The sequence below is a fragment of the Rhinolophus hipposideros genome, assembly GCF_964194185.1.
Source record: "Rhinolophus hipposideros genome assembly, chromosome: 22".
NCBI classification, from domain to species: Eukaryota; Metazoa; Chordata; class Mammalia; order Chiroptera; family Rhinolophidae; genus Rhinolophus; species Rhinolophus hipposideros.
Window position 1 is genome coordinate 6576908 of NC_138068.1, and position 144179 is coordinate 6721086.

At 42.6% G+C, this 144179-nt stretch overlaps 1 protein-coding gene across 11 annotated transcripts; it reads left to right on the plus strand.

Annotated features, from left to right (window-relative positions):
- Positions 1-7663: 7663 nt before the first annotated feature.
- Positions 7664-86542, plus strand: BCAS1 (brain enriched myelin associated protein 1). 11 transcript variants are annotated; one of them, XM_081034503.1, is made up of 14 exons: positions 7700-8015; positions 16897-16973; positions 19346-19418; positions 30292-30863; positions 48239-48394; positions 49389-49433; positions 51846-51980; positions 54398-54451; positions 57754-57930; positions 63110-63151; positions 69237-69410; positions 76139-76204; positions 78304-78567; positions 81736-82871. In XM_081034503.1, exons 2-14 carry the CDS (start codon positions 16902-16904, stop codon positions 81808-81810), a joined length of 1905 nt encoding a protein of 634 aa, XP_080890629.1. In that variant the 5' UTR covers positions 7700-8015; positions 16897-16901; the 3' UTR covers positions 81811-82871. The 11 variants fall into 11 exon arrangements, with proteins under 11 accessions (XP_080890637.1, XP_080890634.1, XP_080890636.1 ...); XM_081034508.1 differs by lacking the exons at positions 51846-51980; positions 81736-82871 and adding an exon at positions 84872-86542 and having other exon boundaries at positions 7667-8015; XM_081034507.1 differs by lacking the exon at positions 51846-51980 and having other exon boundaries at positions 7699-8015.
- The last annotated feature ends 57637 nt before the right edge of the window (positions 86543-144179 follow it).

Sequence of the window (144179 nt, forward strand, 5' to 3'; positions counted from 1 at the left end):
AGGGAAGCTGCGGATTCTAATGATTACAAGAGAAAGACCCAAATGACTAAAACTGTGGGAATCTAACATGGGTTTGGTTTCCGCCCTGATCTGTAGAGATTTGTCTCCTGTCTCGGTGCCTCCCCCATCTGTGCTGTGTGTCCCTCTGTCGTGCGGGGTGTCCAGCGGGGCGGCCTGCGGGGTCTCTGCTCCCGCTCCCCACGTAAGAACGCAGGACATGGTGAGGCCAAAAAGGAACACCCACGGAGCCATAGGTAGGGAAGTCATACCACTATAGTCTCACTGGAGGCTGGGTTTACACGACGTGCGACCTGCTGTCCGCTTTGCTGCCAACCGACCAACTCTCCTCGACTCTCCTTACTCTCCTTCAGTCTCCTCCTTCACGCTGCTCGGCTCCCCTCCGTAGCCGCGGCAGTTATATCAGTGACCAATGGCTTAATGGCTACAGCTGACGGCCAACGAGCCACAGCTGACGGCCATCCACTATCCGAGCCAGCACCTCTCCACATGAGGCCGAGAGCCTGGAAACTGTTTTCTGGGGCTCTGTCCCCACACCCTCCTATGGCGTTCATCTCCCTGTAGATTCTGAATACGCATGGAGGTGGGGAGACCACCATGAAGCTAGTGTTGGAGCCCAGACTTGCAAAATCAGAGGGGTTAGATTGGGTGAGCTCCCTTACCCTGTCATGCTCGAAAAATTGGCTGTGTCCCCATCTAGGCTAGGCTCTGTGAGGTCGAGATCTGCTTTCCCAGCGGGGCTGTCATATAGAAGCTAATGTGGTCCCTCTCTTTCCAAACCGAGAACCCAAAGTGGCTGGAATTCTTTCTCTGAAAAAGGTTGGATCACAGAAAAGTGAGCCACACCTAATAAAAATATCTACCATCTACTGAGATTCTTTGCTAAGAGTCTAAAGATACCGAGTTCCCAAGACACTGTTGAGTTGCTTTACCAGCCATGGCAGCACCTTCCTGTGGTTGTCCTGTTAATTAAACAAACTGTCCTTACATCTAGGCCACTGTCAGCCAGGTTTCCTGCTCCTTGTGGCTAAATACATCCGAAATGGCTGGTCTGCCACCATTCCCTTCCCCTCCAATCCATCCTCAGAAATAACCCCAAGCTGTGGTTGCCAGACTTAACAAATAAAAGTAAAGGACACCCAATTAGGTTTGAATTTCAGATAAACAACAAATAATTGTTTAGCATAAGTAGGTCCAAAATAGTGAATGGGACATACTCCTGCTACACCTATGGAATCACTGGGACATGCTTATACTAAATAAATTATTCGCTGTTTTATCTGAAATTCAAATGTAACAGGCATCCTGTATTTTCTTATTGCAATATGTACAGAACATGAAATTTCTCATTTTAACCATTTTAAGTGTACGGTACAATGGCATTAAATACATTGATATTGCTATGCAACCATCCTCACCATTCATCCCTAGAACTGTTTTATTTTCCCAAACTTAACTCTGTCCCCATTAAACAATGACTCTCCTTTTCCCATCCCCCCAGTTCCTGACAACCCACGTTCTACTTTCTGTCTCTATAAATTTGACTAGTCTACGTATCTCATGTAAGTGGAATCATACAACATTTGTCATTTCATAGCTGACTTATTTCACTTAGCATAATGTCTTCAGGGTTCATCCGTGTTGTGGCATGTGTGAGAATTTCATTATTTTATCTGGTAAAACAACCGCAAATTCCCCTGCAGTGTAAACACCTTGGATGGACCTTCAGGATAAAGCCCAAATTGCTTGCATGACAATCAGACTTTCCCAGTCTGGCCCTGGCCAAATTCACAGCCTTACTCTCTGGTGTGGACAGTGGTAATACAATTATAGTCACTCCGTCCTATGTTCCCGCTGGGCGGCCTGGTAGTCCCAGAGCCCGCTATGCTCTTATTTCTCTGCCTCCTTCCCTTCCTGGAACTTCTGCCCTCCATCCTCCATCCTCTTAGCCCCAGTTTTCAGCTTTTAAAGGCCACGCGTACCCTGCAAAGTGGTCACCAAGCTCTCACCCATCCTTCTACTCCAGTAGTTCTCAGCTGGGGCGCTTTTGTGCCTGAGGGGGCATTCGGCAATGTCCAGGGATATTTGGGGTTGTCCCAGCTGCGGGAGGGCAGTGCTGCTGACATTCAGTGGGGCCAGAGATGCTGGTGAGCATCCTACAGTGCACAGGACGGTCACGCCTCAGAGAACGACCCAGCCCCAAAGTTCAACAGTGTCAACGTCACAAAAACTCTACCTTTTCACACCACAATCATGTCGATAGGAATAATAACCAGGGCCTACCCTCTGCTGGTTACTAGTTATGCACCAGGCAGTGAGCTAAACACTTTATGTACATTAGGCATCGATCCCTGTGTGACAGCGAGGACACTTAGTCCCTGGGAGCGTAAGGAACTTGCCGACATTCCCATGGCTAGTCTGAGGCAGAACCAGGATCCCAACCTAACACCATATTGTACTCAACACCACGAGCCACCAAAGTGGGGGCTGATGCCAGGGCCCCACTCCCAACCACTCTGCTAATGGCCGACCCCCTCATAGAGGTCAGTAAATAGCATTAAATGATGGAAACCATTGGATGAGGGCAAATGGCAGATGGGACCTTTGTAGGCGACAGCAGTATATGCCGATCTCCAGACTCTACCTCCAGGGGCAGGCGGGACTGACGGAAAAAAGGAAGTGCTCTGAACTGAAGCTGTGTTTCCCTGCCCTGTGTTTTGCAAGGTTGGAGGATCAGACGGTCTCACTGGGGCATGCAATGCATCCGTGTAATTCCTAAAATACTGCTTACATTCAAAACGTGACTCAGAGAATCAGAGATTTCAGGTAGACGAGCAGAGTCAAGCAATCGACATTCAGTACAGTCTGCATGTGGTTTTTAGAGCATGTGTGGGTTTTGTCACTATTTTTTTTCCTTTCCCTTTAATTATATGTATTTGTGGGTTTTGTATTTATGCATGTATGTATATGTTATATTTTTATATAGGGGTACTGAAAATGTAGTTAAGAGTGCAGGTGCTGAAGTCAGATGGTGTGTGTTTAAACTCCAACTCTACCCATTAGTGGCTGTGTCATTTTATTAAGCATACTGTGTGCCAGGCACTGTGCTAAGTAATTTCTGTGAATGCTCTCATTTAATTCCCACAAGAACTCCGTGATTTGGGTGCTGCCAATATCCCCATTCTACAGATGACAAAACTGAAGCACAGAAAGGGAAAGCCACCTGCCCAAGGTCACACAGCTAATCAGCTGCTGAAGTCAGGTTTCTTTTTCAGGTGTGTGACTCCAGAGCCTGGGTTCATAACCAGGCTGGGCTCTGGGTTTAGCCTTCAGAGACTGACTCCAGCGTCAGTCCAGGGTTTGATTTGGGGTAAGATATGTGTCTTCTCTGAGCCTCTGTTTCCTTTTTACCCAGATAGATACTTCTGATGAGGTCTGATAATTAAGTTTGTGAACTTGTTGCAATGATGCTGCTAACCTTTTTTGATATCAGAGGCATTATTCATTATGAATTTGTACCAACTGGACAAACAGTTCACCAAGTTTACCATTTGGAAGTGCTGAAAAGGTTACATGAAAAAGTTAGATGACCTGAACTTTTCACCAACAATTCATGGCTCTTGCATCACGACAATGCACCAGCTCACACGGCACTGTCTGTGAGAGAGTTTTTAGCTAGGAAATATACAACTGTATTGGATATATAACTGTATAAATATATGTATAAATATATAACTGTAAACCTCCCTACTCACCTGATCTGGCCCCCAATGACTTCTTTGTTTCCCCAAAGATCAAGAAAATATTGAAAGGAAGACATTTTGATGACATTCAGGACATCAAGGGTAATACGACGACAGCTCTGATGGCCATGCCAGAAAAAGAGTTCCAAAATTGCTCTGAAGTGTGGACTAGGCACTGGCGTGGGTGCATAACTTCCCAACGGGAGTACTTCGAAGGTGACGATAGAGATATTCAGCAATGAGGTGTGTAGCACTTTTTCTAGGATGAGTTCACAAACTTGTCAGACTTTGTATGTCATAAGATTAGAAAGAGCATATTGGATAATGTACAAGAAAGTGATCTGGAAATGCTAAGTGATGGGTGCACACAACAAGACAAGGGTGAATGTTAGATTTGCTGTCTTGGCCAAAGCAGGGTGGGCATGACCAATGTGGAATGTCTGTGACGTGCCCGCCTCTGGCTCAGTGATCAAACAGAGTGAGAGGCCTGCATGTAGGAGGAAGGAGTGTCTGCAAGGCTGGTGGAGGAGGGGCCGAGAATAGGGTGCTAGAGAGACTTCCGATTTCCAATGACCCTTTTTGGCACAGCCACCTGCTGCAGTTCAGGGAAGCAGCTTGATAGCAACTGACAGCTTCATGAGTGTGTCAATATTTGAAGAAGGGTGGAGACCGTAAAACGAGAAGATTAAGAAGCAAACCTGGTCAGGAGCTGTGATGATGAACACCGCCTAAGGTTATGTGTGGCCGAGAGAGACTATTCTTAGTGAACTCCTACCATGTGGACACGAGGAAGGAAATTCTTCCTCCGACAAGTTCTTACTGCCAGGGACTTACTGCTGCTTCCAGCCGGGGCTCTGAGCTTGGTTTAAAGATCTGTGGTCGCCATCTTGGCATTCTTAATAATTTCATCTTTGAACTTGTGTGGTGGGAGTGAAATCTGATGGGACAACCTAGCAGGCTGCCCAGTGCAAACACTGACAATACCAAACAGTCACGAGGCGATGGAGACACAGGAACTCTCACTCGTTGGTGGTGGGAATGCAAAATGGCACGGACACTGAAGACGGTGTGGTGGTGTCTTATAAACCTGAACACACTCTTCCTATATGATTCAGCAGTCATGCTCCTTGGTATTTACCCAAAGGAGCTGAAAACTTATATCCACACAAACCCCTGCACACAGATGTCGACAGCAGCTTTGTTTGGAATTGTCAAAATTGGGAAGTAACCAAGATGACCCTCAGTAGGTGAGTGGATAAACTGTGCTCCATCCAGACCATGGGATAGTATTCAGTGCTGAAAAGAAATGAGTATCAAGCCACAAAAAGACGTAGAGGAACCTTAAACGCCTATCACTAAGTGAAAGAAGCCAACCTGAAAAGGCCACCTACTGTACGATCCAGACAATACGACCTTGTGGAAAAGGCAAGACTATAGAGACATTTAAAAGATTAATGAGTGGTTACTAGAGGGGAATGGCGTGGGGGGAAGGCTAATTCAATAAAAGGGGGGTCAAATTTATAGACAATGAGGCATGTACGTAAGCATGAAAGATACATGCAACATACCTGTCCACCGCCTGCTGCCACCTCACTCACATGTAGCGTTTATGATGTCCCATAGGCAGAGAATTCCCGTGCACCCACCATGGGTGGGTGGTCAGCAAGCCTCAAAGTGAGGAGAAGGTAAGTGTGTCACATCTACTAGGGAGTGTATGTAGGGCCACTGACAGCCATGAGAAGCCACGCTTGCCATTCAAATCAGAAATTGTCTTAAATGCAGAAAGAAGGCAATGCATGCTAAGAAACAGGAACAACTAAAGAACCTTCTCGTGTCCTTTATCATCACGTCACCTCCAATAGCCACTGTGCTGGAAAGGATGACAAAGAAAGGAAACCCAGAGTCTCTTTTCCTTTCAGCCCTTCCTTACTCATCAGTCGGCTGGAGGTGGAGGGTTTGGTTAGACCATGTGAGTGTCTAGAGGTGAAGTAAAAACGATTAAGTCTGTTTGTGTGGGATGCCCTCTGTTTTAGTAAGAACAAAATACGAGCTGTGTGGTTTCACGTGAGCTCATTGCATTTAAAACTGGCATTGCATACTGTACAGATAAGTGATAACATTCATGCTAATTATTTAACATTTTAATTTTTCTTCACTTAGAATGACTTTGAATAGCAAATAAAAGACATGAGGGAGGAGAGAGAGAGAGAGAGACAGAGAGAGAGACAGAGGGAGAGAGGTGGTGGAAGAAAGGAAAAAGCTGTGTACATATTTTAGTGCCATCAGCAGTAGTCTTCCCTGCTTTTAGAACAAGAGGCTTTCCTGTGACACGGAGTCCTGCAAATCGTGTCACCAACTGCGCCCCCACTATTACCACTGACTAAGTTAACACTTGATGAGAATCTGTAGTACTCCAGACACACTGCTAGGTGATCTACCAGAACGGAGTCCCTTAGTGGCCCAAGCCACTCGTATCCCTCAACCTCATATTTCTTCTGCAAAAACCTTACTTACTGTGTGGACATGACCGAGAAGGATGGATGCAAAATGCTTTGCAAAGAGGGAAATACCATGGCCATGGCCGTTATTGTCACAAATAATTCAGAGTGAGCCAGTCCAATCAGGAAGTGCTGGTCCGAGCACCTACTCTGCGGCAGGAGGCCAGCCATCTCATTTTTTTTTGCAGGATGCTGGGAGCCGGGGATACAAAAATAAACACAAAGACGCTCCCAGCCAAGGCGGGCGACAGAGACTTCGGGAGGTAAGGGGGCTGGCTCACAGTTACACAGCTTCTCAGTAGAGTCACAGTTTGAACCCAGGGCTGCAGCCTGAGCTCTTGAACTTGCAGGGCAGGCTGCCTCTGTGCTCACATGCGGTGTGTGTGCCTGACAGCTGCTTATCATTGGATTTGTGTCATTCCAGACTTAAAGGGACAGCACTGAGCTGGAATTGAGCTTATAGCCCTAACTGTGGTGCATTCAACTGTGAATTCAGTGTTTATTTAAATAGTATTTTTGTCCCATATATGTTGCTCTCTGAAAGGGGCCTTCTCTGGCTCTCCCTGTTTCTCTCAGCAGTCTTGGCTTTGGTTTCATAATGGGGATCACACTCTATGGTTCCAGGTTGATTTGTAGGATTCTGTTCAATTATAATGAGCCCAGGGAGGGTGGGGAGAGAACCTCCTTCATCCTCTCTCTAAAGACAGGCCTATATACAGCCTGGCATTCAACAAATATTCACGACAGGTGCTTCGATGCGCATATTAATGAATAAAGCCATAATAATTACTAGTTAGCATTGCTCCTAAATGGTTTCTCAAGAACACTAAATAGTAAAAATTACCACGTTTCCCTTTTTGCACTGGCTGTCAGGAAGCTCAAAGCCATATCTCCATCGCAAGTCTGTGGATCGACATGCACATCCATTTAGAACCTTGGTTCCATTGATGTACCCACTCTTATTTTTCTATCTCCTTTTGCTATTTTTAACCTATGCTCTCAGACTGTATTGCATGGGTCCTTGTGAGACACTTAAATACATATCCTTGCTGGAATCAAATAAATCAAACAGCCTGTCTTGAATTTCTAGCCTGCAGATGAAAAGAATGCTCTTTCCAATGCCATGCCCGGTCTCTGGAGCAATGAACCACCCTCAGGTTACCTGCTGTCTGGTGTCCAAAGCCTTTTGGGAGTGATGTTTGTGTGAGTGGGGGCGGGGTGGTGGGGAGATGCTATTTCCTTCCAGTTGGGTGGTCAGGTGGTGGTGGAGGTGGTGTTCTGGGGTAAATGCAGGCGAAAGGCACACTGAACTGCAAAACCTCACAGAACGTGTTTTCCCTGCTCTGACCATGCATGACCCATGGTTACCGGGGAAGGGAATTAGCTACCAGGTCAACCTGAGCGGCTGCGGTGGGTGAGGGGCACTGGACAGGATGCCTGGAGTGCCAGGGAGGCAGAGGCATGAGAGCCATCAGGTGCTCGGCTTCTATTGGAGAGCTGAGGACAGCCCCTGAATCCAGGAAGAGCACCTGCTTCCACAGGGCGGTCAGGGGACAGGAGGGCCCCACCCAGACTTGTGTTTGCCCTGCCCTGTGTATTCAGCCGGCAGGCTCCAGATGAGGAAGCAAAAAGCAGGGGACCCTGCTCAGTTGACAGCCTGCTACTGGACAGTACGAGCTGGAGACAAGGTACCCTGTGCCGGAGCAGCTCCAGGTGACACCAGGAGGCTGAAGATATCCCACCAGGGGCTCGACAGGTAACCCCTTCCAGGTCCTTTAAGCACGGCATGAGGGTTTATTGTTTGTGTGGCAGGCAGTGAAACATAGAAGCTGGAGGTCAGAGATGGGCGAGTTGGACCCCAGCTCTGCCGTTGATTTACTGTGTGGCCTTGGGTGTCTGTAAGCCTCAGTTTCACCATCTGTAAGATGGACCCAATGATAGCCTCCCCTAAAAGGTTTATATAAGGATTAAGTGTGAGTGTGGGCAGTGTCAGGTACAAAGCAACAGAAATAGCTCCTATTTGCATGGAACCATTGAAGGTCATTTATAGTATAAAACTTGGGGGGGTGGAATCAGCAGAAGCTATGCAATTTGGGGACCACTGTCAGGACAAGAATGCCCCATGGTAAAGCTGACTTTGAGTCTGTGCCAAGGAGCAGTGTCTAAGGAAGTGGAGGAGACAGGGAGGATTCTTTGTGTGCCTTTTATGAATCTGGGTCTTTCCATAAATTGTGTTATTTAACATTCGAGGCTACCCATTGATATAGTACTAGATTCAAATCCCAGGGGCACAACTCCAAAAATTTGCATTGCCCTCTGGAGAACCCATTCCTGCCTGGAAGAGTTGTGGTGGTTAGAGGGTGGGTGCTCTGAGGCTTCAGTTTTCCCATCTACAAAATATGCATAAGAATAGTACCAAGATCAAAGTGAAGTTCATGAGGGCTGAGAGGACCAATGCCTACGTTCTTAATAAATGTTAGCTGTTATTGTTGCTGCTGTTAGCATCGTTGCCATTTTACAATTAGGAAGATGAGGCTGGGGGCCTGGGGTGGGGGAAGGGGAGGAATGCCTCCCAGGTCTCACAGAAAGGAGATCGTGGACCTGGGATCCAATCAGGGTCCCGATTTGAGTGACAGCAGTGAGGCGCTCATCGCGGGTGCAGAATTTCAGGGACACCCAAAAAACTCAGTCATCAAAATAAATTATATTTTAAGGCAATATTCAAACATTTTTTAAAATAATACCAGTAGATCTATGATGAGCAGAATGTGTTAAGATAGGATCAGTAACAGCGTTCATTTTGGTGATTTTAAATGCCGTGCTAAAAAATACTTTATTCACCTTGATGGCTGAGTTTTCTGGCTCCTCCTTGCTGAGCGCCTCACATCCCCACCCTCATCCACGCCTTGCTGACTTCAGGTCTGGGGTGCATATATCCTGCTTTCCCCTTAAATAAAAACCAAGAGAGTGGGCACGCCTAGGTAGTTTTCAATTTAAGGAGAGTGGCTAACAAGCCAATGTCCCCAATCATGGATGATTCTTGTTCCCAAGAATTCTGAAATTTGGGAAAGGTGGTCTTTTTAGGAAAAAGGCCTGGAGCACATCGGGTCCTTTAGAGCCCATTGAGACCGGTGTCTGATGCCAGGGGATGTCCGGGAGATAGATGGAAAGGCCTAAGGAGCTCGAGGGCACTTGTCCACTCAGGCTCCACTGTTACACACTGTTGTGTGTCAGTGTTGGCAGCTTCTCTCACCTCTGCCCAGAGCTGGGCCCAAAGTGGTTAAGGGTTTGAGTGCCTGACCACATGGAAACAGGCCCAATCTAGCTCTCTGCCTCTTCATAGTTTCCTGTTCTGAGGATGATTACTCTGCTTTATCCGTTTAATTGCCAAATGTGAATTGAGGGCTCACTATGTGCAAGGAGGACAAGCAAGCTGCCTGCCCTCATGGACTTTACATGCTAGGGGTGAGGGGATTACATCACTGGCCTCAGTTTCTTTATCTGCATAATGGGGAAGTAATGGCTGCTGTAAAAAAAAAAAAAAAAAAAAACGGAGACAATGGAAGTGTCAGGTCCCAGGGCCAGAACTAGGGTGAAGCAAGAGAGGCACCTTGGGGACAAAATGCAGAGAGACACTCATTCTCAGGTGTGGATTCTGCACTTGCCCAACCGCGAGAGGACGCCTCTTGCATTTTACACCTTGGAGCTTTGCTTGCCTTACCCTAATCCTGGCCCGGCCTGGCTCCGAGTAAGCCTTCAGTTGATGTTACCTGCTACCACCATTAGCTTTAAAATGTTTGGTGCAACACTAAGAAGAAGATAGTGAAGTCTAAGCCTTCTAGGAACATCCACCATTTATACAAATATAATTGAGTGTTGCCACAGCGAGACATCAATTACCAAGCATTCCTACAACACCCAGCTCCATTGTGATAACGCTACCCCTCCCTCTGGGCCCACACAGTCCCCGGCCAGGGCACAGGGCGCAGGGCTTGGGGAGCACAGTGATGGGTGGACTTCAGTCTTCACATGTCCACTTGTGCAGGAGGCAGCCTGTATCCCTGGGCATGGCTGCCCTCGTAGCCTCTACCATTTTCCCAGCACAATGCTGGGGAACAAGGGGAGATGCAGGATTACGGGACCTGGCAGAGCAGGTCTGTTCTCTTTACTTATATCAGCCTTGTCTTTTGATTTGGGGGGCAGAGGGCTTGTTCTGCTGGGTGTGCCAGCCTGGCCATGTTGGCACTGCCCTCAGCTGTGTGGTGAGGAGGGCTCACAGTTTGCCTGCATTCCACTGCATTGATCAAAGGTGTTTCTGTTTACTCAGTGACTAATTCTGCCACCATTCCACCCTTCGAGGACCTCCCCCTTCCATTGGACAGTCATTTGGCTGCCGGCTGGCAAGGCAGCTGCAGGCCTGCCCTTTCTCTGGGGCACCTTGTACCGTGTGTGCTGTTGCATGTTTCCAGGAGGGTTTTTATGATTAACCTGTAACTAAAATGGGACGACACGAACACAGTCATTGGTGGGAAAGGGTCACTGGGCTAAATATCACTGCATCCTTCCCACCCTCCCAGGACACTGATAAGGGTGGATCTGTGACGACCCTCTCAGCCCTCGCCTCACACACCAGGAGTGGAGGCTTCCACACACAGCTGGCCTGAGCCTGGATTTGAACCCAGGCGGGAGGGTGTGCTCTGTCGCCACCACGGACTAGTTCTCTAACCAGCTCTTCAGAAATGGAGGTCCCTAGGGGCACTGGAGAAAATCACTAAGTCCAGCCCCTGGAAAACAGGGTCCCTAAGCCTTGGCCCTAGTGACATTTGGGGCCACACCATTCTGTGCTGGGGGCCCGTCCTGTGCACCCTGGGATAGTCAGCGGCATCTCTACCCCGTACCCATGAGATGCCAGTACCTGCCCCCACCCTGAGTCAACAATCAAAAAGGTCTCCAGACATTTCTAACTGAACCCTGAGGGGCAATGTCCTCCTTCCCCATTCGAGAAACACTGCTCTTGTGTTATTGTGAATCAGAAACAAAGAGAAGTGTATTTCTAAAGAGAACATTGTACTATAATAATGTAACATCAAGGAATAGGACAAGATCTAAAATATGAAATAGTAATATATAGCTCTGGAGAATTGGGGCCAAACAGTACAGACATTGCATATCTCTCTCTCTCTCTCTCTCTCTCTCTCTCTCTCTCTCTCTCTCTCTCTATCTATCTATCTCTCACTGCCATTTGTTGGGTACTCACTCCATGCCAGGCACACACCCATCTCATTTAACCTTCCCCATAAGCACTGTGGTATTTATGTGCCACAACCTCTCTGTGCCTCAGTTTCTCATCAGCAATTAGAGGAAATAATAGCATCCAAACCAGAGGGTTGTTGCAAGGACCAGGCAAGCCAATATATGAACGACTCATAGAAAACACTCCAAAATGTTTATCATTGTCGTCATTATGAATACTGTCATTTTCCTCAAGAAACATGTGTTTGGAGGGTACACAGTGCTTCCCTCAAAGTATTATAATCGTGGGGTTTATGGAGGCCTATGTCACTCCAGAGCTCTTTTCCTCAGAGGAAAGGGGGTGCCAAGACAAGAAAGGGAGAGAGATTGCTCCCGACTCAGGCAGCCCTCTGCCCTCCTCCCTGGGGCACGGGGGCCTCACTTCTCCACAGCCACGCAGAAAGGTAAGTCTGTCCAGGAGCCCTGCACACCCAGTCTCAGGGAAGGAAAGCTGGAGACCCGGGAGGTTTGTCCTCATCAGCAGTCTGACAACCAGAAGGCCCAGAGGAGTGCCCCGAAGGGGTTGGGAATGTTTTTGATGTCTGGGCTGACCATGATTTGTGTGACCATGATTAAGGACCCTGCCTGCATCTGAGCATGGCCAGCCTGGTTCTCTGTGTCAGGATAGGTGGCACCCTGGAGAGAACCCTGGCTGGGGGACGCTTGCTCACCCCAAAATATCCAAGACGGCAGTTCTCAACCTTGGCTCTCATGGAAATCACCTAGAGATCTTGAAAACAGACCAACGCCCAGGCCCGAGCCCTAGCGAATCTGATAGAATTGGTCTGGCTGGGGCCTGAGCACAGGCACTTAAACTTCACTGGTGATTCTTATGTGTGGCCCCATCTGAGGACCAGCCTCAAGGACAGAGCCAGGAAGTGACCAACCCCCTCCCCGGCCCCAGCGAAAGACTTCACCCACATTCTCAAAATGCTAGGGCCACAGACCTGACTCCAATTTCAAAAACAAAACCCTCTGCCATATGGCAGCTTGTGCTCAATGTCAAATAAGGTCATAAAAACAAAACAACTAACACCATGGGCTCATGAAAAAAAGGACATTTTGACATCACCTTCAAACTTTGTCCTTTTCAAAATACAAGCTAGCTCTTTCAAACAAATATATTTTCCTGGATGAAAAATGCTCTGTCTGGCTTATTTTGCTCATCTGTTGGAGACCAGAGAAAAACATCACAGGAATTATTGCCTGAACCGCTTTGAGCCTCCGTTTTGCCATCTGTTCAATGGGGATAAATAGAGTCCTTACCTCACAGAATCCTAGAGTTGCTTAGAGGATGATCAGCCTATCCTGGTTGGCCCGGCACTTTCCCAGTTTTGACAGGAAGGTCCTGCATCGCACAACACCCTCATTCCCGGGACACCCCGGACAGATGGTCACCAGGCGGTATTTTCCATATGTGCCCAACCGTGAGAATCACCTGTGTGTTTGCTACAACTACAGATCCAGGGCCCTGACCTGACTTTTTGGTGGTCATCGAAAGTATTGCCAGGTTCCTCAGGTGCTTATCACTACCAGGCAAATCTGGGGGACACTGACTGAAAATATCAGTGATAGTCATGATAACAATCCTAATCAGGGCAGTGATCATATGCCAGGTCTTCTTCAGGGCGTCTCCCATATATTTCATTGTCACACCGCCTTTTAAAGTGGGAGCTATGATTATCCCCCACTTTACAGAAGAGGAGACTGAGGCCCAGCAACCTTCAGTACCTTGCCCAGGGTCACTCATTCCAAACTTGGGGTTTGTTTCCAGAGCCCCCATTCTTACCCTACAGGCTACCCTGCTCTCTACCTAGAGCCTTCATTCAGCACGTGGCTGACACATGACAAGCTCTACATACACGCCCGATGTGTCCCTTTGGGGCATTAAAAGACTTGCCATTCTGTTGCCAACTTGTAACTGAAGGTTTAACTGCTAAATGTAAAAGCGTTTCCTTTGACCTCGCCAGGCATTTTGACCTCCACCTGTAGGCGGGATATATTCATTTCTGCTGAGACTGATTTCAGCCAGTAGGTGGCAGTAACCTTTTGGGTTTTGTCCCATAAAAATCCTGGTCTCCAGTAAACTCGAAGGAAAGGCAGGGACAATTTCACAACACATATATTATTATCACTGCTGGCGGAAAGCAATATTATGTGAATCCTGGTTCTCACTGTCAAAAACATGCAAATAAATGGCTTTTTCTTCTTTGTGCCCCCGTGGCCCTGCAGTCCTGACAGGCCACTTAAAATGTGCAATGAACAGGGTCATGTAACCCCAACTCGGAGGGATGAAAAACTTTCTCTTTTGCCTGCACACGTCACACTTCTCCCAGCCCAAAGATTTTTCCTAACCTCAGACATTTTTATTGAAAGTGTTCCCCAGCTGGGACTGGAATTAAATCGACTAATAGGAGCTTTCAAAGTTTGTGACCCATTGGTAAATACATTTTAATTGTGTAAAAAGCTGGATTTGGATGGAAACACAGTCCAGTGTGCCTATATTTGTACATGTGGCTTTGGTCAAGGCATTTAATCTAGGAACCTCGGTTTTCTCATCTGTAAAATTGGAATGATGGAACTACTCACTGCCTTGTTGATTTGCTGTAAGGGCTAAATTAGTTTACTCTGAGTAACGCTCTGAGAACAGTTTCTCAACAAATGGTAAGCACTCATGAAATTTGTTGTGGTGCTATTGCTATTTCTATTTTATCATTTTGATGGTTGTAAGAGTCATTGTTGTTATTATTTTATACACAGTAGGTTTACGTCCTGGTCAGTCCTACTACGAGTAACATTTAATTTCTCAGCTGCCTCAATCCCCTTATTTTCACAATGTGTATACATTACCCAGGGAGATCTGGATAAACTTCTGGAAAGAGCCAGAGAGTAAATATCTTAGGCTTTGCAGGCCGTACAGTCTGGGCTGTAACTACCCAACGCCGCCCTTGCAGCATGAAAGCAGCCAGACGCAGACGACAAAGAAACAAATGTGCATGACTGTCTTTCAATAAAACTTCATTTATCAATACCAATGTTTGAATTTCATGTAATTATTATGTGTCACAATTCATGAGTCTGATTTTTTTTTCAACCTCTTATAAATGTAAAACCCATTCTGAGCTCACGCACCGTACTGAAACAGAAGGTTGGCTGGATTTCTCCCACAGCTGTCACTTGCTGACCCTGATCTTAAAGATTCAATATTATATTCATAATGTCCCATGTGTAGATGAAGTGAGGATCAATTGTAACTGTGCATATCATGGGTTTTATAAATAGAAAATATTGCAAGATAACCAGTGTCCTGTTCTTGCACAGCTCAGCTTTATTGCATGGTGTGATTGGAAAACATATAAACCCCCAGATTCTATTCTCTACCAAAATCCCCCAAGAGAGCAGGTGAGATCTATGACCCTTTTACAGCCTCTGTAATGTCTAATTAGTCGGTGTGTCAATTACCAGGACATAAAAATTCATTCTGCAGGCGAGAGGCCCACGGAAATCCTTGGAGGTGCACTGGCTGCTTTCAACCAAAAAGCAAAAGTCCTGGCTCGTATTCTGAAAGCCACCAGAGCAGATAGTTATCAATGATTATTCCTCCCGGTCAATCAATAAGTAATAATTAGCACCTGATAAGTGCAAATGTAATGCTGAGAATAGGAGAAACGGTGGTGGTTAAAGACAGACAGACAACCCTGCCCTTATGCTGCTTACAATTTTGGGGGAAAGGGAGACAGAAATTAAATATTCTGTTTTGCCCTTCAAGTCTGGGTCAATAGTTATTTCATCCCAGAACCATCCTACCTAGCACTGCCACCTCGTGCCCTCTGCCATGCCCCCTCTTGTTATGTTACTAATTTACTTCTATTCATAGCATTGAACCCTATGTGTTGTGTTTAACAAATGTCATATATTGCTTATTATGAGCCAGACATTATTCTAATCACTTCACAAGCATTACCTCATTGAGTCCTTGTAGCAGTCCTGTAAGGCACAGAGAGGCTAATTCACTCATCCAAGGACACACAGTGACGAGGGGCAGAGAGAGAGTTCAAGCCCAGGTTGTCTGGCTCTCGGCTTTCTGTCTATAACCCCTGCATCAGGCTGTCTTGTCATCAGAAATGGCCTTGTTTGTGGATTTCTTGTCTATTTGTTTGTCCACCTCCTAGATTGCAGCTCTGGAAGGTCAGGGGGACTTGACTCTTTAATTTACAGTTGTAACCCTAGTTCCTAGCACAGCATAAGGGGCAGAGCTGGTGCTCTGCATATATTTGTTGAATCAATGAAGGAATGAAAATATAGCCAGATAAGTTTATAATTACAAGTTGTGCTGAATGCTAGGGGAAAAGAAAATGCCAGTGCTAGGAAGGGTTTTGACAGGAGACTTAATTAAGTGAGAGGATCAGAGAATACTAAAAATTCTAAGTATTATTTTAAGTCTCCTCATCCTAATATCTCCTTGATATAATAGCTGTGACCAGCTAAGAGGGAAGAAAACGTTACCTACACTAAATACACTTTTCATGATGATAAGTATTTGCCCCCAGCAACGACCTGCAATTGAAAATTGGGGCTACATTTGACTTTGAGTAGTGAGTCCAAAATCTCCTCTCACTCCCCAAAATGAAACTAAACAGTTGGTCTATCCTGGGCTGGTGGGAGTACACATAAGGAGGTCTGACCATTATGTTGGCAAATACATCCTAGAAAAAGTGCCACATACCTCATAGCTGAATATCACTATGGTCATCTTCGAAGTCCTCCCTTTGAGAAGGTATGCACCGATGCCAGCGTTTAGTCCACCCTTCAAAGCAATTTTGGAACTTTTTCTGGAATGGCCATCAGAGCTGTCGTTGTATTACCCTTGATGTCCTAAATGTCATTCAAATGTCTTCCTTTCAATATTTCCTTTATCTTTGGGTAAAGACAGAAGTCATTGGGGGCCAGATGAGGTGAGTAGGGAGGGTGTTCCAACACAGTTATTTGTTTACTGGCTAAAAACTCCCTCACAGACAGTGCCATGTGAGCTGGTGCATTGTCGTGATGCAAGAGCCATGAATTGTTGGCGAAAAGTTCAGGTCGTCTAACCTTTTCATGCAGCCTTTTCAGCACTTCCAAATAGTAAACTTGGTTAACTCTTTGTCCAGTTGGTACAAATTCATAATGAATAACCCCTCTGACATCGAAAAAGGTTAGCAACATCGTTGAGACAAGTTCGTGAACGTAATTGTCAGACCTCGTATGCCTTGTCAGCTCTCTTCACATTGCCTTCGCAGATATGAGTTAAGACTTATGTTTGTCCTGGGTTTTAATTTCTCTCTCTCATTTTGTCTCCATTGCAGGAACAATGGGTAACCAAATGAGTGTTCCACAAAGAGTTGAAGACCAAGAGAATGATTCAGAAACAGACACATACAAGGTAGCGTAGTTACGGTCACTGGGGAGCTACTAGAGGATAGAGTTGGGGGTGACAGCAGAATAAACGGGCTGCTCAGTGCTCATCACAGACATGATGGATGATGAGCTGCCCTTCTCACGGGTTGTTCAGTTGTAGTCAAACCCCCAGAATCCCTCACGGAGCTTGTTGAAAATGCTGGCCCCACCTAAGACTCGCTGAATCAGGAATTGCGGGCAGGGAGTCGGTAGATCCTGCGTCTTTAAAAACCTCCAAGGTGATTCCAGTGGAGCCAGTTTGGTACCTGCTCCCAGGTGCGTTTGGACCAGTGGTTCCTTACAGTGGGTAATTTTGCCCGTCCCCACAGGGGGAAACTTGGCAATGTCTGGAGACATTTCTGGTTGTCACAACTCAGGTGGTGCTACTGGTCTAGTGGGTAGAGGTCAGGAACGCTGCTAAACATCCTGCAATGTACAGAACAGCCCCCCACAACAAAGAAGGACCTGGCCCAAAATGTCAGCGTGTGGAGGGTGAGAAACCCAGGTTTATATCAGTAGCTCACAGCCTGGCTACACACTGCAGTCATCTGGCAAACTGTGAAAACTTGCAGTGCTGGAGCTGCACCCCAGATCAGTTACATCAGAATCTGCGTGTGGGAGGGAGGGCAGGCTCCCATACTTTCAAAGCTCCCCAGCTGTAGCATTTGCAGCCAAGGGATGGGCTTCTAGTTTAGGAATCCCTCTTTTAAAAGGCTGTTCTGGAAGACTGAGCCTCAGGACCCCCAAATGCTTCTCCTTAGCTCTTCTATGACCAGGTGGCAGGAAGTCTAAATATCCACCATCAGTATTTCTGAGATCAATTCAGCTTAAGACTTGGAACCCAGTTAAACATGGAAATCCCTGTAAGAGGAAGAGAATACCTACACACTAATAGGTATTCTCTAGTACCTATCTACTACCTATCTAGTACCTACTATCTCTAACTAACAGTAATCATGTCAGAGAAGGAACTCCTGCTCAGAATGGAAGGCTGGATTTGAGGAAATGGGCTGAAAACTCACAGCAGGTGTCAGACCTGACTGCGTATTGGAATTACCTGTGATGCTTTTAAAACTCCTAATGACTAGCCCCCAGGAACAACAAAACACAACCTCTGGGTGTGGGCACAGGCATCAGCAGTTTCTCCAACTCCCCAAATGATTCCAAGTCTGGGAGCCTCTGGCCTCCAGGGGTGAGGCAGTCACAAAAATGAGTGCAGCAGTTGGGTGGGGCCCACTGGAAGGAAGGCTGCTAACTCTAGCCAACATATACCCTCGAAATGTTCCAGAGTCATACTTTTCATTAGGAGCTGGAAAACAGTGTTGATATTAGCAACTGATTCCAAAATACTTTTAAAAATTCTGTGAGCCAAATAAACCAGATTTGCATACCAAGTACTGGCCCAGGAAAGCCATTCATGACCTTGGGGTCAAATGGCCGTATAATGTTTAGATTTTGTGCCTTTTTGGTAGAGTTAAAGATAAATTCAAGAACACAGGCTTGTTTTAAACAATGAAAACTATTATAAGATCATAATGAAAGGAAAAGTCTTCCATATCCCCCCAGGAGGTTCCTACCTTTAGGAGGTTGCTATGTAGTCTTTTAGTTTTTAATATTTTTCTCCATACTCATTAACATATATTATACTATTAATAGTTAGCAAAATAAGATGATATGCAAAGAAGATAGCATACAATTAATATGCAAATAATGTCAACTATTAGTGGTATAATTTAGAATATTTTCTTATTAAAATGACGTTTTTAGAACATATGTTCTTTTGCAACATTTTTCTTTCCATGTGAGTGTATCTATGTATATATGCGCTTGTATATGTGTGCATAAATATACATGCATATGTATAAATCTTTGTTTACTATCTGCAATAAATCACCAAAGAGAACAAAAATCAGGGCAGTGGCCTAAAATTGGAAAGAGGTGGTAACAGGAAAGCTGGAGGGGGTGGGTGTGGAGCAGAAAAAAAGCCACAAAGAGCTTCCTGTGTCTGTCACGGTCTGCTGACGGAAGTCCTGGCTGACTTTGCCTGTATGTGCAGGACTCCCAGGTTTGGGAGTCAGCGTGCTAAATCCTCATTCCCCACTGATCAGACAAGTGCCCCAGTTAGCCTGGGCGTCCCGCTTGTGGGGAGCCTGAGCTGAAACATCAACAAGGAAGTGTCCTCGGTGATCTTAGGAATCCAGTCCCTGGAATGCGTTTTATTTTCTCCCAGGCATGAGAGAAGCCCGGGGCAGTCTCTAAACACACAGCTCAGTTTTGTGAGGTACCTACCCTTGCGGCCTCGAGTTCTTCTGGTTTTGCCGAAAGACTTGACTGCTATTGGCCCATGTTCTATTGCAGGTGTCATCCGGGGGTGAGTGTGCTCAAAACGGGAGGATCATATCGACCTACACGGTTCAACTGTACGAGGAAGGTCAGTGTCATGTTGGGAAACAGTCTGCTCCTCGCTGGGGGGAAAGGGACTGCAATCCTGCTTATGGCGAGGCACCAGGGAGGGGTGGAAGCCAGGAGCCAGCTCTGCAAACACCTGTGTTAGTTTCCCGGGGCTGCCCTCACCAAGTGTCACAAACTGGGTGGCTTACGTAGCAGATATATACTGTCTCCTAGTGCTGGGGACCAGAGGTCTGAAATCAATGTGACGACAGAGGGGGTGCCTTCTGAGAATTCTGAGGGGGAAGCTGTGTCCTGCCTCCATCCTGGCTTCCCATAGCCTCAGGCATTCCCTGGCTTCTAGATGGTGTTCCCTGTGTCTTCACAACCTCTTCCTTCTATGCGTGTCTGTCTCTGTGTCCACATTGTCCCTTTTAGTATGTGTGCTCCCGAAGCGAGCACCACATTGTCCCTTTTAATAATAACACAGTCACGCTGAATTAGGGTCCACCTTACTTGACCTAATTTCACATGGTCATCTGCAAAGACCCTATTTCCAAATGAGGTCACAGGTACTGGGGATAAGGACTTCATCTTCTTGGGGGGAGGGTATACAATTCAACTCTTAACAACACTCATCTCTTCTGAGTATGAATGACAGATGGAAGAGGCTATGGAGTTACAGCAGATCAGGTGAAAGCAATTGAGTGAAAACACTGCGAGTTTGCCATTTGAAGTCAGACAGATCTAGGTAAAAATCCCTCCTTTGCAACTTACTAGCTGTGTGACCTGGAGCAAGTCATTTGACTTTCTCAGCCTCAGTTTTCTCATCTCTAAAGTGGGGATAAGAATACCTACCACAAAGAATTGCTGGGAGGATTAAAGGAGATCATTCATGAAGCATATTACATATTACCCAGCACTCAGGCATTTCTCAGAAACTGAGAAAGTATATAAAACAATAGAAATGTCCTGATATGAGGGCAGTTTTAAAAACTGGACAAGATGTTTATCTACTTTATTTTTATCCTGGGGTATTAGACTATAAATTCAATGCATCAAAAGTGGCTGGGCCCTACTATGTGAAGAATATATATATATATATATATATATATATATATATATATATATATATATATATTATATAAGAAGAAGCAGTTCTTATGCTCAGCTCAGTTGTTGAGCATAAGAACTCTGGAATCTGGCTGTGTCTTTGCCACCTACCAGCTGTGTGACCTTGAACCAGTTACTTAACCTCTCTGAATCTCAGCCTTCTTGTCTGTAAAGTGGGATGATAAAAGTGCATACAACATAGTATGAGATATAATAAAAGCCCACATTTTCATGCCTGGCACATAGTAAGTGCTCTGTATGACTAGCTGTCATTATTACATGATGGTTGCTGTCATTTACATGTGAGTTTCTGAGCTGCAGTTTCATATCCTGAACAAGGAGGAGATGAATCATCTCAGAGATTTTAGAATTTCCTAGTGTAAGAAAAAACCACCTTTCTGTTTCCCTTCTCAACACTACTACTCACACCACTTCTGACACCAGAGGTGTGGGTTTTCCATACCAAGCAATTCGACGACACCAGCTGGTTTTCTACAATCAGGGGCAGGGGTGGATGAAGGGGGGTTATTTAAAGGGACACGAGGGAACTTTGGGGATTATGGAAAGGTTTTCTATCTCGATTATGGTGGTGGTTATACGCCTATATCATTGGTCAAAACCCACTGAGTTGTGCTATGAAAGTTGAAGAATGTTATTGTGTGTAAATATTTCAACCAGATAGATCTGATTTTAAAATCCTATCAAGGTACAATGAAGTCTTTAAGAAAATCAATATCGTCAAAAAAGACTCACTATCATTTCTATGAAAAAAATCACCTCCTACTTGAGAGGGGTGTATTTTGCTCACCCAATTCCACTGCTTTGTCTGAATTCCATCGGGGTGTCGGGGAGGAAAGTGAGGTCACAGGAAGGTGTTTCATGAAGAGATGGCATGCCTTAGCTCTTGTTTCATACTGTTCCACGGCATCTGTACACAGCCTAGGAGAGGGAGACCTCAGGGGAGAGTCACTGTCACTTCCTGAACTCCCACCCACAATGGGTTGTGTGACTGGACTCTCATAGAATCAGACAATCTTGGAGGTGGCTCAGGCCTGAGAGCCTACATAGTGCCTCACCCCTCCAGCTGAATGCACGGGTCCCTGTGTGTTTTGCTCACACACGGACAGTGGCAAATTATAAGAGAGAAACTAAATCTCCGGTGGTTCTGAGAGCATGCAGTTACAAGGCACGTGGAGTCCAGCACACCCACCAGACCAAGCGAATCGTCCTAGAAAGAGAAAGTGCTATTCCACTGAGGAGGACCTCGTTGGGACCGAGGCCACACCCCCTATTCAGACTCAGCAATCACTTTTCCAACCTGTAAGGTGGGGTAATAGCAGCCACCGCTCACCTTTTTCACCCAAAAAGGAGAGGGTAAAAGCTAAGCCTAAAGAGTCTGGGAAGGAAACACCTGAAACGGCTTTTACCCACCAGGATTATAATTGTTCTCCAGTTTAGTTTTTTACAAAAGACCCATGGGAGATATATGGCAAGTAATAGCAAAAACCCAAGCTCTCTGAGAGCCTAGCTAATACTGTGATGATGTAATTAACATTTTCTCCCATAACACAAACACGGTTAAAAGGGCACATCTGCTATTGAGGAAAACCCTGAAATCCCCTTCTCACTAAGGAAGAGAGGAGGCTTTGGAGTGGGGCCAGAGAAGAGGGCAGGGCTTGGAGACCTACAGGGTGCATTGAATCCATGTTCTACTGTGTTCTACTGTGTGTCCATACTTCACTCTTTTTGTGGCTAAATAATAAATACTCCATTGTATGGAAATGTCACATTTTCTTTATCCATTCATCAGTTGGTTGCCGTTTGGGTTGTTTCTGCTTTTGGGCTGTCATGCACCGTGTTACTGTGAACATTTATGGACAAGTTTTGTATGGGCCTATGTTTTCATTCTCTTGGCCATGTACCTAGGAATGGAATTCCTGGGTCATATGATAACTCTTACGTTTAACTTTTTGAGGAATTGCTAAACTGCTTTCCAAAGCAACTGCACCATCTTACATTCCCACCAGCAACATCTGAGGGTACCCATTTCTCCAAAACCTCACCAACACTGGTCGGTTATGGCCATCCCAGTGGGTGTGGAGTGGTGTTGTATTGTGGTTGGATTGTCGTTTTCTAGTGACTGATGACATTGACCATCATTTTATGTGCTCATCGACTGGTCATTTGTATATCTCCTCGGGAAAATGTAATGGCATCTTGATCTGGCTACTTTTCCCATCCTTTTCCCCTGAGCCCCTTGCCTCCTACTACTTCCTGGCTAGCTACTCTCAGTGCTCTGGAATTGCAAACTAATAATAGTCACTCTCCAGCCATGTTCTATGTGGTATGCATTCAACCTATCCCCACTCCCATCTCCAAAGCTTACCTTTGGTGCCTCGCAGCTGACGGCACTGATAGACTAACACATGGCCTTCCCTGGTAAGTTCTTCACCATTTAAAATGTGCTTGGTACTGCATATGTGTTCAGTGTTCTTGCTGCTTCATGTCCCTGCCACCCTTGGGGGTGAGACAGAAACACACTCACTCTACCACAAGGCTGCTGGAAATGTGAATTTCTAGAGCCTGTTTTTGGAAAGTAATCTGGCAGTGTCTATTTTTAAAAATTAAATGCACATTGATATGGGTGCAGCAACTGCACATCTGTGCCCCTGATTCTACAGAAATATAGCACTAGCTTAGGGTGTTTGAACATGGAAGTTTATCCCAGCATTGCTTGTACTGGAAATGGAAAAACAATTTGGAAATGGTGAGAATGTTTGTTGGTAATGGCTAAAATATCTTTTGGGATCTCCATACTAAGGAATACTATGCAGCAGTAAAAAAGATAAGATAGATTTGAACATATTGACCAGGAGAGCTAACTAGGGTTTTCTTATTTTATTCAGGCTTGTATAACAAACATACCATAAAGCAGATGGCTTAAACAATGACCAGTTATTTCTCACAGTTCTGGAGGCTGGAAGTCCAAGATCAAGGTGCTAGCAGACTTACTGTTTAATAAAGGCCCTCTTCCTGATTCACAGTCAGCTGTCTTTTCCTTATGTCTTCACATGGAGGAGGGACCAGAGAGCTCTCTGGGGGTCTCTTTTATAAGGGCACTAATCCCATTCACGAGGGCCCCACCCTCGTGGCCTAAGTACCTCCCAAAGGCCCCACCTCCTAACACCATCACAGTGGGGTTTAGGATTTCAGTGTACAAATTTTAGGGGGACACAAACATTCAATTCATAACAATGATACATAAAAGTAATAAAAAATTATATCTAATATAATCCAATTTTTATAAAAACCAGCAAGAATACATACAATCTCTGTACTTGCACCTGAATGCTTGTCTGTGTGTGTGTGGACATGGACAAGTTTGATAAGCCCCAGTGGGTTGAAGATATTAGTTATACTGCAATAAGGGAAGAGTGTGGAGACAGAGAAAGAAAGGGGTTGAGAGATTAATCATTTTGGGTAGCAGACACATGTGAAATGTGTGTTATTGTCAAACTGAGGGGAAAAACAAAAAACAAAATCAAACATCTAATGTGTCTCTGAGTGACAGTATTTGCTCATGTTGGAGCAAAGGTTGGTTTTGCATTTGAACTATCTTGGTATGTTCCAGACTTTTGTAGATGTGGGAATGATAGGAAATATGTGAGTAAGGAGGAGAGTGGAAATCATGAGTGTCACCAGCGCAGGTTACCCCCACAGTGACTGACAATTACCGCTGACTTTAGAGGATGCTGTCTCCGCGAGTGTGGGGTGAGCCTTTTGTCCACATCACATCTGGACCCAGGATTTTCATGACTAACTATGTTACCATGTAACTATGTTACAACTAACTTGATACAACATAAATACATGTTGTATCAAGCTGATTGTTGAGAAGTCTTCCCCTCTCCTTCCCGGTAAAATCCATCCCTTCCTTTCTTGTGTGCTACAATGTTTTGGCAAAGATGTCTGGTTTCCTTACAGTGAGATGAAAAGAAAGCATCTGAAACCTGATCATTCCGTGAAATTTTCAAATCCAACATCTTCTCCAAGCCGTACATACCTGCCACACGAATCCTTGTTTCAAGACCTTTGAAACAACAAATGCATTTGCACAACACAGAAAACCACAGTGGTTTAAAGTGTTATTTGACTCCCCAGTGTGCCCCCACAAGGGTAGTTTTGGCAGAACTTTTGGAGGTCTTCGTCAGTTTTTCCCAAGGGGCCATGGTAATCCTTTGATATCCAAACATGATTCTCTTTGGAAGATCCTAGTGGGTCGTCATCTCTTTTCCCCGTCCCCTTTGACGCACTGTTTTAAACTCTGCCAGATCCTGGTGCAGCAACAGCCATGTGCGTGGTCCCCTCCGTGAGTTCACATGACTCCACAATGTCCTGCATCTTTTACAAGATTTGCAGTCTGTGTGCGTTGCATTTCCACTTTATTTATCCTGGTCCAGACTGAACAGGATATTGACACACCGAGTGTTTGAGTGGGGGGTCATTTTCATTTGTGAATAAAATTCTGATGCCAGTTTCTGCTTCCCTCTTTAACTTTTAAGAACTGGAAGAATTTGGATAAGGAATTCTCAGAAGAAAAGAGCGCCATCTCCCCAAATGACTGTAATCTCTTTTCCCCAAGTGAATGTTATCTCCGCAAATGACTGTAATCTCTTTTCCCCAAGTGAATGTTATTAAAAGGTCGCCACTCTGTGGCTATTAGCTGTTAGGATCACTGTGGGGGTCACGCAGGGCTTGCCAGCCCCTATCAAATCCCCCGTCTTAATCCTATCATATGCCAAGCACTGCTGGAGACACTGGGGATGCAGCTGAAATTCAAACAGACCAAGTCTCTGTCCACTGGGGGCTTACGTTCGAATGGGGAGCAAACAAGTAAACCATGAATTCATGAGATCTCTTCAGAGGCTGAGGAATGCTCTGCAGAACCAGAGTGAATGGGGTGAGTGGGAGGGATTCAGAGACCGTGAGAGGCCTGAATGATAATGAGGTAACCATGGGAAGATCTTAGAAAAAGCAGGACCATGTGGAAAGCACAACTAGTACAAAGGGCTTCAGGTGGGAACCGGGGTGGCGTGTAGAGTGGTGCAAGGAAGAACGCGGCATGAGCTTTGGTCCATGGGAGAGTTTGGACTTGATTTTAGTGTGCTGAGGCTCTCTCTGGATAGTTTTATGCAGGTAAATGGCATGATTTAATTTTTAGGGTTTTTTTGGAAAAATCACATACCAATATGTTCCCAGATATGAGTAAACACAGGTTCTTTATTCCTTTTGTACATGTTTTTTTCTTTTTTTTTTCCTTGAAAATCTACTGATTCTATTAACCGAATGGTGTCAGCTTCATTACCTCTCTTCTGTTCTCACGTCTTCTACATGTTGTTAGGACTTTGAGCTTTGGAATCAGGCAAACACGGGTTCAAATCCTGACTCCACCACTTATGAGCTGGGTGACATTAGAAAAGTGACTTTACTTCAGAGCCTCAGTTTCCCCACCTGTCAAATGGGAGTACCTAATCTGTAGGTTTGCCCCAATACCTAAATAAAATGCTTCTTGTTACATACAGCATTTACCGTAATGCTTGGCACGCGGGAAGCATAACAGGAACACTAGGTATTGTTTTTACAGTTGTACCAAGTGAAAATTTTAGCTTTGGCACATGACAAAAACACAACACAACAAAACAAATAAAAAGATAATCCTCAGAAATTCTGAATATTGTGCTACAAACTGTGTATGTTTTTTAAATATATAATTAGAACTCTGAGGAAGCACCTTGTTTTGACTAAGAATACTGGGTGGTTGGAAAATAAGCATCCCTGAAACTTCTCTGGCCCAGATTCTTAGATTTCTGAGGATAAATTAATCCATGTCATGACTATTTAAAGAAGTCTTTCCAGAGTATTCAAGTTTGTAGGTTAAACCATTAGAATAATTCCTTTTCTTACGATGGATATTTAGACATATATTAATAATAAAATGAATAATTATAATAATAATATATAAATGTTACAAAACAACCAATGTTTACTGAAGACCCACCACACACCAGCTGCTGTGTTAAGCACTTCATAAGAAATATGTCATTTAATCTTCACAAGCACCCTTTGAAGAAGGCACTGTTATTTTCTTGCCCATTTTATAATCAAATTGAGGCACAGAGATAAGAAGTAACTTGGTCAGGTCACATATTTAATACATGAGGAATTAGGAGTTAAACCCAGGTCCTTCTGATCTGAAATCTAGGTTCTTTAACAATTACACAAAGATGCCATTGATAAGCTCTCAGTCATGTGTCTAGATACAACGACTTTCTTAAAAACAAAACCACACAATACAATACAAAATATGTTTTCTGCACTAAAGACATCGAAATTTTCAACTCTCCTAACAATTTGGGAGCTGCCATCTGCATTCTTACTTGATTTCTTTTTATCTTCCTTAAACTCTTACATATTTTTTTTTTCATGGAAAGTAGAACTCTTTGGATGTCATCTGTTTGTCTGCTTTATGAGAAAATTTTTATTGAAACCAGATTCCAGATGGGCTTCTCCCAAGATTTTCATAGGAACTGAAAGCTTAGTTCTGGTCATCTGGAAGGAACTTTTTAGTCTTTCCAAAATAACTTGAGGAAATCGTGTAAACTATCTCCATCTTTGCAAGAGTATAAAATCAGTAACTCCAATGGGTTTCTTTCCCACTCATTCACACACACTGGATGTGTGTGTGTAAGTTTATGTTTTAGAACATATTTTGCTTCTTTGTAATGTTTAAGTTCTCAAATGACTGTAACCCCTTTTCCCCAAGTGAATGTTTTCCTTTACTTTTACTGAGAAGACAAAGCATTGGTGGGTGTTTTTTTATTTCTGTCCAGCTCCTTAGAACTCACTTCCTCCCATTTCATTCTCTTTACCTTGCTTCCTCCAATCCTACATGCCTCATAGACAGACGAAGAACCTGGAGACAACTTCCCAAGGAGAAGATTGATTGCTACTAATTGACAAGTGAAGTAGGTACTGACTAAGTCCCTGAAATTCTCTCCAAGTCGCTGAGTATGTACTTAATTTAAACTGGCATAAATGGAAAAGAAATTTTTTGTTGGCTCACGTAATGGTAATTCCACAGACTTCAGGCACAGCTTGATCCAAGTGTCCAAATGCTGTCATCGGGCTGGATGTCTGGGCTCTGCTGTTATCTGTGTTGGTTCCCAGGCACGCTCTTCCAGATGTAATGGCCAGGGCCACCACCTCCAGATATTCCCCCTACTGGTTTGCCAACCCAAGCACAAAGAGTGTAACTCTGTCCTAATTAAGTGCAGCAAAAACACAGGATTTCTTTTGATTAGTCTTGCTTATGTCATGTGCCCACCTGGGTGGGGAGCATTTTAGCAAGGGGAATAGAAGCTCCAGGTGAGGGACTCAGGTCTGCACTTAGTTTGGGGGGACAGGATTTCATTTCTTAGATGGGGACATCCCATCAAAGAAGTTCTTCTAGTTCTTACAAGGTATCGTACACACTTTACCCATCGTCTGATATCAAGAGCTATGTTTTGCTTCTGCCGTAATCTCTAAATGCATTGAAGTCCAGTCTAGATACCAGATGTAATGAATGTATCCTTTATCAGAGCAATGTATTGGCACTTTTCAAAAAGTCTGTCCACGGGAAGATTTTTACCAGAGATGTTTCCTATGGCTGTAACACTCTGAATTACCACGACTTCTCTGGTTTTCAGCCAGAGAGTGAGGAAGAGAAGAAAAAGACTGAAAAAGATCAGATGAGGCTCTGGGCATTTTGAAAAGCCCTTCCTTGTTTTGAATCTTAGTCTCTCCCTTTTTGTCAACCGTTTACTCTTCTCCTGGCATGGACCATCCCCACAATTCATTTATATTCACTCTGACACTTCCACTGCTTACTTGCTTACTTGGCACTCTGACACATTCATCTATCACTTCCTTATTCCCACACTCTCCTTCCCTCTCTCCCTCCATCCCTGAGAATAATATTGACCATGATTATGAATTCCTGGACAGCAGAAAAAAGTTAAGAATTGCTACAAGATATAGCCAGTGTTTCTGCCGCGTGATTTCCTTGTGGTTCGAGCATCTGCGGAGACCCGGGTACTTGCCACTGGTCTCCTGTAGTATTTCTTCTCGTTTCTCAGTACTCAATGGGGAGACTTGGGGAAGCATTCTGCACAAGAATCCAGCTCTCTCTCCCCCATTGTTTGTTTATTCCTGACTCTAGACACTGGGAAATACTAGAGTTTGGCAGAAACAATTGTTAATGGATGTGGGGTGTGTGTGTGTGTGTGTGTATTTCCCACTCCATATTAATGGACAATATGAACAGACAAAAAGATTCTTCCTTTTCTCCTCTTTCTGTGTCTTGCTGCAAACAGATATTATACATTTATACAACTATATAAAGCAGAATGTGATATGGGCAAAGGCATGGAAGAAACCTTCAAAATAATCACAGTATCTGTCAGTTCTTAAGCACCTACTATGGAAAAGGCCGTGTGCCAGCCTGTGGCAAGTTTTCCCCTGTAAACATCGCAGCAACCCTGCGAGGGAGCTACTATGATTCCCATTTTACATATGAGGAAATTCGAAGATGCTTAGGGACTCACCCAAGGTCACACAGCTTAGCAGTAGGGAGGAATCTTGATCTTGAACTGTGATTCTCACGTTAGCAGTATATCTCTCTTTCCCCCTGAATATTGCACCGCTTTATAAAGTGGACCGAGCAAAGAAGGCAGTTGAGTTAGGTCAGTGCAGAGGTCAAAACGAAACAGGTGAATGCCGGAAGCAGAGTCAGCTTCACACACACGCTGGCTTTGGCAGGTAACCCTCCGCCTCCCGTTTTACGCGGGCCTTAGGCCTAATTTGTCTGCTTGTGTGGGCATCTGCTCTTCCCTCCTTCAAAATGGAAGCTTTCTGAGTATTGCTTTTGAAAATCTTGCAGTCTTCTCAACAGATTTCAGACCGTCACCAGATCCTTTTACGTACCAACCCCCTGGGCAGTTGTGGGAACCGTCCAACCAACCTCTCCGGCTGTGGGTTTTCTCATTCAGGTGTCAGGACAATAGCTACCCATCATGACATTTCTTGAGCACTTACTAGATTCCAGGCACTGTTCTATGTGCTCCAAGAATATTAACACAATATTTGCCTCATTTTACCAGACAATTGATGCACAGACTAGGTGAGTAACTTGGATTTAGATAGATATCCTAGCTCCGTGGTTCTCAAATGTGAGTGACTGTTGCCCCCCAGGGGACATTTGTCAATGTCTGGAGACATTTTGGCTTGTCACAACCTGAGAATGGTACTGGCATCTGATGGGTAGACCTCAGGCTGCTACACACCCTACAGGGCACAAGACAACAAAGGAGGGTGTGGCCCAAATGTCCATAGCCCCAAGGCGAGGAGCACTGTCCTAGATGGAGAACCCAAGCTCCCAACCACTCGACTGGCTCCCAGCTGAAGTCCTGACCATTTGCTCCTCACAGGTTTCTTGTGGCAATAAAAGGAAATGAGTATCTCGTCACTCACTGGCCCAGCGCCTGGTGTGTGCCTTCCAGTCATTGGCTTCCATCCTCATTAGCCCTCTGTTTCTCTCTCTGAGGAGGAGCAGGGTCAGAAGACATCTAGATGCAGGGTGAGCGGAGAACAACAGAGCACCAGTTAGCATTGCGGCCTTTGTCTGTCAAACATGGGGAGTCCATTAGCCACCCTTGACTTTCCTCCTGTGGTTGAATAACGGCTGTTTATGTTTGTGTTTACAGTCGATTTGGGAGTAAGTATCAAGGAAGATAATGTGGCCACTTCTTCCCCCGGGACAATGGAGATAAGCACTGTCGCGGAGGCCGCAGGACAGCATCTTGGGAAAGAGGCCAAGTCCCAGGCACCAGCTGCTAAATCGCGTTTTTTCTTGACACTCTCTCGGGCCGTACCAGGGCGTACTGGAGACCCAGCCACGGATTCATGCCCTGGATCACTAAAGCTTGATGTCAGCTCCAGTAACGCTCTAGGGAACAAAGAACCGAGTGAGAGCATGGCCCTTCCGGTAGCAGCTGCACGGGGCCACGACCCAGATAAAACCCCCGGCCAGACCCCGGCCCAACACCAGGGCTTCTCTGCCACTTGGGGACCAGCACCTCTCCCACCTGAGTCAGGGGGAGCAGCCCCCTCCAAGCCTAAGGACTCCAGCTTTTTTGACAAACTCTTCAAACTGGACAAGGGACGGGAAAAGACACCCTTTGACCACCACCAGGAAGCCAAAAGTGTGGAGCGTCAGGACCAGGCCGACGCAATTCCTGGATTATCCGGGCCAGCCGATGATTCACCAGCAGAGAGGGTGAGTGCTGAAAAAGGACAATCGGTTTTGTTCCTCAGGCAAGCTCAGGGGGCACTCCTGGGGTAAGGCTTGCTCTGACACCCCCCAGGGGCCCTGACAAGGTACCAGGCCCTCGACCCCTCTAGACTAAATAGCATATTGTACTGTCGTGTCTCCCCATGTTAGGATGGGCAGAAACATCTGTTTACAGAACAATAACAGCTGTGGCATCTGTTTTATGTAAAAGCCAAGAGGAGGCGAGTTACATACAGATGAATCCGTCCTTCCATTTATCAAAGGTGACGCTAGACAGGTAGCCTCTGTGATCAATGGAGTCTGGAGGGAACGGCATTAGCAGAATAAAAATGGTTCCTGAAAGACGAAAATATACTGTCCGATCTCAGTAGCTTGTTTCACATTCAGTGTGTTTATAGGCTTTCCTTGGGACACATTTCATTTCTGACTTTTAATAGCCTGGATTGATCTTTAACTATATTTTGCACTAAAGTGTGGGTTTAAATAAAGAGCTTTTACAGCTCTGGGCAGGTTCTTTTATGTACTAATTATTTTTCAACAACCTGGAGTGATACCTTTGTAAAAGCTATATATTTTTTTTTTTTAAGGAGGTAGCCAGAATCAGTTGCTTTTTTGTTCCTGCACAGAGAAAGGCAAGTTCTTTTGATCCTGAAAAGAGCGTTTTCTTTTGAGAAAGTTTGTTTGTATTCCCGGCCAAGAATAGAGCTCCTTGAATGAAGAAGGAAATAAAGTTAAGACATTGTATTTTAAGGCACTTGTTTCCTTAGTGAATGGACTTTTCAATAATAGTATTTTTCAAAAATTGGGGATTAAAGTCAAGTGCCGCTCGTTGAGGTTAGAACCAGGAAAAAAAATTAGATAGGCTCAGTTTTTTATTATATGGTTGTATATCATGGCTGTCAATATATTTGTCTTAATAACAACTGACTGTGTTGCCAAGTTGCTAATAATTACACCGGCTGTCATTTATTGAGCACTTACAACATACCAAGCTCTGTTCTAAATGACGCACATATGTTATTTGCCTTAAGGGAAATGAGTATCACATTCATCTATGGTTTAAATGCATCCAGGGTAGTGTTAAGAATTATATTGTGACTATTAGACACCAGCTGAGAATTCTGGACAGTTAAAATGGGGAGAAGATAATGAGGCTTGTGTGTTTACGCTCTTCCTATCAGCATTTTTGCTATTTCTGTAAATTTTGACTCCCAGAGCTGATTGTCAAATTTCATTTCAAAAGTTTAGGAAAATTCCCCTTGAAATGTTCACTTCCCCAAATGAACCAGGTTCCGGGGCCAATTGAATTGCTGTCCGTGTAATTCAAAGTAAGTCTTCCAATATATCCAGGCATCAAATCTTTACTGAGGGTGACACCACACAGGTAAGGCAAAGCCACAGCGGTAGACAGGACAGAGCCTCCCTGTCCTCAGGGAGTTTGCGGTCCAGCAGAGAAGAGGTACAAAACCCCCCACAATTATTATGCAGGGTGCCAAGTGTTCTGCTGGGGGAAGCCGGGGGTTGGAGAGGATGCGCAGACCCAGAAGAATTAGCCTACCTGGCCCAGGGAACAGTCCATCGATGTATAAACCTGGAGCAGAAAGCTACTTGTCTTTGAGCTATAAACTGGTCATCAATATTCATGAGGATTTGAGAAACTGTGTACTACCTTACGCTTAGTGGCAAAACTCTGGTTGAGTTCCCATTTTTGTTCATGGGCTCTTAAGGCCATTCTGAGATTGTGATTTATTCAACAGTCACACGTTTTGTTTACATGGGCATCCAAAGCCAGCCCATGGACTGAGGTAGGAAAAGACTGAGGTATTTGTGGGAAGAAAATGAAGGGCTGCAAGTGACCCATCTTTGGACCAGTGTCTAGTGGCTCATCCAAATCCCCATCTTAATTAAGAAAACCAGTTCAGCATCTGATTACCAACTTGCACGTATGTATTTAACCAGAAAACCCCAACAACTCAATCCGTTTCTATTTTAAGAAAAACACAGAAAAAGTTTAGAGTTCTACTTTATCAACTCAGCTTTTTTTATTTGAAGACTCTTAAGGAGAACACCTCCCTCTGAGCGGAATGAGTTTCAAAATAAGATTGGAGTCAGACGATGGGAGCTTACGTTGGGAAAATGGCAGGTATCTAATATGGTTAAACCAGTGGGAGAAGTTTCAAAGTTGTAGTCACTGCTCAGAAGACCCCAAAATTATAACTTGTCTTCTTTTCTGAGTTAGCTCCCTTAGATTCACTAATGAAGTTTGCATCAGTCTTTATTCCATTATCAATTTCCAGTCTTTCTTGGTTCTAACATTGGAATTTGAAATACGGAGAGCCCACTCGGCACTCTGTACAATATGCATGTAAAACACAGACAAGTTATGAAATAGCCGATCCTTTCTCCTTCAGTCTATGAACTTGTGGATATTCAAATACATAGGTCTACAAAGATTTTTCACACACACACAAAAAAAACAGCGTTCTGATGGTTAAGGTCTCTTATCTGATTTCCGTCTGCACAGTTCTGTATTTTGGGCAAAAGAAAAAAAAAAGCAATTGTTCTGTAAGTGTAATAAGAGAATCCAGCCCTCGGAAACTAACACGAATAAAAGTTCCCAATCAATGGCCTACTTGGTGGAAGTACCACATTATGCATAAATGGCCATCAATGTATCGATTCAGAATTCTTTGGGTAAATTATGCCTTGGGCTCAGTTGTGTCAGCTGTCCCTCCCCTCCCACCCACATAAGCCTTCCCCGCACCCCCCAATTTCACTGCATGCTCCTAAATGGATTGGAATTCCAACCACAAACCCACAGAGCTGTGAATTGGGAGAAAGATGCCATCATTTCATTCTGGGGGGAAACACACAAATCTTCTGTGTTTTCAGAACGACAATCTTATTTTTGTGCCTTAGAAAACTACATTCAGAGCATAGCATAATTAAAACAAGGCCAGAATTCATGAACAAATGAAGCATTTACTACGTAGGCCAAAGAAAAGATAAATTATATGCCTGAAAGGTTTCACTGAGCTGTGTGATTCACACAAACCAGCATGTTGGCAAGAATAAGATTTTTTTTTTTATTTAATTTTTCTCTCCTCACAACAACTGAACCAAAGCTATAAGATATGCATTGAGGATTCACCCGGGGGAACAATTGGTCACATCATGAAAATTTGACCTTTACTGCTAAAAAAAAAAAAAAAAAAAAAAAACCCACTAAATTTCTGTTGTCAACCAGTAGTACTTCCAGAAATGTCTTTGTGTTGGGGGTAGGAGGAGGTGCTTTCAGTGTTGCCAAGCATGGATTCAGGAGATTTAAACAGGAATATTCCTTTCCTCTGAGAAGTTGAATTAAATTCTGCAATTGCTAGTTAAACACCATCCTTGTACAAGGCATTTGAAAGATAAGCCACGGTCCTAGTCCTCCAAAGATTACATAATTTAGTAAGAGACATCATTTTGTAAAGGAAGATTGTGCTAAGTGCATTGATCTGCAAGTTCATTCAGACTACAGATATTAAGAAAAATACTCAGTGTTTTTGCTTCCTCCTTTCCTTTTCTCTCTTGAGCACACTCCATTCAGGCTTTTTGTCCTCCACAGAAACTGCTCTTGTCAAAGTTGCCAGGATGTCGCCCCTCCCCCAACCCCTCACGGCAGCTGCCAAGTCAGATATGAGTCAGTCCTTAACCTACTGGACCTGCCGGTCACGTCTGACACAGTGGGCCACCCCTTCCTTCTTGAAACACCTTCCTCACTTGGTCTCCAGGTCTTTCCACCTTCCTGGCTGCTTTCCGTTCATCTCCTTTGCCGGATCTTACCCTCTACATGTTGGAGACCCCAGAGATCAGCTCTGACACGTCGTCTCTAACTACCTTTACTTCCTTGGAAATCTCCACCAGTCCCAAGGGTTTAAATACAGCTATCTACTGACAAGTCCCAAATGAATATCTCTAACCAAGACCTACCCCTGAAGTCCAGACTTCAACATCCAGCTGCCTCTCCTGCGTTTCTTCTTGTATTTTTACGTCGCCATCCGAATGCTCCCTGAGCATCTCACCCTCAATATGTCCAAAGCTGAGCTCTGTATTCACTCCTAACAACAAAATGCCCATCTATTTAGTCCCCAGTCTCTTCATCTCAGTTAATGACAACTCCATTCCTGACGCTGCTTGCTATTCAGTGGTAGAATTGGAATTAAAGAATCAAGATCTTCAGAGTCCTTCTCTCCATATGTAGTCAACAAAACATAAGCACTGCAGTCAAGTAGCCTTGGTGTCAGCTCTGCCTTTGTCACCTACTGGCTGCGTGACCCTGTCCAAGTTACTCAGCCTCTCTGAGCCTCAGTTTCTTCATCTGTAAAATGGGGATAATAATAGTATCCAGCACATTATCACATCATTCACACTTGTGAAAATTAAATAAGGTAAGGGACGTGAAGTACTTAACACAGAGATGTTGCATTTTGAGACAAAGAAAATTTAACTATTATTAGTATCATGGTTTTTCTCCCTATCACTCCACATTTCAGTCTTTTTATTCTTCCCTTCCATGGTCCTCCATCAAAACTCACCGAGATAGCACAATTGAATCTAATTTGAAAGCTACATAACCAAAGGCGGAGGTCCTAATTTGGGTAAAAAAAAAGGGGGGGAGCAGGAGTCATAAAATAATTTTAAAAACATTAGACTCTAAAAGCACATGCCCGCCCACAAGTCCTAGTTTCTTAGTCTGATGGTTAAGGGTCTCTACAACCTTTCCTCTGGTTCTCCAACTGTATTTTCCACTATTCCATTACATTTCTCCAATCAACAGGGCCAACATATGACCCGTGCAGATGCCATCTGCTTCCCAGTACTTTCTCCCCCTGTATCTTTCTCTCTCTGTTTATCAAAAATGTACTTCACTTTCAAGTGCCAAATCCGTGAAGCTGACCAGATGTCCTCACTCCTGGGTGGTTTCTGATGACATGACTCCCTCTACTATATTTTCTGTATGCTATATGTTAAGTCAAATTCTGGAATAAAATCACTTTGAAGGAAATCATCTCATTGAAACATCAAAACTTACAAGGAAATTTGTATCTTTTTACCATCTTACACTTGAAGAAATCAAAGCCTCAAGAAAACCAAGTCACTTATTCCAAGTTGCACAGCTGAAAAAAGAATTGTCCAACTCCATAGGTTCACTGCTCAAGATTTGTGTTTACCAGTTATGTGAAAGTTGTGCAGTCAGGTTACAACTATGCCACTATGCAAAATGGAATACTGTTAATTTGAGGCAATGCTACTCAAAACTGATAGTAAGTGGAAAATTGTAAACACTAAGTTAATCTCAAATTAAAAATGAAGAATCACCTAATTCCAACATTAGAAGGCCAAGTGAATTATAATCTGTGTTTTTTTATTTTGTTTTGTTTACCTTAGGGCCACAGGCCATGCCATTTTAACAGGTAAAGAGAACTATGTACCCAAAAGACTTTGTCAGTACAAAGAGAAACTCCATCTTAAATTATACAAGTTAAATTATACATCTTAAATTTACATCTTAATTTAAATTAAATTATACATCTTAAATTATACAAGTTAAATTATACATCTTAAATTTACAAGTGGAGTAAGCAGTTTTCAGTAGTAAGACTATATCTTTAATGAATCGCATAAATTGAGCACTAAGAAACATTTGATATGAAATGTTTACAGCAGCTGTTGTTAGGAGCCTGAGTGACTTGGGTATGAGTTCAAATTCTACCACTTACTAGTTTCATGGTGGAGTCAAATAATAATAATTGCCCTACTTTTTAATAGTTTATTATTTCCAGGCGATAAAAGAAGGATTTTTTTTTTTGGCATACCTTATGTGCTTTGATTCTTGTAACAGCACAACAAAGTGGAAATCATTATTGCCATTTAACAGATGAGGAAACTGGGGCTCAGGGAAGTTAAGTTACTTGTCCAAGGTCACACAGCTAAATTAAGGGCATAACCAGGACCAAGCTCCATCAGTCGCCAAAGCCTATTATACTCAGTCATTTCAAAACGTGGTGTTTTCATCCGCAAAAGGAAGAGACTACCTGCCCAAGGGGCTATTGTAAGGGTAAAAGATGAAACGGGCAGTCGGTGGGAAGTGGTGATGCTAAATAAAACAGTATACTTTCTAAATTGTCAGAAACTTAGAAGTAAAGAATTGTGAAGTAGATGAATGTTCTTGTAGCCTGATGCAGTGTGAGTTCTATATCATTTAGGGTGCCTTTGGCTACGGGTGAAAAAACAAAAACAAAAAATCACCCATCACTAGTGGCTTAGTTAATGAGGTGAATGTACTATTTCTGCACAGAGTAAGAAGTCTAGAGGTACAGTGATCTAGGTTCGTTCGGTACCTTCTCTGCCCCAGATGCTTCAGTCTTCTCCAGTGTCCTGTGTGTATTGGCTTGGCTTGCAGGGTTGGCCCTTGGGGTTTTCAGATGGCTGCCATAGTGTATATACTCTCAATGTCCTAGCAAATGAAAGAGGGGTTTCCTAAGATTTTTTTTTTTTTAAGATTTTTATTGGGGAAGGGGAACAGGATTTTTATTGGGGAACAGTGTGTACTTCCAGGACTTTTTCCAAGTCAAGTTGTTGTCCTTTCAGTCTTAGTTGTGGAGGGCGCAGTTCAGCTCCAGGTCCAGTTGTCATTGTTAGTTGCAGGGGGTGCAGCCCACCATCCCTTGAGGGAATCGAACCAGCAACCTTGTGATTGAGAGCCCACGCTCCAACCAACTGAGCCATCTGGCACTGGCCCATATGGGAATCGAACCGGCAGCCTTCGGTGTTAGGAGCCCGGAGCTCCAACTGCCTGAGCCACCAGGCAGGCCCCCTGGGGTTTCCTAAGACTTACTGACTTTTTTTACTGACTTTTTTTCCTAAGACTTATAACGTTGATGAAACTGAGTCGCATGCCTGTGTTGAGGTAGAAGGAAAGCTTGGAAAGTGTCTCCAGTAGAAAACAGGCTCTTCCAGGAAAGATGACAGGCCACGGAGAGAAACCAGACACATTTTTTTCGATCCAACATTATATCAGGAAGTAATTTTAAGTGAATGAAGCTAACGGAGGCTGCTACAGTGTAATCTATTTAAATGTACTTATTTCACTAGCTTTTTAACTTGACTATGACCCACAGTAAGAATTCAATTTTACATCTTGACCTGATATACATGTATATACATGAAACAAAGCATTCACAAAGTAATACTCTTCTTACAGGCTGGTTATTTTCTATTCTTTTCTATTTTGTGTGGTGTTTTTTAAGGCTGGTTTTAACCCGCTAAATTATTTTCCAACCTGTTAATAGTCACAATCTGAAGTTTCGAAAAACTCTATTCTACCATAATCACCTTTTTCGTCTATGCAGCAGTGGTCTTGAGGGGACGTGACTGTTTCTTATGCAGCTGGGTATTCTCAGTGCCTGGCACGATACACTGGCATGCATAATGTTTCTCAGATGAACCTGAGAAGAGTAAAGATGGTACACATCACGTTACAACTTTTCAAAGACTGTTAGGGTGTATTATTGCGATCTCGTTATCAGTTCTGCCTGACACACCTTTAAATAGAAAATGATTTTGAAATATACATCTGGTATAGATGCTTTCACTTAAACTACATAGAATCATATCTATACCATTTATTTGGTATTTTTCATTCAGACTTTAACATGTGATGGTGTTAGTCATGGATGAGATATCAAAGTGAGTTGTATTTTGCAATGAGTCTGCAAAATAAATCTTGAGTTAACTGTCCCTTTGGTGTTATCCAGTCTGATTCACTCCTTCCAAGGTTATAATAACAGCCCTAATTTATTGAGAGTTTGTTAACTCACAGACAGGTGAAGAAACTTGCATAAGATTATATGGCTAGAAAGCAGCAGAGCTGGAATTTGTCACCAGTGCCCTCATGCTTAGACACTGGGCCTGTAAGTCCAAAAAGAGGGAACACTTTGTACCTTGTGAAATATCTTATATCTGTTTGAAATTTCCAAAGCTAGTGCTTCCCATACAGATGTGGAACATCAGTCCAATGAGAGCAGCCCAGAAATAGGGCCCCACTAGCAAACAGTTTTGGAAAATACTACTTACTTTAAACTGTCTCCTGAAGATTCACAATGGACGTCAGTCTAGTAAAGGCTCTGAGAAGTCCTGCAGCAAGCATGCCCACTTCACATTGTTTAGCTGAGTGTTTCTCAAACTTAGTTATTCAAATAACTAGTAGCTGTCTAGCCAGTTGGACATATCTATCTTCCAAGAAACAGTTCTTTGAGGAAATTCTGAGCCAGGCATACAGACCAAAGTTGGAAAATGCTTTTTCTAGGATGCATCAAACCATGGATAGGTTTTATTTGACCTTCACCATGTTTTAAATAGTGTTTTAATTAATTGACAATATTTTTAAATTGGCAAAGCCAATGATATTTTAAAATTCTGAGATTTCAATACAACCCCCTAATTCAGACATTTCTGAAAAATGGGAAGTTTTGTCCTGTCTTCTCAGGTGGGATGTGTTACGCCCACCCTTAAGCTGGGGCATTCACTCTCCAGGTCACCCAGTTCCCACCCCTCCACTGATTCCCAGCAGGGCACCATGTGAGCTGTCCTTCATTAACACACTTGTATTGTAATGTTCTTGTGGTAGAGTTGAGAGTAAAGTTAAATATTTCCATTACAGATACTTTACTTCCTTCACAGCACTTACAACAATTTGAAGCTACTTAAGTGACCGTCTGGTTAATAAACTATAAATCCAGCCTGTGAGTCAATCTGTTGGCAAGCATTGAACAATAAGTAGCAGACATGAATACTTTCATTTATTCATTCAACAAACATCTGAGTTCTTTGTGTGAGGAATGATTTTAGGTTCTAGGGTGGCTAGAACGATGTATCTCATGGGAGCTTTTATTCTATAAACAATAAACAAGTAAATTTATAAACAAACAAATAGTTCCAACGCATAGAAAAGATTATGCATGAAATAAACAGTTTTGAAATAAAGTGTAAAGTGGAGATGAGGCTGATAATTCAAATTACGGAGGGGTAGCATCAGGAAGGAGTTTGGTCTAATCTAAAAATTCAGGAAAAATGATTTTTTTTTCTTTGCACAAGGCCAAATCATTCTTAGAAAGTCTGCAGCCTAATTTTGCTGGCATTGAAAACAGTTTTCTCACTATTGGAAAATGTTTATTAAACAGATGACAAGCACATTCTAGGCTGTGGATTATTAGCTTTTGTATTTTAAAGTCATCTTTTTTAAATATTGGATATTTTTCCTCTAATAAATGTGAAATGCCATTATCAGTACCTGCTGGAACTAATCATGGAACAGAAGAATCTTCCACAAATCCCTTTGGCCCGATGTCACTTACCCTGAGAATCACTCTCCACCCACTCTTTGCTCTCAGCAAATGTAGTTTTCCATTTTATATCATACGTAATGGGCTTTGTTTAAGAGTGTACCCACTTGTAGATTCTTAGGAATATCCCCAAAGTAATGACTGCTGCCGAAGAAGGAAAAGGAGAAGAGGAAGAAAAGAAGCAAGGAAAAACATTTTCTCGCTTAATTCTCTATCCACATTTCATTTGCCATGGGAAATCAACTTGACAAATTTACTTACCCCCCAAGTGCAGGAGTTGCTGAGAGAGAAAATGAAAAACCCATGTTTGTAAGAAGCAGGTGTGAGTTGCTTTCTTTGATAGATTTCTTTCCACCCTCCATCTATGACTAAGAAACAACTGGTTTATTTAATCTTAAAACATCTCTGCATCAGCCAATACCGTAAGCTAGTGAGGCCCTACCATGTAAAGGCCCAGTGTTGGACTTCTGCTGAGAGGGGAATTTATAGCATCCTGAGGTTATGTCTACAGAGAATCAAAACAGGTGCTGATCTTATAACTTACAAGAAAGAGCATCATACTAGATAATTGGTCCAGCCTCGCTTGACTCAATTAGTATACGCAGATAAAAGAACAATGTTAACCCTCTCTGAAAAGAGGAGGGAAAATGGGTAATTGGACCATTTTTAGATCTGTGTCGTGCAGCCTAAATTCTCCTCTCATAAAACATGCCAGAAGGCAATGAAAATGTAGATTTCAAGTTTCAATATTGTTATGTTATTTTTATATTTTCCTTGCCCTCTGAAGTCTCTGATAATTTCTTAATTAACCACCTGGGTCACGAGGATGCTTGTTTTCAACCATGGCAATTGGGCAGTGATACAATTTTAAAGCCCTAAAACGCGCATGTTTTGGGAACGAGCAATTTGACGTGTAGGGATTCATTGAGCAAATGAGCAAAATTTTATGCACAAGACTTCTTTTTTAAAATTCCAGCGTTGCAAAAGAGAAGCTGGGAAGATCTATAAGATACAATAGGATGGCTTTTTTACTGTTAGGATACACCGGACATCAGAAACCGGGACGAGAGAGAAATAGAATCATTGACCTGTGAAGACAGCCATCATATAATGTTAACCAAGAAGAGCGGGTTTTTAAATAGTATATGCAGGATGATCCCGTTTGGGTAAAAATGATGCTTATCTGGCTAGCTGCCCACCTGCCCATCCATAGTCATTCTTCCATCCAAAGGGCAGTAGGATGAAAAAATGCAAATTGTCAGTAGTAGTTTCTTTCAGTAATAGGATAATGGGTGCATTGTGTTTTTACTCTTTGCTCATCTACATTTTCTCTTTCGTATAAAAGGAAAAAGTACAGTCTACTGCCTACCTAAGTCAAAACCAAAAACCCCACAATCTACAATTAGGTAATTTCCTGATTTCTCCACTAGGGTGCGCCACGAGGCTTGAGGCCTCCTGAGTTCATCAGAAATGGCCGTAGGCGGCTAGTCACAGCTTCAACAAGAGGTTAATTTTGGTGGCAATAATTCCCCAACTATGCAATCCAGAGCTTGTGTGGCAATTCCTTGTTCAGAAATAACACTGACTTTTAAAAATATATTTATAGCTAGTGTGTAGTAATCTCCAGTAGGCGATGGGAAAGAAATTTTGATATGGATGGGCAGTTTTGGGAAACTTTTCATAACTAGCATTTCTGATTGTTGTGCTATTTGTGTTCATTTTGTCAAAGGGTTAAAAGATGTGACTCCATGTTTATCAGTTGACGTGAATTGGACAGGAATAACGGGGAAAATAAAAATACAACATTAACTACAGTGAGAGACCCTCCTTAGGTAGATTTCACCTTTGTAGTAAAAACAAGTCTAAAAACAAAAATCCCAATCTTCTTAGGAAATGTTCAAGTTCCACCACAAAACATTTTTAGGAGACTTTGGTCTGGGAGTTCCTTCCTGTCTGTTTTGCCTTCCCTGCTAGGCATATTGTAGGTAAATTCTATCACCGAGAATCAATCCAGTGCCATTTTTAACTCCTACATCTGATGGTGGTTCTATGCAGGTGATAATGCTCTCAGAAGAAGCACAGTAAAAACTTAATGATTGTCTGGAGACCATTGTCACCTAGCAAATGATGCTCTTTGTGCTGCGTGGGCATCCAAGTGGGAGGGGAAACAGAGCTTTCCTTTTTATTTCAGGCAGCATGTGGCTCAAATTTCTAACAGATGGAAAGGAGTGGAGCGATGGGTTTTTGTACGGTTCCATGTTTCTCAGACAAGTTTTCCTGCGTTCAACTGGATGTTAGGCACCGATTCTTGGTATAAAAATTCAAAACGAAACCAGTGGTGTACCATCCATGGGGAAATCAAGATGAGGGAGACGTTCATCACAGATTGTTCCAGACAAGGATTTTTGTTTTGTTTTGTTTCACCCTTGATCATCCTGCCTTAACTTACATTTTCACGTTGACAATGGAGACTTTGCTTAAAGGAGTCTGAAATCCAGTTGACAATTTGCAGTTGAAAGTTCCATATGGGTTTTATTATAGACAATGAAATTATGATAAGGCGGCATTATTTTTCAACATGACAAATTATGATCACTGAACTAGTGTTCCTGTCGGGGTGCCCTTTGAAGCCAACAAAAAGGAAGAAAATATAGGCTTCTTCTGCACAGATGAAAAACAAACTGACACCATGAACACCTGTTTGCTTAAAAGAAGTTTCCAGACATTTCCTGGAGAACGTTTATGCATCTGTCTAAAATTTCTGTTTGCTGGGCATGATCTGAAGGCCTGATGTGAATAGCAAAACCATATGTGTAGTTAAGGACAAAGATCCTACAAATAACCCAACATTTAAGGCATGAGCCATAAACTGGTGGCCTCGGGCTGCATAATCTTCCCAACTGTGTTTAGTTCGGTCCTCTGGATGTTTTTTAAAATTTGGAATTAGTTGCCCACATTTTGTTTTCATTTTAATTTTTAATGAAAATTAAGAACAAAATAAGAAATTATAAAATGGTGTATTTGTCCACTAGGGCACCCCCCCCCTCAAAAGATAATCGCTGCTTGTATTTTTAAATATATCCTTCTAGGGTTTCTTTGGGCATACACAAGCAAATATAAGCATAAGTTCTTTTTTTTTCTTTTTGCACAAAAGGTAATATAACAAACACTCTGTTCCAGTCTGTACGTTTTTCGGTTAACACAGCTTTCTGTTTAGCTTCCTCATTTGTACCCCTTGCCCAGTTTTCCACTGAATGGACGTACCATCATTTATTTAAGCAGGACCCTATTCATGATATGTGGCTGGTATCCAAACATTTGCTGTTACCTCGCTGCAATGAATAACCTCGTGCATTTGTTATTTCAGACACATGTGAATTGAGGTATAACATTAACTCTTAGACATGAAATTGCTGGGTAAAAGGATACGTTCTCTTTTTTTTTTTAATTTATTGGGGTGACAATTGTTAATGAAATTACATAATTTCAGGTGTACAATTCTATATTACATCATCTACAAATCCCATTGTGTGTTCACCACCCAGAGTCAGTTCTCCTTCCATCACCATATATTTGATCCCCCTTAACGTTCTCTTTTTAAATGTTGGTAGATAATGCCAAAATTTCACCCCTCTATCAGGACTGAATTAATTTACACTTCATTCTGCAATGTCTGAGAAAGTTCCTGCTTCTTACTTACCCCAGCTTCCCAACTGAATGTCTTCAAACATTTGGAGTTTTTCCACTCTCAATCTTTCTGTTCATAATTTCTGGATTTTAAGTCAAAGTTACAAAAACCTTCTTAATCCTAAATTATTCAAATTTTTTTCCATGTTTTCTTCTAGTGTTTTTATCCATGTGGATTTTATCCCGACATGGGGTTGAATGATCACAAGTTAATTTTTTTTTTCCAAATGGCCACCCTGTTTCCCTACATCTTTTGTTAGAAATTCCTTCTTCACTTTCATGGATTTGAGGGGTCATTTTTATCACACACTAAATTCCTATGTCTTTGGGTAAAATGTGTTGTCTGTCGATGGTGACAAAAATGGACATAGAGACAAGGGAAATTAAAACAGAAAACCTTTGGTGAGAAGATGATGTTTGATTACCTGAAAGCAGGGAGATGGCAGACGCACTGCAGTGTGGTGCTTAAAAAACGCTTTTTTGCCTCTGAAATCATTTGGGCCTGAGGTCAAATCCAAGCTCTCCTCTATGACCACAGGCAAGTTATTTATTCTTTTCACTCATCAATTGATTCATCGGTGCAAATGAAATTACAAATAGTACGTACTTCATGGGACCATTATAAGAATCAATATGAAATCTTAACTAGCTGAGCACTGAGCCTAACACATAAAGGTTGGTCATTTTTATTATTATCATGAATATTTTTCCTTCTTACTACATATTCCTTAAAGAATTCATGGCTGCAAAATAGGTAAGTCTCACATGTTAATACCACATGCTGCTTTATTTACCTATTCCAGGCTTTTTAATGGCTCTTCATTCTTCCTTTCTGCATTGCTACCCTATAATTCTTTTTAAAAAACTTTTAAATCTTGAAATTATTGTAGATTCACACAGTTGGTGTTTGGCTGACACAAAGCAGTTATTATCTGAGAGTTTTATGTTGTTAGACTGGTCCTTTCTGAGCCCTTTGATTGAGAGAGCAGGCTTTTTGAGAGGATGTTTTTGGTCTGTGCCCAGTGGTATTTTCAGGTTGCCGTCCTCTTCAACTCCAAGTCAGGATGTACGAGGCCAAAAGAAAAGCCAGGGGAATCCACCCCATGTTGTTCCTCAGGTCCCCAGCTAGTCTGCCTTCTCCTCTCCACCTTTCAGAGTCCTTTTGTGTGTTTTTTCTATGTGATATTGGGGATTTCCCATGGTGCTTAGTGGAAGAGTAAGGAACAGTGTGTATTTTCCATTTTCCTGGAAGCAGAAGTCTTACGTTCTTTTTTTAAAAGTCAGTCTAAGAAGAAAAAAGTGTTTCAAGGAAAGGGTCTCAAGTTCAAGCTGAGGATTTCAATGGGAAAGGTCATGGAGCTCTCACTCAGGAGGACCCCCAGGTAAACAAACCACCGCCATGCGCTGAGCCAGCAAGTCTTGTCATCCCTCAGTTGCTGTCCAGTCTTGAGACGTAGCTGCACCTGGAAAACCAGGGAGATAGAGCACAGCATCCTCAGGTGGCTGGGGAAGGTGCCCCATGGCAGAGGGAGTTCCAGCCAGAGCTCTTATCCTGGGTGAAGAAAGACTAACAGCCCTCTCCCTTGTTCAGAGGAAATGCATGTGGCAGGTTTTCACTGATGGCAACGTGGTGCATGCCGACCGCCGGGCATCCTACCAGTTCATTTCCTTCCAGTTGACGTCACTATATTCCATGTCATTTCCAAGAAGTGTGGTGAATGTTCCCTGTGTGTTTAGCCCTGGGATCTCAGAGCAAGTATCAGTGCCTCTTGCTCTGCTTAGGAAACACCCAGTCTGGGAGCAGGGCATCCTAGACATGGAACCTTCCATACGTGGTGATGAGTGCTGAGCTAGTGCTGTGGGCTGTGAAACCAGAGTGGCTCGGAGCAGCTGGCCCCGCCTCCGGGTCGGGGCCTCCCAGAATAGAGGCCTCCCCCACCCTCCCTCACAACCTCTCCCAGGACTTTGCCCATTGTCTAAAGTAGCAGCTCCCTGGTTACGCTCTGTGCCCTCATCCTCTTCAGTTTGTCCCTTACACTCTTCACTACCTGAGTCACATGTTACATTTATTGGTTTATTTATATTTGGGGGGCAGTTGGCAAGTCAGCTCTCCCTCACTCTACTCATCTCCAGACCAAACTCTGCACTGCAAATCCACAGTCCCCAGGATGTATTTTATGTACCACCTGCTTCCCCTACCAATGAACCAAACAGCTTTTCAGATCCCAGCATGTACCTAGAGGGTCTTCCTAGTGAAATCTTCCCCTTTTCGTGAGAATACTTATAAAGTTATTGAATTTGCATACTTCTTGACTCGGGAATTTTACTTCCGGGAATTTACCCAAAAGAAATATAGATACACAGGATCAATTAAAAATAGAAGTGGGGGAGGTCAATTTTAACACTGCTTATAGCGTCCTAGAGGTAAGACCCTAAGTACCATAAATGCCCATCAATAAGGATATTAGGCAATAAACATGTTATCAGTACAACCGGAGAATAGAATACTACTTAAGACATAAAGAAGGAAGCAGATCTAGCTGTATGGCAATGGGAAGATGTCCATTGTATGGACACAACAAAACAAAAACAACTTGTTACAAATAGCCCCATCTCATTTAAATAAAATTTATTTACATCCAGTCATCTATTAAGTAGTCAAACGGTACATATTTATTGAATGCCTGCCGTGGACTCCCTGCTCTAGGTACTAAAGAAACAACAGTGGGCAAAGTTGAAGTAACCTGTTATGGGGACAAAGCCCCAAAAAACAGTTTCCAGGCTCTCGGCCTCACATAGAAAGGTGCTGGCTCGGATAGTAAATGGCCATCAACTGTGATCAGATGGCCAACAGCTGTGGCTAGTTGGCCGTCAGCTGTAACCCATAAGCCATTGGCCACTAATATAACGGCTGTGGCTACGCTAGCAGAAAAAAATGGGGGCTAGCAAGAAGATGGTGGCTGGCAAGCACGGACTGCTGTTAGGCAGATTATGTAGATTCTGCTTCCTGTGTCTCCAGCCCAGCCGCCAGCGAGAATATATTAGTTTGACTCCCCTATCTATGGCTCCGTGGGTGTTCCTTTTTGGCCTTACCGTGTCCTGTGTTCTTATGTGGGGAGCGGGACCAGAGACCCCGCCGGACGCCCTGCATGACAAATGGCGCAGCGAGCAGGGTCCCCGGCACAACACCTGTCTTTGTCAAGATGACAGTTGGCTGGGGGATGAGGAAAAGGGCAGATACTGAGCAAGTAAAGAAAAATGTTGTAATAGCTGAGATGGAGAAAGGACAAGGTACAATGGTAGAGACGATAATGAGGGGAGGAGAGGTTACACTTAAGACTTGAAGGATGAACAGAAATTAACCACAGGCACATAGAGAGGAGGAATGTGCCAGACAGAAAGCCTTGCGGTTAGAGCTAGATTGGGTGTGTTTGAAAAACTCATGAAGAATGGTGGCCAGAGAGAATAACGTGAAGGAGAGAGGTAGAGACATAAATCTTGCCAGACCACATAAGGCATTGGAAACCCTGTATTGGAGTTTGGACCGGACTCCATGGGACATAGGAAGCCTTTGAAGTGTGGTAAGGAGTGGGAGAATAGGGTGTGCTGAGTAAGTGATGGACTGAAGGGTCCAAGAGCCCAAGTAGACAGACCAGGGGGCCATTGCAGTCATGAGGTGGTGAGATGACCACAGCTTGACCTTAGGTCCTGGGAGTGGGGATGGGAAAGGAGGTCCGATTCTGAATGCATCTATCCTCTGGGTGAGTTAGGAGAAAAGCAGTCCTTATATCACCTTCCTTGCACCAATGAACAACCATATCCCGACAATGGAATTATTGTTTTAAATGTAAATGCTTTCTGTTGTTGATCTGATTCGCCATAGTGAAGCTTGTAGGAACCAAAATAGACATGTCTCTGGGGATCACATACAAATCGTTAGACTTGGAGACCACAAACATGGAGACTATTGGCACCATATACAGCCTTTTTGCAGAATTGGGAGAAAAGGGTTTCTGTTTGGAATGCAATGTGCACGGATATATTTGTTACCCTCTGGCTCCAAACAATGTCCCTCCAACTAACTGCAAATGCTGAATATGTAGAGAGAGGGGGAGGGGGAGGAAGAGTGATGCTTATAAGCTCTTGATTGTTCTACACAATTGTGGGCCGAAGAAATATGGCTGGAATTAGAGGGTCAAGGAGGAAGGGGTGTGAAGCGAAAATATTGCTTTGAGAGTCCGCATTCAACAACTTGTAACTGTGAAAACTCTGTTTTGCTCCTAGGACATAGTTGACAAGGGCAAAGAAGGACGGGACACCACGCCTGTGGGTTGTGCTGTCCCCGGGGACTCTGAACAACTGGAGACAGCAAAGGAGGACCCACAGACAACAGACATACCCGAGAATAATAACTCCATCATGAGCTTCTTTAAAACACTGGTAAGTCGTTTCCTTCCTTTTCCCCTCAATTCTATTGCTCAAAAGTGTTGTTATTCTAAGAATAATACACACTTGAGTGTCCTTGGTTGGAATCGGGTATCACCATGGTACAGCTGGGACGCAGCTGAGAACAGCGACAAAATGTGTTTCGTAAGGGAATTGTGTGACCCCAGGCTTTCCATGAGGGAGACTTCAGAGATAAGAACAGTGGGTGCCCAAACTGTATAACGTGAGCTGTGTCATAATGGAACTCTATTGTAATTGGTTGGTCGCTGATCATAAAAATCTTTAGGGAATACCCCCTCGAGTCATTGACCTATTGAAGCAGATTTGCCACTCGCATGACAAATAAAACTGTAGAAACCACTTTCTATCTTGTTCCATCTAAGTCTTCCATTTGAATGGATGGAGGTAGGGACCCATGTCTTGCATTGCTGGCTCATCTCTGACTCCTCAGGGCAGAGCCCATGGCCTAGCACAAGCCAGACATTCAAAACAGGGCTGGTGAGTGAATGCATAATTAAGCAGATTAAGCCCAATAGTGTCTGGGCTATTTCCAAAGACCAAGACTAACGTCAAAAGATAAAACCAAATAAGACAGTAGAATATGCCACAAACACCAAAGGGTTGTGCATTCGTTTGGATTAGTGGCAGAACTGATGGGAAGTCTGTGGCCTTCCAGGAGACAATTTTGAATGTGGTCAAACTCTTGGTAAATGTATAAGATCTGATGCATTTCATTATAAAATATTTTTATAATATTTTTTATATTTTTTATACTTTGTATTTTTTATTTAAAAAAAATGATTTTTGTTAGCTTTTATATGCCTAGGTATACCAGAAGTCTGTGGGTTTCTACTGTACTAAAAGGACTTCTGATTACATTTTTTATCTGTATAGTGAATTGAATCACCCTAAAAAATTATGAACCTATGAAATGAAATCACCCTAAAGAGCTATGATTTTTAACATTTGCTTTTCTCAATCTTTGAAGGTTTCACCTAACAAAACTGAAACAAAAAAAGATCTGGAAGACACGGTAGGTAGTTTGAAGTGTGTTTATGTTTGGGTTTATGGATTGAATTGGATTCGGATTTGTTTTTGCTTCTTTGTGTGTGTATGTATGTATACATATGCACATCTATCCATATTTAGTAATTTAATGGTGCTGTTAGATTGGCTTTAACTGTTTCATTTACATAGTGGTATTTTAGTGAAAATTTCAGTGGGAAGCTTGAAATATTTGCCAATCCCGGTTAAATAAGGTCACAATAACTAATTTCTTATATAGAGTAAGAACAGAACACGAATAATTCTCTGTCATCTTAGTCTTTTTTGTTGTAGAGAAACCCAGAGAATGTAGTAAAAATTAGCTGCTGGAAATGAGGAAGAAGTAAGACTCAATTTAAAGTGGTCGAAGTAAAGGCTTCTATATTTTTTGGTTTTAAAAATATATATGTTCTTTGTTTTTCATGCAACTTGAAAACAATAGATCTCCACTGCCAAGGCAATTATTTGGTGAAATGAAATAGTCACCAGTGGATACTTGCCAAATGAAGGAACTTGTAGAGGAGTTAGGATGCCCTAGCCAGCCTGGGGTTTTTCACTGTCATCCTGGAAATTCAGCCAATTCTCTTCAAAATAAATTTTGTTTGGAATGACTACTTTCTAGAGATGTTCTCCCTTTACACTTGACAGAATTGATTATTTCTAGAGGAACACATGGTTTAAATTTCGTAGGAATCGTGAGGAGAGTTTAACTTGGTGACAGATAAGTGTCTTGCGTCCTTTTTTTTGATAAGTGAAAGTGCTTCAAAAGACATTGGGACCAAATAAATGGCTTGACCAGCCGATACATCTGCTACCCATATTTGAAGGGCCTACGTTGTGAAAAGGATTGTGGAATTTGTCTCAGAAGACCCACTTTTGAGCTCTGGTCCTGCTGCTTGCTAGCTGTGCAATCCTAACCTGTCTCAACCCAAATCTCCACATCTGTAATATTCGGACAATAAAAATTCTATCTCCCCAACCCAACATTGAATGAAGGTGTGACAATGCTTGGTAAACCCTGGAGCTGTTATTCCAACATAGGTGATCCCTATTTCCGTAATCACTGCAAGACAGACTGAACACCATGCTTACATTTGTATTATATTGACTGCTTCCTCCAGAACATTTTTCTTTTATTGAAAAATATATATATGTCTGAGACAGCTACATGCGTTTGCCTATAAATTTATTAATTTGCTACAAGGCAGCTAGGGTCAAGTTCAATGAACGATTGGGTCCAATGTTTCTCTTTTAGTCCTGTGTTTTGCATTGTTTGAGGTCACATGGTCAGCAGCATAGGCTCTAAATAGGGGGGTATGTGGCTGTGTTATGTGGCCTCCCAAATGATCTGTTGTTCGCACTCTCTTCAGCTGCTCATACACCAACTCTTCCTCCACCCAGAATCCGGTCCCAACTGAACTGAGCTAGCTGATAAAATCTCATTGCTCTGCCCAGAGAGCTGTGGGGTCGCGGGTGGTGAAGCTGGGTCTCAAAAGAGGATTTTGTGAATGTAGGTTGTCCATAAGACCCACAAACAGACCTCTTTCTATGAACCTGGTCCTCATCCCTTGCCTTTTTAACATCTTTATTCTACTGAAGTGCTTGGAATCACACTTTTGAGATGTCTACCCCATTTGTCCTTCTTCCCATTTGGCCCTGGGCAATTTTTAGTGTACGACATGCCCCTCAAAAATCCCCCGCCATTTGTAACTTGAGTCAACAATTCTGAATGGTTGTGGCTGGGTTATTTCAGTTCCAGTCTCTCCCCCACTTTGGCTCAGTGGACTGGCTCATACTAGAAACTTCTTTTGCCTGGGAGATCTGCCCATCTAGAAGTCAGTCAGAAATTTTTGTGGGGATACTGCTTCCCTGAAGTTTATAACACTGTAAAAAGGAGATCAGTGAGAGAATGAAAGTCACTCCGTGGCAGTATTTGCCTTGATTCCAGGAAGCAAAAATGAATTGTTTGTCTTCAGGTATTTTTTTTCTCTCCCATGTGACAAGATCATGTAGATATTTAAAACTATCAAGGAGGGACTGTATTATCTTTTGGATTTTTCAGATTTTTTTCGCCTGAATTTTTTCCCTATGTCATATAGATAGTGTTTAAATGCCCTGTCATTGTCTTTAGCAAATGGAGTTGTGTTAATCTGGGTCATTTAAATAGGTCACCATGTTGAAAATCAATGTGTACCTGAAATGGACTATGAGTATGCTCTTTAGCAAGTCAACTTTGAGAGTTTCAAAAAGATAAACATTGATATGATGTCTTGTGATTGGGGGATGGGGTGATAGACCAGCAGTTAATTGTCCAAGTGTTTTAATGCACTGGAAAACAACAGAAAGAAATGGATTTTGTTTAAACGCAAAGTTCTAAGCTGTGACTGCTGTTGCCCGAAAGGCATCCAAAATAGAAAGTGTCTGTGATGGACAAGCTGGCCAGAAGACATCTGAGATCCAGGCTAAAGGCACCAAAAAGAAGCACCTGCATAGCCCCAGACTGGGACTCACCTTTAGAAAATTCTTTAGGCATAAGGTCTGTATCTTGTTAAACTAGGAGGGAAAAAAGAACCCTGGTCTTCACCACATGATACACATGCCATGCCGTATCCACCCAGCTCCATGTCAGTGAAGACAGAGCTTTGAGTGGTTGAAATCATTAAAGGGGAATTAAAGAGTCTGTGAATCAAATTTCAGTAATAAAAAAAAACAAGTCTCCAAAGTTATAAATATCTCAGATGAGTTTCAGGACCAGGGTTCTGAAATTACTCTTCTAACTCAGGATTTCCCCAAATGTTGAAAGTACACATACCACGCTCATCATTTTTGTCATATATACTATTATTTACTTGATATTTTTATATTAAAGTGGACCTTTTTCTTACTGAAGGGTATCTTTAAAAGAGACTTTATATTACATCATACATAGAAAGCCACAATCATCCTAAGAGGAAGGTAACTATTAATATGGCTAATAAAAAATAAAAGATACTACATTAGAGTTACCTTGTTTGTGTTAAGCTCTGAATTTAATGCCCTTTCAAGCTTTATCAAAAGGCAATTAGCCAGCAGTAGAGAAATAGTAAAGAGGTACCAGCACCAGACCAAGATCTCCCCCAGAAGGTTCTTAGAGGAATTAAATGAGAGTTGAAAAAGGAAAAGTGTTTTCACTATTTGAATGTGATTTGGTGTCATACCTCTGTACAGTGTGAAACCTTTTCTGATAACGTCCTTGAATGGTAGGCTTTCCACATTTGGGGAAATACTCTTCTAACCTCAAAATAACCATTTTGTCTTTCGGTGGTCTGTTCCATCCATTCCCAATATTAACTAAGCTTATACTGAACCCACCTAAAAATTCAGGCAGAACAAAACAATGAACGAAGGCAGAGGAAGTCCTATTTCCATTCCCTTGGGAAGGAGGGCAACATCAGAGTTGATTTTGGAGATTTCACTCTTCCATATCTAAGAAGACACCAGTGATTGTCTGAAACCATCAATTAAAAGAACCTCTGCATTGGTCCAGCATGCTTAGAAGTTTGTCTAAAATATCAACCATTCTCCCCTGAGTTGAATGAACTGATTTAAAAAAACTTCTGCAGCTGGATGTGACAGTCCCAGGATTGTGTACACAAATAAAAGCTCCATAGAGAGTTCCATTGGGTGAATCTATATCTGCATAAACAAACTGTTATGAAGCCACTCTCCAATTTCTGTACAGGCTTCTCTTGTTCTATAAAGAGAGAAAGGGGTAGATATTGCAATGGGGAAGGCGAAAATAAAAGTTATACTACTGTATGTGGTAAACAATTTGGTAACTGCTCCTGAAACATGACATCGATCTGGAACAAAGGAATCCAGCTGGAAGCCCTCTTGGGGCTTCTGTGAGTCAGGGGCCTTGAACGTTTAAGAAGTGTATGACTTTCCCCAGCCGCAGATCTGTATTTCATTATGATATTCATTTCATGCACAGAATCTCTTCCCTACCTCTTAAGTGAACCACCCAAGTTCAATATTCCTAAGAATCCCCCAAATCATTGGCCTCACATCCTGTTGGGGTCGCATAGGATTCTGGAACTACTGGGAAGCTGGAGAGGAAGCACCCCTTTCTGGGATTCTGTAATACAGGCCGAAGGACTTTTGGGTTTTGCCATTGAGTTACATTCATTCTATTTTTCACATAAAAATAGAGTCAGGGGACAAATGTTCTTCGTTTTCATTTATGTAGCAATTTGAATCTCGTTGGCTCTTATCTCCATGTCTAGGCTAGTTTATTTATTTTCTTCACTTAGTTATTCTGTTGTCCAAAAAGATAGGAAAATAAGGCCATTAAAACTGACCAGCCAGATTCTATCAGTGAACCTTGTGGTGTGACTATAGGAGGTGTGATTGTCACCCACCCTGATTTCACTGTAACTAGGACAGAAAGGAAGAAATCCAAGCAAATATAAGGATAAAACATTATCTTCTACTTTTGCTCTTATAAAAAAAAAAGAAAAGAACGGAACAGAAAAAATCGGCATTACCGATTCTGGTTAATGTGTAGCTACATTTCTCTGAGTCTCAATTTTCCTTCTTAGAAAACGAATTTTCTTAGTTTAAAAATGTGGAGAAGCCTGGGATTAATAAATGAAATTAGTTAATTGTGATAAATAATAAGGGTGTCAGCTTTTGTTTGCTGAATCTGAATCCTTTTTGTTTGGCCACATCACATGCAATGCCTCAGAATCAGACTTTTTCACGTGTCCTGTAAACACTGGACATGACAACAGGCACACAAGGCCCAGAAATGCCCTTCTCCCCACTCAAGTTTTCCCAACGCCCCCCTGCTCTGTAAGGCAGCTGAAATATTAGCAGAGGGCTCACGTAGTTCATAAGCTCTGCCACACATTCATTGTTTTTTGGTTCTTGGTGTAATGTTTACATCTTACTAACACATCCCCTCTCCCACAGCCAAATGTGAACACAAGAGAAACTTATTGTGGTGAAGGTAAAGAAAGTCATCTGGTAAGCAATCTCCAACTCGAATACTTTAGAATTTCATGGGTCGGGTTGCCAGATGAAATGCAGACACCCAGTTAAATTCAAATTTCAGATAAATAGCAAATAATTTTTAACATAAATGTAAGTATGTCCTAGGCAATATTTAGGACCTACTTGCACTAAAAAATTATTCTTTGTTGATCTGATATTCAAATTTAACAGGGCCTCCTGTATTCTCATTGTTATTTGTTAAAGCTAACAACCCTATCCCTGAGATAGACTCCAAAAGATACTAAGGGAATTTTTATAATCTTCTTTGTAATGCAAAGAGTATTAATTTAGTTCATGCTGGCAGAACACTATTTGGGGCACCCCTTTGGGAAGTAAGGAAATGGGTGTACAGAAAGAAAAAAGACTAATTAATGGTGGTTGGTGACATTTAATACAGCAGCTATCTCTGTTTATGTACTCTGTTTATGTACATAGACAGTGTTAATATCTAATATTTTTCATAGCACCCCCCTTCCAAGAGCAAGGGCAGTATGACCTCCAACTGTCCCCACCTTGGAGGTGATGTTGCCCTTGTTGAGAATGCATGGTGTAGACTGTTTCACCCGTTGATGGGTAGTGGGGAGACCTTTACCCATTGGAGGCAGCATAGACTAGAGTAGTTATTAAGAGTTTGGGTTTGGGTATCAGACTCCCTGAATGCAGGTATCAACTCCACCCCCTTATTAGTACAATCGTGGGCACGTAATTTAACCACATAGGACCAAAATTTCCCTAATAGTAAAATAGACATAACAATTAGTTCCTTCCTTATAGGACTGTTGTTAAAGCATTCAGTGGCTTAGAACAGTGCCCGGCACTGGTACCTTTAATTGTTGTTATTAAATCAAAGATAAAAGTTGGAAATTGTGTCTTGAAGAGCAGACTATGGTCCAAGGGGACTGGGCAGAGAGAGAGGAAGCGGACGGAAACAAAGGGAAGTGGGGAACACCAGCCAAGCCAGAGGTGTGTGATGGATTAAGTAAACTGGACATGTCCTGGAGAATTTCTAGAACTCCAGAACCTGGGGGACTTTTCCTGTACCCCCATGTGGCTTTGGTTGTGTAGGCTGTGCCCTATGAAGAGGCAGGCGTGAGTGGGACAGATCACAGCATCTCCAGGGTAAGAAGCCAAGCAACAGATTTTAAATCAAAACTGCACAGTATCAGTAGGTAATGGAACATCTCCAGTGATGAATTAGCAGAGTAGATGATTGGCTTAAACCAACCCATTTCTTAGAAGTGGAAATGAGGTCAGCCCAATTTCTCAGGTCCTTCATCGAAAATGGACTTCGGGCAATGGGAATCCTCCCAGGAAAGCAGAAGAGGAGGTTGACTTGGGGAGGTGACCACGCTTGGCCACTCCTTGCTCTTTGTGCTTCCGTCCCATTCCTCAAGGTGCTTGTCAAAGGCCTTTAGGGCATGTTGTCCCCTGTGCATGGGACACGCTTTCTTCTCCAGTTAATTTCCAGTCACCCTCCAGATCAGAGCACTGCACCCCTTTCTCAGTAAAGCCTTCCCAAATTGTCATGACTGAGTCTAATTCCCTGGGTTAGCTTCATTTTAACACCAAGTCCTCCCGTCCTCCCCCTCACCTCATAGCACTTATCACAGTCAGTCCTTATCATAGGAAGCATGTGATGCATTTTTAATGAATAAATTATACTTTCTCATATTTTTTGAAAAAGAAAGCAAGGTACTTGGTGGAGCCCACTTCCCCTTGAAACAGTCATCTTTAATTTAATTATCGTTTAGAGCTAAGCCAGCACCAGATGCCCAAGACCATTTGGACATGTGCAAATACAGAACCTGATGAGCTCAGGCCTTTTGATTTCACTGTTTATAAAATGCAGAGGTTCTTTTAAATCCAGGCAGTTTTGTACACTTCTCAGTGGAACTCATAGAATCTGCTCAGTCAATGATTCCTCCTTAGTATCAAACAACTCAGCATAGAAAATATTGTGTCTCACTTCAAATAGTCAAATTCACAGTGATTTTGCAAACACCTTTTGGAGAGGCGACGTGCTATGTGGAAAGAGCACTAGGAAGAGCCGGAAGCCCAGATCTGAAGTGACGCTGTGGCTCTTAATTAATGTTAGGCACCATGGGCCTCAGTTTCCCCATTGTGAGAATTCAGGTGTTGGACCAGATGGGCTCTAAGACTCTTTCTGACTTTAAAAATACTACAAAACTTCCAAAATTTTTTTCACGCCCCAGTTTTACTGCCAGGTTTGGTTTTTTACTCAGAAAACGTAGTCCAAATTCCCTGGAATCTAAAGGGTTTGTGTCACATGCTCCCTAGTGTAAAAATCCTAAAGCAAAAGTGCTTAAGATGAAGAGGTTAGGTCAGATGAACCTGGTGTTAAAAATTGTCATGCCAATAGTCACTCGTGTCAAGATAAATGGAGACTAGAATGCTCCTAACTCTTCCTTTATCCCATGAGTCAGGAGGTGGTAGAGGGTAACAGGCCAGTCACAATAAGGAAATCAGAGGTCCTGGAATTGGACCTCAGCATGGCCACTCAGAGGGGGAGACAGAGAGAGAAGTTGGGAGAGAGGGAAAGGGAGGAATAAGGAAGAAAGAGTGAAAGAAAGAGGGAGAGAGAAGGGAGAGAAGGAGGGAAAGAGAGACAGAGAATAGGGGCCGAATGAATAATATTTGACGTTTTAAATCAATTACATCTCATTTAAATGTAGAGGCTGCATCTAAAAGTGAAGAGCCACGGTTTGTGGGTACTCTTCCAATTCAAGATCCCGTCTCTGAGCTCCAATCTAGCTGTCTTATACTTACTTTAGAGCCTAGATGAGTGATCCCTAGGGTATGGGAGGAAAGTTGGAGAACTTCTATTTTAAATTATATTTATTTTAACCCTTCTTTAATTTTGAATTTAGATTAGTAACACAATACATCTTTCTATAAATAAATATGCGTGGATTGGAGGTTCATGTTCAAGATGTTTTGATTGATGAGAACATGATCAAAATCATTTGAAGATCAATGGCCTTGGTACAAATTAATAATCTAATAGCCAAGTGCCTCTTGCAATCACCTTGAATCCTAAGGGGTCACTTAGATGAACATGACAAGTAATGGTTCTATAGATAGTCTTTCCAAAAGGAAAATTTTAACACAACCCCACATTCATAGTAGAAAATTTGGAAAATACAGAAAATTATGAAGATGATAATTAACATGCATAACTCCAGTCCATGTTAATAAAAAAGAGATCCTTCACTTTCGAAATCTGGAGATCATTTTGAATTTATTTAACTCTATAGAGTGCTGAAAAGTCACCAGCCACTTCCGACAACCTCAAGTCAGACAAAGCCAACTTTGTACCCCAGGAGGCCCAAGGAGCAGCAAAGAATCCTCCATCCACCGAAACAGCAAAGGAAACAGTCAAGGAAAAGGGGGGACCCACCTCTCTGCCCCTGAGCAAACTGTTCTGGAAAAAGGTAAGTCCTATTTTCAAGACGTAGAGAACAATTAGGGCTAGATGACTTGAAAAATGATTTATTTGATGTACTCAGTGGTGTATGGAGTTTTTTTTTCTTCTCCAAAATGACCTCACTAGGCATGGAGGTGGAGGCTCTGAATTTACTCCTGGGAAGAATGAAAGGCCTATCATGTCACAAACATGTGTTTCATGGCAAAGTAAAGGAAATGAACAACTAGAATTTTTCATTCTTGGAATTACTCCGATTCGTGACAAAGGGCTGTGGTATTTCACAATTTCATTGTCATTCTTAAGTCATCATTATTTATTCCTCTTGGTTTCCTCTGAGCGCTCTCACCCTGGTAAGATGAACTACCACGGGGCTCCCTATTTCTGTGTCCCCAGCCAGAGATAATCAGTCATCAAGAATCATTAGGCTTCACTCCCCTTTTGGAAAAGCAAGGTGTCCACCAGTTCACCACCAGAGCTGGCAAACAGCGTGGTCCGTGATAGGGAAATTCAAACCACTGTCCGATTGTTTTTTTCCCATCTAGAATTAAGGTGTGGTGCAAGGAAATGGTTTGGGTGGGGCTGAGTAATTCTGAGATGTATTCCTTGATCATCAGTAAACCCCAGCTGCCTTCAGAACTCTTGCCTGTTTTAAATGTGGCCCAAAGATGAGCAAGTTGGGGATGAGGCAATGGGATGTCATTTATAGAGTTGGAAACATCTAATTTAGTCATTTCATCAAAATCCACGCCAGTTGGCACACAAAACCAATGCCACTGTGATGTTAGTTGCATTCTCTTATCCAAAATCGGGCTGGATTTCTGAAACTCTTTCTTGTGTGTTTCATGTTGTCCAGAATGTTCCTTCTAGGGTCTGTCCAAAACACAAATTCCAATACTTAACGAAAACGTTGGATGATGTCATTTGGCATTCTGCTCGGATCCTCTTTCCTCACCAATGGCTGCTTACTTGTTTTGAAAAATCTTTGATCAGCAATATAATGTAGAGAACAATTTTCAAGAGAGTGATGTGCATACAACAGTGATAAAGGAGATGAGTTAGGTGACCCGTATTTAAATATTTTTATTTAAATAATCATATACATACATATGTGAGTATACGCATGTATATAAATTTCAAGTGTATTAGGAAAAATAGAACTGTCACATTACACTTAATTTAACATATCTTGCTGAAGGCGAGACTATATATATTTAATTTTAAAAAGTAACCCAATTAAAGGGAAAGCGTTACAGAAATAATGGTACAAATATGATATAAAGTAAATAATGATGTGAAGTGAATCATGGTAAATGTGGTTCCTCCAAGAAGCAGATACGAAGACAGAACGGATGTGCAGGAGATTTATGGGAGGAAAATGAGTGAGAAGGATAAAGGGGAGGGTAAGTAGAGAGAGAGCCTGCCCACCACAGTGAGGGTCTGACAGCTGTGATGGGAGGGCAGGGAGGAAGATGGAGATGGTGGACTGAGGCAGTGGGAAGTCCCACTGCAGCGACCGCCCATTCCAGGAGCCCTACGTTGGGCAGGAACAGCCAGCACCCCCCACGCTCAGTCGTTGGCTGGGAGCTGCCAGGGAGCGCATGCCCTCAGCATCACCACACTCTAGTGGATGCCAAGGTCATGGCCATCCCAGGCTGTCCTTGCAGGAAAATCTGAGTGGCACATTTCCATGACTGCCGCATACAACATGGCCAAAATCACACATTAGGTCGACAAATGACTGCAGGTTGAGGAATGCTTACGTAAGAGTTAAAAGCTTGTTGTCAGACAGATCTGACTTTGAGTCCCAGTCCACCTTGATGAGCCTCAGTTTCCTAATGTATAATATGTAAATAATAATAGGATCCCTGTCGTGGAAATGAAGTGAAGATTAAAGGAAATAATGCCGGTAACACTGTGCCAAGCGCAAAAGTGGCCAGTGAATGGTCGCTGTTCCCTAGGTCATTGATTTCCTTGTACTCAGGAGGGTTGAGACACAAACCATATCCACTTCTTTATCTTTCTGTCCCATCCAGTTTGGGGACACCTCTATGCTACTAAGGCTCAAGTACTTTATCTTTCCTTCCCTTTGCGATCTATCAAGAGTACGTTGAGTCTTTGAAATTCAAGCTATTCCCATTGAAAATAAAGGGCAGAACCACATGACATTTATTTTCCCAATGAAAGAAATTTCATTTATTTCAGTTTCGCTGTTTTGTCACCATTATCTGGCTTTATTTCTTTAGTACATTATAAAAATAATTCAGTTAAGAGAATTTGAAAACCAAATCACTTGTAAATCTTGTCTTTCACCCAATCCGAAAGAATAGGTCTATATGGAAGTCAAATAGGGAAGATTCACTCATTCGATGTTACCTTTTCATGTTCTTTGTACTGATTTTTCTTTTTAATGCTAAATACTTTGTGTGACCTACTAGGGCATTGAAAGGAGAGCAGTCAACAGATTAGCTGGCAGTCTCGTGGGGGAGCTGATGTTCAAGTAGGAAACACAATGGAGACCCTTGTTTTCTTTCAATTAGAATAAGTTTTGGTTATAAAATCATTCCTGTAAAACTTTTTTGAAAAAGAGACAGAAACACTAGAAAATTCTGATATCTCTACTAACAAACCCACAGTCCAACACGCTCTAGACCTGGGTTCTGATGAGGTTTCCCCTTCCATGTATCAAACGCTAAAAGGGAACAGAAGTCTGGCCTCTCATTACCCATCTTTGGGTCTTTATACTAGTTGGATATGTCAGCCACCACTGACATAAAGGTTATTCACTCCGTAGGCCCATGTGCAAAAGCACAAAAATGTGCCAAATGATTTTGTGTGTTTCATGGACACAGTCCTAGAAATATAATCAGTCACCTAGTACGAAGTTATCTCCTTTTCCATTCTAGCCCAGTTCCTCTGATGGCAGTAAGAAGAAAGTCTCTTCTCAGCATTAATAGGCATTTCTCACTCTGCTAACACTTGCTGATCTCCCTTGTGATAAAGGCTTAAAAAATAATTAGAGCTTAATAAGCATTTTTCCTTTATGCATTGCCGTTGTTTTAATACATACTTCTATTTGCAGCACGGATGCTGATTCTGCATTCACTATGACGATTCTGCATTCACTATTCCTTTGAAAGTATATTTATTTGAGTAAAAAGGTAGTCAATGTAAAGAAAAATATCAAGTCAATCCAGGTGGTCCATGGACAGGTCAAGAATCGTGACAGTGGTGGGCAAATTATTGAAGTTTGAGAAATGCTCAACTGGACTGATTCCGAAAATAAAGAATGTTTTGCTGGGTAGTATAACTTTAAAATGTGAAACTGCAATTTCTCTTGGAACAGACAGTATTCATAATGCCAATTTTTGAAACACCAGAAAGATCTGGAAGTCTGAAACCATAATGAAGATGACAGAAACATCGGTGTCCAGAAGGAGCGCCTGCTGCTCTCATCCTCACCTACGTCAAGTTCCCACTGTCCTTTGGGATTCAGTGAGCGATCAGTGACCAAGAACTTTCCAGAGACAGGAAGCCAGAGATACAAACTAATCTCATTACAACCAAGTGGGACAGGCGAGAGGCTTTGAAAAACTAAAATTGCTATTCTTAAATGGTGGAAGGGTTTTCCCAGCCTGGTGTAGACAGTATACTGACTCATGAAACTTCTGTGGCTGAGGTTTGAGGAGGTCTGGCTTTTAAAATATTGTTTAATTCTTTACCTGTTCATAACATTAAGTAGCATGCAACTGGTCTCAGGCAGAAGGGATGTAATTCTAAGAAAGCTTCACTTCTGAATGCTCTGTGATTTCTTGACCATCAGAAGCATCCAGAAAATCCACGATCCTTTTCAGGGACATATTCATGCCCAGGTAAGCTTCAGTATGAGAAGATAAATAGAAAGAAATGATCCATGCTGAAGATCTCGTCTAGAGAGAAAGCACGTCTGGTAGTGGAGAAAGACACTCACAGTCACCAAAACACTGTGCTTCTGATTCTTAAAGTCATCCTGGCAACAGGGGGAAAACTTGGCTGTTAGAACCATTTCCACCATTTTCTAGCTGTACTACCTTGAACAAGTGACTTCCCCTCTCTGTACGTCCATTTCTCACTGAGTAAATGAGGATCTCCATACTTAGCATTTGGGGCTACTTTCAATGAAATGTGATACAACGTGCCAAATGCAGAAGATGTATTTGCAAATGTCAGTTCCTTTTTACCTCTTCCCACTGGATGTTTCAAAGGTAGAAATAAAGGCAGAACTTGGAACAAATGAGGTATAGGGAAGACTTCTGAAGCCGGAATCCAAGAGAAGAGATGCGGGGGTCTGTGAACATGTTGAAATCATCTGCAAAATATTTTGTTCATGTTTCCTTTTCTGGGAAGACAATCCAGATCTGTCGAGTGAGTCTCTCAAAGTGGTCTGCGAACACCACCACCACCACCTAAAAAAGTTTAAGAACGATGCGGAAACAATGCAAAGATAAGCTCCAAAGCTGGAGCTTGGCAGACCAATAATGATTGTGGCATTGACTTTTGATAGCATTGGGATAACGCCTGTCCTATTCTGGACAGGACTGTAACAGTGTTTGAAGTTCGATATGTTGGACCCCAGCCCACTGGCCCCCATAGAAGTGTTTTCACTGAACTGAACGTTGGCACGATGAAATGGTGCCCGTCGAGAGCTGACGTAAAAAGCAGCTTCTGATGTTTACCACTGTGCTGTGGTCAGGATACGGTTGAGGATCCTGCTTATTACACAGTGCCTGCTTGCTTTGTGAGGACCGTGGGATACATTTCTCTGCACCTGTTGCCAGAATTTTCCTGAGCAGGTCCTTTGTTTTTACCTAGTGGTGCCTGTGTACTGCGTGATCAACCATATTTCCCTCCTTGCATCAGCTACCCGAAAGGTCAAGGTAAACGTGTTGCTTAATCACAACCAAGACTGTGGTTTGTTTTCGGTAGCGACCCCTCTCCTGACTGCATCTGCATGTTAATTTTCCCTTTGTTGCATTTGAAATTGCATCATTTATATTATCTTACTATACTGTTTACACTTATGCAGGCCTCCTTCAAATTCTTTTTGGGTCAAGATACACACAAGCAATGTCCAGGAATGGTGACACAAGGCTGTTAGCCCTGGTTCCTGTAACATTCTGACTCTTGCTTTGTTTTTATCTTCCCTTTAGTCAGTTAAAGAGGATTCAATCCCCACAGGTGCAGAGGACAATGTAAGTTATGCATTAAATGACAGAATCATTCCCTTCTCATCTTCTGCATGTTGGACCCCAGGGCATTTCAGCTCTGAAGTCCTGTGTTCTTGCATGCTCCAAGTTTATTCATCTGCTGTAGACTCTTTCACCCTTATATCTGATTAGGGACCCGAGGGAAACGACTTTGGGTGAACATTTGGATGCCCATTGAATGAGTGCAAACTAAATGCAGAATCACAGCATGCACTTCAATAATTTGTTATTATTTAGGGGCTGAAAGAGTCTACTAAACATAAGAACCTCTTTGTACTTCCTTATGGGACGAGGATGCCGCACCCTCTGCTTCACTCTACTTTGGTTGCTTCTTTCACTTTCATTTCCATGACAACCCAGATTCGCTACTAACTGTGGGTGGTACCCAGGACAGGGAGTTGCATGGGGCATGAAAGCATCTTGCTGCAATAGATACTGAGACTGCTGATTTCAGGCTGGAGAGCAGACTCCATGAGTCTCCCCCCGAGAGCCATAGGTTGAGTCTCACTGTCTTTTGGAGTCTTTAATCTTCTAGAGCGATGGTCAAACTTTTCAAGACAGTGCATTCACGGTCATAATAATTTTATCTAGGGGTAGCCGGTTAGCTCAGTTGGTTAGAGCCTGGTGCTGGTAGCACCAAGGTTGCTGATTCAATCCCTGCATGGGCCACAGTATGCTGTACCCTCCTTAAAAAGAAAAAATAAAAACTGAAAACAAGAAATATTTCCAGGAATAAAGAGGTACATTACATAATAATAAGAGAATAATTTTTTTAAAAAATAATAATAATTTTATCTACCCCTTAGGATTTTTGTGAGAATTAAATGAATGATACACGTAATGTTCTTACTTCAACGCCTGAAGCATAGGAAAAACTCAGTAATTCAGAGGTCAGCAAACTACAGCTCATGGGCCAGTTCCGGCCCATCACCTGTGTTTGTATGGCCCACTAGCTACGAATGGTTTTTACAGTTTTCAATGGTTGGGAAAAAGATCAAAAGAAGAATAATATTTCATAACACTTGAAAATTATACAAATTTCAAATTTCAGTGTTTATGAATAAAGTTTTATTAGAACACAGCCACACTCATTCCTTTACATATCACGTATATGGCTGGGTTCCTTGCAATGACAGAGTTGAGTCAGAGTTGAGTCGTTACAACAGAGCCCTTTGCAGGAAAAGTTTGGCGTCCCCTGTGCATGCATAGGAGTCGTCACATTGTGAATAAGGGCTTTCCAGTAATCAGTGATTACATTTCCTCGTGAAATTATGCATCTCACCAGTGACTCTGTGCCCACGTGGAGTGAAGGCATATGTGAAACAATTTTCTCCTCCCAAGTAAGAGATATGGCATTAGTCCATACAACGCATAGGACGCTAAGCCTTCCAAACAGGACAATTAGGTGTTTTTAAACACCTAATATTGTAAGTTTGTTAATTAGCAACTTCTTCTGGCTAAAATATGGTTGAGTTATTTTGTTAAATTTCTCTACCGCAGGTTTCAAAAACCAATCTATCTATCAATGCAAAGCAAAGGACAGAGTGATTTCAGTGTTTCTCAAAGTTTTTTCATGAAAAGAAAAATAAGACTTTTGAAGCCCATGGAAGTTGAGCACTTTCCTAGAATGAGCTTCTGGTCTTATCAGAGTAAAATCTATTTATCTTGACTACAGAAGTTATCTAATCCTTCAGTTGTAATCTGAAAATGTTTTCTCTGTTGGTTAATTGAGTTAATGTTCTAACTAACGGGGGGGAAAATCTTCCCAATGATCTATAAAATCAAGGAAATAAGTAGTTCTGTTGTTTACCTCTCTTAGTAGGTAAACTCCCAGTTACAAGGAAAAGAAAACCCAACTTCACCTGCATTAAGAATAAAATGGTTTTTATTGGCCATCATCAGTAGGAAGTAGAATTGGTTTTAAATAAATCTTGGTTCAGGGCTCTCCCGTGGCCCAGCTTTCCTGGTTTGGCTCTATGCTCAGCTTTCCAACAGCACATCACCCAGTAGAGGGTAAAGGAGAGATTTGTTGAGTAGCAGCCCTACAGGTCCTGGAATTTGTTCTCTTTCATTGGCTCAAATGGGTTCACATGTTCTGTCAGTCAGCTTCCGCAAGGTTATGTTGTAGTAACAACCAAGCCCCAAGTTTTACTGGCTTTCAACAGCAAAGATTCTTTTTGTTCCCTTACTCATGCTGCATGTCAGCTATAAGTTGGCTACGGGTGGTCCTTATGGCCTCTTCCTGCTGAAATCTAGACTGAAGCAGCCCTTTGACAAGGACATGCAGCTGAAGTGGCAGAGAGGAAATACTGCTGTAGGGGAATCGTGCAACAGCTCCAAAAACTTTCACTCAATCATAGTTTCCATCATATCTATTCACATTCCATTTGCCAAAGCAAGACACACAGCCATGGGCATGGATGTGTAATTATTTTACAGAAAGGGAGAGAATAACCAGGAAAATAAAACAATCGGTCACGTACCGCCATCCCCAAACCTACAGCGTCAAGGAGCGAGATCATGTTGACTGGTTTACACCTGCTCAACTGGCTTCATCCAAATATGCAATTTTAAAGTTAGGGAGGATTATTCCTCCAAAGCAAAACACTGGAGTGCTGTGAAGAGAATGAGGGGGAAGAGTTACTGGGTAGAAAAATAAAATCGCTACCAGGTCTTTATCATCAATCATGTTATAAATCAAATCAGAAAGAATCTAAAAATGATTCTAAAATAAAACTTTTTAATATCAGTATTATATCATGTATGAAGTTTAAGTGGAAGAAATCTATCTTGATATAAGTCAGTTTCCAAAAACCACAGATCCAGTAAAAACTGTATAAACAAAATTTAACAGTAAGTAAGGCATAATATTTGGGGCAAAAAGGGAAACTGTATTTTGCCAGAATGTGTATCTTCCTGCAACATCTAATATCCCCTACTGAAATCAAGCAAAGGGAAATAGCTAAAGCTGACTTTAATTATGTCCATTAAAATATGCAGATGCAATCATATATTCTAAATAAAGAATAACTTTTTCCAAAGCCATGGCCTGGAAGGAAACTGGGAAAATTTAATCCAAATAAAAATCAAATTCTTATGTCTGTATGAGCACATCAGCTCCCAATTTAGCTCAGATCCTTCTGGGTTTCCACACTGGGTGTCAGTGCATTTTCCTTGGCTGCTGAAAGCCAGCTTCTTGGTCTGACAGTATATATAGGAGTAGATGGGAGTCATTTATTTTATTTTATTTTATTTTTTGAAGAATGGAGTCTGTCCTGGGATTTATAAGTTGACATCTGTCAACATTTGGAAAGGCCCAGCAAGAGAACTATTGGCAATCCAATGAAGTTGATTTATAAACGTATTGCCATACAATCTGATCATTTTATTATGTGAGTAATTTTCCCTCCCGGCTCTTGTACACACAAAACAAGAATTTGCAGCTTCAGAGACAGAATGATTCTGAACCCAGAGTCAGTGAGTCAGACTCTTTCATTACCTACCTAAGGGCCATGTCTCATGCCTCCACCTTTCTTCCCGTGATCTCAGATAAGGTTGGCACTTACTATAATACCCCCAAAGTATTTGATCGTGATCAGTCAAAACCAATAATCCCATGTTCTTCACCAATAATTAATCTAGGGGATAAGAACATAACCTACTTTGGACCAATGAAATGTACCCTGAAGTAGGGGATCAAAATACAGAGGTTCGTTTGGAGCTAATCTTTGGCTGTGACCTTCCTTCCTTCTTAGGACATTGGTTTGAGGGTATGATGTCTAGACTTGCGGCAGCTACTTTATATCCATGAGATAGCAAATAAAAGGATGAAAATCTAGCATGCCATGGAGAACAGAGCCAAAGGATAGAAAGAGCCTGGCTTCTTAGTGACATTGTGGTGATTCCAGATAACCCGTGCCCATGGAGTAAATAGGTCTCCTAATTGCACAACTAACAACCAGTTGTATTAACTGCGTGCAGACTGTGGGTCGGGCACTGTTCTAGAGACTCCCCACGCGTTGCCTGATTTGACTCTGACGACAACTTTCTGATGTGTCTGCTCTTCCCATTGAGAAATGAGAAAACATAGGCGCAGAGTGGGGACCCTCGGTTCAGAGCTCCTGGAAGAGGTAGGTAGAATCAAGAGTTAGACCAAGGCAGGCTGGCGCTCGAAGCTACGCTCGCAATCACTCTGTCAGATTGCCTACATTCCAGCCTCACCCCAGGGCTCTTGGGGCTGAAGCTTGTTTTTTCAGAAATACAACTGGATTAAGTCAGGCCTAGATGTGGAAATCCATGTCCACGTTTGACTGCCAATCCCAGTATCTTGTTAGGCTCCAGCCTCAGCCTGGATTCCTACAGAGACGCTTGGGTCACAGGCTGCAGGCCAGCAGTGGCAGCCTCCACACGAACGTGTTTCATTTGACCTGAATGTCTTTCGATGGGGCACCTTGATTTTTGGTCACCATGGTCCTTTATCCTCTTGATCACCATTTTGTCTTGTCTCTGATCAATGTCTGCTGCCATCACCTGCCTGGGCTCCTGGGGACTCTTCACTCAGTTCCTCCCCACGCTAGATTTTTGTTTATAAAGTGAAAATGTTTGACGTCATGTCAATATTTTAACACACGGAAGGTGGGGAGAGACAGCTGCAATTTAACAGCTGTTTTGGGGTGTTCCCGCCTACTGATTTGGGAATGGGCAGTCAGCTTCTGGTTTTCAGTTGACAGTTAACAGAGATGAAGGGTCTTCCCAATGCAGATCCTTTGGGTCATTTGCAAACCGATAGTATATTCTGTATGAAGGGCATATTGTGGACGGATGGTTTGTCCACAAGCACACTGCGTTTGTGGAAATAAGTTCCCTTCCCTACTCCCTGACAGCAAAACTGAGATTCTGAAGAAGCTGAGTTGGGGCTGGCGCCAGGAAAAACAAGTGCAGAGGTGCCTTTCGCTCAAGAGTGCATTCCTGTGAGACAGGGAAGGGCAGGTTTGTTAGGTCAAGGGCCAGAGAGTCAATGTATTAGATTTTGCAGGCCGCATACAGTCTCTGTTGGATGTTTTTTCATCTTTTAGGATGTTTTTTTACAATCCATTCGTAAAATCCATTCGTAGCTCAGGGGCCATATCTAAACAGCCCCTGCGATGGATTTGGTAGTGGTTGACCCCTCCCTGCCTGAGGAAACAAACAGAAAGGAAGTTATAAAACCCTCTCCAGGCCATTTCACTCTGTCCTGTTGCAGGGACCAATGCCCATGCAGAAATTGTCCCAGATGTGACTGAGGCACAGCACAAATGCAGGGAGTCAATACAACAGGTTACGTCTTAAGATCCGAATGCAGCTGAACCAGACCTTGCGTCTTTTGCCCATGGCTGGGAAGCCTTACCCCCCAACAGACATTCAAGAGGCACTGAGTTCACTAGCTATTTCGCAGGGAACAATAAGCAACTTAACCAGAGCTTTCTTGCCAATGTCATTATTCTTCTGAAAGCATGAACTTCAGTTAAGCAGCCATAACAAATGACTGGTCTGGGGTGAGATGGGGAAGCAGTTAACGAGGAGGTGGGGTCTGTTAAGCCGAGTGACTTTCACACTATCCTTTCTGCATAGAGGACAGTTTCTCCACAGTCGCAGGACAACTAGGATATGGAATGAAAGGTGTCATGGTCGCCGTCTCTAAGGTTGGACTCTTAAGGGAGTGACTACTCCGGATTGTCACACAAACCAAACAGGCAGGCCTGCTGGAATGGAAGGGGTTTGGAGCATGCTCCGAGGGGACAGTCCCCAAATGGGACTTCCTGTCTAAACCTTGTACCTTCATAGGGCAGGAATTTTGCCACTTCCAGGTCAGTCTATTTGGCAGTTGTTCAGAAATTGGCTGTTTGAGAGCACATTTGATGACACGAATGGTCCATCTTGAAGATGTGCCTCTGTGAAAATGGTCATAGATTCAAACCGATAGCAAATATGTGGACAAAGGGGCAGCCAGGACCTCACTTCATAAAACGTGTTTTGGAGGAATGTTTTTTGGGGTTTTTTCACTGTCTTATTCCTGGGTAAAATAATCCAGGTGGTGTGTGAATCACCAGTAGAGGTTATAAAGTCCGAGGAAGTAGAGTCAGCCTTACAAACAGTGGATCTCAACGAAGAAGGAGCTGCCACACCAGAACCCACGGAAGTCAAACTCAAGAGAGAAGACCGCAAGTCGCCGAGAAACTCCCTGATGGCATTTCTCAGACAAATGGTAAGCCACTTGCTTCTGGCACAGAAAAAACTGAAAACTCTAGATCAGCTTCCGAGAATAATGACCAGTGTCACAGGTGGCATGAGACGTCATTGTAGGTGGTATGGATGGAATATGAATTGTGCAGTGAGGAAATTCCCTTTTGTGCTTCCGATTCAATCACAGAGAAAGTCTCAGTTTATTGCTAATATTCCTTAACCTTTCTTTAACCCTGACTAACTCCCTTTGTGACGAAGAAAGAGCTGGCCTTGGGTCCTGCGTTTTAGCAGACAACGTTATCTACCTAGTAGTTAGTATTATTGTTTGCTTTTAATTTTATTTATTTTTAAAGCTTCCTTCTGTTTATGACAAATGATACTGGTTTTTATTTTTACTATGGTAATTATATGCGGTTTCCTTTGAAAATACATTTATTTACATAAAGAACATAGGCATTTACTAAAGGATTAAGCGATAAATAGTCAAAGTGATACGTTAATGTTGGAAAATTCTGAAGGTGACATGTGAGTGCCACACACTTGGACAAAGCTGACTTTTAGATCATTCAGATAAGGGAATGACAACATAATTTTCTAGTAATGCATAGGTGTAACTTAGTTGTTGAATTTGCCATGCTTTTAGTTTGTGTAGAATGGAAAAAAAATGGGAGGACATCTTTTGGTGCCTATGAAGAGTCATGTATAGTAACTATCTAAATATCCAGGAAGTTAATATAATGAAATAAAACCCAAATCAGTTGGAAGACAAAAAAAAAAAAAATGCATGTAAAAGGTCATTGGTTTAATTCTCTTTTAATGAAAAACAAGAATTTAATTCTAGGGTGCCTTTATTTTCAGAAGTACTTGGGAATTTAATCCTTTGAGAAAGCAACTCTATTTTCACAGGCCCAACCTGTTAAGGAATACTTTCTAGTCCTCAAAACCAAACAAAACCCTTCTCAGTGGGAATTGAGGCATATTAGAAATAACTCTGTTAGAAATTGTTGACAGGAATAATTTCTTTTATTGTTGGGTTCTCATGGAGTAAAATATACAAAATAACTAGCGGGCAGCCGGTATGGCTGGAAGCCCATCTGGATTCCTCACCATTTACTCTGCAATTTGGCATTAAAAATGGGGATCAAGATTTGAGATTTTTAAACCAATTTTTACATGATATCAGGAATGAAAAGAACATTTGGCCTATTTCTGGCAAAACATCTACATTTCAGATGGAATCCCCAAATAGCTTATCATAACATTGAGGGTGGTCCACCTTTCCTATTGCTGAGTGGAGTTGAGAGATACCAAAAAAAAAAAAAAACAGCAAACAGGATGACTTCCTCTTTCAAGTAACCAACCTGAGACATCTTTATTTAAAAGAGAGGAAAATAAGAGACTCCAAATAAAGAATGAAAGACATCTAAAGCACCCATTGCATCCATTCCAAACAAACCCTTAAATTCTAATTAGGCCCCATATTATATAAATTCATCTTCCAGAGTTATCCATCACATGTTGCTTGGGATATTTTCTAGCAGTAGAAACCGGATAAGTCTGAACTGTTAGGGGAACAAGCTTGGAAACCAAAGAGTCCTTTGGAATTGATTTTCCATAGTTGAGGGATAGAGCTAGAAAAGGATACATTTTCCCGAAGCAATCCTCAGTGGATTCATAGTGTCAAGCCTCCTAATGGTCATTATTCTTATTACCTCTTGCCCATGAAAAGGTAATGACCATTATTCCTTTTAATGGTCAAATCCCAAAGCTTCCATGATTGTTGGGATTTCTCCTGAAATACCAATTATCCTAATGATTCTTGTCTTGCATTCTGTTCCGTTTTCATTATAGCCTTATAGTTCCATTGTGATTCATTGAAATCCACAAAGGACATGGGTTTCCCAGTTCACCGCAATCCCCACCGCTCCCTATTGTCACACCCAGCCCAGTTCATTCATTGCTGTTACTGGCCCTACCCCTGTGGGTATTTGAGTTTGCAACCCCTGACAGAGAGCCACCTCATTCTTTATCACAACTCCATGGAATCACGTTCTCTGGATTTATCAGACTCTGATTAACCATTGCTCTACTTGGTTTGTGTCCAACCTGTTACATTTCATTCATGCATTCACTTGCTCAACAAGTATTGAGCACCCACTATATTCCAGGCGCTAGGATACAACAGTGAGCAGAAATGGACATGGTTCTTGTCCTCACAGAGAATAAAGCCGAATGAGGGAAGCAGGCATTTAATTTTAACTCTATGCCATATCCAGTGAGCTCGCACCACGCGTCTCACACACATGATCTCAGCTGCTCCAAGCAAAATACAGCTTTTTAAAAATAATTGATGCAATAGAACACTCAATTTCAAGTACGTCACCCTTGTTTTGTGATCTATATCTCTATTCATCAGATCATTGATTTTCCTACCTTCTAATCTTTGCCTTCCTTAAGTTTCCTTCAGATGGGGTATCTACCATCCCATTGCAAAGGAACTCTTGGTTGACTTTAGAAAAACAGAAATGCATTGCCCCATTCATTTCTAAAGAAATATTTTTCTTTCCAGAAATTAACCTCATAAAAGTAAAAATAGAAAGCATATAATATTTCAAATAATTATATTTCGGGGGGGGGAACAGTCACATAAGCCCTTACTTTGCATTCTGCACATGTAGATATACCACTTCAGAAAAACCCTATGGGCTCCTACAGTCTTTCAACATAATTGCAAGGGACAGCTAAGTCATCTGTCATGCCCTAAAAGAAGAGAGAGAGAGAGATTCTTCTGTGCATTCATTCAACTGTATGTCAAGAAATTGGATAGTTGAAGTGCGAGTATATTTTTATAAAGTGAGTGGGTAGAGAGCTGTATTCATGTACCCACAAACCAGGTAGGCAGATGAAACCGTTAAGGTGATAGATAGAAATATACATACAGGTTTGGTTTATAATTTGTCAATATTAATAACAGCTTGTACTTGAAAAGTGCTTTCCTCCTCCAAACTATTGTCACATGCATTGTTTCATTAAATCCTCCTCCAGGCTCTTTAGATCACTAGTTTTGTAAGAAATTCTTTGTTAGAATAACATTCTCAGGCTTAGACAAGAAAGACTGTGAGCTTCAACATGGGGCAAATTAAAGGCCCAAAAGAGGAGACAGCTATGAAATCAGAGTTTTGGGTTGATTCCATTCAATCTGATAAATCAAAGAAAACCTGTTGAAATTTACTATCTGGAGAGGGAAAAAGACAGCGGCTTATAATAATTATAATAATAATAGTTATAAAACAAAAGAAACAGGAGTTCTCTAGCCAAAGTTCTCGATCTCAAATTCCTCCCTGAGTATTTAAGTATGAATACTGAGCTACTCTTTCAAGAAAGGTTTCTGAAAGGAGCATTTGTTTGGGCAATTCCTGTCTACACCAATGGCTTGCATTTTTATCTACCCTTAAATGGGATTCTATAGTCATTGGCTGTTCTCAGTTATAAATAGTGATAATAATAGCTACCACTTATTGGTTACCTGCAAATGGCATGGCCGGCTCTGTGCTGATAAGCGCACAACATGCATTAACCTAATTATTAATAGAAAAACCCTGGGAAAAAAGCCCTCTTCCTGCCCCACTGTGCAGATGAAGGCAGGAAGACTCAGAGTGTTGACACGAACTGCTCAAGGTCAGAGAGCTGCTCACTGGCAAAGCCAGAACTCAGACTCGGACTTCTGACTCTAAAGCTCACTCTCATACCCCTGTTATTTCTGCTCCCCATGCTCCTGGCAGCTGGGTTGCTTTGAGAGTAAATGGAGGTGGAACAACCATAGCTCCATTCTGGTGATTCTCTTACACAGTAGTAATGTTTTCTGTGGAAACATCACTTTTATGTGTTGGGCTTACCTGAAATTACCTAAAATTACACTCACCTGAAATTGCAAGGCAAAAGAGAGAATACATGACTTACATAAAGCTGGAACATCATTTTCTGAATATACTTGTCACTAAAATGAGATTTGTCTCTGCTGTATAATTTTGTCTGAATTGCCCAATTCCATTTCAAATGAGGATCTTGGGAAAACACAAAACTTGGACGCACAGCCTTTGTTTCTCCTGGAAATTTCTAGCAGGTCCTATTCCTTGAATTTGTTGTAATGAGGCTGATCTAGTAAACAGTCTTGCTGATATGCTCACACTAAATTAAAATGTCATCCCCATTCTTTGTCTTTTGCATCTCAACTTTGGTTGGATTAGATGTCCATCAAAATACATTTCATTCCTTTCAAAGAAATGTGAACTGACCACCAAATATTTTCACTAGAATTTTGGATATCTAAGAGATATACGAGTACATTGGAGATGGTTCAAACATTCCTCAGAGTATCAAGCTATAGGAATGCATGACACAACGAAAGGAATAGAAAATGACTTTATTAATATGCAAGGGTTGGATGTCACAACCAGATGCCATCTGCACACTGCAGGCTGGTGCCCTGACATGCTTCCCCTTTCACTCTCATGAATAAGAATAAACTCCATGAAGGAAGTTGCCAGTATCATCACACTGGAGAAATCTCTGAAATTACTTAATAGTCTTCAGACTATTCTTTAAAGTATTAAATAGCCTCTGGAAAAATTTTAGTCTCCTTCAACAGTAACTCTGCTACTTTTGACAGCTGGAAAAAATAAGCTTCTGTGGTCATGGTCTCTTGAATACAGAGCCCAACATAACTATTCTAATTTGACTTTGAAAGAGGGCTCTGCCAAGATGAGAGAAGAGGGATAGGAAGAAAACAAAGGAGGGAGGGAGGAGGTAAGAAAGGGAAGGAGGGAGAAATTGTTAATAACTATTGTCATTGAAAAGACCTCAGATGGACGTAATAAAGCCCCTGGGGTAAGCTCAGTCTACAGTCACCTTTGCGTAAATACAGGTTTATATGCCTCAAAATGAACAACAGAGAAAAATCATAGAAAAGCTTGAGATATTCGTGGTGTTGTTTTTTTTTAAAGGTTGAACGTTTTGCAATGATCTCCCTGACAGCCTGAGGGTCTGATTTCAGGATGCCAACCTAGGTCCATGGCTGGGGAGAGAGCCTTCTGATTCAATCCAAATTCTCCTCCAGGGGCGAGCAAAGAAAGGGAGGGGGGAAAACATATAATAGGAAATGTCAACTGTAATTGAAACAACAAGAAAAGAAAGAAAGCAAATTTAAACCTTACTCTGACAGAATATTTAAGGGATACCAAATGGAAACAACTAAAAGGAAGATTTAAAAAAAAAATCTGTTTCTTAAGGGGCAACAGTGGTAAAAATTCCCTGCATGACTCCCACTGAAAAAGCCATTTTGTTTGGTTGGTTATTTGGTTGTTTGCCATTCAACGTTCCCCCAAGGCTGACTAATGTGGACATGCCACTGTATTCTAAATGACACTGGGCAACGTGTTTGAGTAGGAAGGGCTCTTACCACACAGCCTGAGTTCTGGAGGCCAAATGAAATCCCCAAGTGACAAAACCTTTGAGTGAGATGGGGAGGCTGACAGAGCTGGTTGTAGGGAGAGAAATAGTAACCAGGAGAGTCCATTTCTTTTTCTAAACGTTCTCCAGCATAGGGCATTACTAAATGCACGGTTGCAACTCCAGACACCCGTACTGGCCCGCATTTGTCTACCGCCAGTTAGCTTAACGCACAATGCTTAAACTCAAGGGTGCCTCAAAGTCCCTTGGAGGGCTTGCTTAAAACAGAGTACTGGGCCTTACCCTTCCGAGATTCTGATTCTGTAGACCTGGAGTCGTTCTCAAGAATCTACATTTCTAACAAGTTCCCAGGTCATGCTGAAGCTGCTGGTCCTGCGATCACAACTGTAGAACCGTGAGAGTGTCTGGGTTTAAGGAGCCAAAGTGGAGAATTCAATTCCATGTAGCCCTGTCAGTAATGCCATTGGCCAAAGGGGGCGCTAAAAGGTGGGAAATGGAATGTTCAACATACCGCATCTCCCCACTAGGGGGTAAAAATACAGTAAAACTACCACTAGCAGTCACCAATGGAAGGCTACCATGGTTTAATTGTTAGTTTATCCATTTTAATTTTTATATTTTTCCAGTTTTATTGAGATATAATTGACATACATCACTGTATGTGTTTCAGGGGTATAGCATAAAGGTTTGACTTACATTCCGTATATTGTGAAATGATTACCACAATAAGTTTAGTTAACATCCACCATCCCATACAGATCCAATAAAAAGAAATGGGGGGAAAAATTTCTCCTTGTAATGAGAACTCGTAGTATTTACTTTCTTACCAACTTTCATTTACACCATCCAGCAGTGGTAACTACTGTCATCATCGTACCTTCCATGCCTAGTTCCTATTTATTTTATAACTGGAAGTTTGTACTTTTTGACCCCTGTTCGTTCACTGATTCATTCATTCCATATGTTCAATCACCTCCTGGTTCCCACATTAGTATTTTCATCATCATTTATTCATCCCAGAATTACCTAACCCGAGGGTTCAGGACTTTTGTTGTTGTTGTTATTTTTGGAGGCCAACACTTGAATTTCATTAGACTTTGGGTACAGACCACATGGAAATTGTATGTCTCGTAAGTAATATAGTTCCAATTGGTCTTCATTTGTCTCGATCCCAAATCTCAATATGAATGACTATGGTCATCCATTTCAGAAATTCTTTTGCATTCTCCATTTTGTTGTGCTTATGATAGCTGAAAGGCCATTGTCTGTTTGTTATTTTAGTCAGTGAAAGGGAATGGAGGGATCACCCACTCAGAAGAAATAAATGGGAAAGACTCCAGCTACCAAGTAAGTGACCTGTAAATTTGGTTCGGTGGTGGGTTTAGCTGGCATCTTCTCGCCTCTTTCCAGCCTCGTGTCCAATGCAATTGTCAGCCACAGCCAGTTCATTGACATCTCTAGTTTAAGCATTTACTGTATATCAGGCACTGACTCGGGCTCTGCAGATACAAGCATGAGTGAGCCACAGTCCCTCAGCTATTTCTTATTGCAAGGCTGTCACACAGGCTCTTCCTTCTTCTCCTTCCTCTCCTACAAGTCTTGACCCAAATGGCACAGGGGGACTCTATTCAACAAGTATTTCCTCAGTGCCTCATCTGGCACCGGACATTCAGATCGTCACAGTGGCCCAGAAAGAGTCACCTCTGGCAGTGTGAAACCAGGATGAACAGTTTGCCCAGGACTTACCTGGTTTTAAAACTGTAAGTCAGATGTCCTGGAACCCCCTTACTCCCAGACAAACCAAGACAATCGGTCCCCTTATGTTTGGCATTTCACATGGGCCAAACTCCGTGTCATGTAGGCTTTCCATTACTAGCTAATATAATCCTCCCGACACCATGAAGTATGATTTCTTTTATTACCCCCTTACAGGTGAGGAGGCTGAGAGAGCAAACAATTTATTCTAGGCCCCACGGCAAGGATGTGATGGAATTAGAACCACACCAGGTCCCTTTGACTCCAGACACTATGCTCTTACCCACGCACTGTCTCTTAAAATCTTCCACACAACAGAAACAGTTAATGGGGTGTTTGAACGGGGTCACTGGTTTGCGGGCTTTCTGAGCAGCATTGTGGTGGGAATTTCTGGCTCCTTCTAAGGCGAGTATCTGCTCCGGGCTGTCTGCTGTATTTGGATATCTGTATCTTAGCATTTGCTACAATGTTGGCAACAGGGATCTGACAGAGATATTCAGGACATGTTGTTACAGAACAGCTTCTTGGGGTACACCGGATGTCTAATGCTTCTTTCTCCAAGGAATTCTGCCCCCCTCCCGGGAGCTGCAACCTGGGGAGGCCTCAGAACTGGACAATCTCCTCTGTCTTCTCACTTATTTCTAAGGGGTGGGCTTTTGGTTTAAGTAAATTATGGGTGAAAGGCTTTGACGTCTTAATAGATTTTTTTTTTGTTATCTGTGAGTTACCCAGCATTTTCTAGAATTTTGGATTTTACAGACTCATCCCTCCAAATTGTAGGAACCAAATAGGACTGTAAACATTTATTTCACTTTAGTACAAAAGAATGTATAAGTTCAAAACTAAAAGTAAAACAATCATCATCTTTTATCACTGTTTCATGAAACAAAAGGGCAGTTTCACCCAGAAATCAAGACAGACATAAAGAAAAGAATAGCCATCCCCAGGAAAAGAGTCACATGCATTTGCAAGTGGAGAAACCTTCTTAAAGCTGCACGCCCCTGAGAGGGCTTCAGGAACAACTGGATCCAGGGGCATACACAATGCCATCAGTATAGGGGCACTTTCTCCCTCCCTCTCGTCATCTCTCAGCTCTGCTCTCCTCTGCGTTGGCTTGCTTTTCAAGCATTCTTTCTGGAAATGGCGGTGGCCCTGGAAGCTCCAGGCTTTTATCTTCAAACCCAACAGAAAGGAAGCAGGACTCTCATGCAGTTGTTTTAGCAAAGTTCTGAGATTAGCTCAGTTTTTCTTTGCTTGGCCACCCTGAACCAATCACAGCAGCCCATTCACATGCAATGCTCTGATTGGCCAGGCCTGAGTCACATGCCCTTGTCGTTATCCAGGGGTGGACTTAGTTTACCTAAAAGCCAAGGAATACATGCGAAAGAAGAGTGGTTCCCCAAGGGAAACCCAGCTTCTGGTACCAGAAAAGGAGGAAAGAATGCTTGCTGGGAATGCACAAAATGCATTAATGAATCATTAGATAAATAAATAAATGTCCCCTACTGTGGCCTTGTGCCATAACTAAACATTGGCACATTTTTCTTTTCTCTTTTTTCATTTTATCCAGGACTCCTGAAAATGTAGACACCATCCAACATGTGAAAACCTCTGTTTTAACATATTTATTCACCTGCTGTTGAGAGTTGTCTTGCAGCCACTAAAATGCATTTTGTTTGAACTTGCTGTAGACGGCAGACTCCACAGAGAAGGCCATCACACCACCAGAGCCGGAGCCTGCCGGGGCAATCCAGAAGGGCAAAGAGGGTTCCTCGAAGGACAAGAAGGCGACGGCTGAGATAAACAAGCAGAAGAGCAAAAAGCAGGAAGCCAAAGAACCGGCCCCATGTGCCGAGCCGGTTGTGGTGGAGGCGAACTCACTGCAGGGCGGAGACAAGCCCCAAAAGAGACCTGAGAAGCGGCGGCAGTCCCTCGGGAACTTCTTCAAGGGCCTGGTAGGTGGACCCTTCACTTCTCCTTCCTGGGCTCTCGGGCCAGGCGTGTGGTTCCCACTTCAGAAGGGGACCAACTGCCTAGGGGCTGGGGGACATTTGTCAAACGATATTTACGGAGTACTTGCTGTGTGCCAAGCGCTGTGCCAGGCACAGAGAGCCAGGCCCACGTGGGCCTTGCTGTCGGGAGCTGACGGTCAGGTACAGGATGGATGGATAGGAAGGGCGAGGAGGCAGAAGGCAGGCATGTGAGGGGAGCCTGCGTGTGACGACTTGGCCTGGCCTTGGGTTTAAGAGGAGCAGCAAGGAAGGCTTCTCAGAGGAAATGTGGGATCTCAGGTTAGCTAGTGGGAGGCAGTGGTAAGGGGAGGTCTGGAGGCAGAATGTGTTCCACACTATGGAAGCTGTGCTGGAGAGGTAAGAGAATGCAAGGACAGAGAGGTGGTGACAGGGACAGGTGAGCACAAGAAGCATCCATGTTCAGCTATGGCCAAAGGGAGCCTTGGAGAATTTAAATCAGGGAAATTGTTCTAAGCGTGACCCTGGGGGCTGAGTATACAGAGGTGATTAAAACTTAGCTCCTTCCCTCCCGAGAAGCCCCGTCGGGACTGAGTGGAGGCCAGACATTAGATGATTCATCTTTTGTGCTTCTTTATTTCTATTTGGTTCTTCTTTATCTCCTGCCCTAGACTATTGACTTTGGGAGGGCAATGACCTTACCTGTCACAGGCAGAGGTGCTGTCCTCCCAGTGTGGTGGCTAAAACATAGTAGACACTCCTTAAGTGTGTGTTGAATGAATGAAAGGGTGGATGGGGTGAAATACAACACTAGAAAATGTGTCATTATATTTGGGGTCATGTAAATCCTGGCCAACAAGGAGAGTCTGAAGGGTCGTTATGCAGATGATAAGCAAGGTGACCGATCATAAACCAAAAGGAGAAACAAGTAGAATCAGATCTCGGATTCAGGGGAGAGTGGGCTGAAGCTGACGGTCAGGTAAAGGATGGAGGGCTGGGAAGAGCGAGGAGGCAGAAGGCAGGCACGTGAGGGGAGCCTGCGTGTGAGAACATGGCCTGCCGTTACCTGCCAAGCCCTGGTGCAGTGGGCGGTGTCTAGCGTGGGGAGGGTTGCATTCCAGAAAGGTTCTGAGCTTAGAGCTCCAGTGCCTCTCGTTATTGGTGGCTGTCGGTTTCTTTTGCCAGAGGCCCCTGGGGTGTTCTCATCATGTCTCCTTATCCACGAAATTCCATGATCTAATAGGATGGATCTAACCAGTAGTTCCACTCCAGGAGTGATTTGCGGATATTTGGCAATGTCCAGAGACCACCCTGATTGTCACAACTTTGAGTAGGTGCTATTGGGACATTGCGGGTACCAGGACTGCATAAGACAGTCCCCTGCAAAGAAGAGGTATTCAGCCTAAAGTGTCAACGTCAAGGCTAGACCAAGGCTTTGCAAACTGCAGCCCATGGGCCAAATTGGCCCACCACTTGTTTTTGTAAATAAAGTTTTATTGGAACACAACCACATACGTTCATTTACATATTGTCTATGGCAGTTTTCACACTAAAACCGCAGCCGCACTCCAGGCCCTACAAACCTAGAAGCTTGTTCCTAGATTTGAACCCAGCTCTACCACTTAGTGGCCATGTGACCTTGGACGAGTCACCTTTCTGAGTTTCGGGTACTCTATCAATGGGGTGAATAGTACCGATGTCACAGGGTTAGCATGAAGATGAAATGAGATGCTGTAGAGTGTCCTTAGAAAATAGCCTGGTAGGTTTTAATTTGTCAGGAGGGAATAACTATGTTGTGAGTCTTTTAGTCAGCCCCTCCCTAGGTTGTGAAGGTGTGGAGATGAATAAGACACTGCTGTGTCCTGAGGAGTTTGTGATTTAATCACTGCATCAGGCAGTGGGGGTGGTCAGGAATGGCTTAGCACAGCGGAGACCGGCTCAGGATTCAGGGAAATGGGACCCAGAAGCCGGATGCACTCCATCCTAGTGGAGAACTCCATGGAAGTGCCTTTCCCTCACTGAGTTTCCTCCTTTGCTCTGTAAGTGACAATGGAGTGGACTTCCAGGGTGCTGTGAGGACCAGGTGTGATCCAGGCTGTAAGACCAGTCCCACGCATTGACTGAGGAGGCAATAGGCTCACAGGACAAGGAATTAATTGATCAGAGGTCACACCACCCGAGAGGGGCAGAGCCGTCCTCAAACCCAGTTATGGCTGACTCCTGAGCCCAGGCTTTCCATGTGCCGTGTTGTCCTGTCACCTTGATGTTCCCAAAGACTAACCCAGCGTAGTACATCTAGTTAGAGGCTTGATAAATGCATATACTATACTATATGTTATTGGATACTATGTATACTCTAGTACATTCTGTTCCCTGACACTGTGTGTGTATACTATACTATATACCCTGTATCGTAGTATGTTCTACTAGGCTACCCATACTGTACACTACTCCATGCACCATACTCTCCCCTCTGTGTTATATGTACTATATGATACATACCGTGGTGCACTATACTGTATGTTTACTGTATATATGCTAGTCTCGCTATACTAGACTTCACTATATACATAAGTATAGAGTTTAGCCAACCGCATTCAGTCAATACAAAGGACTACCTCTTGTGTGCCAGGCACTTGCTAGGTGTGGACAATACAGCAGACAGTCCACAGAGCCTCCATTCTGGGGGAGACAGACGTTAGACAAATAACATTGTTTTCAGACAGCGATACGTTTTGTAAGAAAATTAAAAGTGTGTTTAGAAAGGGATTAGAGAGGGTGACTGAGCGAGCTATAATGGTTGAGGGTGTTCAACTCCCCAGGTACTGTTCTAAGTGCATTGCAAGTACGAACTCTCTTTCTCTTAGAACAGCCCTCTGAGATAAGTTGTATCACCGCCCTTTTACACATAAAGAAACTGAAGCACAAAGAGTTAAGTTACTTGTCCCAGATTTCTGAGAGCTAAAAAGTAATAAAACGGGGCGTTGAACTTGGATGTCTGATCGGAGACCATTCCCTTATCCGCTACCCCCGAGTCAGGTGTATTTCTTGAACACAGCACCTGGTACAGAGGAAGTGCTAAATAAATGGCAGTGGTTGCTGTCGCTATTACACGTCTTCAATAGGATGCACCTTCTTTGTGTTTTTCTCCAGGGACCAAAGCGGATGTTGGATGCTCAAGTACAAACAGACCCCGTATCTATTGGACCCGTTGGCAAATCCAAGTAAACAAATCGCTAGAGTCCTCACCAACTCCTCCTGCCACCGTGATGCCTTCTCCCTACTCCATCTCCTCCCCCACACCCACTCCATGTAATATCTTTCCTTCTGATGGCCATCAAATGAAATTCTGCCTACAAATGAAGCCTGAGCTGTTGTATATTGAGGTGTATTATTTACGTCTCTGGTCCGGTCTTTCCTGGGAAATAACTGTGAGGATGGTTTAGCAGGTTAACTAGTCAGGAGGAGTTGATGTTTGCCCAGGGTGGGGGAGGAGGGCATGGAGGAATGCATTCTGGTTGTTATGACAAATGGCAGTGATGGGTAAGGTGCAGGAGAGAAATGCCTTCTGGAAGGAATTAAGCTTTGTAGTAAATACAGGCTCATCCTCTAAGCTCGAAGAGGAGAGATGAAAATCTGTTTGTTTAAGTTCACATTTCAAGGAGGGAGCGCAGGGGCTCTGTGTTGGGAGGTTGCCAGTTTCCTGGAACGGAATGTGTGGGGATTGAATAAGAGTTGTTTTTCAAATAGGGCCCTTGAAAGTTACTGAGGAGAGGGAGAAGATTGACTGGAGAGGGCTTGAAATGATTTGGGGAAACAATTGCTTTCTGAGGCTCAGTGACAAGGATGAGGATTTACAACTTCAAAACAAAACAAAACAAAATAAATGAAGTTGCAAGTTTATTTTGCAACGCAAGGGGGCGTCCGGGGCTCCATTTTCATCCTGTATCCCTAACAGAGAGTGTGTCCCGGCAATCACACATCATTAATTTTCTCAGATGGCTGAGGGGCTTGCTTCATCTGTTCTGTCTGACACTTACCTCAAGTCTGTCTGTAATTTCCTAATGTTCTCAGGATGTGCTCTGACAAAACCCTCCCCATAACCCCTGTTAATAAACATTTACAGAAGATTATTCAAATATCTGAGTTTTCTTTAATACTCGTACAGAGGAGTAAATAGGACCATGAGGCTATTAAGGTGTAATTCAAAAGTAGCATTTGATTGACTGATACCATGCACACTGTACCTTTCTTTTTCTGACTTAATAAAAGAAATACATTTACACCTCAAGCATCTTTGGATGTTCCGCTCTTGAAGCAGGTGTCTCACACTCTATGCCTGAGATTCCTTTATCTTCCCCCAGTATAAAACCAGTGCTTTTCCTCCAGCTTGCCTGCTCTCCCAGCTCCTCCGACATTTCCTTGTACATGAGCACACACGCACACACACATACAAATGTGTATGTGTGCATTTGCATAGACAAACACACATGCGTAAAAAAGTACTGGCTTGGACCGGGCTGTCGAGAGCCGAGCCTGAGACAGGGACTCTGATGCGTGGATGTGCGGAGCAAGGGCTCCCAAGGGCTCCCAGGGGAAAGGGAGGAGGAGAAGAAGAGGGCGGGAGGGAGCTGAGCAAGGGTTGGGCTCAGCTGCAGTGGAGTTCCTCATTCCCAGGGGGTTCTGCAGCGTGAACTGGAGCTCACAGTGAGTGCTGCCTGAGGCAAGGGCCAACCTGTGTACCCTGGTTGGTGAGTCGTGGGACCCCTTAGCAGCCAGAGGATGAGTGCATGGGCCGTGCCCACTACAGATACACACACAGATTCAGATGTGTATTTACACCACACCGGCACACATTCAGACAGGCAAACATACGTGCATACAGGAACAGATAAAAGCACGCTCCCATTCGTATTCACACAGATACAAATAGATACATGGACTAATATAGATCCACACATACACACCAGCTCATACAAATCCATCGCATGTGGGATCCATCCCATACTGATCGGCAGTAAAATTAAACACACTCTCCCAAGTCTGCCCTTCAGACAAATAAAACCACGGCTTTGGCAACAAGGTGTTTAGAAAATGTGTTTGGGGGGCGGGGGGAATGTGTATATCTATATATCTATCTATATAGATATCTATCTATCTATCTATCTATCTATCTATATATATATATATGGCTTGATAAAACCAGATAAGGGGCCCCTGACTGCTGGTGCCTGCCAGCTCCCAGCTTGGATGGGCTGAAGGCTCAGTTTCAAATCAAGACCAGAGGCCTTTTCCTTGCAGCTGAGTGCAAAACCTCACTGACTCACACAGTTGACAATGACTTCATGCCACTTCATGTCCCAATACTTGGCACAAATCGGGAAAAAGCCCTTTGGGGAAGCCCATGGGGTGGGGGGGGGGTTGACTTTCCCTCTGCCACGGTCATCAGAGAGCACAGAGTTGATTCAAGGAAACCAGGCAGCTGGTTATTCCTTTGTCTCCAAACACCAGGGGGGTTGCCTGCTGCGACCTTTGGTGAGCTCCAGGCCACACCAATCCATTGAGAAAGGGGACAGTATCATCTGCAAGTTTCACCTCACTGGGCACAGGGGCTTTTTGCCCTGATGAGAAATGCCCCCCCACCCCCCCTACCCCGCAGGACTGAGTCACTAATGCAGAAGGAGACCTCCCATTCCCCACCTCCTGAGGAATAAAGTTTTGTGTGTTTTTTAAGAGGTTCTTTTGCTGAGAATTTCCCTGAAAAGCATGCCAACAGTTTCTGTAACTGGTTTCCCATCCTCCTGGCCAAAAAAGACAGCAACCTTTTAATGAAATTGTTTGTTTGTTTTTAAAGGCAAGAAAATTTAAGCCAGAGCAGACTCAAAAAATGAATTATTTGGGGGATGCTAAATCCAGTCGTGGCCTAAGAAGCAAGCTAAAACTCCAGTTTTGAGTTTTGTGTGGGTTTTGTTTTATGGGGTTTTTTCTTCTGTTTTTTTTTTTTTTTTTGAGTTGGGAGCATTTATAAATACTAATTTCCATGCCTCATACTGACCTAGAGTGAAAAAGAGCAGAAACTCCCCCTAAGTGAGCTCAGCAAAGCTCTTGGAACAGGATTCACAGAGAAACTAAAGTTCCTCAAAATATGCTACTCGGACAGCAAAACTGCACACAGCAAAACATTTAAAACACCCTGAAACTGAAAGAGAAATTAAGACCTGGGGGAAAGGGCAAAAGTGACCTTTTACAATTTGTGTCCTCATTTACTTATTTACTTATTTATTTTTAGGTGCACAGGGAAGTGTGTCTTCTCCAATGTCAAGAAGAAGTGGCCTTTCCCAAGAATTGAGCTATTGAGATGAAATGGCCGCCATTGGGAAAACAAAAAGCAAAAAAACTCTGCTTTCCAGTTTCAGCTGATGGTGACTTTTGACTGATACGCATAAATGAATTCGTTGAAAAGTGCAGTTGTTCTCAGCAGCCATTAAATCCCTCATGAATTCATTATTTTGGGGAAGAGGACACACCCCCAAAGAAATGCCAAAAGGGAAGAGAAAGAGAAAGAAAGTGAAGAAGTTCTTGTGTTTTGTTGTACCCCCTGCTCTTTAAACAAATTATCAGGGATTTACACACACACACACACACACACACACACACACACACACACACACACACTGTAGCTGGATTGTCCTTGTTTGTTTGCAAACAGTCCAGATTTAAATTAGATTCCAAGAGGCTAGAATCTGTCTGCTGGCTCTTTCAGGAGTCCCGCTGGGCTGGCTGCTTCTCAAAGAGCCTGGAAGGGAGCAGATTTCTACACACTAGACCTGACAACTGTCATTTCTTATATCAAATAGTCCCAAATTCATCTTAAGCTTTAAAAAATTAAATCAGCTAGCCTACCTGCCTTAAAGAGAAGGAAAGTGACTTCAATTATTAGCTCACCAACGTTGCAAACATAGAGAACGCGCTTTGCAGAAACGTAAGACGATAAGGGTTGCTTTTAACCATCCTCCCAATGTCCCTTTTTTAAGCCTTTTCTTAAAAAGGCAGTTCCCATGGTGAGTAGAATCAGGCTCCTCTGTGGTCTAGACCTTATTCACTCTATCCGTGAAAATAAAGTGGCCCTGACCCACTGGAAAGTACGGGGCTCCGTTAGGGAGAAAAGAAATTACTTACTGAGCAGCAAAATCTGTAAATTTGTAATTCAGATCTTTAGTGCAAGCCTGAATCTCTGTGAGGATCCAGCCCTTTGCATAAATTGGTTTTCTGGGAAGTTTAACCCTTTTGCCTCTGTTTCTCTTCCCCAGAAAGCTACTCATTCCAGCGTCTCCATCCCCTGGCCCTTTAACGAGCCACAGCAGACCAGCAACCCAAGCAGCTTCACTGAAATAAGGGTAATAATAATAATGCATTAGGTTATCACACTTCACGGTTTATAGAATGCTTTTTGCATGTATTATCTAATTTAAAGCTGTATGCCCCTAATTGAATTTAATTTCTTCCTTTGTTACATTTTGTTATGAGGGGAGGGGCATGCACCTGTGTGGCTTTCTTTTTCCCTCAAAGGATCACTTCTTGACAAAATGGCCCCCAGCTGCATTTCTGACAAAGATGGCCATTGAAGGACTTTACTGCTTATGTGATTGACTCTCATGAAGGATGTTTTTATTTAAATCTGGCCACATGAGGGAGTTCCAGGACCTGGGGTCCTACAATCTCCAGCCAGGCCCTTTTCTCTGATTGCCTGCTGGGAGGTTGGGCTGAAGCAGCTCTTAGGAATGTTTGTTGATTAACTTCTAGAAAGTGGTCCGGTTCAATGAAAAGAACTAGAACAAGAGGGCCAATGGCTACGCTCCAACTCCCCCCATGCTGGCAGCAACTCCACAAAGTAGGTACTATTATTAGCCCATTGTTTAGGAAGGAAACTTAAAGCTTAAGTCACTTGCCCTATAGTTGACAGTGGAAATATGAGAGATAAGGCTTCTTTATGGAGCATGATGGGCTGGGAAAGATGACTTAAATGCTTTGCAATGGCACCAGCTTAAATGTTTGCAATCACACTATCCTTCCTTAAGCTTCTTCCATGACTGGGTGAGAGGAGTGGAGAAACCAACCAACTTGATCTTTGTTTCCGGGGGCTGGCAATCACAGAAGGCCTGGACATGGTAGACACATAATAAATATTGGTCGAATGGATAAATTGATAGATAAATGTTCTATGGCCACATCCACTGGGAAGTGATTTTCCTCTGATATGAGTTTATTTTAGTCACGAGTATTTGGTCCCTCTAATCAGACCTTCCCCCTCCCCAGGTGGCCAGCCTCATAACAATCAACATCAGACCAACATCAGTATCACCTGAGAACTAGGTAGAACTGCAAATTCTTGGGCCCCACTCCAGACCCAGTGGATCAAAAACGCTGGGGGTAGGGCCCAGCACTCTGGCTTTTAGCAAGCCCTCCAGGTGGTTCTGATCCACGAAAGCAGTGGAACGCTACTGATCCAGGTACAGCTACCACTTCACTGAGCATCGACTGAAAAAGACCAGCCCTGACGATGCAAAGGTAGCAGCTCACATTGGACCTGACTGTATGTCAGATATTGTGAGTCACATGAATTACTTTGTTTTCTGCCCATTTTACAGATGAGGAAACTAAGGCTCAGAGAGGAAAAGCAGTTTTGCCCAAGGTCGTACATGGCTGAGCCAAGGTTGAACACTAAGCCTAACCTCTTCAAGGCATGTTTTCATGTTTGTGGGAGAGACAGGCAGGCAAAAAGACAGGCAGGCAATACTAATATGATGTAAGAGCTGTAAATAGAGGGTGTTGTGGAACTCAGAGGAAGGCGCTGCCACAAGACCACAGGGAATGGAGTTTGGCTATGTGAGGTCAGTTGAGCTAACTCACAAAGAATGAATAAGTTTGCCAGAGGGGTTCCCAGAAGAAGAGGAATGTAAAAGCAAGTAGTTCCGCCTGGCTGGAGTGAGGCTGTGAAGAGGACAGATAAGATGGTGGAAACTGGAAAGGAGGCACAGACCAGACCAGAGATGTGTGGTAAGGAGCCCATAGTAGGAAGTTTAACCTTTCTCCCAAGGGCAGTAAGTAGGGAGTCCTGGGAGAGATTTGAGCTGGAGAGTGACAGAGTACGATTTGTGTTTTGGTTGCAAGTAGGATTTAATACAGACTCAATTCAACTAATATTCATTGTGTGACCCGAACTGTCGACTAGATATTATAATGTATAATCATTTTCTTTCTAACCTCTTTAAAGAGTATAAGAAATGCTCACTTACATAAAACTTCTACATGGCTTTCGCCCGTAAGAGGATACATAAATGCCTATTGCCAAGGGTCATAAATGTGCCTGTGGAATTTGGCCCATCCCCCCACATCTTTGACCCAAGGCTGTGAGGTCTTGAGCAAGTTACTTCATTCCTCAGAGCCTTAGTTTGTTCCTCCATAGGATGGGAATAATCACAGTACTTAGAGAGTTACTCAGAAGAGTAAATGAGACAATGGATTTACGGCTTGTACGTATAGTACCTAGTGAGTGATAAGTGCTTCCTGAGCATTTTTGGTGGGATATGGATGACATTTGCCCAAGATGGACTGTCTGTGTTTTTTATCATGGGCTGAAAGACCACCCAATCTTTGGGACACCCTTAAACTGTGTCCTAGTCTCTCCCCATCCTGGTAATCAGTTGACTGGCTAGCTGATTGAAAGCAAGAGAAAGAAGGGAGGAGAGAAGCAACAAACAATGTTCATTTTCCCTGGTGTCCATCCCATTCTAAAGTAGTCGAATTTCCGAGAAGGTGACTGCCTTGGGCTTCCTTTGGTTGTATCTGTGTATAATATTAGGTTGCCATAGTAACAGAGACTGTGGCTGCTCCGCCTCATTTCTCTTGTGCCCACCTCTGAGTTCACCTTTAGCACTGAGAGTTTCCCACCTCAAAGGACCCCCGACCCCCACCCCTGGTTATTTGCTTTCCTTCTTGATGGCTTTTTCCAGAGGGCTGTGGGAACTGGTTCAGTCCATATGCAGGATGTCCTGGAAATGCCTGACATTTTATACCCCCAGAGCAACGCTCAACCAATGAGGGATGGACGATGGCAGATAAATACCTTAGCTTCCCCATTTCTATTTTGAGGTGTCCTCAACATGTTCCCACAAGGGTCCCCAGCAAGATGGAGCCCGAGCTGCCCACAGTAGTTTCATACTCATGTATGCACTCTCCCTGCTATGTACTTCCTGGGACCACTTCCCAAAATAAACTACTGGCATCTATGTTCTTGTCTCAGGGTCTGTGTCTAAGACACAAACATCTGTGTCTCACTTAGGGTCCTGTCAGGAAAACCTAGCCTCGTGCCAAGTAGTTTAAAGGAGGGAAATCAATATGGACACAAGTTTTAAAGGTGCTGGAAGAGCTGAAAAGGCAAGCATGTGACAAGGAGGCCATCTAGAGATTAGACAGAAGGAAGACACAACTACCATTAGGGTCAGACAGACCAAAGGAAGCCGTGATGTTACCCTAGCCAGAGAAACGACGCCCTCTGAGAAATGGAGCCCCAGGGGGCTGCGTGGGGTACCTGGGATCAGAGGGGGCTCTCCGGAAGCGCTGCCATTCTGCTGATGTGAGAAATATATCTGGATACCAGTGCCCTCCCCTGGCTGAACCTAACCAGAAGCCACTTAGCAATGGAACCTGGATGATGCAGTTTGACGGGCAACATGGGAAGAGCAGCTAGAAGTATCGCGGCAAATGCTGGCACATCCTGAAGCCGTGCTTTAAGAGAAAAGAAAAAAAATCAGGGAGAAACTTTAATTAGGACCCCACCCCCCTACCCTGGATCTAAATAAATGAGCATGTGTCGCATTGTCCCAGTGACAACCTTGTCACTTCCTTTATCTTCAGAACAGAACACAGGCTCTGGCTCCAAAAGGCCTTGGTTAGAATCCCAAATCACTTAATGTCTTCAGGCTTCACTTTCACATCCATAAAATGGAAGTGATAGTGGGATCCACCTCATGGGGTTGCCACGGGGATTTAATGATGCGTTCCATGTGAGGCACTTAGCACTGTGCCTGGCACACAATAAGCGCCTAATAAATGTTCTTTCTTATCAGAACATTTGGAGCTTCAACTGCTCTGTGAGTATCTGGCAGTCCATTAAAATTCCTGCTCAAACTTGTTTCTTCTCCTCTTTGCCACTCAAACCCCCGACTCTAATGTCCAGAATCTGCCTCTAGTCTCTACTTCATTGCCTTAAAAAAAAAAAAAAAAAAATCCACTTTCACAGAAGTTCTGCCAGCACTGAAGGAACAACAGCCGAGTTCTCCTCCCTTCTTGGCTCCCAACCCTCTCTCTGCAACCCTCAACCCCCGCCCTCTCCTGGCTGGCCAGCTGTTCACAAGTAGCTTAGCAGTTTTGAGGATACAAAAACAGGAAATTATGCACCAGTCCTGACTAAGGCTAAAAACTCATGTGCAAACCCTTCATCATACAGATTTCTTCAGCTCTTAAAATTCAGGGCCTTGAAAAGTCAGGTTCCCTAGCCAAGATCTCTGGATTTGCTTAATCATTTCCTTTGCAAATGTATCAACCTCTTTAACCACGAAGAAGAAATGGTGAGAAAGAGAGAGGCGGGAGTTGAAAATGTTTTAAGTCAACCACAAGACAGGACAGGAAATTGTGGAATTGGGGGTGGGGGCATTTTTCTTTAATCCCTCAATGCCACGGCAGCCTAAGATAGCAACTCTGGAAGAAATGACCATTGGAGGATATTCTTTTGCTGTGGATACTGACCTAGAGGGAAATGTGTAGTCTTGCTCATTCAGGGGCCTGAGCAGAGAATATTAGAGCAGAGAAGACTGAGAGTTCCCATCTGACCCTTTGTTTGACTCAGGCAGCAAACATTTGTTGAGTGCTTACTCTGCCCCGTACTGTGTAAACAGGACTAAGATGGGCTCCTGAACAGGCAGAAAACTTCCCTGCTTTCCCTGCTTTCCCTGTAGTTAAAATACCTACTGGAGGCTGCCTGCCATGAGAATCTAAAGGGTGATCCAAAGCTGTTTGTTGTTAAAGTCCCTGAAAGACAATAATAAGTGGCTTCCTTTGCCCTTCCTTCTCACTTTCTGAGCTTGCCCTGGCAAATCAGAGCTATATACTTTATTAATCCTTAAGGTAATTTATTATCTTTAGCAGCGATTTTTATCCGAAACTGGGGACCAAACCATTAATGTTGATCCAGCATATAAAATGAAATGGGATGGGATGGGATGGGATGGACTAGAATAGAATATCTCATGATGTATTACAGGCAATATGGATAATATTAATTACTAAACGTGTCAACTCTGGAGTCTACTGGCATGGATTCAAATCCAGTAAGTGTACTAGCTGTGCGAGATTGGACAAGTTGATTAACATCTCTAAAGCTCAGTTACTTCAGGGAAGTAGAACACAATAAAGAGAAATATAAAATGTGATCTCTGAGGTTCTGGGGTCATTTATTTTCAGAAAGTGCTATTCTGACCCCTGTATCTTTCCTTTGGCCCCAGACTACAGCTACTCTTTTGGGGGAAACCAAAGCCATGTAGTATGTAAATCTTCTCTTTAGAAAATTAGCCATAAAGCTAGTTGCAGACCATGTCACCTACTGAAAACAACTACAAAAGCTAGACCCCCCCCAAAAAACGGTCTGAAAGCAAGCTAGAACAGACACAATGCTCCACTTGCACTTCACTGGAGAGCAAAAAGGAGACTGGCAGTTGACTTTTCAGCAGTACTGATGGAAGTCAAATGGTACAACTCTTTAAAAATATATATAAGGGCTGAAAGAAAACACCTGCCAACCTATAATTCTACACCCAGTAAAAAATATCCATCACAATTTAAAATGAAATAAATGCATGTAAGACAAAATCTTAGTGAATACATTACAAACAGCCTCTAACTAAAACAAGACTAAGGAAGTTCTATAGGGAGAAAGAAAATGATCTCAGATGAAACAATAAAAATTTAGGAAAGACTGAAGAGCAGCAGAAGGGTAAATATGTTGGGAAATCTAAATAAATATTGACTGTACTAAAAGATAATCATTTTAAACGTCTAAGTATTACTTTGTCTTGTGCACCTGAAACTAATAAAAAATAATAATAAAAGAAAAGAAAAGAAAAAAAGAGAATCATTTATTGTGGGGTTTAAAATATATGTGGGATTAAAGAGTATGACAGCAATAGCACAAAATGTAGGCAAAAAGAAAAGGAAATTAAACATGTCCCAAGTTCCTTGTGTTGCCTGAGAAGTACTAAAAGCACTAATTTTATTAGACTTTAAAAAGTCAAGGATCGTACTTGTACTCTGTAGGATAATTTAAAAAGGAAAGTAAAGAAAATATGACAATAAGAAGCTAATAGGAGCAACAGAATGACTAAAACAAAAGATCATAAAGGAGAGAAAAGGGAACTCATAGCAGATGGAACTAATTAAAAACAGCTAGTAATATGTTAGTGTTATGTTAGTAATTACATTAAATGTAAATGGACTAAATACTTCAAAGACACTTCGTCATACTAAATAAAAATTTTTAAAAACCCAACAATCATATTCTACTTACAAGAGGCAAATCTTAAATATAAGCATACAGAAAGAATGCAAATAGAAGAGTGGGAAAAAATATTGCATGCACACACTAACAACAACAACAGAAAAGCTGATTATTCTAGTACCAGAAGAAGTAGATTTTAAGGTAAGGAGTAGTATAATCGATGAGATATTTTATAATAACAAAAAGGGTCAGTCCTACCAGAAAGATAGAACAATTCTAAATGAACAAACACTTGCTAACATAGTCTTGATATATATAAAGCAGATCTAAAAGGAGAAATAAAGAAATCAACAATGATAATGGTAAACTTTAACAGTACTCTATCCGTAACTAATAAACAAACCAACAATAATAAATCAGTAGGAATAGAAAATATTTGACCAATCCTATTTATACGCTTGAATTAATTGACAGTTACAGAACAAAGCAACCCAAAACGGAAGAATACATATTCTTTTTTTCAACGGCACCTGGAATATTTACCAAAACTGACATGTGCTGGCCTATAGAGTAGGTCTCAAATTTAGAAGATGAGGTGGGCAGCGTTTGCTGTCAGATTGGTTGTGAGTGTGAGAGAAAGGGGAGTCAAGGTTGATGATGATGGAATCAGATCTTCGAAATCAAGAGGGACTAACTCGTGCTGCACAGTTAGCATTTTGGAGAGAGAGACAGGTGCTTGTGTGTGTGTGTAGCACTCATAAAGTAGTCAGGGGTAGTTATTTACATGTGTGAGTCAAGCTGGGAGCGAACCTGTGTCCAACTGAACATGAAGCAATTATTGAAATTTGGTTTTTAGAATATTCCCAGGGTGAAATGATTTCCTGCTTTAATCACCCTCTTCTCGGTTTAAGTGTCTGTTTGTCTTAACTGGATTGGCGTCATGTTTCCATCTGGAATGGAGGGCACACAGAACAAAAACTCCATGAAAGTCCCACAGAGTTGACAGATATTACTGAAAAAACAAAGCGTCCCCCCAATTGCTGGCCTCTTTCATCAGAGTGGGACTGGTTCATCCACTGCCTGAGTATCAGCTGCGAGTCTGGCTCTGGGAGATTGATAAACCAGAGAAACAGAGACCACTCCAATAGAGCTGAGGAGGCACCCACTCCAAAGGCCAAATATCAAGGAAGTACTGTAAGAAATCACACATGCATGCTTATGTACCCTTGTGTGATGTGTTTGGGACAGTAGTCAAGAACATTTTGGAACCCGTTCTACAAACTAGCTCTAAGACATTGGGCTTCACTGAAACATCCTGTCTCACTTTCTCCCCTGTAAAATGGGAGTGATGGTAGGGCTAGTACCATCATTATAGAAGTAAATCAGATAATATTCACGTGTGCAGACTGCTCAGGGTAGTGCTTGGGTTTGAGTCAGCACGAAATTAGCATTTGCAACTTTTATCATCGTGCTGTTTCAAACATTTCCTTCCCTTTTTTTTTTATTACAAACCTATAACTTTTTTTTTTAATGTTAGGGGACAATATAGGTGAAACAGTCCATCATAATTCCAACTCCCTGACTCAATCTTATTTTTACATAGCCCCTTCAAATGTTTTTTTATATTGTTCATTTCATAGTGATGAAAGTGCCTGGCATATAGCGGGTGCACAATAAAATCCATACTGTTGGTCCAATTCAATGCAAACTATTTTCTTTTATACTTTGTATACCTGAGTTATAAATATATGATATAATATGTGTTATAATATGTTATAGTAAAATTATAACACACACATTACCCTTACATTGTTTTATGAGCCACATGATTATAACTGGTATGGCTCCAGGATACGGCATTGTATCAAGGTGCAGCCTTTGGCTAAGCCACTTCTCTTTTGCTGTGCCTTTATACATAGAATTACTACAGACCATACCACCATGGCAAACAGTGCTCTACACAACCTTCTGCCTTTTTTAAAACTTTCTTAAGACAATCCTAGAAGATGGAATTAAACATGTGAAGACAAACCTTGAAGTTAGCTGAGAAGGGAGCCCAAAAAGATTAACCCAAAATGAGACACCTTCCTTAAACTCAGGTTGTAATAAAATGAACTCCACGGGATGATGAAACCCTGGGGGTGATACTATTTTCATTTGAAGCATTGCTTTTCACTCTTTCAAAAAAAAAAAAAGGATTAAAACCCACAACTTCCCCAACACAGATCAATAAAAATTTTGATGTGTTGGTGAACAAAGACAAATTTACCCTGAGTAGAGATAAAAACATAAGGAACGATCGCATCAGATCTGTGGTTCATTCCAAGATTAGCTTTACAAAGCTGCAAAGAAAGGTGTTCAGCTATGTATTGTTTCCTGAAGCAGGACCCCAGACAGCTTATGAGGTGTTTGGGGGGTGGGGGTAATTTTCCCCCTGGTGGTGCTGGGGAAGCAGGGAGAAAGGGCGAATTACAACGAAGGCAGCTGGACATGGATACCCACTTCTCATAGTACTGATGGCAACTGCAAGCCTGGTGGTGCAGGGTGGGGTCGCTGGAGTCAGGCAGCCGTGGGCCTGGAAAGCTGCCTTGCCCCTTGCTACCTTGTGACTATAAGTAAGTTAGGAACTGATCAGGGCAGGGTTCCGTCCCAAGTCTCCCAGCCTCCACAGTCTCCGGGCTTCCACACATAATAATGCTACGCTCTCCAGAGTGGTTCTTCTCCTATTTTGGTTGATTCCAATATTCCATGGGAAGAATAGCTAGAGGGCAGAAGGCTATCGCCCTGACTTCCGGAGAGAAGATGGTAGCTTAGATTAGCGTGGTTACTTAAGAGGTGGCAGGAAGTGCGTGTTTTGAGGTCTTATTTGAATAAAACATTACAGAATAATATAATTTGTATGAAACCCAGTCATGTACCTGAAGGGGCCTTAAGCTTGCTGCCTGGAAACTCATAGTGCCCAATAAATGGGGTCACTGGCTCCCCGTGGTAGCATACCCACATGGAATTGGGTGGCTTTGCTTTTCACAGGAAAATCTGCAGGTTAACAAGAGTATCTTTCTCCCCAAACTGTTCTTTCTTTGTTCATCCCGTGAATGACGGCTGTAAGGTAGGGTGAGAAGAAAATAAAATTAGGTAACCTGAGAACAAAGCTACCAGGTCAATGACGGTTGCATGTCCATCCTACGTATTTTATTCCATTTCATCTTCAGAGGAACCCAATGAGGTGGGGAAATCTTCCTCCCCTTCTTTACACATGAGAAAGCTGAAATACAAAGAAGTTACAGAATTTGCCGGAAGCCACAGAGCTGTTAAGTAAAAAAGCAAGGATTCCATACGGGTTTGTTTGATTCTAAAGTTTACAGGCTTAATCATGCGGCTGCATAACTTCCTGCCATGTTGGTGGAAAGGAAGGGGATTCGGTGTGGGGTAAAGGAGCAATGTATTACATCACACTTTCAGGGGCAGCCTAAGAAAACGGGCCCAAACAGTTACCAGCTTATGGCTCTGAGTTCTGTGTTTTCTCTTGTAAATTTAAGTACGCGGCAACAGTCCTTGAGTTGGGAGAGGGAGGAGTTTATGTTTGTCACCCAGCATTGGGGAAGTTTATCATAGTTTTAGGTCGTTTTAACTATATGGAAGCCTGACATTTGACATTTGGATAAAAGGCAAAAAAAAAAAAAGTCTCCAAAAGGCTGCTTTGGGCATGCCTGCCTGATTCTTTGCCAAACAGGAATCCTTCCTTGGCTGTCTTCCCTTATAAATGATTTTCAAACTACAGTTTTAAAAAACGGTTCCTTTGGGGAATTATAAAAGCAATAATGTTTTCGATAGAAAATTGTTGTGTCAACAGATATGCACAAAAAATAAAATCACCAATTTCCCCATCAGCCAGAGAGAAGCACTGTTAATAATTGAGTGGCTTCTTCCTTTTTCCTCATGCATAGATACATATTTTTGTAAGTGCAATTGGACTCAACTGCATAAAAAAGTCTTGTAGCATGCATTTTTAAATCAAACATTGTATCACCAGCATTTCCCTGTGTTTTAAATTTTAAAACTTGAAAAACGTGATTTTTAATGACCACCTAATAGTCTGCCCCAGCGGTCATTATATTTAATTATTTTTTCCATTGGTGGGCATTCCTTTTATCCTATTTCAAGCAGCATTTTCCCTATATGAATATTTCGGCTTTACATAGGTACTGTGGTCCTATCCCATCAATCAATTTTAATTTATCATCAAAATTCTTCCAAATTTTCTACATCAGGAGAGTCAAAATGCAAAATATAGCCGTGACCTCCGCTCAGAAGCAAACCCCAGTGCTCTATTGTAAAAGCAGGGCCCTGTAAGGAGAAGCCAAAATGCCCTTATATTGAGCCTTTCAGTCATTTAGTTAAAAGCAAACCAACAAAGACCTTCCCCTGGGCTCTCTCTCTTCCCCCCGCAGCCTGTCTTTAGCCTTCCCTTAGCCTGGATTTCTGACTCTTTACCTCCCATTTACTCCGCAGGATGCTGTAATCTGTTTTTCACTCCCACTTCGCTGAGAAAGTCCTTGCAAAACGCCAAATGCACGGTCCCATGCTTTCAATTAGTTTTTAATTGCATACGTGATACAGCAATGCATTTTCCTGTTTAAAATAATTAATAACTTGAACATAAAGATAGTTTCCTTTTAACCACTTTAACCACTTATCCCTGATCTTGGAAACTATCCCTTCCACGAGGACCTCTACTGTTGTAAGTGAGGTGGGGGATCCTTGCTGGGAAGTTTTTCAGTGTATCTTATCTTTTTAACAGGTCCTCGGGTTTCCACAGTATGGGTATGCCATTTACCTGGAACTCTCTTCATGAACACTTGGGGTGTTCCTAGTATGTCACTAACAGACAAGGGTGCATCAAGGAGCAGTATATTCCATGCACTTCTGTGGGAATCTCACTTCTCTAGGCGACGACAGAGCACTGGACCTCCAGGCCACCGAGTGTGCACTTTCTCCTTTTATCTTTAATGGGCATTGAAAGTCCCCCTCAAGGGGGCAGCACAGATTTACGTGATCAGCCTATGTCAATCGTCCCTTTATCGATTTCTTTAGTAGCACTGGGCAGTGCCCGCTACTATTTCTTATGCCATGTCTCCTTCCTGTTGCTTTTTCATCCTCCCAGCCTATCTTTTCTAAGTCTCCTTTGCAATCTTCCCCTCATCTATCTGTCCTGAAATGTGGTTGCAGCCTGGAATTCTGCTCTGAATGAGTGATCTTGTGTATTTCTCTATGACTTGCACCACCGGCTCCCTCAGAGGCACAAACAAATACTTACAGGAGATGGGAGAATAAAAAAAATACTGTGAGTCCTCGCAACACTCTCTCTTCTACCACCTGAACCCCACCCCTATCCCCAACTCCAGCTTTATTGGAATCTATGCCTAATATTCTCAGATATATTTTTTCAATAGATGTTGGAAATCTAGATTAGTATGTAAATGCTTACATTTTTTAATAGCTGGAAGTAAGTTTAAAAGAAACACGAATCCCATGTGGTCCATAAAACACACTGATGAGGCAGATTCAGCTGCCAAAATGTCAGTTGGTAACTTCCAGCTCAGAAAAAATCACTCCCTTCTTCAAATTCCCCTTTCCCTAAATTGGGCCTGTCCCTTATCCAATCCATCACTAATCCTTTGATTCAACCTGAGAATTTGTTCCAGAATTCAGCCCACCCTTCCATCCTCAGAGCCACTGTCTTCTTTTTTTTTCAATTAAATGTATTGGGGTGACATTGGTTAATAAAACTACATAGGTTTCAAATGTGCAATTCCATAATACATCATCTGTATATTAATTACATTGTGTGTTCACCACCCAAAGTCAAATCTCCTTCTGTTGCCATATATTTGACCCCCTTCACCCTTTTCTACCTCCCTCTTTTCCTGCTGGTAACCACTAAACTGTGGTCTGTGTCTCTGAGTTGTTGTTTGTTTGTCTTGTTGGTTTGTTGCTTTCAGTTTTATATCCCACATATGAGTGAAATCATATGGTTCTCAACTTTTTCCGTCTGACGTATTTCACTTAGCGTGATATTCTTAAGCTCCATCTATGTTGTCGCAAATGGCAGTACTTCATCTTTCCCAACGGCAGAGTAGTATTCCACTGTACCTATGTACCACATCATGCCATTAATTCCAGTGTTCACCAAGTTGCATCCTGGCTGGGACTGTAGCATTCTAACTGGCCATTTCCTGCCCTTGGTTGATATCTCCCCGCCCCCACCTTTGCATTACCTTCCTCTCCATTGTAGAATTTTCTCACCATGGCTGTTGGAGTGAGAGAAGGAGAAGGAAGGAGGGGCAAGTATCCATGTCCCTCCCCTGCTCAGATAGCCTTATTAGCGCCATATTGCCCATAAAGCAAAGTTGCCAACAATGGCCACATTTGAGCAGCACTTGGCCCAACATTTTAAAATTTGGTCCAACCTTATCAAATCAGATTTCATATAAACATTCAGATACTAGATTTAGATATTTCCTGAAAGATCTGACCAGCTGACAGCACTGGGCCTGCAGTCTCACAGAGAATCAATTGGCTGGAGCCCAGTAGCCTTGGGGAACTAGGTGCTTTGCTCCTTTCTTTATTTCCTTACTGCAGCCAGCCTCATGCAGATGTGTTACTGCCTGGCCCTAAAGGAGTTTGCAACTTCTGAACCACAGGCTAAAATTTAACCTGTTAATGTGCACAGGGTAAATTGCATGATCTGGCATGATCTGGCCCCAGCCCTTCCCTTCACCCCTTTCCTTTTTTCTACCACTAATAATGGCTGACTCACAAAGAAATTGTTTCAGACCTGAACCTAACCACCACTCAAATGCAGTGACTGTTTTCATTACTTAAATCAAGATAGACACACTCCATACAGAGAGGTCTTCCCTTTGACTCAATACATCTCTCTTCAAATCGCTAATGAAATTGAACTTGCTCTAGACAGTGCGTTTGAGGTTTAAGAAACTTCTACTGAAGCTCTTTATTTAGTTCTCAGGAGTGCCCTGCTCAGCTCAGATTCTAATAGAGAGAGACTGTACTGCTGACGGACAGTCACCCTTAATTCATGTAAACCCTCAGGAGAAATGTACTGAAGATCACCCATTCAGTAAGCATGCTGCATGGAGAATACACACATCCACACACCCCTTAACTAACTGGTTTTCTTCCTTGATATATACATGTTTAATAATATGCATGATCATTATCATATTACATGGTAATTCAGTTATAAATAAAAGGTGTTCATAAAGACAATTTTCTTTATGAGTTAGAATTATTTTGGGGAAATAAGAAAAAAACGTATTTCTAATTTGTTTTGTTTTAAGATTCTTTGAAGTGGTAAAGTCTACTCGATGCCATACCTAGTCTCCCTTCTTTCTTATTAACAGAATATCAACTTTACTGAGGCGGCGCAGCTGTAAAACCATCAGCTTTTGAAACTACATTTCCCAGCCTCCTTTGCAAGTAGACATAGCCATTTAATACGGCTCTGGCCAAGGAGCTGTTATAGTCATTGGGTGGACTTCTCAAAAATCTCCTTAAAGCTGTATAGGGAAAAGGGCAGGTGAACACTCAGGTGATCTCTTTTTGCTTTCTCTCTCTGCTTTCTGAAAAGGTATATGTGAGAAAAAGGCCAAAAAAAATCTGGCTTTAATGTTCATATAATAACACCACCAGCCAGCCACCTACCTCTGGATGTCTTGCTGAATGGGAAAAATAAATCTTATTTAAGCTGCTGGTCTTTGGGTTTTCCCTTATAATGAAGTAAATTGCCTTCTATTCAAAGCTACTTTAAACAACAGGGTTGGGGCAGGGGGACACATGTCCCCAGTTGGCTAGCCCACCAGAAATTACAGGAAGGGACTAATTAAGGGACTGTTGTAAATACTATTACTTTATTCGTAGTATCTCAGGATCCTTAATGTGCTATTTTACTGTCTTCTCTTTTTTGGCCCAATTGCAAACCAACATAAAATTTATCAACTGTGCATATCATAAACAGTGATGTGGAGACCTGAACCATCTGAAAAATGGAAACTCGAATCTTTATTTCCATTTTGTCTGAAAGCAAGAGATTCCTTTGGGTGGTGAAAGGCCCTCAATTTCTTTACTCTGTATGACTCAGTCTGAATGCACTCCCGTTGGCATTCTGGATTTTTCTGTAATCTCCTTTCCTTAATAAATTCAAGATCGCTCCACAAATCGCAAATAGCTTATAATAGTGTTACTGTTTCTGGGCTAAATTAGGGATGGCCAGTAGCTACATCTGTGGATATCTGAATAATTGCTTCGATTCCCGATTTGTTTCTGAGTAAGTGTAGGCCTGACCTCTGGGCATGACTGAATATTACTCATAACCAAACTGAGAGTTTCAACGCTAAATGTGACAGTGTGTGCTATATCTGTTTTCTCTCTGGCAGATTATTCAAATACCATCCAGTTGAAGTCAAGTTGTCCCAGAGCCCACTGAATCTTTGCCCCAAAGGTCCCTATAGGAGCCCTTCCTTAAAAAGCTTCGTTTGCTATATTGTAATCAGTTTCTCAGTGAATATGTGACGATTGGATGTTTTCAGCCTGATTCCTTTCTCCTGCCTCATGTCCCCTGGAGATCCCGCTGCCTCCATAAAAGCTATTTGCATCTTATCTCTTCCAGCGCAGTTGCTAAAACCAGAAAGAAAGCTGGAAAACATTTCCCCAAACTGTACTGTTTTTCATCATTTCTTTCTGACACCTCAAGATAACTGGTTAGCATATTGTCTCTCCCTATTCAGTATAGCCCTACTGGGTGTTTGGGGACTGAATGAGGTCACCCAAGGAACTTAGAAACAAAAATGCCTCTTTCCAAATCTATAACACCTAGAGACAACTGGAGAGATTTTAGAAGTTGCTGGTGAAATCCCAAATGAAAGAGGTCTTTTCTGAACAGACAGAAACCCTGCTGGCTTTCAGGACACTACCAGGAAAGTAGTGAAAACAACTGGCAAATAATCTTCCTGACCGCTGGTCCCAGTGTCACATGCCATGGAGTTAGGCTTAGACATTTGATGGGAAATGTCACAGGGCTCTTGGGTCTTCCCAGCGAAAGTGTGTTTCTCGAAGTTCCTGGAAGTCTCTGAGAAGTGGTGTGAATTTCCGCCACTGTGGAGACACATGACAGTAACTTGATTATTGAGTTATTTGTCCAAGAAATTCTCATTGAGGGTCTTTCTGAGCCAGTCCTATGCCTGGGGCCTTAGCTGTTGTCATCCAGGGTTCTGGTCTTTTCCTATGACTAATAGAACCAGAGAGCTCTACTGTCCAGTGCGCTAGCCACTAAACACATGCAACTGTTTAAATTTAGATTAACAAAAATTAAAGGAAGCTACAAATTCGTCTCAGTTTCATTAGCCACAATCTCAAAAGGTCAACAGCCGCATGTGGCTAGTGGTTACCCTATCAACCAGCACAGATCTAGAATTTTTAACATCACAGAAAGTTCTTTTGGGATAATCTGACTAGACAGTCTGACTTGCCTGGGATATTTCTAGATTACACCTACTGACCTGGTGTAATCATTAATAGCACCCTCTTTCAGTCTCAAAATGTCCTGGTTGGGAAATATAATTGAATAATGAAAATGAACTTAGCCACCGTCTCTGCGTAGCCCCCTGAGCCACCCCACAGCCAGGTCTTCTGAGACCCAAAACCCTTTGTCTTGAAGAAAAAGCTGACAGTGTCAGCAATCCTTCTGCCTTTTTTTCTTCCTGATTCTCTCCCACCTATCAAATCTAACAATATGAGTAACAGAAGGGGTGGGGGGAACAGGTGAAGGAAATGTCAGTTCTCCCAAACTGCATGATTTACTTGTAAGCAGTTTCAGTTTTGTTTTTTATTTCCCCTCGCCTGAAAGAGCTCAGCGTGGCCCCTTTGCCCCGAATGATGCCCGTGGGTCGTGGATGAAGGAGGCAGGCCGCGCTGTGGCTTTTCCTTCATGCTCCCAGGCCCAGCCGCTGTTCCAGTGCAGCTTAGCTCGCGGCCCTCTGGCCACCAGCGCGGTCCCTCCCTGGCCTTCACCCCTACCTGTCTCGCCCAGCAGAGGGCATCTGAGTTTAATATTCTTAGGAAAGAATATTTACACACTCATTAGCGATTTTTTTTTTTCCTTCCAGGGATACTTTTTGTGTGTGAGCAGCAATACGAGGTACTAAATAATATAGGTCACTTTAAGGACATGTCGTCAACACTTGGAGCTACGAGCCGTTCCGGCCGGCAGCCAGCTCGTTAGGGAACCGCACTCGGGCTCCCACTCGGCTTAGGGACGGACGCAGCTGCCTCCCGTGTAAACACCGGCAGACACCATTTTGCAGAACGCTTAAGAAACGAGGTCTAACCTGTGTTAGATACAATCCGTGCTGCCCAGCTAGTCGGGCCTAGAGTTCTTAGGGGCTGCCCCCGGGAAGTACCCCCTGATGATGGCACTGCTCTTTGTGGGGGCCCGGGAAACAGCCCTGCATCTCAGGCTCCTGCCAGGCAACAAAATGGTGGTGACTCGAAAAGGGTGGCTACAAGGACCAGAGGTGGACTTTTGCTCAGCTTACTTGGCAGCTCCGCTCCACACCATGAGTCAACATTCCCTGTCTGTCTGTCTGTCTGTCTATCATCTATCTATCTATCTGTCTATCTATCTATCTATCTATCTATCTATCTATCTATCTATCTATCTATCTATAGCTCTCTCACCCTCTTCCTCAGCCTCTTTCTCTTTCACCCCCTCTCTCAATATGCCTCTCTCAGGTTCTGTTTCTTTCTCCCCCCCTCTATTTCGTTATCTCACTCTCTCTCCCCCACCCTCTCTCCATTTCTCTTTCTGTTCCTCTCTCTCCCCCTCCCCAGTTTTCCATCTCTCTGTTTCATCTCTCCCTCTCCCCCTTCTCATCTCTCCTCTCTCTCCTTCTCCCTCTCCTCCTTCTCATTTCTCCCTCTCTCCCTCCTCTCTCTCCCCCTCATTCTCCTTGCCATATCCTCTGCAGTAGCCTTCTCCTCCCCCTACAGAAGGGGGCTGAAGTCCCAGCTGCCTTGATTCCTGCTCTCAGCTCCTCAGTGTAGCCGATTCCTTTCTGAGCATCATTTGTGATTTGCGAAGGGGTGAGGTGCTGAGGCAAGTTGAGTTTGGGTTATTTTGTTTGCCTGTTTTGGTGCATTGAACATATTTATGAGATTAAACAGCTCCTTCTGAATGGATGTTCATCTTTTAAAGATTGCCAGAACACTTTGATGTGGCTTCTGAATGGCAAACACCCAGTGTTACTCCACTAAACCTTTCTGGAAGAGAACAGACTGTGGCCGGTCTGTTGGGCTCTGGCAGCTGTGTAGCAGCAGGTGATATGTCTGCAGCACCCTGGTTTTCCTTTTCTGTAATAACTGCACCTTCCTGGAGGAATAAATAAGACAATGCACGTGAAGGGCTTAGCAGAGGCACACGGTATGTGTTCAGCAAACACCAGCTATTAGTGTTTTATTATTTCTGTGCCACGAGCTCCCTTCAGGAAGTCTTTAGATTAGTGTCTGCGCACAAATGCTTGCTGGAGGGAGCTCTGGACGACCTGAACCTGGTGGGAGAGGTCGGGCCCCACCTCCCCTGTGACATCCTCTCGGTGATTTGGTAAGTCATCGCTTTGTGATTCAGTTTCTCTCTGAATAAAGCGAAGGAGCTTGACCGACCACCTCCACTGAGACTGTTAATAAAACACACTCAACACAATTTTTTGTAGTTCTTGTGACGAGCTAAAGAGCAGGGAGAAATATATACCTGGCCACCCCCACGCACATCCCAGCATGCCTGAGGCGGCCAGCATACACCTCAGTACCAACAGGGACTCCTTTCACTCCCCAAAGTGTCCAAAATTAGATGACAAATAGGGTCACTGTATGGAAAATATAATACCAGACCTGGGTAAGTTCAAAGTCAGGAGTAAGATACATAAATAAAGGATGATAGATAAATAGATAGATAGACAGATAGATAATTGATAGGTAGGTAGATAGATGGATAGACTGATAAATGAATAGACAGATGATTGATAGGTCGGTAAGTAGGTAGGTAGGTGGATGGGGGAGGGGTCAGGAGATAAGACCTGACATCAAATCCTGCTTCCGGAGCTGAGCAGCCACGTGACCATGGACAAATCACCTCACCTCTCTGCATCTCCACTTCTTCATCTGGAACTCAGGGATCAGTGAGTACACTTACCTCCAGGGTTGTTGAGCTGGCTGAATGGTTGGTGCTGGGTGCAGAATTTCCCAACAGGCAGCTAACTAGTCCCACAGTGGAGGCAGTAGGGGTTACCCTCCCCCAGAAAGAAAAAGAACATCTCAAAAAAAAAAATAACTTAGTTGTAGCAAACAATGTGTGTCATTTCAAAAAATGTAATTCTATTTTAGGCTTTAATCTGTTTTTGCTTTTGAACCTCCTTTGGGGTTTGGGAGAGGACCCCATCAGTACATTAAGGTCTCTCAGATGGCCTTGCAAACGGTTCGGGCTCACCCTGCCAACAACTATTAGATTAGGCATCACCCTAAGTGACAACTACACATCAGGCCAGGAGGGTGAGGGCTGAGTGGAGCGAGAACACTATGCCACAAGGGCAAAGGTGATGGAGCAATGGCTGCTGCCTAAGCTGGGGGACGGGAGAGGGGTAGGGGAGACAGAGCACAGAAAGGGGGCTTGCAAATGAGAGCCCAGACCTCCTGCCCGTGCCCTGCTCACGTATGCCCCAAACGGGGTGGACGCAGTGGTGGCCAGAGGAGGCACAGTTTTCATTTTAGAAGCCTCCATATCTCCTGCTCCATCGACGTCCCAAATGCCCTCTTGAATTTTAGACAGGCTCCTAAAAGTGGCATCAATAGCCACCCACTGCAAAGGGCCACACCACGCCATGCAATTGAATCCTGTGGGGTCGACCCCATTATCCCACCCCTTGCCCCGACTGAACAGGAAGCTGGAGCCCAGGGAGACTCAATGATGGTGACGTCCCACAGCCACCAGCCAGAGAACCAATATTTGAACTCTCCTCCTTCTGGAAGGTTTTCCTGCCTCTGATAACTTCCCACCTTAGGTGAAGTTATAGGCCTTTTGGCTAAGATTGGTCTTACCTGCGTCTTAAACCTCAACTCAAAGTGACTTAAGCAAAAGATGAATTCAGTAGGTCATATAACTTAAAGATCTAGGAGTCCATAGCTTCAGGCATGCTGGATCCAGGACTGGGGCTCAAACCATAGCCCCCCGAGGTCATCTCTTTTTCTGCTTTCTTCTGTGTTGACTTCACTCTTGGATAGGTCTCCTTTTTGTAGTAGCCCCTGGTGATAGCACATTTACATTCTCTCAGTTTGAAGCCCCAGCAAGAATAAAATATCTCTTTGCCAATAATTCCAGCAAAGTCTTGGCTCATGCCTCCTCTGAACAACTTATACCATTCGTGACCTGATCAGTTTGCCCAGCCTAGGAATCAGTACCCTTCCTTGAAGTCAGAATTCCAGGTCAGGCCCCCAAAACCACATGGGCCGTGGTGGGGGGCGGTGGTTAGCCCGAGAACAGCAAGGAGCTTTTTGCCCATAGACAAGAAAGTGAATGCTGGGCAAACAGAATCTATGGATATGTTTGACACACAGCATGTGCTCAATACACTTTATCTGTTAAACGGAGCCCTTGACCAAAAGGTAAGGACTGTTTGGGGATCACCGATGCTCTTGAATCATACCTTTAAGCTGGTGGTTCTTTATCTTGGCAGGACACTAGAAATTCCTGCATAGTTTTTGAAACTCTTCCATCCCCAAGGCCCACCCTCAGAGGTCCTGATTCAGTGCATCTGGGGTGGGGTCTGCACAGCACCGGTTGTTAAACGTACCCAACAGACTTGAACGAACTACCAGGGGTGAAAACCACTGCTTTAAACTAATGCATTCACCTGGCTGGGGCTCACTAACCTCCTAACCATAGCACCAGGTCCTTTAAGACCCAAGCAGTTATTAGGAAACAATGATTATAGGTGAAGTCTTCATGCAGAATTTGAAAATCTCTCCAAATTATTTCTTCTGATGCCCCACGTACTAACGTAGGATTTTGGATTTTGGTGATAGTTTTTTAAAAATGCAAAGTGGAACTGAGCTTGTGTCTGTGTCTGTGCGTGTGTGTGGAGTGTGTGTGTGTGTGTGTGTGTGTGTGTATTCGCCCACCCCTGTGATTATACAAAAACTTGTTTTGGGTGGTGAAATCAGCAACACAGATGACTCAGGAACGGAACTAGTGCTGAGTCATGTGCCTCTTTGTTTTTTGCAATTTTCATCCACAAACATTGTCTAAAAGCTTGAGGACATTTAATATCACCAGTGACAGACAGATAGACATCATGTGCCTCCAGAGGTGATATCCTGAGAAGGATAAAACATCCTCTATGCCCCACATTCCAGCCAAGAATGCATAACCTCTATCTAATCACAAGGAACCATCAGACAAACACAAAATGAGAAACACTCTATTATATGGGACAGGGGGCAGGGGCGGTACTGTATTCTACTAAAATGCTAATATCACAAAAGACAAAGAAAAGCAGCAGAAACGTTCCAGGTTCAAGGAGGCTAAAGAGGCATCAATATTAAATGCAAATCCTGCCCCTAGACTAGACGCTGTACTAGAGGGGTCATGTCGTAAAGAATAGTGTATGGTTACCTGATGAAATGGGCGTGTGAATGATAAATTAGCTCAAAGGGCTGCATTAGTATAAATATGTGCCATTGTTAGCTCTACTGGGCGTGTGTAAGAGACCACCCTCATTCTTAGCAAACACAAATTGAGAGAATTTAGGAGTAAAGGGCCATGATGAATATAACAACCACAGATAATTCAGAAAATAAGTATTTGTGTGTGTGTGTGTGTGTGTGTGTGTGTGTGTGTGTGTAGAGAGAGAGAGAGAGAGAGAGAGAAACCCAAACGATCAAGCAAGTAGAGTATATTATTGATAGATAAATCTGATAAAGGGTATACAGGTATTCTTTATAATATTTCTATATTTGCAACTTTCTCGGTCAATTTGAAATTATTTTCAAATAAAAAGTGTGTTTAAAAGTGGGGGTCAGAGAAAGACTACCAACAATAAAAAGAATGTTCATTTAGTTGAAATGTGAAAATACACTTCATGACTCGTAAGGTTAAGACTTCCAAACACAGGCACACACCCCCACCCATATATCAAAACTCATTCTTCATTGTAATAGAACAAGCTCCTGTTTGCACCCAAGACAATTCAACAGTCAAAATGTGAGGTACAACTATCACAAATTTTTTATAATTTTCATAAATTCTCCCAAATTTGGGGGTTTACAGGAAGCTGCCAGATGGCGCTGCCACATGCCAATGGTTTTTCAGGACTCTAGAAGTTTCTGAAAGCCAGGCCACTAAGTTACACTGAAGCACACATAGCCTTTTCAAAACAGAAAACAATCTTGTTACTCTTCCTCCTTAAAGCTTCTCTGTGGTTTCCATTGCCCCAAAGAGTAGAATCGAAACTTTTCCTCGAGGTCACAAAATCCTGTGGGCATTCTGTCTCTGCTTATCTGTGGGATTTCATCTCAAAGACTCTCCCATATTAGCCTGCTTTTTTGGTTCTTAAACACGTCAAGCCCTTTCTTACCTCAGGGCCTTTGCACCTGCTGTTCCCTCTCCTGGAAAGCTCTTGATAAGTGCTTCCCATATCTGCCTTTATTCCCTCATTAGGTCTCACCTCAAATATTATGCAGCTCTCTTTATTTATTTTGTTCATAGAAATGACCACTAAGAGGAATTTTTTAAAACTTACATTGTTTCCTCTGTACAAAAATAGTGCAGAAACCTCACCTGGGCATTTCCCACCCTGCTCAGGCTCCGGGCACTTTTTTTCCCTTCTGCCCTGAGGAGAATGTGTTGCATGGCTCACCCCTTCACTTCTGTGGGCTTATGCTCAATTCTCACCTCCTCTGAGACCCCTTCCCACACTCCTCTCCTTCCGTTGCTTTATTTTTCTTCACAGAAAAATTATGCACACAAAATTAATGTCTGACAAATGTAATAAATATTTCTGATCATCATCCCAGCTCCCCACCCCCACACCCCAATAGATTCTAAACTCCGTGAGGGCAAGGAATGTGTATATTTTTATTGCCACTGTATCTCAGCACCTAAAGCTAAGCCTAGTACGTAACAGATGCTCTAGATGTATTTCTTGAATAAATCAGTGAACAAATGAGCAGGACCAGATACATAGTTGGTACCCCATAAATGAATGTTGAAAAGAACAAAATTAGAAGGCTTCAATGACCTGAGTTCGAGATTTACTGTAAAGTTACTGTAACTAAGACAGTGTATTATTATTGGTGAAAGGATAAATTATAGACCAGTGGAACATCCAGATATATACCCACACAGATATGATCAGTTCATTTTATAAAAAGGTGCCAAGTTCATTTAATGGGACAATAGTGGTCTTTTCCACGATGATGCTGAAAAATTTGGATATCCATGTTCAAAAATAATGACCCTTGACCCTTTCTTCACAGCATACATAAAACATTAATTTGAAATGGAGCTAATAGACCTAAATGTGAGAGAGAAATTTATAAAACTCCTAGAAGAACATAGGAGAAAAATTTCTATGACCTTTGGTTAGGCAAATAGTTCTTAGGATCCAAGATTGCCCATACAAAAGAAAACAATGGACAGATTAGTCCTCATAAACATTTAAAACTTTTGACGTTCAAAAGACACTATTAAGAAAAAGGAAAAAGCAAATCACAAATAGGCAAAATATTTGCAAAGTGCATACGTGTCAGATGGAAGTTCAGAATATATAAGGAACTCTTTACAACTCAATAAGAAGCCAAACAATTTTTTAATGGGCAAAATATTTACACAGATACTTCAAGAAAAAGACATAACATCAAGTAAGCTCATGTTCAGTGAAAGAAGTGTACAATTTCATTTCCATGAAATTCTAAAGAAGGCAAAACGATAGGACAGAAAACAAATCAGCGATTGCCATGGTTGCAGCGACGGTTAAGAGGCTGTGTATATCTGTCAGGATTCGAAACAAGACAACACTGGTGAATTGTGTTGTGTGTAAATTACACTTCAATGAAACACATGCATGGGGGATGCAGAAATGCATTCCTGTGAAAGATGGTATTTCTTTACTTTCCACCTCCAGACAAGCGCCCCTCGGCAGCCTTCGCCTGTCTGCTGACATTCTTGTTAAGCTGTTGGGTCACTCTAACCTCCTTTGGGGTTGCCAGAGAACAAATAATAGTGATGACTAACACTCATGCCTTGAGCCAATCACTTCTCTCAGCCTCCTCCTCTGTAAAATGGGATCATAATAATGCTTGCCTCTTAGGCTTGTCTGGGGGAGGTGGGGAGGAAGTAATACAGATTAAGTATGACTTGGCTGAGGCTCAGTAAATATTAGCAAGCATTATATTAATCACAGGTTGGGCATTTATTAGTGTGCCTGGCTCTGTACTTTGTCTTTAGAGACATTCTTCCATCTCACCCTCACAAGGGGGGACTTTTAATCCCCTCTTACAGAAAAGGAGGCTAAGGATCAGATTGGTAGGGGACATAAGGTCACTCAGCTGGTAAGTATTTAGAGTTAGGATTCAAATCCAGACCTACCTGACTCAAGCATGCTCAGAAGTGCTGCAGAAATCCAATTCTGACCATCACTGCTCTCTCTTTTCTCTTCTTTCCCCTCTCCTATTCTTGACTCACCAGGGAGTCATTTCCTGTATCCATTCGACCCTTCAATGGCCCTTCTGCCCACTGAGTCCTCCGCCCACCTCTATGGCACATCCTTTAGTAGCGTCTTGCTAAAACAGTATGATATCAGTTGGGAAGCACTAATGGCCATCTCTTCACCATTCTCCTTCACCATTCTCTAGCTCTGTTGTTCTGCATGACATTCACCCTCTCTGACATTGTATATTTATCATTTTTGCCGATTGTCAACACACTTACACACACACACACTCACTCCCCATCCCCATCCTCACATGGAGGGTAAGCTCCCTCCAGGCAGGGACTGAATATGTGTGGAGGGTTGTGTTGTTGTTTTCTCCACCCACTGTATCCCTCATACCTAGACCAGTCACATGGAACTGGTATAATCATAAAGTTGTAGGAGGAACTTACAAGACTCTCACCCAACTCTTGCATTTTTATTGACGGAGAAATCCAGAGAGGTTAAGTGACTTCCCCAAGGTCACGCTGCTGGCTAGGACGAAGGCACAGACACGCATTGAATTCCTTTGGGTCCCCATCAAGTGATGGTTCTGTTACTTCGCTCTTCTTGCTCAGTGGGCAGCCACGGGAAATGGGTACCCGGTTATACCCAACCCATGGGACAAAACCAGACATGCCAGAGTATTACGCAGAAGACCATTAAGGACAGATATTTGAGAGTATGTGTTTGTCATAAACACAAAATGTGGGTAAATGATCATCACAAAGGGGGTAAAGAACTATTAGCCAACCAGTGATTTGGGGGGTGAGGTTATACTTCTGTGATGGGAACCACTTGTTGAAGAAATCCTTTGCGCCCGTCACAGATAGCAACATTTGGTAGCGTTGACTGACGCCAAGTTGTGCGTAAGCTGTTCAATAGCAATGAAAATACCTGTTTGATTCCCCTTGGATAAATTGTCTGTAATTGAAACAGGCCATATCCTTAGGATGAATGTCCAACCTTGAGTGTAGATGAGGCTATTGGATTGGTGGATCTTGTCTCTTGAAAAGTCTGGTCATTATCCAAGGTACGTATGTACCTATCCATTTAGAGTCAGATCAGCAGGAGGACGATGTAAAGCAGCCAACACTACTTTAGTTGCAAGTGACAGCAACTTCTCTCAATCTGGGTTAAGAAGAAAAAGGAATTGATCGTCTTATGTAACCGAAGCATTCAAATGTACTGCTGACTTCAGGCATAGCTGGATCAAGGTGTCAAATATGATTAGCAGGGGCGCGTCATTCTCCGTTTCTTGGCTCTCTTTTCCTCCAAGTGGCATTATTTTCAGATAGACTCTCTCCATGTCACTGCAAAGGAATCACCTATAGTTTCAGGCCCAGATGATTTTCATGGATTCTGAGTCCAAAGGAAACACACACACACACACCCCTTTTCTCAATAGCTCTAACAAAAGTCCCAAGTAACATTTACAATAGTCAGAATAATATTTCAATGTTAAGATATTCATCCAAGCCAAATCCCAGGTCTTTTTTTTCCATTATGTTTTTATTAATTTATTGGGGTGACATTGGTTAATAAAATCATACAGGTTTCAAGTGTATGATTCCATAACATATCTGTATATCGCATTGTATGTGTTCACCACCCACAGTCAGTTCTCCTTCCATCACCATATATTTGACTCCCATTACCCTTTTCTACACCCCTCCCCCTAGACCTTTTCATCCTGAGTCAGACACAGACTGGACACCTGCCCGTATTCTAATTATGGACCTTCTGACCCAGCTCAAGCCATGGGATTAAAAACTGCAATGGAATTTGAACTCATAGATATTTGTCCTGACTCAGCCACTCTGCACTTTGTTCCACCATAAGGATCTGGGCATTTCCTTGTCTCATTTCCTCAAAATCTGCTTGGAGTGTTGGGGGGAAGGCTGTCATGAACTGACTGGAAATAAATATAATCAAATCCATGGAGAGCACGTCTATTTCCAGAATTGGATTTTTGTGTTGTGATAGTAAAGAAATCAAATGGGATAAGGGGCAGGGAGAAGTCGGGTGAATCCAATATTACCACGTCCACCTATTTAAATGTCACCCCTCTGGGACACATGTTACTTACAATGGCCCTTTTAGCTGTGGAACACAGAATGACTAAACCTTTTCTAGACTGTCAGTGAAAACTACCGCCATATATTGGTAAGGACTTCCGTACAAAATTCACTTGGAAAGGATATTGTTTCAAGCCTGGACAAAGCTCATATTGTCATGTTCCAGTTATTTTAGGCAAGGAAGGGGAATTTCCACGGCTCCCTGCCATCAGTTGTGCACACTTGTCTGACTAACCACTTCCTTGTAACCTGTCAGAGTCCGAGTTATTTAACAGAAAGAAAAAAAAAATCCCTTGATATTTATGCATAAAATTCCTAGCCAAGCAAGAATACATTGATGAGCTCATGCAGGAGCAAGCAGGTGACCTCACTCCATGGAGGAGGTGCAAGAGACTTGATTCTAAAAGGAATGAAATGTGGTCAATGCAGATTCTCAGGTAGGAGACAAAACTGGCAGTCATTCAATATCAGTGCAGATGGTGATTACGACTCTTACTTACAGCAAACTTACCCTGTGCCAGCCAGGCAGTTCACCTGCACCATGATTGCACTGGTCTTATTTGCAAATTTATAGCGTTTAAGATTCTCTTTTTCTAGAGTCAGTTAATGTATATTAAGTACATAACAGTACAGGTGCTAACAGATATGGCAAAAGTCCAAAGTCACATGGAAGTGACAATTGAGAAACAGTGCACTGGACAACACCATTTTTCAAAAAAAAAAAAAAAAAAAAAAGAAGGCACAACAAAGAAAGTAAAAAAATATTTTTTAAAAAATACTGCCATGTTTTAAACCTTAATTTGATGCTAGGCACTGTACTGCTCTCTTATAAGCCTTAACTCTAACCCTCACGATAAAACTAAGAATTAGGAAATATTGTTATTGCCATTTTACAGATGAGAAAACTGAGGCTTAGTAATGCTAAGTCATTGACTCAGGGTCACAAGGCTAAAGTGGCAGAGCTAGGATTCAACCCCACTCCCACTAGACATCAGAACCCCAGGCAAGTGTTAAGAGTGACCTTACTGCCACTTGTGCCAAGCACAGTGTTAGATCATCTGGATGATGCCACTCACTCCTCTGGGCAAAGGAAATGCCACAGGCCATTGGGAAAGAAGCCACTTCCTGCAGGACGAGAGCCTCACCACCAAGGTTCTCACCATCCCTGGGTTCAACCTCTAAGTTAAACAATTTGTCTTTGGGGTGACAGATGACGACTTAGTCACCTTGGCTCTGCCCATCTCCCTTTTGCTATAAGCCAGCTGTGTTTCATGGGTGGCTTAGAGCATAACCGCAGAACACGTAGGCTGTTACATAGCCCGCGATAATTGGGCGCTGTGTGGAAGGCTCTCTGTGTCCCCCCCTCGGATCTCCCTTATGGGCAGGACGTCCTCGTGGGCTGCCGTGTAGCTGACGCTGCTGCCGCAGGCTAACAGCTCCCAGCTGCTTGTTGTCAAAGTTGCCCTCAGCACAACAGGAGCCAATTCACCAGAGAGTTTGTCCCTCACCCTTAATTGGGACAGCCCGCAGCCAGTAACTGACTGTCCCAGGGTCTGGAAGGCTGGCCCCTTTCTTCCAGGTAAGACGGATGCAGTGTGCAGTGTGTGCTCAGAGACCCTGTAGGACCAGGCTCGTGCCAGACTCCAGCCGAGAGAAAGCTCTGCTCCGCTCCTTCCCCTGCCTGGTCCTGCTTGCCTCACTCCCCTGCCCCTGCCTGCCCTTCTGGCTCAACAGCCTGCACCCAAATCTCCATCCCCACCTCTGCTTTTCGAGACCCTACAAGACAATCAATCACCCACTTTGTGCAGAGGCATAGACACTGGGATACCTGTAAACCAAGATGTGGTCCTTGGACTTAAGGAATTTAGGCTTGTGGAGAAAACAGTTGCCCAAACTCCCGTGCCATGGGATAAGAGCCAGAACAAAACCTACACTCCTTCTTTACCCCTCTCTTATTCCAGTCCGTCTATTTGCCCAGACCTATGCTGTACATTATTTAGGCATTGTTCTGTTTGATTCTGAGAACAAATTCATAAGGTAGCTATTCCAATTAACCCTTTTTTTGAGTCAAGATAAGCAGTGTTCAAAATGGTTGGCCTGCATTGCCCTGGCTGTTTCACCTACTAAGCTCATTAAAAGGAATTCTATCGTTTCCTCAACACATTCTTCTTACAGAGAACCACACGGAAGCTTCCTCTGGAGATTTCCCTCTGGAATTCTCATTGTTCAGCTATAGCCCATTACCTTTTGAACCCTCCCCTACCCCCCCACCAAGAAGTTCCTCTTCCAGCCTTTTATTTACAGAATCGCAATGCCTGGAAACGGTGATCACCTCCTTCCAGGGTTTTCTGCCACACAGCTTTCAGACTTTGAGCTCTTTTCATCTTTTCCCATAAGTCAGTCACTTCTTAATTATGTTTTGTTACCCAGTCTTTGAACGGCATTCAATCTGTTTGCGTTCTGGGATGATTCAACTACAATGAGTGCCAGGGGACTCACTGAGAGGAAATATGCCCACTCCATTCAGGTTCAGATGGCAAGTTGAATTGGAACCCAACAGACATCTCTGCTCCTTCTGAAGGCCTCTTCCAGTCATCAGAATTTTCTAGATGTGTTATTGGTAGTTTGAACCACGCTATGTTTGTTACTCAATACCACAAGACTCCTGATGTTTAAATGTAAACTCCTACACAAAGTAAAACTTGGGACAAGCTTTTTGCAAAGCAATTTCATGTACATCAAGGATATTCTTAAGTTTATGCCCTTTGGCTCGATCATTTCACTCCTAGAATGAATCCCAAGCCTTAGAATCTAATGAAACGATCAGAGATGCCACCAATTAAATGAGCATAAGGGTGTTCATCACCGAATTATTTTAAATGACAGGGAACGTGGGGGGAAAAAATCAATATTGATATCAAGGAACTGCTCACAAAATAATTTCACATCTCTCTGAAGGAAGATTTTCCAGGCATAAAAACATGTGTGTGAAGAATTTTGGATAATATTGTAAAATGTTCACGAAGCAGTGTTAAGTAAAAAGCTATGTACTGAATAATACCAAATTTGTAAAACATACATTTGTATTTATATATCCTACACATTTTATAAATGCAGAGTAAGCAGATTAATTTTTCACTGTTTTGTTCATTGCTGCATGCCCAGAACCTAGACCTGCCTTTCTCAATCATGGCCCTAGTGACATTTGGGGCTGGATAATTCTTGATTATGGGAACTGTCCTGTGCATTATAGGATGTTTAGCACCCTTGACTTCCACTCCCTAGATGTCAGTAGTATCCTTCCCCCGACCCAGTTGTGACAACCAAAATGTCTCTAGCTGTTGCCAAGTGTCCTAGGGGGACAAAATCACCCGTGGTTGAGAACCACTGACCTAGAACATATCATAGTTGACATATACTATTGTTTGATAATATTAAATAATTTAATGGATTAGAAAACATACATGGAAATTTCAGTAATTGTCTCTCATTAATGTGACTATTTTCTTTTTAGTACTTCTCTGTATTTTTCCAAATTTTCCACCATAACCATGTGCAGGTCCCATTGATAATCCTTCACCCACAATTCCAAAATCCACAAAGTTCATTTGACAGCAAATCTGGACTCCTCTGGGTTTATGTGAGGGCTTTAATGACCTCAGGTGGTGTGCTATCCATACATTTCTCTGAAGAAATAGTAATGTGTTATGTGCTCTTCAGTGTAAACAAAACACATCTCAAATCAGAAAAAAATCCGGCTTACAAAATGTATCTGGCCCCTTTGAGGACATGGGATTGTGAACCTGCGTTACTTTTACAGTCAGTAAAACAAACTAACAAAAACATTTGAAAAGAATCATGAAGCTCTTCTACTCAACAAAATAAAGTGAATAAAGGACGTATTGAGTAAACACCCAAAAGAACTCTCTCCAAAGAAGTGAACCAGGGGATAAAAATAAGTTATGGACAGCTGTAGTAATCTTACTTTACAGATGAGGGAAAAGTCGCTCAGACTTTTCAACCAAAAGTGCCACCATGACACATGCTAGTACTGGGCATGGACCTAAGGTCTGCAGGACTGCAGTATCTCCCACCTGAGCCATCACACGTAACTGCTTTCTTGTTCCTGTGACTCATAGCACCGCTCCTGGCATCAAGTAGCTACCCGTGACGTCGATTAGATAAATAATGGATGTGCACCCTCCTGGCCTCAGGCGAATTTCTGAGAAGGCCAAGGTCGTCTGAACCCCATCTTACACAGGAAAGAAAGCATGGTGGGGCTTGGCAGGAGCTAGACAAGACCTGGGGCCTACGAATAAATGTTCAGTTGCAGAGTTGGAACTGTCACAGGCAATGACATAAACAGTGGTGACCTCTCTACGATGGTTTTATAGGTTATGGGTCCGTAGGCTCTGGAGCCAGACCCCTTGGGTTCCAATCCAGGTTCACCATTTACTAGCTGCCAAGTTGATTAAATTCTGTGTCTCAAACATCCTCATTTGTAAAGTGGGAATGATAACAAGACCCGCAGCACAGGCTGCTGTGACGATAAGGTGATTTAATAGAGAAAAGGTGCTTCAGAGTGTTTGGCCCCTACTAAGGACCCATTAAATAGCTCTCGTCTTTTCCCCCAGTGCGTCTTCTTAAGCCCCAGCTAATGTGATGGCTCTCAGCCCCTGTAAAGTGCATAGCACAGAGGCAAAGCCTGTGTACACACTAGTCCAGGCTTTGTATTCTGATGGGTTTGGGGTCACATTCTTGCTCTTTCGGCCATGAGCTGTGTGATGGGGCCGAAGCACTTCCCCTCTCTGTGCCTCAGTTTCCTGGCCGACACAACCTCAGTAATAACCATGTGTCTTTCTGGAAACTTTGTGAGGACTGAGTGAGCTGCTGGACGTAAACTGCTCCACTCACAATAATAAGTCATTTCGCAATAATGGTGGCTATTTTGAGGCACATTCCCATCCTAATGACAAGAAACAGAAGAATCAGGGATGAGGAGCTCACGGTGCAGAATCCTCTGCTCTTTCCTCAAGAATGGTACCTCCCAAAGGCGGTTATGCCGACCACTGGTGGGGTACAGGATGACATTAGGCCGTGTATGGACAAAATTCTTTAGTACTTTTAACAGCCATGCATTTATTCCCACAGCTTCTATCTGGGGCAAGCAGATCAGTGTCCCACTTATTACAGTGACATGCAGCTAAGTGTAAGTAGTGGGTTGATTTAAAGAAAAGTATTAAGTAGCTACTGGACAAGGCGGTGACAGAGAGGGCGAAAATCGTGAAGTCTGCAGGTGAGCAGCTGGGTGAGAGAGGCTGTGGTCAAAACACATCTGGTGATTAAAACAGCTCAGCGAGATGGTCAGGGGACCTTTTCAAGGTCTGCAGACAATGACGGTTTGTGTGATTCACCCTGCGTTCCTTATTAGTGAATCCTGAATCCTTCCTTTCTCTGAGTACACGTTGACCTCATCCTTCATGGATTTCCTAACCACAAATGAGAACCATATTATCAACAGTCTTGGTCTCCAGCTTTCAGTCCTTCCTAATTTCCCATTTTATGTCATTGACTGGTGTGTTTGTGGCCGGAAGGGGGTGAGGGGGGAGAGGTGAAAGAAAGAGAGATCCTTGTGAACAAGGGTCCTCCTTTCCTGATACTACCTGCTTCCGTAAGGAACATGCAGCACTGGCTTCATCATGACAGTGGGCCACGTGTTGTGTCCATGCCTAATTGTTTCTGGCCCTCCCAACAGCTTGGTACAGTAAGTGTAATCACACGCCCATCTTTACAAATGGGGAAGAATTGGAAGCTTACAGAGATAATAGGGGCCCCAATAGCGAAAACTAGAAGTTGAACCCAGGTAGCCTGATCTTCAAGCCTAGATGTTCACAATTACACCAATTGCATCCACTTTAAAAGATGTCTTGGATGGGAGAAAGGAAAGAGGGAGGGAGGGAGCGAAAGAGGGACGGAGGGAGGGAGGGAGGAAGGAAGGAAGGAAGGAAGGGGAGAGAGGGAGGGAAGGAGGAAGGAACAGGAGAGGTATAAAGAGCGACACTCTGAGCTCCCCAAAGAAGTTCCATGACAGGTTCTCTTATGTGCTAGGCATTGCATAGACAGTGTCTTTAATCTTCATATAAAGTCCCTGCTCAGAGAAAGGGTGATTGGCAATTGTAGTAGAGGTTTGTTATTAAGATGTTTGCTGTTAACATAGGGAATATTGTCAATAATCTTGTAATAACTATCTATGGTGCCAGATGGGCACTAGACTGATCAGAGTGATCACTTCATAAATTATATCAATGTCTAATCCCTATGTTATACACCTGAAACTAATATAATATTGTATGTCAACTGTAATTTAAAAAAATTTTTAAGTAAATTTTATAAAAGACATTTGCTATGAACACCAGGGACCCTAAGGTCAGAAAAACTAGGGTTCCCATCTTGGATCTGCCATTTAAGAGCCGAGCAGGCTTGGGCTGGTTATTTATACTGCCTGGGCCTCAGTTTCCCCATCTGTAATGAGGAGGATGAGATCTACTCCATAGAGGTCCTAGCAGGGTCAAGTGAGACCATGTGTGTTCCCTGTGCCTGCTTTCTATCATGTTCTCATTTTGTGATCGTTATAATTATTGCTGTTGCTAATTTGTTGTTATTATTTATACAACGTGTAAATCTCAGCACCAAACTATTAATCCAGGTCCATTTCAAGAGAGTGAGGACCTTGTGAGTTGAAGTCAGACTTGACCATCAGGGAGTGTAGTTGGCAGAATAATGACCCCCCCAAAGAGGCATAGATCCTAATCTCCAAAATTTGTGACTATGTTACTTTGAACAGCAAGGGGGAATTCTAGTTGCAGGCAGAACCTAGACTGCTCATCAGCTGACTTCAAGTAGCAAGACAATCCTGGATTAGCCAGGTGGGCCCAATGTAATCACAGGGGTCCTTAAAAGTGGGAGAGAGCGGCAGAAGAGGAGTTGGGGGAAATGTGATTCTAGGAGGAAAGCACACAGATCCAACTTTGTTGGCTTTGAAGATGGAGGAAGGGGCCACAAACTAACGGGTGAAGGCAGCCTCTGAAGCTGGAAAAGGCAGGAAGTGGGTTTTCCCCCAGAAGGAACCAGCCCTGCCAACACCTGGATTTTAGCGCTGCGAGGCCTGCATTGGACATCTGACCTCCAGAACTATACGGTAATGCGTTTATAGTGTTTCAAGACACTCAGGTGGAGGTAATTTTTTACAGCCGTCATGAGAAACTCACACGGCAAGGAGAGATTCAGACTCTGACCTCAGATTTATTAGGAAGTCAGAAGTCTTGACAGTTTGTCTCATGGAGGCAGCTTTGTTTCACTCGCCCTCTAAAAATAAAACTAAGTCTAAAACACCCACTACTTCTGCTTCTCCACGTCCCCTGAGTCGGGAAGGGGTGTGCTCATGCGGGGTCTCTGCAACCCGCTGGGAGGAGTGGGCTTCTGGCTAGTCAGAGATGGGGAGTAACGGCCCTGAGGTGGGCCCCAGCCACCAGCAGTTTCCACAAGGGAACAGGTGGACGCCAATCCCAGCTGAGTGGAAGGTACCGACCTTTTGCAAGGCCAGGAAGTGGCTTTGTAGTGTCCAAGTTCCAGGGCTAAAAGAGTGATTGCTGTTATTTCCTTCAGAGAAGCACTCTGGTTAAAACAGGAAATAAGTTCTCTGGCCATTTGCAGCTGACAGACATCAGGGCACCCTGGTTTCTTCTTTTCCTTTGCAAATCTTTTCCTTTGCTCATCAAGAACAGAAGGAGAGGCTAACATTTCGAGGACCGTCCATCTCTACAGGGATATTGCCTTACCTTTCAACGTCAGCTGTTTTACTCCATAATTTAAATGGCAGTATAACTGACATACAATACAATGCACAGATCTTAAGTGTTTTAGTTCTCACTTTTGACAATTATATACAGCCCCGTAATAATGAACGTCCCCCCAAAACAAATTATGGAATGTGTTCATTCCCTCCAGAAAATTCCTCCCCATGCCCTTTTCTAGGCAACCCCAATGAACACCACCCACCCCTGCAAGAGGCAACTACTGATCTGCTTTCTGTTGCTATAGATGAGATTCGTCTTTTCCAGAATTTCATGTAAATAGCATCATATGGCCTGTGCTCCTTTGTGTCTGTTTTCTTTCCCTTTGCATTATTTTGAAGTTCGTTCGTGCTGTTGCGTACATCCGTAGTTCATTCCATTTTATTACTCAGTAGCCTTCTATCATAGGAGTGTACCTTATTTTTAAAAGTATGTTTTGTGAACAGTGACCAACTGCCTCAGCCAGGGGCGGGAGGGACAAGGCTCATAATATCAGCATGGGCCAGGGAGCTAGCTACACAACTAGACTGAAAACAAAGGCTTGATCCAGGGTGGGGGGGGGGGGGGGGTAGGGGGGGAAAGTGGAAGAAGGGGGGAAAGAAAAAAGTGTGTTTTGTGGTTGGGTTGTTTCCAATTTGTGGCTGTTATGAATAAAGCTGCTGTAAACATTCATGTATAAGTCTTTGTGTGGACATGTTTTCAGTTCTCTTGGGTAAAACCTAGGAGTAGAATGTATAAGAAACTGCCAAACTGTTCTCCAAAGTAGTTGTACTTCCTTCAGCCACTAACAAAGCCTAGTGAATGTTCGGTTGCTCCTCCCTTCACCAACACTTACTACTGTCTTTCTTTGTTGTTGTTTTTGGCAATTCTCATGTGTATGAAATTGTATCTCCTTGTGGTTTTTTTAATTGCATTTCCCTGATGACTAATAACGTTAAGGACCTTTTCATGTGCTTATTGGCCATTCCTACATTTTCTTTTGTGAAGTATTTGGGCCTTTTGCTCAGTTTTCAAATATGTGTGTTTGTCTTTTATTATTATCTGTACGATGTCTGCATATTCTGCATACAAGTGCTTTAACATTTTATATATATATATATTTAACATTTTATATATATATATATATTTAACATTTTATATATATATATATAGAGAGAGAGAGAGAGAGAGAGAGAGAGAGAGGTATATCTCTCTATATAAATATGTATAGATACATAGATATTTATATAGCAAAAATTTTCTCCCCATCTGTGGCTTGTCCATTTTCCTAACCATATGTTTGGATGAGCAGAAATTTAAAATTTTAATGTTGTCCAATTTATTTACTTTGTGGTTAGTGCTTTATGTGTCCTAAGAAATCTTTGCCTAGCCCAAGTTTACAGACATATTCTTCAATGTTTTCTTCTAGGAGATGTCTAGTTCGAACTGTTATATTTAGTTCTCTGGTTTATTTTTGTACCTGGACTTAGTATGGGAGAAGGGACCAACAAATTCCCGGGCCCTTAACTGGAGCGATATCAAGAAGAGGTTTCCTAACATCAGGGACTAGTGCAGGATTCGGCAAGTTTTCTCTTTATGTAGAAACAGATAGGACCAGATAGTGACTATTTTGGGGCTTTACAGGCCACATGGTCCCTGTTGTAACTTTGCCTTAGTAATACAAAAGCAGCATTACTGCTTTTTACATAACCTGTAAATACCAGGGCATGGCCCTGTACCAATAAAACTATTTACGGACGATGAAATTTGAATTTCATATAATTTTTACATTGCACAAAATATTATTCTTCTTCTGATTTTTTTTTAACCAGTCAAAAATGTAAAAATCATTTTTAGCTTGTTGGCTATCCAAAAACAAACAGCAGCCAGATTTGACCTGCAGCCTCAGGCCAGAGCTTGCCAAATCCTGGGCGACTCAGCAAGAGAAACATTCAACAAACAGAAGGACACACTGTGATAACAGCATGAAAGTAAAGAGCTGTGTTCTGTGGGTGAGAGAATAATAGGCAGTGGATAATCTACTTTGGATGAGATCAAAAGGAATTATAACTAAAGCACACAGAGATACCACTTCACACCCATTAAGATGGCTATTATTTAAAAAAAAAAAAAAGGAAAGAAAAGAAAAGAAAAAAGCACAAGTATTGGTGGAGATGTGGAGAAATTGGAACTCGTGTGCACTGCTGGTGGGAATGTAAAGTGGTGCAGCCACTGTGGAAAACAATAAAAAGTTAAACATAGACTTTACTATATGATTCAGCAATTCCACTCTAGGTATGTAGCCCAGAATGAGACTCGGATCTGTGTACACCCATGTTCATAGCAGCTCTTGTCACAAGAGCCAAAATGTGGAAACAACCCAAATGTCCATCCACGACTGAATGGATAAACAGGAATTTACTATCCAATGGAATATTACCTGGCCATAAAAAAGAATGAAATTCTGACACATGCTACCACATGGATGAACCCTGAAGACTTTATGTTGGGTGAGTGAGCAGACACAAAAGGACAAATATTGTATGAGTCCACTTATACGAAGTACATACAAGAGGCAAATTCACAGAGCCCAAAAGTATAAAGAGATTCTCAGGGACTTGGGAGGAGGGGCATGGGAAGTTATGAATGGGTACAGAGGTTTTGTTTGGAATGGTGAAAAAGTTTTGGAAATTGGTAATAGTGATGGTTGCCCAACATTGAAATATACTGAATGCCACTGAATTGTACACTTGAAAATGGTTACAGTGGTCGCTTTTATGTGTCTTTTGCCACATTGAAAAAATAAAAACTAAAACAGGAATTATAACTGAAGGTCTTACTATGAGTGTGTTAAGCACGGTACTAAGTATGTCACATATAAACTCATGACTCTTTACAACTCGATGTGGGTTCTGTTATTATCAGTGTAGCCGTTTTATAGGTAAGGAAACTGAGGCACTAAGAGTTTTGAGAAGTTGTCCAACGTCCCCTAGCTAGTGACTCGCAGAACCAGGCTTCAGACCCCAGCTCCAGGGTCTGTACCCACAGTTACCGCTGCACTGCCACTAAAAATGGTGACTTTCAGCCTGAGCTGAACACTGGAGTTTCCTGGGAGCATTTAAACAGCCCCCCGTCTGGACAGCACTTAGTTAAATCAGAACCTCAGGGGACTGGAGCAGGCTGTACTTACAAATGCTCCCCAGGTGTTTCCAAAGGGCAGCCAAGGCCGAGAAGAACAGCCTCAAAGGGCAGGTTTCTCTCAGGAGATGATGTGTCAGCCATGACCTTAAAAATCAACAGGCCCAAGCCATGGGGGAAAGGAGAAAAGAGAGAAGGAACATTCCAGGCCATATATTTTCCTAGTCATGTATTTTTATCGAATCACGTTGGTCTTTTACCTGAGTGAGAATGATGACACACATCCTAATAGGTAATAGGAAGATAATATTTATTGAGCGATTATGCCCCAAGCGTGACACTAAATGCTTCTCATACTTTATGTCCGTTAACGTTCGTGATGATCTTAGGAAGTAAATGCCATTGTCCCCATTTTAAAGATGAGGCTACTGAGACCTAAAGAAAGTGAGTTGCTTGCCAAAGCCACACTGATACTAAGTGGCAGTATGGGGCTGCCCAGGTTCATCTATCCAGCCCCCCTTCTCAGTGAAACTTGCCAAGGGCACCCCAGACAGGAACAGAGAGCAAGGAGGTGACCTATCCATTTCTGGTTGGTTTTGTTCTATTTTGTTTTCTGTACATGCCCGCTTGTGGTGAAGCCCCTTTGTTATCCCCGCCTCTTGGTAAATTGAGTCAGAAGCTTGGGGCTTCTATAAAAACCGCTATGGTCCTGGAGCTCCCAAGAAGAGGCTTGTTAATGCTTCGGATTAATCTCACTCTGGGGTGAAGAGGAGACCTGAGGCAGGGAGAGCGAGCCTGGGTAAATTTAATGAATTATCATGTAGAATCCAGTAAGTAGATTTACAAGGAGGGAGAAGTGTGTGTGTGTGCGTGTGTGTGTGTGTGTGTTTCTAGTTCTGGACCATGTCCACAGCCTGACTGGGGAGAGGGTTCACCCTGGAGGGGACACATTATGATAGGAGAGTCTCTTGACTTTCCTCCCAGTTCTGAAAGCCTGAGACCATGTTTTGCTTATTCCTCACTGTGACTTGAGAAGAGTGTCTGGCAGGCAAGGTAGTTGCTCATTAAAATGTGTGGAGCAACTGGATATGTGCAAGCGGGTTGGGGAGGGCCGCCCTGCAGAAGTGGCATTTGAACGGAGACCCCTGGCTGAACACGTGTTAATAGATGACGGGATGAAGGAAAGACTGTCCCCCAAAAAGAAAAATCCACATTCTAAGTTCAAATTAAGCTTTTCTGTTATTCCTTGTCACCCATACTGATGAGGTGATTTTGTCAGTCATCATGTAGCTAGAAAGTACCAGAACTTGGATTTGAACTTGAGCCCCCAAACTCCTTTCCCAGGGTTCTTTCTACTGCACATCAGCAAACAGAAAACCAGAGGATAATGCAAGTGAACAGATCTGTATTTCATGGCAACACAAGGACCCTAACCATCACTACCAAAGACAAAAACTATAATAATAGTATTTTTTTTATTAGTTTCAGGTGCACAAGACAAGGTAATACTTAGACGTTCATCATTTATATCCCTCACACTGTGGACCCCTCTCTCCCATCCCACCATCCACTATCCCTCCGACATTGCACCAAGCCATCACTAATAATAGTATTAACTAACATTTATTAAGAGCTCACTAATGGTCTGTGTATCTGAAATGCATTTATCTCATAGATCTTCACCAAAAAACCTATGGCATGGAAGCTAGCATCATCCTGATTCTATAGTTGCAGAAACAAGATCCGGAAGCATTAACAAGCCTCTGTTGACACGGCTAATAAGGAATAGAACAGAAGTCCATGCTCGAGAGTATTAAGCTCCTAAGCTTAGCTGCTGTCCCCCTGGCTTGTCAGCCAATTCAGTCCTGGCATTGCAAACTGGCCTGTGGCTGTCACCAAGTTAATGATAATAATTATTATTACACCTTCCTTTCTGGGGCTTTTAACATTTCTATTTTAAGAGACCTTTCACAGTCCTTTGAGAAAATTTTCCACTTTTCAAAACCAGGTGTTTTGATGTCATGTCTCTGGGTGATGGAAATTTTTCTAGTCGTAGGCTGTGAAAACATAATCAGTAGATAGCCACAAAGAATATCAACATGACTGCAGAGTAGATTGTTATCAGCTCAGGGGCAACACCCCATATGTACCTTCCCCAGACCCCATGGTGCCTGGTCAGAAATCTGGGAAAAAGGGCTTCTCCCCCCCCCCCATGCTTCTCCCCACCTGGGTGCTTTTCCCCACCCTGATGCTTCCCTCCATGTGGAGAGAGCCCAGCTCCTAAAATTCCTGGCCTCTTGTTCTTGACCCACGATGCTCCAGGAAAGGAGGAGTGATCTATCAGGCAGGTAAATTGGGGAAGGATAAATTAGAGTACTTGTGGAGGAGGGAGTAGCTTTGGAGTTCATGTCCTCTGCTCCTGTGTTAGAATTGGAGGGGCTGTTTTAATCCTGGGCTATTGGGAAGCCTCTCTCTCTCCCCCCACTTTTCCCTCCCTCCCTCCGTCTCTATTGCTCTCTTTGTTTCTTAGTTTTCAATTCTCTGTCTGTGAGTGACTCAATGTCAGTCCATTAAACTTTTTTCAGCACAAGTTAGCCAGAGATTGTTACCTCTGCAGGAGAAAAACACATACCCACACAACTGTCTGCACATGGGCAGCCGGGGACATTGAAGAGGAGACTTTCAAATTTGGGGTCAAGGCGGCCTTGTGGCTTGATGAGTAAGAGCACAGGCTCTTGAGGCAGATGGTCCTGGATATAAAACTCACCTCTGCCTTGTGTTGGTTATTGATTGATGGGGAGACATGTTGCTTCACTTCTCAAGCCTCAGGTCCTCGTGTGTGAGGACAGGATAAGAATGGTACCTCGTTGCCAGGGCTGGTCATGCAGTGGAGTGCACAATAACCCTTGGCTGTTATTTTAGTTATTCTCTTTCTAGATTTCTTCTGAGAAGTCACGCAAAACAGGAATGTAAATTGCAAAAGAGATGCTGAGCAGGAAGGCATGAAAGAAGCCTTTTCTCCAAAGGGTATGTTGATTTCTGAGGCACACAGGGGAAAGCTCAACCAGCTGTTTTCCAGGAAATGGTCCACTTAACCCAGGGTGAGCTCTAAATTTTAATGACTAGGCAGTGTCGAAGGACTGGCAAGAGAAGAAAACAAACAAGGATGACGTAAAAATCCAACCGCTCTGCACACACTCTGAGGTTTCCAAGATGTAATCAGAACCCTGAGTTAGGAGGTGGCCCTTATCTCCATTGGGGAAAGGATCAAAACCATCACCACTATTCCATTAACAGCTTAGAAAAATGAAATTCATGGTAAATATCAGACAGCAGATTCCAAGGCTCAGTAGGATTTTGGACACAGGAGGATGTAAACGATCAGCGTTTACTTAGGGGCTCAGGGCCTTTGCACTGCAAGTTTCTTCTGCTGGGAAAGTTCTCCGAGATGCCTTCCCTGTGCAGTTCAGCCTTCTCTGTTTATACAACCAAGTGGAGATACTGACAGACACAATCCTTGCGCTCTGGGCATTTATATTCTCGCAAGGGGAGAAATCTCATCAACAACAAAACTAAGAAATAGTAGCAGTGCGTCCACTAGGGACAGGTGCTGTGAAGGTAATGTGATGGTGAGTGGTAATCCCCATCGCAGGTGAGCGGCGTAGCCTTTGTGAGACAGTGACATGTGAGTTGAGACCCGGGGCAGAATGAGAGGGAGAATGGGAGCAGCAAGGGACCAGCAGCTGAGGCTTTCCTCGCAGGACACCAGAAGGCTTCCTGACAGCCTGGGTGTTGCTTAAAGTGTGAGGGGAACCCATCGGGAAGTTTTTAAGGAGGGAGCATGTAGGCATCTGATTTCCTTTTTCAAAAAAAGGTAACTTTTAGAATGGATTCGCTTAAGAGGGAGACAAGTGTAGACTCAGGAACACCGATTGGGAGTCTCTGACAGTGGTGGACCCAAGCTAAGACGTTGACATGGAAGGTCAGCGCAGATGGAAGAAATCAGAGAGATCTGGGACCGGTGTCAGAGGTAGAGACAACAGGACACACAGACTGGTGGAGGGGACTAGAGAAAGAAGAATTCAGGGTGACACTGAAGTTGTTGGAGTGAATACGTGGTTGAATATGGGGCGGAGGGGGGATACAGCAGGGGAACAATCCACGTTCTCTGTAGTCACATTACGCTTGAAATGAATGAGGAAGTAGGAAGAGGGGGACGCATATTGGCATTTTTTTAATGTGAGTAAAATACGACATTCACGCGGAATGGCGGGCAAATGGGAAGGGTCTAGCTAGATGAACACCTGAGTAACCAAAAGTCCCCCTTGGGACCCCTCCTAGTCACTATTCCCTCCCCAAGGTGACCACTGTCCTCGCCTTTCAGGACAGATAAGTTTTATTGGCATTTTAAAACCCATGAGTAAGAGAGGATGACCCGAGGTAAGCGTGGGGCATTTGCTCGTGTAATTCTCAGAAAAATAATGCATGCGTTTGGTTTTTTTCGTTTAGACTAAAGAAGGTTTTTCTGTTTTGTTGTTTGTAGTGTTGAGGTTGGCTGGTTTGTCTTTTTCTCCTTCTTCCCATGGTGATCAGGGTGCTAATGTGGCGTGTGAGTGAACTCCCACCTGACCCCGCTGGCAGGGAGCCTTGGGTCCCCTGAGTCAGGGAGGCACCCAGCCACCACAGAGGTCCAGGAGCCTCCCCTGCTCCCGCAGGGAGGGGGGTCCTTCTCTCTGCCCAGCCCCTTCCCTTTCGAGGTTCATTTGATTGGTCCAGCCCGACAGATGACTCTTCTTAAGGCATCCTTGTCCGTTTGTAGTTTTTGCAGTGTTCATTTTAATGTTTTAATGAAAATACAGCCAACTCCATTCTGTCCTGCAAATTAATTTCTTCTCTCTCTCTCTCTCTCTCTCTCTCCCTCCCTCCCTCCCTCCCTCCCTCCCTCCGTCTCTGTTCCCTCCTCCCTCGCTGTCACTATTCCTGCGATTATTTCTTCTGGGAATTATTCCGGGCATGCTCTGCCTCCATAAATCTCCGAATCCCAGCAGATGGAACAAGGCTGCTACTAGGATGCAATCAGCAGACAAGCTGCAGGTGGGAGTCGAGCTTCATGCTCTGCAGTTTCTCCCTGGTACCCTGTTTCCCCGAAAATAAGACCTAGGCGGACAATCAGCTCTAATGCGTCTTTTGGAGCAAAAATTAATATAAGACATGGTATTATATCATATTATATTAATTTTATAATATAAAACCGGGTCTTAAGACGCAGTACACCTACAGAACAAAAGCGTCATCTTTCTCATCCATTTTTACTTCCCAAGAGACCCTGGTCCCAGGGACTTTTTCCTTAGAGAACTGTTTTCGGCTCCTTAGCTCTGCACACGTGTTTTCCTACATATTAAACAGTAACCTTCGAGTTTCCCACATCCTGGAATGTTCCAGACTCACAAACCACACACACACACACACACACACACACACACACACACACACACACACACGAGACCCCAATCTGACCTGGCTGACTACAAGCAAAAAAAACCAAACAAACAAAAATAAAACAACTTTTAACTTTAAATTTGGCTCTTCCTTCTTTTTAGAAAAACAGCTTCATTAAGATATAATTTACATGCCACAAAATTCACCCATCTAACGGTGTGATTCAGTGGTTTTTAATTTATTTTACCAAGTTGTGCATTGGCTGTCTTCTTTTTGAAAATGGAGTCACTGGGTGAACATTTTGACCCCAAGCACTCCTCCCCACTTTGAAAGGTGACATCTAAGTAGCAGAGAGATCTGTTTCACACCCCCCTCCCCAAAATAGTTGTTTTATTCTTTGTGCCATTTACAACTTACTTCCTGTGTTTTGATTCTGAGCTGCTCAGGCCTGCTTCTTAGAAACCATGTTAATTAGTTTTTACACTGTCAAGAAGTTGCTTTTGTGTTGGAGGGGTTTTCTGTTTGTTTTTGTTAGTGTTTGGTTAGAGTCTTCAGCTCTTTACTTTATCTGCTGTGCTAATTATAGAGACTTGAAATGTATCTTTGTGGCATGAAGACTATACAAAAATATTCGGTATTCAGAGCTAGGCTTAAACGTTCATAGCTTTCTGACTTTTGAGACTGGCAAAAAGGAAGCTCCTTACAAACATTAGGAGGGCACAGAGGCCTAGAACTTTCACCTGATATTAAAAATCTTGATCTGTAGTGTGGCTTTGACTACTCCACGTCTGTTTCCTCTTTTGAAGAGCAGGAATTAAAATAACCTCTTCAGGAGATTATGCCTGAGGTTCACAAGAGATAAATTCATGTGAAAACACCGAGAACACAGTTTTTTTTAACCTGTGAATGTTCATTGACTATGCATCTTAAAGAAATCCACTCATGGGATAAGAATTCTGTTTCTGTCAAGGTACATTAATAAACGCCTCCTGCTTGCTGTTAGAGAAGTGTGGACCAGTTTAACCATTTACTCACCAATGGGTAATGAGGCTTGCTGTTGCCAGACACAGGGATTGAATGGTGGACAGTCAGGAGGAGGCAAAACATGTTCAACATACAATTGTACAAATAAATATCTAAGTACAAGCTGTGCAAGGGTTGTGGCAGTAACTCTTCTGGTGTGTGTGTGTGTGTGTGTGTGTGTGTGTTTAAAGCAATTTAAAAGAATGTATATTTTGCTAGTAAATTTATGCCTGTAGGCATGGAAAAAATTTTCTGGAATTATCCATGAGAAATCAGTTACATAGGAACCAGAAAAGTAGACGGGGAATGTCTTCTCCGTTTTATTCTATAACTTTCTATAACATTTGAAGCTTCTAAAAATAGGCATGCAGTTTCATTATTTGTTCATTTGCTTGTTTAAAAATCAGTAAGGCTTCGCTGAGAGTCCATTTGTATTTTCTTCATTAGACTTTTCTCTATTAAAAAACAAAACCCATTATTTAAAATGAATAAATGATTAACTGCTTGAAATATTTAACTTGTCGTGCCAAACCAGTTAAATAGTAAATATAATCTTATTACACTTAAAAAGACAAAGGTCATTTACACGAGGGCGAGAATTCATTAACCCACACCAAATTGTTACCAGCCCACAAAGCTTGCCTGGACAATAATACTTTCATTCAGCAGATATTTATTGAGCGCCTGCTGTGTACCAGGCATTGCTCTGGGTACTGGTAGATAACACCTTCAGGGAGTCACAGCCTTGATCCTTACAACTATCAGTAGGGCACTAGTTGGAGGAAATAGACAATAAATAAGTGAACCAAATTATACATAAATAGATAGTAATATAAGTGCTATGAAGAAAAATCACAGCAGGGCTGGGTGCCGAGTGACTAGGCGAGATGGATGGTGCTTTTTAAAATTGTAATTACATAGAATACATTTTGTAGTTGCAGGCCATGATAGAGGACAATCAAGGGGCCTGCCTGAGAAGGTGCCATTTCTGCAGCGACTTGGGTGAAGGGAAGGACGCAATGAGCCATGCACATAAATGAGGGATGAATGAATTCTCTCTGCCAGAAGGACCAGTAGAGGCCCTGAAATGAGAGAGCTGGAACCCAGGAAAGCTTACAAGTGAGCACACTGGGCTGTTATACTAGTCGGGCTACTTGTCATAGTGTTCAAAACAGTTTGTAATTTAACACTTACTTTCACAAAAGGGAAAATCAAATACTGGTAGCTTTATTATCTTTGTGGATACAGGACTTAGATTGTGTGGTTCTGGGCATTACTGCTCTTTTATAGATATTCAATTAAAATGATCAATGTGGACGATACCTACCAGAGAAACAGAGATCTATTTTTACATATTAAAAATAGTTCTAAACTTCTTATAGCCATATTTATTCACAGTCATGACGATATACTTTTTATCTATTATCCTAAACAGTAATGCATGAAATCTATGTATATTTTATTATTGTCATACATGCCCATTTTTACCCATTGAAAATTTGATTAATAAATATTACTCCAAGGTCTTAAGGAAAAAAGTCTGGGGCATGATGTTTTCAGCCTTCTCTAAATGCTTACCAGTAGGAGGGGTACTATGATAGGTAAGCAAAAACAGGCTCTCCTTACAGCAACAAGGAAAAAATAATAAAAATTAAAAATAGTAAGTCTTCACTCACCATCTAATTGGACATCTTGGGATGTGCTTCCCACTGTGGTCCTCACCTGTAACATGAAGGGCTGCCTATTAAGTTATCTCTAAGTCCTCTTCTGCTCGCTCATATTCTCAGTTCTAATTCTATGAATTCTGATGAAAATAACTGCTTTGTAACCAGTCATTTTCACTCCCACTAGCTGAGCACTAAACTAACCATCTTTCTTCAAGCAGGATTCTGTGGGTAGGTTGGTGCAAAACAGTGGTTCTCAACCAGAGGCAATCCAAACCCACCCACCCCACTTTCAGGGGACATTTGACAGTATTGCGACCGACACGTTTTTGCTTGTCATGACTATGGCTGACATACTGCTGGTATCTGGTGGGTAGGTGCCAGGGGTGCTGGTAAACACCTTAACAGCACAGGACAGCCCCCACAATGAAGAATGATCCAGTCCAAATGTCATTCATGCCAAAGATGAGAACCTCAGGTCTAGAGAAATTGGAACTGAAGAATGGAGAAAACGAGTGAAGGGCATTATTTACTTACGATGTCCATGTGGTATTTCCTACCTAAGAAAAACACAGCAACTTCTCTCTTCTTCATTGATGCTACTTCTCTTCTCTGGATTACTCTTTAACATTCCTGAAAATTTGGGTGCTGTGACTTAAATAACCCCATGTGAGACCCACGCACAAAGATGGGATCGAGGAAAACTGGAGGGAAAATTCAACCATTCACCATAACTGGGTGAATATTCTTTCTGTTGTAAGACCTGAAAAAGTCTTCAGGTCCTTGGTTTAATTGAATCAACAATTCGGTCATCTGCCTATGGCATTCAGCTGCAAAGTAAACTTTTCTTTTCCCTGAGTCTTTTGTTTCCAAATCAATGGGAAACAAAGGATATCTCCCACTCCATTCAAGCAGTTTCAGTGATTTGCAGATAGACATGGGAGCAGTAGCTGAGCCATGTAAAACATACAGTGATGAAAAAGCATACTTATTAACCTTGTAAACATTCCATAAAAGTACAAGGGAAGCTTTATGAGGATTATCCAAGTGTCCTTTTTATATAATAGCCCTTTGTACTTCGAAATGTTCATATATCTATAAAACGGAATTGCACGGAACATCCTAGGAAAATGAAATTTCCAACTCTTCTAGCAATGCTGCTGTTAAAACATGACTTCTCAGTGTCTTAACACTCAGAAAATTGTCTCCTCAAACAAGATCAGTCCAACACACAAAAAGCACTTTGAACCCAAAATTTAGCCAACTGTCAAAAGGGATTCAAAAGAAGAAGGCTAATTGAACACTGAGTTTTTGAAGTTCTCAAATGACAACCCAGGTTTTTTCTTGAAAACACCAACGGCGGCAGCTTGGCAGGAAGCGGGAATCAGACAAGAGAACTGATTGAAACCTGCCTCCAAATTGGAAGAAAAACTTCCAATAGGAAGCTGTGAGGTTTGAAATCACTTTGTTAGATTATTCATCATTCAAATGGCCTCCGGGCTTACTGTTGGGCAAGTGAGCTTCCAGGCACTCACCAATAAATGCACCTTAGTAAGAAGGACCCACCCTTTCAGAGGAAAGGTAAGCCTCTTTATCTCTCCATCCCGTCTTCCCCTTCTATCTCTCTTTTCTATCTGCATGTTTTGCAATCAGGGTGCTCAGCCAGTACCGGCACTGCTTAACTGTGCCTTTCTCTTCCTGAGCTCTTTGACTCACTGATTTCAAATTTCTCTTTAATAGGCCAGCTGTGGCAGACTTCAACCGGAGACAGGAATGAAAAGGCAAGCTGGAAAACCACACGGGAGATTTCACGAAGAGGAGAGCAGTCTCACATTTTTTCATCTAAATCCTTAGGCCTCACTCCAGCCTACAAAGACAAGTGACAGGAAACTACCAGTGATCACTGAATGAGCTCCTCAGCCAGTCTCGAGTTGGTTTTTAAGAAAAGGGGAGGGCAGGAATACAGACATTCTGCCCAGGAGAACCTGCCCGGTGAGAGAGAAAATCTCACTCCTACAAGATCCCTGAAGTTTGTTACCAGTGATGAAGTACATACTTAACCAAAAATAAAGTTGCCTAACTGGTTTGGCCGTTTCAGGAGGCTACTACAGAAAGAAGTCAACAGAACCTTATCATTTCAGTTATGTCTCACTTGGACGTTATTTTCAAGTAAATATTTATCATTTCAATGCGGTTCCATTGCCGCCACTGCTGTCTTTGAAACGGATTGATTGACACATTGTCTTAGATGAAGCTGACTCCATAGCAACAAGCCTAGAGAGGCTGGGGCTTCCACGGAGCTGTTCTTTCTGTGGCCACTGGGAGGGGGTGGGGGAGTAGTATCTGGTGACTCTTGCCTTTGGGACTTTGCAGTTATCTTGTCACATTGTAGCTGAATTCCTTTGGCCTCTCTGGGCTCCTCCAATCCCTGCCGGATTTCTACTGATCACATTGCACATCTCCGTGAAGTCCACAAAGGAGCATTTTTCTTTCTCTCTTCATTCAGGAAGTGGCCGGCCTAGCCCTGAGATTCTTTCTGCTCCGATGATATAAACAAATTGCAGAGGAAGTCAAGTCAAACTTTCCCTTGCTTCTTTTGTTCTCCCAACTAGCAATTCAGAAAACAGAGCCAACTTTTTTTTGGGGGGGATGCCTTTTAACGATTGCCCTTCACTGGAAAGCCAGAAACCCTTCTGTTTTTTTGTTTGTTTTTTTAAACAGATCCTCCTAAATTTATTTTTTCAAAAAAGGAGAAATGTCCTGGAAGTTTCTTTCTTTTTCATTGAAGGCTGTTTTTTGAGGCTTTTCAAACCAAATTGCTGCCTTGACATTGCACAGTTACCTAATTGTTGTTCTTTCCTTTGAATCTCAACCAGGAGGGCAATAATGAGCTTTGCATGGACAATAACTAAATGGGAATCGAAGCTTCTGGTGCCCTACTCCACAGCCCAGGACAGCTAACAGTCATGATTCAATAAGGGTGCCAGTAGAAGGCATGCACCAGACAGAAAGGAGACATCTTATCTGTTTAATCTACAGATACTGCTAGAAAAATCACACATAATTAAGGCCTTCTCAAAGCAGAGGTTGTGGAGCTTTATCACCAGCTTGTAAGATTTCATCTCAGGTTTCACTGAGGGCTCTGAGAGTGAACATTTTCAACCAGAGGTACCTGATAATCCAGGTGACATGTTTACCGCGCCTATTTTAGTCATCTAACAAAAGTTTCTCTGCACTAAATAAATCAATCAATCAAGGAAAACAGACTGGCGATGTATAACACATATTTATAGGGTGGCCCCGAGATGGCTTCCCAGGTTAGATGTTCTGTTATGTTGATCCTGGTGCAAGAAATAAAGAGGATGAAACAGCCGCGTGGTGTCTATAATGCCTCCCTTTCTTGTCCTCAAGTGGCCCTCTCTGTACACAGGTGGGTACTCAACTGAACACAGCCCTATTTTCTAGTGAAGCATGTTAGAGTTCAGATACAGGCTACAGCTTCTTCCTGAGTCTCTGTGGTCCCGTCTATAAAATGTGAATACATCGTAACCTGACAATACTGTTACATGGGTTAGAAACAACACAGGAAGAGATGGAGATGTCGAAATACATCTCACTTAACCCAATGTGTGGCATATGTTAGGTTCTCAATTAAAAGGTAGTTATCATTATTAAAATTTACAATGCTATGTGATTTCTTTGGGGTCAGAAAAAATCATTAATAGCACTGGTAGAATCTGAGCTTTATAATATTTGCAAAGTGACTCTATGTCAGAACAGGTTCGTTCAGTTATGATAGTCTCCTCCCTCTCTCTCTCTCTCTCTCTCTCTCTCTCTCTCTCTCTCTCTATATATATATATATATATATATATATATATATATATACATATATATATATATAAATAGTAGGTATTTTTAGACTAATAGGTATATAAGCTCATTTGTGCATGTTGTAATTGACAGTGTAATTATTAAATAAACAGTGGATGAAAGGAAAATGTGAGGTTCTGAAAGCTGGCTTTAATTCACATTTTATCTTATACTCATTAAACTGTTTATTTACCTGTCCACATTCTCCCTGCTGTGGATTATTTTCCAGGCATGCATTTCCCTTGAACAACATCAAATGAAAAAATGATTTCATTTGCATCGCAGGGGAGGCGGAGACAAACAGAAAACCCAGAGGCAGCGACTTGCTTGAGGCCTTCGAGGTATGCACGCCAGTGTTAGAAGTTGTGTACACTTCCACACCCTATAACTGTTTCTGAAGCTTTGATGTATAAACATGCAATAGCTACAATGCTCCTGAATTTCTGTAAAGCAAAGAGAGCTATCATGCATTGATGTACTTGCCATACATTTGTAGAATTCAACAATTGCCTTCAACAGACTTCATCAAATCCCTACTATGTGCCGGGTACAAGGATACAAAAAGGAGTAGTTAGTCGTCAGAGCACGCTTGCCCAATATGAAGACACACTTGAAGGACCAGAAATTCGGGGCTATCAGCACAACCCCTTCTTGCCTGTGAAAGGAAACAGCCAGAAAAATTCAGAAAAGCTATTTTTAATTTCAGCGTACACATATGTTTTTGTCTCATTGAAATAACATAACTTTACTTTTCGTTTTAGTTCGATTTTTATTTTAATCTTTAATGGAGTACCGGTCCTGAGATAGCGTGTATTGTGGTTCAGAAAATGCCCCTCCCCCACCCCTGCTTTGGGTGGGATGTGCTTCTCTGCCCCGCTGATGCTGGACTCGGCCATGTGCTTTGTGGGCTGATCAGTTACTCGTGAGCATGACCCCAGCCAAGCCTCAGAATGCGTTTGCAGAGCGGGTCCTGCTCTTCTGCATTTCAATGGTGGCCACGAGAAGCACGTACTTGGTCATCCAAAGAGGCAGAAGGACACCGAAAGGAGACCTGGCTGCAACCTACAACTGAAAGCCCAGCCCAGCACAACCTAGATCATCTGAAAAGCAGCCAATCTGCAGATGCTTTTGTGAGATTAAATAATGACTGTTTTAAGCCACTGGGTTTGGGGCGATTTGTTGCATGGCATTATTATCGCAATGGCTGACTGATGTAAGGCCCGTAATATTTACAGGTCTTAACCCGACCTTGGGAGCACCAATACAGATACTAAGGGGGTGGGGAGAAGCAAGTGTAATAAAAAAAAGTGTTTCAAACACTTGCCTTACTGATTTGACTTTGTTATGTAAATCAAGGTCCATTATAGCTTTTCACGTACTAAATGAAACTTGAGGCCCATAATTTTTAGATGAAGCAGCATATCGTTAAAGAGTAAGAGAAGTATGAGGCACTCATTTCTTAATTCAGCACTAGGTAAAGCCTTCATTCCACAAATGCTTCATTCCAAGAAAAAAGTGTGTTCACGTAAAGAGATACTAGTTGACCTCTTTTGAGCTAGATCTTGAAGTTACAGTATTGAATATTAATAGCCGACCTTTATCAAGGGTTACCATAGACCAGGCACTGTTCTTAGTGCTTTATCGACACCAATTTATTTAATCCTCAAAACGTAATATGCTAGTTACTATGACTATCCCCATTTTATAGATGAGAAACCAGAGGCATCAAGAGGATAGGTGACATACCCATGCTCCCACAATTTGTAAGAGACAAAGCTGGGATTTGAGCCTAGGCTGTCTGGTTTCAGAGGCCACACTCTTAACCACCACGGTACAGGAAATTTACAAAGTAAATTGGGGCAGCAACTTTAAGAAGACAAATCAATCATCACAAACCATGGGCAGGGCCATGATTGAAAAGAACAGGAAACAATGGTTCAGCGTAAGAGAGAGGACCTGTTTTGGACAGGTGGCCAGAGAAGGCTTCTCTAGTTAGGTGAAATTGTCTCAAGGATAAGTATGATCAGATGAAAAAATAGCTGGGAGAGAGAAGAAGTTTCTGCACAGAGAGAAAGCAGGAAGGGTGGTCTTGATGCAGTGTAGCTTGTGTATTAAGGACTGGAAAATGGCCATTGTTTCGGTGAGGCCAAGAGAGTAATGGTGTCTCTTACTCATTGCCACAGGACGGGGGTTGGTCAACAGATTTTCTATAAAGCGCCAAATAGTAAATATTTTAAGCTTTGTAGGCCATGTGGTCTCTGTCACAATTACTCAAGTCTGACATTATAGCGTGAAAGCAGCCATACACAATAAGTAAATCCATGAGCGTGTTAATGTTCCAATAACATTGTATATACGTCTGGACATTGAAATTTAAATTTCAGTGTGACACTTCCACCAACAGCAAGTATGTGTGTAAAGACACACAGGATATTTACATGTAGTGCATTTCCCACCTATCAGGTAACTACTTGTATTTGATGCATCTTGACCTTGGAACTCTGGTGAGTTCTCTGTTAAAATATAGCGTAGGTCACACCGGTAAACGCAAGAGATAATTGTCAATGAAAGTAATGACAAGGCAATTGGGTTATTTAATCACTGTATTAATCAGGATTCTCCAGAAAAACAGAACCAATAGAGTATGTATGTACAGGAACATACATACGTCTGAGGAATTGGCTCGCACAGTGATGGAGGCTGAGAAGTCCCACAACCTGCCGTCTGTAAGCTGGAGATCCCGGAGAGCTGGTGCTGTAGTTCAGTGCGAACCCGAAAGTTTGAAAACCAGGAGTGCCGAGAGCCGGAAAAGATCAATATCCTACCTCACTCAATTAGGCAGGCAGGGCCAAATTTTACCTTCCTCTGCCTTTTTGTTCTAGTCAGGCCCTCAACAGACTAGATGATGCTGACCCACACTGGGGAGGGTACCCTGCTTTACCAGAGGTCACTGACTCAAATGTTAATTTCATCTGGAAACACCCTCACAGACCCACCCAGAACTAAGGTTTAACCAATTTCTGGGCAACCCACGGACATGGTCAAATTGACACATGAAATGAACAATTATGATAATCTGATTAATAAAGAGGAGTAAATGATCTAATCACCCAGGAAAAAGAAGTCGCGTTCTTGCTGCCATCTTGGCACTGACAAAGATAACTTAAAACGCACACTCCATCTTTACAAAGAGGATAGCAACATCAAAGTGGTTCGTGGACATCATCCTTCAAAGCATACTGAAGTTTCATCACCATCCAAGAAAACTCGAGTTGCCTGAAATCTTAGAGGTCATATACGAGAAAACTGGACGGATGTTTTCCCAAATTTGACACAACAATCCTAAAAATGTACTCAGTACTCCTAACCAGTACTGAGCAGTGAAGTCAAAAGAAACGTTTCTAAATTGACAGTAATAAAATTTTGTAATCGATCCTGAGGGCAGAAAGATGAAATTCTCTTTTTGGTTGTCTCGCTATAGAAAATGATAATCCAGAATCACTGTTATATTAACAGGCAATCAGAAAGTGTGTGGCCAAAATATATAGGAAGAAAGGTATTATAGGAAAAGTCAAGTAGTTAATTTTTTAAAAAGACGTTATTTGGGAAGTTCCATTTTCAAAATAACATATTTTTAAAAAATTAACTAACTACTTGACTTTTCCTATAATACACCTGAAACTAATAAAAAAAAAATGTTATTTTGGGTGTGTTTTTTTTTATGTCAGTGATATTTTTCAGCTTTAAAACATTTTTAATTTGTATTGTATTCTTTTTCCTAAGGAAATCCCGCAAATTACAAAACCTTCAAGGCCTATCAACCTGAAACCAGCGCTGAGTAAGTACCTGCTAGATAAGCCAAGCATATCTAGATGCTAGAAACATAACCTTGACAGCAAAGAATGATAGTGGTTTTAAAATATATCCACAAATTCTTTGACGCTACCCCCTTCAAGAGGCAGAGGTTAATATTTCCTCTCCGTTTGAGGGGTAGGCTGGACCTAGTAACTTGTTTCTAAGGAGCAGAATATTATGCAAGTGACATCCAAGAGGAGCCATAAAACACATGGCAGTTTTGTCCTTACTCTTTTGCTCTGGAAGCTAGCTGCCATGTCATGAGAACATTCAAGCAGCATTCTGGGAAGGTCCACATGGTGGGGAACTGAGGCCTCCCGCCAATAGCCATGTGAGTGTGCCATCTTAGAAGCTGATCCTCCAACTCAAGTCAAGCCTTTAAGACACTGGCAGCCCCAGCCAGCATCTTGACTATAGTGTGACTACTTATGAGAGGCCCTAAGCCAGAACCATCCATCCAGACTGCAACCAGTGATTCCTGACCTCAGAAAGGGTGTAAGGTAAGAAATGTTTATTTCTAAGATGCTAAGATTTGGGGTAATTAGTTACACAGCAAGACATAAATAATATACAGACGAAAGTCCTGGCTTTGTGACTTACATTCTGATATGTGTTTAATAAGAATTGAATAGGTTTGGGTTTTTTTTGAGAAACTGATGAATGGCAGTAAGTTGAAGAAATGTGTCATTATCCATTCATTCATTTATCAAATATTTATAAAATGGACATCATCAAAATTTAAAACTTTTACTCTGTGGAAGACGTTCCTAAGAGAATGTCTTAAGACAAGCCACTAACTAGAAGAAAATATTTGCAAATCATATATCGGACAAAGGATTTCTATCTAGAATGTGATTTTTAAAACTTTTAAAATTCAATAAGAGGAAAACAAACCAACCAGTAATTTTAAATGGGCAAGAATTAAACAGACACAAATAAAAAAATACACACTGATGACAAATAAGCAAATGAGATGCTAAGCACCTTTAACCCCGCAATGAAATACCGCTACAAACCTATTCGAATGGCAACAGTTTTTTAAAAACTGATATATCAAGTACTGTGATTCTCCGAAAACAAGGCCTAGCCGGACCATCAGCTCTAATGCATCTTTTGGAGCAAAAATTAATATAAGACCCGGTTATATTATATTATATTATATTATATTATATTATATTATATTATATTATATTATACTATATTAGACCTCGTCTTATATTATAGTAAAATAAGACTGGGTCTTATGTTAATTTTTGCTCCAAAAGACGCTTTGGAGCTGACTGTCAGCTAGGTTTTATTTTCCGGGAAACACGGAACTAACTTTCATAGGGCTTTTGTGAGGATTAAATGAAATGATGTGTGTGTGATACTGGGCACATAATTTGTCCATGGTCCATGTATCATCAGAAATTTCAAAAGAAAATTAAGAACCAGAGTTTTGGAAGAGAAGGTAGAAAGAAGAGAGACTAAAATTTTAATAAAATGTCACCATATAGGAGTTTCCCTCAAAGGAACTGAATATTTTTTCTACCATTATTGGGTCATCTGCCTTTTTACAAGACAAGGAGGATGGTGTAAAAATGATGTCACATTTACACAGATTGTCACATTACTAACCCCAGGTTATATATGTGGCCCAGAGAGGTCAGTAGCTTGCCCAAGGCCACACAGCAATTGACTGGTAGAGCCAGAATTCCCAGGGTAGTTGTTCTGTTCTCCCTCCACAATATAGCCTTCCAAATTTGGAAGAGGAAAGGAGGTGATATTGCTAGTTTAGGGGAAATATCCCACCTTAACGTGCTTACTGCACATGGAAAACCTCTAATCCCACCACCCGCCACCGCCTCCGCCCTCTGGGGTCCCTCCAATTTTAGTCTTATATTGAGTATCTGCCCTCTCCCACGTTTCCCCACCCCACTAGATTACTGTCAGCCAACGCGTTTTCCATGTGCACTCCCAAAGACCCATTTTATACATTTTTTTTCTAATTGGCCCCCATGACGTGTTAATACCACGAATGTACTGTATATCTGTTTATGTACTATACACATCTGTGTGCTTTAGCTATAAAAAGAGTAAGGTTTTTTTGCCCCTCCTCCCAAGAACCAGTTTGATCCCTCTGTGGGCAGTTCTGTGCCCCTTGGGAATGGAATGTCAAGGATGGTGTGAAAGAAGCAGCTGCCCCTGTGAAACTGGCCTTACTTGGAGCCTGATAGTGTGCCTTGACTCATCTCGCCCTCTCCTTATATGCTAGTTCCCAGGTTCTGTCCAGAATTGGGAAGGTGCATAACTCTACTGGCCCTTTCTTGTAATGGAACACTTCCCCATTTCCACTTTGCTCTTCTCCAATCTCTTGCTGTCTTTGTTCACTTGCAGCCCGCCCAGATGCAGAAGTGATTTTAGGAAAAGCAAAAGCCACAGGAGGGTCTCTTCCAGGTGACAGGGTCACTCCCAGTCACCCCAAATTTCATACTTGCCAAGCTTTTTAAGCACCTTTAAAAATTGTGTCTTCTACGTTTTTAAACATGTCCTGCATTGTCTCTTTAATTTCAACACAGTCTTTCTCAGTCCCTGTTTCCAGCAAACCCTTTACACTTTGAGAACATACTACACCAGCCCTTTTCTAGAAATCATCATAGCTAATTTCCACCAAGCACTGAACTGGGTTCTTTTCAGGGATTATCAATATTTCATTTTGGCAACAACTGCCATGTTACAGGTGAGGAAATGGAGGCTCAAAGAAGTTGGTGAACTCGCTCCAGGTCACACAAGGATAAGTGGGGGCCCAGCCCAGGCTGCCAATCCAGGACAGACTGGCTCTAAGAGTATGTTGGTAACCACGATGAGAAGCCACTGCTTAATTTTAGTGTATCACTTCCCTCACAGTGGGGAGGAAACAGAAGTTAGATATTTCCAAATGGGGAGAGGGTATCTTTGTGCTTTATATAAGTTTATTCTCCCAGCCACAAAAGGAAACACTGATGCTGAGTAGGACATAGGCTAGACGTTTTTTTGAGTGGTACATCTGATAACTGGTTAAGATTTACTTTACTGCTTTTAACGACTCTACTACTCATTGACTACATTATAAAATGGTTCCCTCAAGATGTAAACTTCCCAGTGAAGACAAGGCTCCAGGGAGAAAAACTCTTATACTTTGCGAGATGTGCCTAGAATCTTTGGAAAGACTTGAACGATGAATTGTGTCTTCTACGTTGCCCGAATTTTCTTTCCACATAACGTTCTTCAGCTCGGTTTGCATTGTGGAAACCTTGAATAGCTTCCTGTGTTCTTGTAGAACCAAGTGAGCATTCTTTCAGTTTCTTTTCATAGTTCAGGAAAGAAAGACAAAAAAATTCTATGATGACCTAGAGTGTTTCTTTTCTATTACATATAAAATAACTGGGAATATGTCTTCTGTTCTACACTTTATACAAAGTACCTTTAATATGCACCACAGTGTCTGGTAAATGTCCCAATACCCAGTTTCTGGATACGAAAAGGAGGCTCAGAGAAGGGAAGTGACTGGCCTGGGGACACACAGCTGGGTGTTGAGAGCAGCAGAATTCAATGTTGCCGGCCTCAGGACCCATGTGCTTTTCAATAACACCATTTTCCCATATGTGGCCAGCACGTTGGTCAAAATTTTCCCTTTCCGGTACCTTTGAAACTTCCAGCAGAAGCCTAAAATTTCCATTTCTAACCCAACAAATGCGAAAAAAAAAAACCAAAACTCCTTTACTTGACATTTCCAGTCAATCACTTTTTTGGTTCTCAAAACTGGCAGGCAGACTTCCAGTTTCTAGCCCTGCGTGCAAGGAGCTTAGAAGTCACCACTCCATCCTAGCAACAAGGAAAAAGCTGCACAAACTGGAAAAATTAATAGCTCTTTTTAGACCTGTTAGAGATGTGACGTCACGGGGCAAATCACTGCCCCCCAAATTGGAGAGACAGACAGGTGAATACAGAAAATCACAACTTTCTGGAACATGGACGTCTGTGGGAACTAGTGCGAGACAGGGAAACCTGACCTGAAACTGATGAATTGATAGAGGATCAGTGTGGACAGACCTGAGTCAAAAACTCCAGGGGATTCCAGGCATAGGGTGTCCCCACACTTTTGTGAGTTTTACCTGCAGGAGCTTGACCAGGTTTTCCTACTGAGTGAAGTCCCCTTTCTCTTACTGAGAAAAGTCCCCTGTGCTTCCAGCAGGGGGCAAGGAAAAGGCACCATTTTGAAAGGGGCCAGAGCAAGCTCTCTTCTTTCTAACAAGGTCTGCCCTCAGGGGAAATGTGTTACCAGAACCTAACCTGCTGGATTATCAGAGTTTAACTGACCTAAGGGAAATACCTAACTGGAGCCTGCTCTAGACGTCCTGCCCGACCTAAGGGGCTTAGGAGATAGATGAACTGAGAAACTTTCATGACATTCACAGGCCAGAGGCACAGCCTCACCAAAGGACTGAGACCTGATCACAGGACTGTAGAACACCTACCCTCCCCCACACCTCATCACCACATTATTACAGGCCTATTTACAGCAAGCAGTTCCTTTTACCTGGTACATTGTGTCAGGCTACGAGGAAAAAATTACAAGGCATACTATAAATCAAAAAGCCCCATTTGAAGAGATAGAGCAAGCATCAGACATGGCAGGGGTGTTGGAATTATCAAACCGGGAATTTAAAACAACTCATATGATTATTATGCGAAGGGCTGTACTGGATACAGTGGACAGCATGCAAGAACAGATGGGCAATGTGAGCAGGGAGATGGAAATACTGAGAAAGAAGCAAAAAAATGTTAGAGATAAAGACAAAAAAAACCACGGGAACGGAAATGAAGACTGCCTTTGATGGGCTTATTAGTAGACTGGATCTGGCTGCAGAAAGCATCTCTGAGCTTGGGAACACACCAACAGAATCTTCATAAACCAAAAAGCAAAGAGAACAAAGATTGAAAAAACTAGAATGTCCAGGGGCTGCAGGATGACTACAAAAGCTATAACATACGTGTAATGGGAATACAGAGGGAGAAAAAAGAGAGAAAGCCACAGAAGAAATATTTGAGGCAATAATGACTGAGAATTGCCCCCAAATTAATTCCAGATATAAAACCACAAATCCAGAAAGCTCAGAGACATCAAACAGGATAAATGCCAAAAAAATTTTTTTCAATTAAAAAAAAACCCAAAAAACCTACATCTAGACATATCATATTTAAATTGCAGAAAATCAGATTTAGGGGGAAAGTCCTGAAAAAAGTCAGAGGGAAAAATTACCTTGCCTCTGGAGGAGCAAACATAAGAACGATGTCCATCTTCTTCTCA

Bases quoted from the DNA above. Each gene is read 5' to 3' on its own strand.
- BCAS1 (XM_081034503.1), top strand. From the start codon at position 16,902: ATGGGTAACCAAATGAGTGTTCCACAAAGAGTTGAAGACCAAGAGAAT. The intron at 16,974-19,345 runs GTAGCGTAGTTA...GTTCTATTGCAG, and splicing joins CAGAAACAGACACATACAAG to GTGTCATCCGGGGGTGAGTG. The intron at 54,452-57,753 runs GTAAGCAATCTC...TTAACTCTATAG, and splicing joins AAGGTAAAGAAAGTCATCTG to AGTGCTGAAAAGTCACCAGC.